This window comes from Salmo salar, chromosome 12 (genome assembly GCF_965601325.2).
Source record: "Salmo salar chromosome 12, fSalSal1, whole genome shotgun sequence".
NCBI lineage: Eukaryota > Metazoa > Chordata > Actinopteri > Salmoniformes > Salmonidae > Salmo > Salmo salar.
The window spans coordinates 32,359,316-32,503,494 of record NC_138302.1 but is presented as its reverse complement, the minus strand read 5'-3'; the positions used below and the strand labels follow the sequence as shown (position 1 = coordinate 32,503,494).

General features: G+C 42.8%; 8 protein-coding genes across 14 annotated transcripts in view; 4 read left to right on the top strand and 4 right to left on the bottom strand.

The window, feature by feature from the left end:
* The window catches only part of LOC106564951 (protein AF-17), a 27,531-nt gene extending 23,666 nt beyond the window's left edge, over nt 1-3,865 (bottom strand). Inside the window, exons 1-4 of the mRNA XM_014131500.3 lie at nt 3,392-3,865; nt 2,054-2,133; nt 1,811-1,865; nt 1,091-1,200 (exon numbers count right to left, since the gene is read on the bottom strand). Coding sequence (XP_013986975.1) covers nt 1,091-1,200; nt 1,811-1,865; nt 2,054-2,133; nt 3,392-3,500 — 354 coding nt within the window. The 5' untranslated portion in view covers nt 3,501-3,865. The remainder of the gene's footprint in view (nt 1-1,090; nt 1,201-1,810; nt 1,866-2,053; nt 2,134-3,391) is intronic.
* Nucleotides 3,866-4,503: 638 nt separating this feature from the next.
* On the bottom strand, nt 4,504-7,589 carry LOC106564995 (lysozyme g). The gene is made up of 5 exons (XM_014131548.3): nt 7,153-7,589; nt 6,816-6,899; nt 5,197-5,393; nt 4,766-4,904; nt 4,504-4,672 (listed from the first exon to the last, which is right to left on the bottom strand). The coding sequence occupies exons 1-5, from the start codon at nt 7,154-7,156 to the stop codon at nt 4,539-4,541; spliced, it is 558 nt and encodes a 185-aa protein (XP_013987023.1). The 5' UTR covers nt 7,157-7,589; the 3' UTR covers nt 4,504-4,538.
* A 4,529-nt stretch (nt 7,590-12,118) lies between these two features.
* On the bottom strand, nt 12,119-27,599 carry LOC106564952 (zinc finger protein Aiolos). Of its 2 annotated transcripts, none has more exons than XM_014131501.3 (8): nt 27,204-27,599; nt 26,399-26,463; nt 26,032-26,190; nt 19,258-19,635; nt 18,632-18,799; nt 17,743-17,859; nt 16,753-16,872; nt 12,119-13,451 (listed from the first exon to the last, which is right to left on the bottom strand). In XM_014131501.3, the coding sequence occupies exons 2-8, from the start codon at nt 26,448-26,450 to the stop codon at nt 12,784-12,786; spliced, it is 1,662 nt and encodes a 553-aa protein (XP_013986976.1). In that variant the 5' UTR covers nt 26,451-26,463; nt 27,204-27,599; the 3' UTR covers nt 12,119-12,783. The 2 variants fall into 2 exon arrangements, with proteins under 2 accessions (XP_013986976.1, XP_013986977.1); XM_014131502.3 differs by lacking the exon at nt 27,204-27,599 and adding an exon at nt 26,641-26,763.
* A 2,557-nt stretch (nt 27,600-30,156) lies between these two features.
* On the top strand, nt 30,157-52,334 carry LOC106564953 (insulin-like growth factor-binding protein 4). Its single transcript, XM_014131503.3, has 4 exons — nt 30,157-31,394; nt 40,889-41,052; nt 41,631-41,756; nt 48,220-52,334. The coding sequence occupies exons 1-4, from the start codon at nt 31,034-31,036 to the stop codon at nt 48,355-48,357; spliced, it is 789 nt and encodes a 262-aa protein (XP_013986978.1). The 5' UTR covers nt 30,157-31,033; the 3' UTR covers nt 48,358-52,334.
* Nucleotides 52,335-57,839: 5,505 nt separating this feature from the next.
* On the top strand, nt 57,840-65,899 carry LOC106564954 (SWI/SNF-related matrix-associated actin-dependent regulator of chromatin subfamily E member 1). 4 transcript variants are annotated; one of them, XM_014131504.3, is made up of 11 exons: nt 57,840-57,973; nt 59,042-59,094; nt 59,435-59,487; nt 60,001-60,105; nt 61,009-61,089; nt 61,421-61,552; nt 61,751-61,922; nt 63,363-63,535; nt 63,770-63,871; nt 64,536-64,776; nt 64,988-65,899. In XM_014131504.3, exons 2-11 carry the CDS (start codon nt 59,088-59,090, stop codon nt 65,209-65,211), a joined length of 1,290 nt encoding a protein of 429 aa, XP_013986979.3. In that variant the 5' UTR covers nt 57,840-57,973; nt 59,042-59,087; the 3' UTR covers nt 65,212-65,899. The 4 variants fall into 4 exon arrangements, with proteins under 4 accessions (XP_013986979.3, XP_013986982.3, XP_013986981.3 ...); XM_014131506.3 differs by lacking the exon at nt 57,840-57,973 and adding an exon at nt 58,190-58,297; XM_014131505.3 differs by lacking the exon at nt 57,840-57,973 and adding an exon at nt 58,193-58,291.
* A 10,523-nt stretch (nt 65,900-76,422) lies between these two features.
* On the top strand, nt 76,423-85,046 carry LOC106564996 (C-C chemokine receptor type 7). Its single transcript, XM_014131549.3, has 4 exons — nt 76,423-76,730; nt 82,981-83,027; nt 83,284-83,699; nt 84,075-85,046. The coding sequence occupies exons 1-4, from the start codon at nt 76,715-76,717 to the stop codon at nt 84,727-84,729; spliced, it is 1,134 nt and encodes a 377-aa protein (XP_013987024.1). The 5' UTR covers nt 76,423-76,714; the 3' UTR covers nt 84,730-85,046.
* Nucleotides 85,047-86,973: 1,927 nt separating this feature from the next.
* LOC106564955 (tensin-4) lies at nt 86,974-99,955 on the top strand. The gene is made up of 13 exons (XM_014131509.3): nt 86,974-87,105; nt 90,222-90,491; nt 93,715-94,081; nt 94,298-94,644; nt 94,775-94,870; nt 95,131-95,262; nt 95,775-95,867; nt 96,436-96,513; nt 96,681-96,743; nt 98,323-98,494; nt 98,625-98,693; nt 98,873-98,899; nt 99,028-99,955. Exons 2-13 carry the CDS (start codon nt 90,233-90,235, stop codon nt 99,158-99,160), a joined length of 1,836 nt encoding a protein of 611 aa, XP_013986984.1. The 5' UTR covers nt 86,974-87,105; nt 90,222-90,232; the 3' UTR covers nt 99,161-99,955.
* Nucleotides 99,956-101,740: 1,785 nt separating this feature from the next.
* On the bottom strand, nt 101,741-128,107 carry LOC106564956 (keratin, type I cytoskeletal 18-A). 3 transcript variants are annotated; one of them, XM_045691249.2, is made up of 10 exons: nt 127,570-128,107; nt 127,073-127,277; nt 124,052-124,134; nt 120,447-120,600; nt 117,558-117,839; nt 114,371-114,505; nt 113,004-113,224; nt 110,379-110,638; nt 108,893-108,995; nt 101,741-103,931 (listed from the first exon to the last, which is right to left on the bottom strand). In XM_045691249.2, the coding sequence occupies exons 2-10, from the start codon at nt 127,268-127,270 to the stop codon at nt 103,700-103,702; spliced, it is 1,668 nt and encodes a 555-aa protein (XP_045547205.1). In that variant the 5' UTR covers nt 127,271-127,277; nt 127,570-128,107; the 3' UTR covers nt 101,741-103,699. The 3 variants fall into 3 exon arrangements, with proteins under 3 accessions (XP_045547205.1, XP_013986986.1, XP_013986987.1); XM_014131511.3 differs by having other exon boundaries at nt 127,699-128,107; XM_014131512.3 differs by lacking the exon at nt 127,570-128,107 and having other exon boundaries at nt 127,073-127,558.
* Between the last annotated feature and the right edge of the window lie 16,072 nt (nt 128,108-144,179).

Genomic DNA, 144,179 nt, shown 5'->3' with positions numbered 1-144,179 from the left:
GAGTCCAACCCTAGCCTGTCATTGATAGCAGCCTGTTATAAAACATTCTGCCCCCCTCCACACCTCGCTCCCCCACAGCTATTACCCAGACAGAGACAGAGGGGGCTGGCTGTCTGCCTAGCAACAGGTGCTGGACAAAGGAACAGCGGGCTCCTTACCTTTCTTCTCTTCTACCCCTCCTTCCCTCCATCTACCCCTCCTCTCTCCTTGTGAGCCATAAGTATCATGGGCCAAAGGGAAACAGAGAAACGGCATCTGGAGCTACTGTAAAGGAGGGAGGGTGGTGGGCTTATTGACCCTTCACTCATTGTCTGCGTCCCAAATGGCGCCCTATTCTCTGTGTAGTAAAGCTACTTTTGACCAGGAGCCCATAGGGGATAGGGTGCTATTTGGGACACGGACATTGTCCAATCAAACGCTCTCTAAGAATGCAGGGCAGCAAATCCGGATGAATGGCTCTGACAATCCAGACCAGAGAGGTCCAAGCCATTTACTGTAGCTGCCCCTGACACTGTAACATGAGACCACTACAAGACAAGCACTCACTATTGTACAGCAGCAAGCGTCTACGTAGCTTCCCATTGACTCTAATAGAACTGTAATCCAATCATATAAAAGCTTTCATTCCAAAAATCTTGTCTGGTGGGCATATGCTGTATATAGATTTTTCCACAATAGCAATCACTCAAGACCATTAGGCCTAAAAGCATGCAGACTGTGGTGGGATACATGGCACATGACCATCCAGATGCCAACTCTAAAAGAGATAACTTGCAGAGAGGACTTGAAAGAGAGGGCTTAGGAAAAACTCTGGATGATCTCATGAAAGCTTTGCCTGTGCAAAAAATATACTGTATACTAATGACTGCTTGCAAATCACAGAATCGGACAAAAATGCCCCCACACGTTTGAGTGGAATATTGAAGATAGGCACATAGATGGACAACCATTTACTCTGGCTAAAGAAACAATATCTCCAAATTGATTAAATATTCATAGGCCTATAAAATGCATTTTAAATGACGGTCAAAACATCCTTCACAAAAGACAAACAAGCTTATCAAAAGTTGAAGTGAACAGTGAAGAATACCTTGATGTATCTGTCGTGAGGGACGTACTGTAGTACGATAGGCTCCATGGTGAGAACGTTGGCAAACTGCACCTCGGGAATATAGAGCGCACAAACCACATGGGCCCAGCCTGGAGAGAGAACAGCTCACATTAGTACACACACACACACACACACACACACACACACACACACACACACACACACACACACACACACACACACACACACACACACACACACACACACACACACACACACCACACACACACGCGCGCACACACACACACACACACACACACACACGCGCGCACACACGCACACACACACACACACACACACACACACACCACACACACACGCGCGCACACACACACACACACACACACACACACACACACACACCACACACACACACACACACACACACGCGCGCACACACGCACACACACACACGCACACACACGCACACACACACACACACACACACGCACGTACGCACACGCACACACACACACACACACACACACACACACACACACACACACACACACACACACACACACACACACACACACACACACACACGCGCACGCACACACACACCCTGACGTGCATACACACACATTAACACAAACACATCATATATTTGTAAGACAAGGGAAACGTGGAGGATGGCGGGATTGATGGAAAGTGGAGGATGAAGAATAGAGGAAAGAAAGTCAGCGTCCAGTAGTTAACCTCCACTGTCTGTCCTCTTGAGGGCGCCATCTTTGTGAGGGCACAGCTCACATCTCTGATGAGAAATGAGAGCACACCTCACAATAACCAACTACGCACAGTAGCTTCAATAGAATGCTGTACTACCAGTGGTATTACTACAACAGGCAGGGATATGCTGTACATTGATTGACATGCAGTACATTACATTGATTTGAATGAGTACACGGATAATATCTTGATATACTGGACATATATACTCACCACTCTGGCAGCTCTCTCCTGAGACTCACATTTTCGACAGAACCATGGTCCAGTGGGCACCTGGACGATGCCATAGCACGCTGTGACACACACACACACACACACACACACATATAAATAAAGACACAAATACAGACATCTTTAGTCTACCACTCAAATGAATGAGACACAAAAAAGAAACAAAACCAGTGACCTAACGTATTAGTTAAGTAACTAACTAACTTCTTGGTATACCTTCAACTTTTAATTAGTATTCTTTTTTTTACTGTTGAGAGGAAGCATAGAGTAAGTACGTAGCCTTGCACGAGCCTTGGCTTGTGCGAGCCGGAACGACTCATAGGAGAAAGAGCCCATCTCCTGTTTCTGTAGCGTGAAGCAGCTTGATGTACAAGTTCACCCCCTGGACAGGATGCGTCTATCACAGGGCTTTACCCCCAATCTATCGCCTTAATGCTGTGCGCCAAGCAGAGATGCAGCAGGTCCCATTTTTACAGTCTTTGGTATGACTCGGCCGGGAATCAAATTCCCAACCTTTTCAGGACAGACTCTCTTACCACAAGGCCACTGAATTGAGAGAAGGCATAGCCAGGGCATAAAGTTAAGTGTAACAATGATTTATATATTTCTTGTCACAGATATTCCCGAGATGATCCCAATATTTATAGGCTACTGATGTAGGTCACCTTTTTCAAAGAGTGGTGGTGTTTTGAACGCAGCCATAGTGGTTTTACCTGGCAAGACAGCCTGATTTATAATAATATGACATTAATAACAGCTTGTAAACTCAGATCGTATTGTGTGTCAGCTACATACGATATTGTTATTGATGTGTCCTACATAACACAATAAATAAAAGCCATAGGGGATATACTGTGAAGGTTTGTACAACTGTTATAGCCTTACAACTGTAAATGTTTACACATTAAATCATAATGAATTATTCAAATCAAAACTCATGGACATATTGAGTGGATACATTGTTGCATTGCTGAGATACAAAGATGTCAACAAAGAATGTGGATATATCGTTGAGGAAACAATTCATCCGCAAGGCCCGATAGGCCAGCTAGTCTGCTGCTCCAGTAGTAGCAAATGCTTCCTAACGATGCGTAACTTTGTATCGAATAATAGCCATTCTACCAAAACCGCATTAGTCGTCGCCATAAAGGCTTGACGTAATTTTATATGTCTCTTCTCGCTCTCGCACCACGTCAACGCGTGCTGAAGGAAAACACCCCCTCCCACATAAACACAGACAGACCCGCACGCACGTAGGCACGCACCACCCCATCCTTACCCCAATACCGTAATTACATTGTAATATAGCAAGCTAGTTACCCTGGTGCACAGCGACGCTGCATCCGTGCCCATCACAGTATACAAGAGGATTTTCAGCCCAGCCTCGCTCATCGGAACACACGCAGCAACCTCCAACCATTTCCCGCATACTGTTCCCATACGGTATTTTATACGGTTTTGCGGCGACTTAAATCGCCAGGTTGTCAAGTAGTCCTTGACTTCAACGGTGTATCAAACATGGTAGTCGGTAGTCGTGCTACACTGCAATCAAGAATGAATTTCAGCGTGGGGTTCGGGTACAGCGAGTTTTCCGTGATGTCTTCCCGTCCCCCGTAGAACCGATGCAGTGCGCATGCCCACATCTGCAGAATAGTCTCACTGTGTGAAGATGACAATATTTCCATCCCTTGAAGTTGTACGTTCTCTGTTGTCCATGCTCAATGACAATATATATCCTTCCTTTCTACATTATAATGACAAAACAGCCCGATCTCCTGCTGTCGAAAAGCAATAATGACAAGTGTAGACTAAAGCATGCCTCTCTTTGAACTGTGGATAAAAGCACTTTAAATGCATAGCGCCATCTTTAGGGATCAGAGAAAACAGAAATGTCCAGGCCTACTAGCCTAAATTGAATATCCAGACATAGTTTGGGGAAACTGTTAATATCGTTCAGGAATATGTAGTCCAGGTCAACTACTTTGCCGACATATTTAGAGACTTTATAACAACTATATCCAATATGTAGGCATATTAAAAAGTATTATCATAATAATAGTCCATAAAACAGAACCAGATAACGTATGTTGTACTAGAGGTATTATAAAGTCTCATAATGATGGTTGCTTAATCAGAGGTCAATAAAATACAATTGTAGTTTTATAATGCGTTTTATTAGGCACTTGTGTGATGTGTAATGTAAAGCATTGTTGTAAACCCTTGGACGGCAAAGCCTTACATTACTTATGTAAGTGAACTATAATGTTAGAGATGAATGCATAAACATGTGCAAAAAACAATACAATGTAATAATGTCTGTAATATCCTACAGATTATAACTATTGTTTATGAACATAAAATTACATTGTAATCCAACGTTTTAATAGGATTTTATAGCAGAAGTCAAAAAAAGAAGATGTAATTCTCTTTCCTTGGAATGACAGACTGCCAGTCGGCCGGTGAGACTTTAATAGCCATGCTTTTTGAAATATTGAGCTCTGGCTACAACATCATTGGAATAGTCCTCTCCAGTGGTTTTAGCGTCCACCTGCTCATATGAGGAGATGCTGCCAGCCCCCATATTGTAGGCTGCCAACGCCCCTGAAAAACATAAACACAATAGGTTAGTAGTTGCATACAGTACTACAACATGTATGATTCATCAGCTCAATCCAGACGTGAGTCAGTAAATACCTTTCAGCTTCTTCTCCTTGGGCCAATGAGGATATTTTCTCTCAACATCTGAATAGGAGCCAGCCAAAATCTGTGCGCCTTGGTCGATATGCTCCTGACTGTCCCATGCCCCCTTTGGACTGTGGTAGCGCTTGTCAACCTAGAAAATTAATAGAGATCTCCAATAGAATTGTAGATATAGTTGTAGATTCTGTAGACTCATATAGTATTGTAGAATTCTCAAACAAGTCATTCCACATTAGACATGACCTCCTGGGAAGCAGTTGCACAGTGGGTAAAAAAACAAAACATTTGAAATTAAACAACCAGATTACAATAATGGGTGTACAAATGACGTCTCTACAACCTGCATACAATCATGATTGTAATTATGTTATTTCAACCCCTGATCCAGAGTCTCACATTCATTCTCACACAAATGTTTATATTACCTGCATTAGCCCATGGGCATTTCCATTGTCCCCTGAGCCATTGACCAGTCCTGTCCCACCCCTGGATTCTCTAGAGATGATACCACCGAGGACAGCTGGGTCCACTCCATACTTTTGCCCTGCACTGGTGATGCGGCCCTTGTACTTGTCCACGTAGGGGCGATCACGCTTTGCCATTTCATGAGATGCTGACACGCCTTGATGATTGATTGCAAAGAAGAATAAGAACGTTATTACCGTTCTGTGTTTGCTTTTCTATGACATTGAATTATTAGATGAATGTATGTGTGACATGGTTTAGGTCTTGCCCAGGAATAAGCTAAAAACGTGCTAATTAACAGCCAAGCCCCACCCATAACTGCAACAAGCTGCACCTTGAGACACACAGATAGACCTGGGCATTAATGAAGACATAACCATGTCACATATAGACTAGCAATATTGATTATTTATGTGTACTGAATTTATACATACAGTACCAGTCAAAAGTTGACACACCTACTCATTCCAGGATCTTTCTTCCTTTTTACTATTTTCTACATTGTAGAATAATAGTGAAGACATCAAAACTATGAAATAACACATGGAATCATGTAGTAATCAAAAAAAGTGTTAAAACAAATAAAGTGATTTTATATTTCAGATTCTTCAAAGTAGCCACCCTTTGCCTTGATGATAGCTTTGCACACTCTTGGCATTCTTTCAACCAGCTTCATGAGGTAGTCACCTGTAATGCATTTCAATTAACCGTGAAGCATGGAGGAGGAGGTGTGGGGGTGCTTTGCTGGTGACACTGTCTGTGATTTATTTAGAATTCAAGGCAGACTTAACCAGCATGGCTACCACACAATTCTGCAGTGATACACCATCCCATCTGGTTTGCTCTTAGTGGGACTATCATTTGTTTTTCAACAGGACAATAACCCAAAACACACCTCCAGGCTGTGTAAGGGCTATTTGACCAAGGAGAGTGATGCCTCAGATTATTATATATATAATATTTTTAATTCAATCTTTATTTAACTAGGCAAGTCAGTTAAGAACAAATTCTTATTTACAATGACGGCCTACACCGGCCAAACCCGGACGACACTGGGACAATTGTGCGCCGCCCTATGGGACTCCCAATCACAGCCAGTTATGATACAGCCTGGATTTGAACCAGGGTGTCTGTACTGATGCCTCTAGCACTGAGATGCAGTGCCTTAGACCGCTGCGCCACTCAGGAGATTACCTGGCCTCCACAATCACCCAACCTTAATCCAATTGAAATGGTTTGGGATGAGTTGGACAGCAGAGTGAAGGAAAAGCAGCCAACAAGTGCTCATTTGTGGGAACTCCTTCCAGACTGTTGGAAAAGCATTCCTCATGAAGCTGGTTGAGAGAATGCCAAAAGTGTGCAAAGCTGTCATCAAGGAAAAGGGTGGCTACTTTGGAGAACATCAAATATATTTTGATTTGTTGAACACTTTTTTTGTGTTATTTCATAGTTTTGATGTCTTCGCTATTATTCTACAATGTAGAAAATAGTAAAAATAAAGAAAAACTCTTGAATGAGAAGGCGTGTCCAAACTTTTGACTGATATATATATATATAACGGTTGTCAGAAACCACATACCACTGTAACTTTTCCCGTCAGCATTCGCTGTTGCCCATGAGGCACCGGTAGTGTCAACTCCCATAATGTCGCCGTAACGATTTGCTAAAATAAAGACAATTATTTATTATTTGAGTGCATACTAACTCATACCACAACATAATCATTGATGGTTCTTTTTCAATAAGCCCTGCTGTGGGCTTATATTCCAAACACAATGTTTAGAGAGTTCTGCTACACACACAGGCAATTCACATCCTACAAATACAGAAAGATATGACAGGATCTTTTAACTGGTTTTAGTAAATTACAATTACAATATTATGCAGAATTCATGCTAGAGCTGAATAAAGCTCACCCATGTTGATGTTTTCTCGTAAAAATTCTTGAAACTGGAAGATCCTCAAAATGATACAAGCGTGGCTGTTTCACTGATAACTGACCTTGTTGAGAGAGTTCAGTTTGTACATCTGCATGGACACAGTCCCTTTATATAGGCAGGTCTTGATGAACCATCTGACTTCATAGAAATCATGTCTGAGTCCAGAAACATCCCAATCCTCCCTACTAGGTCAAACTGTAACGCCCTGGCCATAGAGAGGGGTTTTTGTTCTTTATTTTGGTTAGGCCAGGGTGTTACATTGGGTGGGCGTTCTATGTTCATTTTCTATGTTGTCTGTTTCATTGATTTTGGCCGTGTGGCTTCCAATCAGGCACAGCTGTTGTTGGTTGTTGCTGATTGGGAGTCACACATAAGTGCCTGTTTTTCCGTTGGGGTTTTGTGGGTAATTGTTTCTGTTAGATTATTTCCTAACAGGACTGTGTTGCTGTCGTGTTTTTGTATAGTGTTCTTATGTTAATTAAAATCATGATGAACACTAACTCCGTTGCGCCTTGGTCTACTCTCTCTCCCGACAGCCGTTACACAAACTGAAACTGAAAACAATGATTTGAGTGGACATAGTAGGAAATGCATGCTTGAAATCTAAATTGAGCAAGGTGCCTAATTTTAAATAACCCCCAGCCAATAAAATGGACCACAGGGATATTAAAGGGATAGTTCACCTAAATTACAAAATTACACGTTTCCTGATCAAATAATTATGCTTAAAGATAAATGATTAAATAATTCTACCCTGAAACCGAACTATCAGTGATATAGTTTAAGTAGCATGTATAATGAGTAATTAAATTGTTAAACATAAAGTCTAACGAGGTTGGACTAGGATAAGAGAGGAATGTGAGTTGCACCCCTTCTGAAAAAACCTACACTCGATCCCTCCGATGTCAACAACTACAGACCAGTATCCCTTCTTTCCTTTCTCTCCAAAACTCTTGAACGTGCCGTCCTTGGCCAGCTCTCTTGCTATCTCTCTCAGAATGACCTTCTTGATCCTAATCAGTCAGGTTTCAAGACTGGGCATTCAACTGAGACTGCTCTTCTCTGTGTCACGGAGGCTCTCCGCACTGCTAAAGCTAACTCTCTCTCCTCTGCTCTCATCCTTCTAGACCTATCTGCTGCCTTTGATACCGTGAACCATCAGATCCTCCTCTCCACCCTCTCCGAGCTGGGCATCTCCGGCGCCGCCCACGCTTGGATTGCGTCCTACCTGACAGGTCGCTCCTACCAGGTGGCGTGGCGAGAATCTGTCTCCGCACCACGTGCTCTCACCACTGGTGTCCCCCAGGGCTCTGTTCTTGGCCCACTCCTATTCTCGCTATACACCAAGTCACTTGGCTCTGTCATATCCTCACATGGTCTCTCATATCATTGCTATGCAGATGACACACAATTAATCTTCTCCTTTCCCCCTTCTGACAACCAGGTGGCGAATCGCATCTCTGCATGTCTGGCAGACATATCAGTGTGGATGACGGATCACCACCTCAAGCTGAACCTCGGCAAGACGGAGCTGCTCTTCCTCCCGGGGAAGGACTGCCCGTTCCATGATCTCGCCATCACGGTTGACAACTCCCTTGTGTCCTCCTCCCAGAGTGCTAAGAGCCTTGGCGTGACCCTGGACAACACCCTGTCGTTCTCCACCAACATCAAGGCGGTGACCCGATCCTGTAGGTTCATGCTCTACAACATTCGCAGAGTACGACCCTGCCTCACACAGGAAGCGGCGCAGGTCCTAATCCAGGCACTTGTCATCTCCCGTCTGGATTATTGCAACTCGCTGTTGGCTGGGCTCCCTGCCTGTGCCATTAAACCCCTACAACTCATCCAGAACGCCGCAGCCCGTCTGGTGTTCAACCTTCCCAAGTTCTCTCACGTCACCCCGCTCCTCCGCTCTCTCCACTGGCTTCCAGTCGAAGCTCGCATCCGCTACAAGACCATGGTGCTTGCCTACGGAGCTGTGAGGGGAACGGCACCTCCGTACCTTCAGGCTCTGATCAGGCCCTACACCCAAACAAGGGCACTCCATTCATCCACCTCTGGCCTGCTCGCCTCCCTACCTCTGAGGAAGCACAGTTCCCGCTCAGCCCAGTCAAAACTGTTCGCTGCTCTGGCACCCCAATGGTGGAACAAGCTCCCTCACGACGCCAGGACAGCGGAGTCAATCACCACCTTCCGGAGACACCTGAAACCCCACCTCTTCAAGGAATACCTGGGATAGGATAAAGTAATCCTTCTAACCCCCCCCTTAAAAGATTTAGATGCACTATTGTAAAGTGGTTGTTCCACTGGATATTATAAGGTGAATGCACCAATTTGTAAGTCGCTCTGGATAAGAGCGTCTGCTAAATGACTTAAATGTAAATGTAAATGTAATGTGTGTGTGTGTTTAAGAAAACACCAAGAACCATTAAACTATGTTTGACCTTGACCTAGCTAGAACTCTGAGTGTTTATGATATGAGAGGTAGTGAGATACAGTGTTGAGAACTCTGGAGAAGGAGATCACTCTCCTAAAAGTTTGTGTGTATGTGTGTGCGTATAAAATATGTATGTGCCTGGTATAAAATAGAGGTCTTTGTATATGAACTGCAGAGTGTCCTCATGAATAAACATTTTGACTATTGTAAGCTGGGAATTCTGTCTGTTTTATTTTAACCAGAACCTTACAAATTATGGGTTGCATACTGAGTATTTTAATTGGAGTTTAACATTGATAACAAAATTCGATATCATTTCCTTACCTTGAAAACTATTTATGGAAATAATTACTTTTCTGATTTTTGTGAACTATCAATATTCTTCTCAAAATCTTTATTTGTGTAATTATCAATCAAAGCAATTTTTTTGGACGCAAATAAGTTAGACCTTGATTCAGTCAGTAGATGTCACTGTGACTATTCCATTGTGCATCGTATGTTCTCCATGGTCAATGTATTACTTCTGTATCTCACAGAAGGCTGTTGGCACCTTAATTGGGGAGAACTGGCTTGTGGTAATGGCTGGAGCAGAATCAGTGGAATGGTATCAAATACATCAAACACATGGTTTCCAGGTGTTTGATGCCATCCCATTTGCTTTGTTCCAGACAAAATTATGAGCAGTTCTCCTCTCAGCAGCCTCCACTGCTGTCTGTGTAAGTAAATTGCTGCTGGGTAACTTGTTTTAAACTTGTAGAAGAGAGGGAGACAGGGAACTTTACAGGGACACTTGGGAAGATAGAGAAAGTTAGACAAAGGACTGGGTCATCAAACAAGGGAAGTAACAATGACTGGATGTATGTTTTTCTACCATTGACACCCACCCCACCTCTCTACCCTTCTATACTCTCCTTTCAACCTAGGAGTCAGTTCTGTTGTTTCTATTACAGTTTACTCTCAACATTGAAAAATATATGTTTAGCATCATTGTTTTTAATGTAGAGACATACAAACCTATCATCTTTACAATAAACATCCTGATAAGCATATCTGGGCATATTCACTGAGCGGTCAGCCTGCTTTATAAGTATCAAGTCTCTTCACTCAACTCTGCATTGAGAGAGAGAGAGAGAGAGAGAGAGAGAGAGAGAGCGAGAGAGAGAGAAAGGGGAAATGAGTGCTGATGGAAAGGACAGATAAAAAGATGTCAGCAGCTGGATGAGATGAGAATCACACCTGTTCTGGTGGTCTGATGCCAGCCCGAGCAGTGAGTCGTGACTGACTGTGTCCCTGGTCTGTCTGACATGTGGCTGGCTCGTCAACTTATTGCCTGTTTACTGTTACCGATACGACTAGGGAGTCTGATTAGTCTAGCTATATATACACATATCTACCTCAATGACCTCGTTCTTACCTCTGCACAGTGACTCGGTACTGGTAACCCGTGTAAATAGCCAAGTTATCATTACTCATTGTGTATTTATTCCTTGTGTTATTATTTTTGTATTTTTTAATAATTTCACATTTTTTCTTTCTGTGTTGTTGGGAAAGCCTGTAAGTAAGCATTTCACTGTTAGTCTACACCTGTTGTTATGAGGTATGTGAGTTGGCCCTAAGGTTACTGGTGTGACTGATTGATACTAAGGTGAAGGTGGACATAAGCAGTTTCGATTGGTTTGAGTATTTCTTATCTGGATTGGGGTAGGCAAGTTCTTTCCTAAGGGACCTTCTGCCCTTTGGGAATTGCTTACTGTGTGCCAGACTTCTAGTTTCATATTGAGTTGAACTGTAGACATATAGCGTAGCAGGAGAGCAAGACTATTGACTGGGTGACGAACCACAGTAGTGACCTGCTTTAGCCACAAAAGCAGAATGAAATCTATCAGTGAATCGCACCAGCCTCCGGGTTGGACAATGGATCTCAAAATCCCATAAGGTGATTGGAACATTCCCCCAAATCAAATCAAGCGTGTTTTTACATGTTGCTCCCACCTGCCATATCTTTAGCCAACTTTTACATGCAAGCACAGTTCCCCATTAAAGTCACACTGTATGTACATAAAATACAGCCGAAACATTGGTATTAATGAAAAATAATCAAGCCGCAATAAATTATAATTCCTACTATCAATCCTACATGCTCTTTATTAATGACTGTCTACTTGTGCAATAAGCAGCCACATAACATGTCTACAGAGCAGTCTCTCACAGCACGTTTTCATAGCACATCTCCTTAACTTCTTGGAGCGCTAGATAAATACTGTAAGTTGAAATCCAGGACAGAGAAACAGTTTGACTTTGAGGAGTTGTGAAGAGGGGAGTGTATTGTGAAGTGATGTCTTTCTTTGAAGCTGTGAACTTCTCAAACCACAGCCTAAAACGAAACACATGACCTTTGAGATCATAAGGATAGTTATTTATTTTTTGTTGCACATAGACTATTATGAAGACGTATTTTTCGGTAGTGGCGCTTGCTACTTCTTTCACAAGGTACAAGTCCACACATTAGCTTTAATGGTCTTGTTTTATTTTCGAACCTCAGCACAGTTAACAGGAAAACAAATGTACAGCAGAGTCTGTCAGTCAGCTTACAGTGAACGTCAAATGTACTCAGTATTGTGTCCTACTACTACTGCTGTACATACAGAGGACATTTGGACATACTGTAGTTTATTACATCCTAAAAGCAGCAGGCATGGCAAAGGTAATGCCAAATATTGACTGCCTATTACCACTTCGATTGACACTTGACACTTTTGTTGAATAGTCATCAAAAATAAAATAAACTATATATATTTTTAAGTTATTCCGTGGCTTAGTGAAGCAGAATAAAATGTAGTCCCACATAAAACATACATTTTCATCATTTTAGATGGAAAAATAAACTCTATAAAACATTTTAAATGCTACTTTACTGAAATGCTACATTTCTTTGTGTGTGTGTGTGTGTGTGTGTGTGTGTGTGTGTGTGTGTGTGTGTGGTAATACTGGTGCTAATTAAAAACAAAAAGGAAAGTCCCTGAGATACTTTTTGTGTGTATGTAATGTATATAGACAATTCATGTGTGTAAGGGTATAAATGTGTATGCATTATTCCATTTAGGAGGCTGACTACATGAATGGGTGCATGTGTGTGTGTGTGTTCACGTGCACGTGCACGTGTATCTACACTACTTCAACTCCAGGCGGTGCTCGCCGCGCGCAATGTGTGAGGAGAACTCGTAGCGGTCCCGGCTGCGATGGCCACATACATTGCACTCCAGTGGGTCACGGAAGCCATGGCAGCCCATGTGGATGGTGAACATGACGTAGTCCAGAAACCACACCCTGCAGTGACCGCAGGGGTACACCGCCCCTGCTCCTGTACCTACCCCAACCCCTACCTCCCCCTCGCTTCTTACCACCCTCAGAGCCTCTAGGGGGGGCATGGGGAGCGCGTGGGCCTGGGTATGGGGGTGTGAGAGGCTATTGTGGGGACTGGGCCCCAGCAGGTGCCCCAGGTTGTAGATGAGAGGCTGGGAGAGCTGAGCCCGATCTGCGTGGAGTGAGTCCATACTAGGGTGGCCCTGGCTGGGCCGGGGCAGGTAGGCGACACCGGTGCTCTGCTGCTGCTCCAGCTTGTGACCATTGGTGAGGGCCAGGGGGCTCATGTCAGCCCGGCTCAGGGGGATGGGGTAGGCCCTGTGGGGGGAGGCAGAGTCAGGGTCCTGGCCTGTGTAGAGGGGCTGGTGGATGTGGTGGTTCTCGGATCCTGGGGAGGTGAGGGGAGGGTCCATGACGTCAGAGCGGTGGATCAGCTCCCTGTTGAAGCTCAGGTCCAGACACACGCCGTTGTCCCCTGGATCACCCACACAGAGAGAGACACCTCAGCACTCACTCAGCACTGTGCAGGTGGGGCAACTAACTCAGAGCCAAAAATACATCAACTGTATATCTCTCTCTATATATATATATATACATACGGCCATATATATACATATACAGTGGGGGAAAAAAGTATTTGATTCCCTGCTGATTTTGTACGTTTGCCCACTGACAAAGAAATGATCAGTCTATAATTTTAATGGTAGGTTTATTTGAACAGTGAGAGACAGAATAACAACAAAAAACCCAGAAAAACGCATGTCTAAAATGTTATAAAAGGATTTGTATTTTAATGAGGGAAATAAGTATTTGACCCCTCTGCAAAACATGACTTAGTACTTGGTGGCAAAACCCTTGTTGGCAATCACAGAGGTCAGACATTTCTTGTAGTTGGCCACCAGGTTTGCACACATCTCAGGATGGATTTTGTCCCACTCCTCTTTGCAGATCTTCTCCAAGTCATTAAGGTTTCGAGGCTGACGTTTGGCAACTCGAACCTTCAGCTCCCTCCACAGATTTTCTATGGGATTAAGGTCTGGAGACTGGCTAGGCCACTCCAGGACCTTAATGTGCTTCTTCTTGAGCCACTCCTTTGTTGCCTTGGCCGTGTGTTTTGGGTCATTGTCATGCTGGAATACCCATCCACGACCCATTTTCAATGCCCTGGCTGAGGGAAGGATGTTCTCACCCAAGATTTGACGGTACATGGCCCCGTCCATCGTCCCTTTGATGCCGTGAAGTTGTCCTGTCCCCTTAGCAGAAAAACACCCCCAAAGCATAATGTTTCCACCTCCATGTTTGACGGTGGAGATTGTGTTCTTGGGGTCATAGGCAGCATTCCTCCTCCTCCAAACACGGCGAGTTGAGTTGATGCCAAAGAGCTCCATTTTGGTCTCATATGACCACAACACTTAAACCAGTTGTCCTCTGAATCATTCAGATGTTCATTGGCAAACTTCAGACGGGCATGTATATGTATTCTTGAGCAGGGGGACCTTGCGGGCGCTGCAGGATTTCAGTCCTTCACGGCGTAGTGTGTTACCAATTGTTTTCTTGGTGACTATGGTCCCAGCTGCCTTGAGATGATTGACAAGATCCTCCCGTGTAGTTCTGGGCTGATTCCTCACCGTTCTCATGATCATTGCAACTCCACGAGGTGCGATCTTGCATGGAGCCCCAGGCCGAGGGATATTGACAGTTCTTTTGTGTTTCTTCCATTTGCGAATAATCACACCAAATGTTGTCACCTTCTCACAAGCTGCTTGGCGATGGTCTTGTAGCCCATTCCAGCCTTGTGTAGGTCTACAATCTTGTCCCTGACATCCTTGGAGAGCTCTTTGGTCTTGGCCATGGTGGAGAGTTTGGAATCTGATTGATTGATTGCTTCTGTGGACAGGTGTCTTTTTTACAGGTAACAAGCTGCGGTTAGGAGCACTCCCTTTAAGAGTGTGCTCCTAATCTCATCTCGTTACCTGTATAAAAGACACCTGGGAGCCAGAAATCTTTCTGATTGAGAGGGGGTCAAATACTTATTTCCCTCATTAAAATGCAAATCAATTTATAACATTTTTGACATGTGTTTTTCTGGATATTTTTGTTGTTATTCTGTCTCTCACTGTTCAAATAAACCTACCATTAAAATTATAGACTGATCCTTTCTTCATCAGTGGGCAAACGTACAAAATCAGCAGGGGATCAAATATTTTTTTCCCCCACTGTATCTCTATATAAATGGTTCTGCAGTAACCATTTCGCTGACAGAAAAGAGCCAGAGACGTGCAGTGGAGAGGGAGCCACAAGATAGCCACCTCTACTAGCTATAAGGAGCTTCAGCAGCAAATGAGCAAGCTCAGTCACACTTGAAGAAAAAAAGCACATTCTGTACAATTGAAATCTTGATAGCTCGTACAATAGAGAACTAGCAGGCAGACGCTGACCCTGTAGATAAACGAGCTTCTTACCACAGAACGAACACTAAGAGGGCGTGACAGGACAGAGAATCTGTGTCCCAAACGTCACCCTGTTCTCTATATAGTGCATTATGGAATAGGGTGCCATTTGGTGAACTATAGGGAATAGGGTGACATTTAGGACTCAGCAACAGAGACGAGGAGGAGACGAAGAGGCCTCTCAGTCTCCACTGCTGCAGCTGCTGTTCCACCACAAGAGGAGACGGAGGCATCTGCTCACGTTTCGTGCTCTCGCCTGTTTTCAACCCTGTGGTCGAACACACCACCTCTCTTTTCCTCCTGTGGTCGTTATATTGCAAGATTTCAGTTCATTTGTCAGGGTGATGGGTGATAGGAGGATCTCTTTAGGCCAGACACTTGCTGTTTCTTTGCAGCGACTCGAATTCTGAAACTAAACACTTTATGATAAGCGGAGATGCTTGACAAGAAAGTGTGACCTGGGTATAGGAAATGGATACAACGCCTTAGGGTTTGGGAAGTCAACGTGATGACAAATCACTAATTTACTGAAACTGACGGTTTTCAAACACTCAGCAGTAGTAGTAGTGTAGAAGTTTCAATGAAGCACTACAACTTGGATGTTTATACTTGTCAGTTTGTGTGTGAGAGAGTTCCAGTGTACAAAAGGCACATCTCCCACGATTGCTTCATGTTATTGGCATTCTATTCCTATGCGTGGTTAACCATACCCACCTAAAATATACATCAGGCAGGGAAATTAGGGCAGTGGTCTACCACCCTATGGCACGGTGCAGCAGATGAGGCTGCCGTTCTGCCCAAAATTCCTGCTTGGCAAGCAAAGCAAGGGGGGACAGGAGAACTGCATTGATAGAGAGACAGATTGACAGATAGAGAGACAGCGAAAGAGACAGACAGACAGACAGACATGTAGCTTAGACAGACAAAGATATGATACACTTAAAACTTACATTTGTTTTAATTAAATCCAACACTATTACAATAATAGCAGTAGCAGCAAGTAGCAAGGCGTCAAATTATTGTAAAAACCTGACAGGTGCAGCAATGAAGCCAGTAATCAGAGACCCATTACACACAGACATACAATTAATCAAACTGCTATTGAATTACCAAATGAGCAATTTCTCAAAAGAGTAAGCAACCACCAGTCTAGTCACAAAGTAATAATCAAATCAAAATTGCAATTGCTCAATTTGGTGGAATGATTTTATATATATCCACGTTTTTTACCGCCCACACACTCGCCCATGCCTAGTTAACCCTACCAAGGTGACAACTTGCGAGACAGTTGAACTGTAAGTGAGGAATGAGTCAGACTGGTCTTACCAGTGAACTTCTGTGGCATAGAGCTCTTGCGTTTGGCTACATTGCTCGCCAACCTGTCCAGTAGCAGAGCGCGCTCCGTACCCATGTGAGTAGTCCTGGACACGTGGGTATCCTCACCGGCTGAGAGACACACAGAGAGAGAGAGGTCTCTTAGCAGTACAGAGGTACAGTAAGGACAGAGTGTGTGCTTTCTGTCCACTGTGCTGCAACTGTCCACTGCCTTCGAGCATTTGAGGTTGTGAAATTATCTTTTTCTTTTACAGGACTAACAAACAAAATGACTTTAAAATGAAACTCACCCTCAGAGAAACCAATGACAAATTGATCGCAGCCAAGATAACAAAGCTTGTGACCTCACTTCCTGGTGTTTTGCCTCATCGACTAGTGAGGCCTGTAGGAGGAAGACCGCAGGTCGAGGATGTGCTTCCTCACCACACGCTATCTGCCGTACTTACGACATTCAACCGACCACAAAACAACAGAGTATTGTTTGTGTCGCAACCGTCTTGGCTGTCCACCATGGCAGGCAAACAGACTTCTGGGGGGGGTGCAGTCAGATCACGACACTGAGACATTTGTCCTACATCTCTTCTGACTGACTTCCCCTCTGGTGTCCTTACATCACAACGTCTCCCACAGCAACAGCCACAACCTATTTTTGCTCTAATGGTGGGCTAACTTACGACCATGAACTCAATGGAATGAAGCTACACAACTCTGCAGCCAGCAAATGTGTATGTGTGTATGCGTGTGTGCACAAATGTGTGAGTAGATAACAGAATGTGCACACATCTGAGTGTGAGTGCCTGTGAATGTTGTGTGTGTGTGTGTGTGTGTGTGTGTGTGTGTGTGTGTGTGTGTGTGTGTGTGTGATTGCATGAGTAAAGTGTGTATGTCTGAAGTGCATTTGTGTAAGTGTGTATGTGTGTGGTGTCTGCAGTGTCTGTGTGTGTAACAGAGGGTATGTAGGAGTGTCCCAGGGCCTCTCACCTCTCTCAGCGTTGCCTTTGTTCTGGATGTACACATGGCACCTCTCTCGGTGCTCTTCAAGGGAGCTGCGCTGCTTGTAACTGCGACCGCAGTGGTTGCACTTGTAGGGCTTCTCTACTGTGAGAAAAGAGTTTCAGTTAAAACTACAAACTCCCACTTCAAACCATCATACACTTTGCTTACTGAGGCTGTTCTTAAATAATAGGGCAACTACGATCTCTGCAAGAACCTCCTTTATTTTTTGTTGTTGTATTTTACCCCCTTTTTCTCCCCAATCTTTTTATCTTGTCTCATCGCTGCAACTCCCCAACGGGCTCGGGAGGCAAAAGTGGAGTCATGCGTCCTCCGAAACATGACCCGCCAAAACGCGCTCCTTAACACCCGCCAGCTTAACCCGGAAGTCAGCCGCACCAATGTGTCAGAGGAAATACCGTTCAACTGGCAACCGGGGTCAGCCCGCAGGCACCTGGCCTGCCACAAGAAGTCGCTAGAGCGCGATCAGCCAAGTAAAGCCCCACCGGCCAAACCCTCCCCTAACCCGGACGACGCTGGGCCAATTGTGCGCCATCCTATGGGACTCCCGGCTACGGCCGGTTGTGGCACAGCCCGAGAAATGAACCTGGGTCTGCGCCACTCGGGAGGCCTCAAGAAGCTCCTTTAAATGAGCGTCACTGACAGCTCCAACGTGAAGTGGTATATCTAAATAACTGTGTGCAGACAGGTTATAGGTACCTATGTGTGTGTGTGTTTGCATGTGTACACATATATTTTGTGTACGTGTGTGAGTAAGTGCGAACAGGTGGAAAATACCTGAGTTTGTGTTATTATAATATGCATGTGTGGTCATACATCTGTAAACGCAGGTGGCACACAGATGGTGGATAGGTACTTGAGTGAGTGCGCAGGTGTCCGCTGAGGGCGTCTCGTCTGCGGCAGGCGTAGCTGCACATAGGGCACTTGAAGGGCTTCTCCCCGGAGTGCAGTTTGATGTGGCGAAGCAGGTTTCCCTTCTGGGTGAAGGAGGCACCACACTGGCTGCAGTGGAATGGACGTTCACCTGGGTGTAGGTCAAAACAGAGGGATCCTATGTCATGGAGAAACTCTGTCAACACTGCCAAGACTTACTGGTACAGTAGTTATGAAGCATATAGTTGAGCTACTGTGGTACGTTTACTGGTATGTATTACTCAGTAATACTGTGACTGAATAGGAGTAACACTTGGTTTGTTCCACACGTCTAATAAAGCAGACCATTGAGTGAAGTGTAATTACTGTGTTACAGCAGATGTTGAAATTACATTTCTTGCCCTAGTACTGATAAAATGCAGAGTACATGTAAAGTCAAATGTGTCCATTCAAAGTGTAACGCATGAGTCACTGTAGATATTGAAACACAAATATTTTAATCAAACACCTTGATCTGCTAAGTTTATCAAAGCCACAATGCCAGTGTTATAAAACAAAAAACACCATTATTTAAGATCAGGGTTGGTTTGGCTGTGTTACTCTGCTCACCGGTGTGACTTCGCTTGTGCACGAGCAGCACATTGATGCTGACGCAGGACAGGCCACAGATGTCACAGTTGAGCTTGCCTGCTGCCTGGCTGCGGGGTACTGCTGCGTACAACGAGGAGTTGGTGTGGGCGTCCTGCGGGCCTGTGCTCTCATACTTTACATAATCTGCCAGAGACAGGTCCTGTGGTTCGTTAAGGGTTTCTCCCTCTTCCTCCCCTTCCCCCTCTTCTTCTCCTTCGTCTTCCTCATCCCTTTCCTTCTCCTCTTCTTCCTCTTCTTCATAAAGGTAATTGTCTCGTTCAACTTCTTCTTCACTCTTGGGGTACTGATCGTCATTGTCGTCATACTCTTCCCTCTCAGTTTTCACGGGAACCCCATCTAGGAAGGAGGGGAGAGAAAGAGAGGGTTAAATATATTTCCCTCCTTGGTTATTTGACTTCATGACAACCTGGAGCTAATTGCATGAAACTAGTTATGACTGGTCTATGGTGGTAAAACAACATAAAAAATATATATTTTGGGGATTTTTCAGCTGACCAGTTTCATAAACAGACACTGATTTTAAAGGGGCAATCAGCAGTTGCTACATTCATTTTTGGACTTATAAATGAATTATATGTGCACATTGATTCTTGAAGAATATAACTTGCAAATGCCTCATGAGCTTAGTTCAACTGTCGTAGCCCACCAGAACCCAAAATATAAGCTTGTTTTACGCCAATGTTTGTAAACAAAGAACATGTAAACAAACACTGTATAGCCTCAAAACATGGTTAAAACTATCATTTTGATACCACGGATGGTCAATTCTTGCATCCATAGCTCTGCCTATGAATTTGAGAGTGATTACATTTCTCCAGCCCCATCCCTCTGCTTTTAACAGAACCAGGGGTGGGGAGCTGGCTTTGTTATTGTTTCTACTGCTGATTGCCACTTTAAACCCCAAAAGTTATTATTTTGTCCACTGCCAGTGTGCGAAGAGGAAAAATGCCGGTCTATGTTTTAAAACCTATCTAATGATTCTACATGCAGTTTTCTGCAAATATGGACATAAAAAGCTTCCCAGCTAACACACAGCATTCTGAGAACCAGATGTTTCATAGAGCTTTGTGAGAGCGTGGTCTGTCCTATGGTTATTTTACACACAACCTTCCCACAAATTTATGGGAATGGTGCAGGATAGTTGCTTGGCTTTGGAACATTCTCAGCACATTTAAGGAACTTGACAACAACAACAAAAAGTATACAATTCTTGGTGTTTCATTTCCTTAACAGAATGTTTCCTAAAAGTTCAAACATGGTTACATTTTATTTCAATCTTAGTAATGTTCTAGGAACCTTCTATAATTGGTTTGTCATTGGGAATGTTCTCAAATTGGTGAGAGAATGTTAAGAAACAACTTTCTTCTTCGGGAATTTCATTACTTCAATATAACGTTTCCTACATGGTTCCATTTAACCCTCCTGCTGTGTTCCGGTCGAATTGGACCGATTTACAAGTTTTCTCTCTGAAAAATGTTGTTAATTTAACTGATTGTCATAAGGTTCCATGACTTTGTCCACACAGGGCATCTGAACACAAAACATTTTTTAATAACATTTTGGCTGTTTTATTTAACTTTTGTACACCTGTTGTGTTCCCGGTCAAAAATGACCGGTCATTAGAAATGAATGGGTGAGACTACAATTAGTGACTAAAATTGAGTTCAGGCACATGCCCATTCATCAGATGGACACACTTCCTCTCCCAGACCCCCACATGCATTTGTGTTTGAGCACACACACACACACGCCTCACTCCCCTTCTTGGCTTCCATGGCAACCCCCATGGGAACCTTTCCCCAATAGAATATTTCCCCCATGGGAACCACACCTGTTGGCATTCTCACAAACAATTGTTTCAATAATATATAGAACCTTTCTCGCAACTCTGGTATATAAAGCTTTTTTGAGGCCTTGCTCACAATTCATTCTGTGGCAGCACAATGACCAAACGATATACTGTATGTGAGGCTCTTGATCATATCTTTGATCATGACACTGGTGAGGCGAGAGGCCAGGAAACTGACAGTGAAGATGCATTAGAGGAGGAAGTGTCAAAAGTTGAAGACACCACAGAATATGATCCAGACCAAGAAACAACCAGTGATGAGGAAGAGGGCCCTGCTGAGGTTGTTGTTACATTCCAGTCAAAGAATGGGAATTTGTCCTGGTCTTCATCCCCACCTGAGAGGAGAGGTCGGCTGAAAGTGTTATCAGGATGACCCCAGGGCCAACGAGATACGCCATACCCCAGGTTGATGACATAAAATCCTGACACTATTTAAAAATGTGAAATGGTTTCAAAACAAATGTCCTTGTTAAACTTTGACACAAAGTAGTCTGTGATAAATAGCACAATATGTTTCATCTGAGTATTTGCTATGGTCAAAATAATCCATACATTCTGCTTTCTTTTACTAAAAAACTAGTTGTATGAGCTCAGGTCAAAGAGGCTTACAGGCCATAAATAGCAAATAGAAGTTCAAAACTTATAATGTTCACAAGAACCTAAGTTGATAAAAAGATCTAACACAACATTAGGTGATAATATATGTATTATGAATTTATAATCAGCTATAATGGGGTGGTCATTTTGGACCGGGAACACAGAATTAATTAACATGAAACGAACACAACAGGAGGGTTAAAGTAATGTTCTCAAATTGTTCCCGAGAACCAAAATGTTGTAACGTTCAGAGAACGTTCTAAGAATGTTATTTGAAAACATACATTCTGTTTTCAGAACGTGAAGAAAACTTTCCATAAAAAAACATATGAACACTTTCGTAACGTTCAGAGATTTACATTTACATTCCGTCCTCAGCATCAACAAAGATCTCTCTATCCTCTATCTTGTTAATGGTGTTCAGGTGTGTTGGCCGGGCCCACTAATTGGTCACACCTGATCTTAATGAGTGCTTGCATGACATGCTAGCTCCATCCTGGTGGTGCAGTGGACTAATTCCATGGATAGAAACCAGTAGATTACAGGTTCAAATCTCACTGATGGTGTGTCACAATAAAAAATAAATGTGTTTGCATAATTATTGCTTAAGGAAATGGATTTTCATGTGTCCTATCTGTGCTTGGATTCAAAGAAGTTAACCCACAATAAGCTAGCAGTGTTAAATGAAACATTTTGTGAAATGTTTAAGGAAGTTATTAAAACGCATACAAATAACCTATCATTTCCATTCTCAGAGCTTTAATTAAACCTCCCAGGAAAACTTTCAAGGAACCAGAGTACAACATTCTCATAACCTCCCTGCAACTTAAAAATAAAACATTCTCATAACGTTTAAAAAGCTTTCAGTTTTACCGGTCAGGAAACATATGGCTTCGTTCCCACAACCAATGTGAAACCAAAAATATACATTAACAGTCAAAAGTTTGGACACACCTACTCATTCAAGGATTTTTCTTAATTTTTTACTATTTTCTACATTGCAGAATAATAGTGAAGACATCAAAACTATGAAATAACACATATGGAATCATGTAGTAACCAAAAAAATATTAAACAAATGAAAATATATTTTATATTCTTCAAATTAGCCATGACAACTTGCACACTCTTGGCATTCTCTCAATCAGCTTCACCTGGAATGCTTATAAAAACAGCCTTGAAGGAGTTCCCACATATACTGAGCACTTGTTGGCTGCTTTTCCTTCACTCTGCTGTCTAATTCATCCCAAACCATCTCAATTGGGTTGAGGCCAGGTGATTGTGGAGGCCAGGTTATCTGATGCACTACTCCATCATTCTCCTTCTTGGTCAAATAGCCCTTACACAGCCTGGAGGTGTGTTTTGGGTCATTGTCCTGTTGAAAAACAAATGATAGTCCCACTAAGCGCAAACAAGATGGGATTGTGTATCACTGCAGAATCCTGTGGTAGCCATGCTGGTTAAGTGTGCCTTGAATTATAAATAAATCACCGACAGTGTCACCATCACACCACCTCCTCCATGCTTCACGGTGGGAATCACACATCATCCGTTCACCTACTCCGCGTCTCACAAAGAAGTGCGGTTGGAACCAAAAATCTCAAATTTGGACTCATCAGACCAAAGGACAGATTTCCACCGGTCTAATGTCTATTGATCGTGTTTCTTGGCCCAAGCAAGTATCTTCTTGTTATTGGTGTTCTTTAGTAGTCTCCTCTGAACAGTTGATGTTGAGATGTGTCTGTTACTTGAAACATTGTTTTGGCTGCTGTTAACTCTAATGGACGTATCCTCTGCAGCAGAGGTAACTCTGGGTCTTCCTTTCCTGTGGCTGTCCTCATGAGAGCCAGTTTCATCACAGCACTTGATGGTTTTTGTGACTGCACTTGAAGAAATGTCAACGTTTGTGAAATGTTCCGCATTGACTGACCTTCATGCCTTAAAGTAATGATGGACTGTTTGCTTATTTGAGCTGTTCTTGCCATTAAATGGACTTGGTCTTTACCACCCATACCTTGTCAAAACACAACTGATTTGCTCAAACACATTAAGAAGGAAAGAAATTCCACAAATTAACTTTGAACAAGGCACACCTGTTAATTGAAATTCATTCCAGGTGACTACCTCATGAAGCTGGTTGAGAGAATGCCAAGAGTGTGCAATGCTGTCATCAAGGCAAAGGGTGGCTACTTTGAAGAATTTGTTTAAAACTTTTTTGGATACTACATGATTCTATATGTGTTAGTTCATAGTGTTAATGTCTTCACTGTTATTCTACAATGTAGAAAATAGTACAAATTAAGAATAACCCTTGAATGAGTAGGTGTGTCCAAACTTTATACTGGAACTGTACATTCCCACAACTTCCAAGGCACCAAATGTGCTAGCTTGGTTAGCAGAGCTCCACGGGGCCAATCATCAGACAGAAACTTATACAAGGCTTTGTCATAAATGGCACATCTCCACTTCTACATTTGTAGAATATTTTAATATATTAACACTAGCACATCTCCTAGTGTGGTTTGGCTAATTTAGGACAAGGCAGAGTGTCAGAGAAAGATTTAGGAGATGTTTTCTGAGATAACAGCAAGGCATTTCCTTTCAATGCTCAGAAACCAGAACCAGGGCAGGACAAAGCAGCATAGAGAAACCTCTCAGTCAACGTTGAAGAAAAGAAAACAACAACCATGCTTCATCTTCTTCTGAACATATAGATTGAGAGCATAGCCTTCCCCAAAAGTGTAGCATTGCCTTTCAAGTTAGAAGTGTATACCCCAAACCACGTAAGTGTGCGCCCCAAGTCCTAAAAGTGCATAACTCAAACCCAGCAAATGTACACCAATATAGGGCTGGGTGATATATTGTGAATAGCCACATGGATTTTTACAATACCATATTTAAAGATATTTTTATACAGTGCTAAATAACTTAAAAGTTAATCACATTGGACTACTTCACTGTCAGTTTTGTCCCGAATTTGTTGTTATTCTAGGGTCATGCACTACTCCTAAAACATATTTGGAACTTGTATTATTCAGAAACATAAAATACTGTCAAATGCCACCAAACCATCAAAAATGAGAAGAATATAGTGAAATTATCTCCCAGCCCCACACCAATAAGCCCAGCAAGAGTAGGCCTACACCCCAAGCATTGCAAGTTTAAGACCCAAACCCTGCACGTGTATACCCCAAATCCTGCAAGTGTGCACCTCATACCATATAAGTAAATCTCAAGCCCTGCAGAGTATAGGCTATCCCCCAAGTCCTACAGTCTATATATCCAACAACTGCAACTGTGTACACCTCAAGTCCTGGGCTCTGGCCTGCAATGCCTGCCCCTGCTGAGAGTCAACCAACCCCTGTCGAGACTCAAGTTATATTCCATCCAGAAACCACACTGTGGTCTCAGCGGTGGCTGATGTGCTGAAAAACCGTGCTCTGTTGTCATGCGAAGCGCTCAGAGGTGCGATGGAAACTTTGCAAAGAGAGAGGCCCCATATAGAGTCCAGGACCTGAGAGCAGTGAACCTCGGGGCACGCTTCAGTAGAAATTCAGAGCTACATGGTTACACCCGGACCGTGTAGCTGTGGCAAAAGACTAAAATAAGGAAGAGCAAGGCCTCCAGTAGTAGCTCCAGTAGACTCTTACACCAAATTGGTAACACTTTATTTAAGGGTCCATAATAAACCATTTATAAGGCATTTAAAGACAGTTTACTCACCATTTTATTTATCATTGCTCCCACATCTGTAAATGTTAGTAAGTTAGTTATTCACACATGTATATATATTTCCTTAAACATCCTGTTTTGTGTACCTATTATTTTACCAGGTACTGCAGGAGTGTCCACCAATTGCATGCCCGTCTTTTTGTGAGATATTACACTGGTCACTCAAAACATTTATAAAGTAGACATAGAGTATAAATTGCGCACACTTTTAGATTAGGGACTGCAAAAAAACGTATGGATATTTATGATTACCAATGATTAATAAATGGTTTATAAATGTGGAAGTAATGATTAATAAATGCCTTAAATTGTTTATTAGAGACCCTTAAAATAAAGTGTTACCAGCAACTCCCGTAACTTGCAAAATGGAGTCAATGACTGGTTAACACTTTGGTGGTCTTGGGCGTCTGACCCCCTTTGTTCGCAGCCTCTGTTAAGCCCAATGGCTTGTTGCATATCATCCCATAGGTCGGTTGAGTATTGAACGCAAGTGGGTAAACTAGTCAATACCGCATGGTTTTGGGACAATGTTCTCATCAACATGTGTTTCGTACCTGTCATTCCCTCGTTTCCTGTGGGTTCTGAGCACTCCATTCCACTCTCTGAGGTCTTCTCTGGGGCCTCCTCTTCCTCTCCCTGCCTCTCCCCTGCCTCTTCTCCTCCCTCCGCCTCCTCTGTCTGTGGCCTCTCATCTGTCACAGCGCTGCTAACGTCTGTGAAGAGACCATCACCATCTTAGTCTTTAATATGGAGCCTAACACACATCTCTAACCGTATACGTTATTTGGGCCACCATTGTTTTTGTAAGTCAACTTATGACCATTGCACTGCGCACAACATCGTTTTTGCAACAATATTAGCCTACGGTATGGAATATAAGTCTTAATAGTGAAAGTTCTATGTTGAAAAAAGCTGTCTTACCCATCGTTTCATATTGTGATGACTTGAGCTCTTGTTTTTCCTCTGTGTTCATCTTCAATGATTCTCTGTGGAAATAAAACACAAAAGAGGCAGTGTGTCAATCAACCCATTACTGCAGAAGTGAACATTTACCTCAGAAAATTCAAAATCAGTTATTGTATGCAAAATAATAATCATTTAATTTGGCATATTCCCATAGAATTAGTGACGTTTCATGCAAGAAGCCATTAATTAGGGCATACTCAATGCAATATGTATATAAATTCAAAACAAAATCTGAAAATAACCGTGAAAACTACAAAAAGAAGTGTGGTAAATTGCTCGTGCATGGTCCATTGCTCAACCCTAGCAGTTCATTCAAATGAAGAAGAAAAAATATGAGCACACTGAACATGCATTTCCTGCCAAATTGATGCAAATAGAAAACTGTGAAAGAGACGTCCGACTTCTACGGCAATGTAGCCATACTATTCTCCAGAATATTATTTTATTTTCAACAGAAAAGACACCTTGCCATTGAAGTAGTTAATATATTTGACCAAATTAATCCCTATTTCTTACAGCACACCTACATCTATTTTTGAGGATACATTAAAGCTAATAGTTGATGCCTAAAATAATATAAAACTCTCATTATCATAAGACTTTTAGAATTATAGCTAAATGCACCTATTTTAATGTGAACGATTCCGTTTTTTATACAGTAGGCTTATCTTCCTATTCCCATTTCCCATTCCTATTAAAAATATGTTTAATTCAAGGAAGACAACAGCAGTTTTTATCATCTCTTTTTAAAATGTCCTACCTGTAACTTATGTATCTTCCTCCTGACACTGAAGCGCTCACGTCCAGTTTAAATTCACCTGTCTCTCCCGCCGTTCAGATTCCCTTCTCCGCCACTGGATCGGCTCGCGGTATGGATATGCCAAGGTTGACGTCATACGCTAAACTTTGGAGACCGTCTTAAAGGAACAGGGACTCATTTTTGCCAAAACGAAGTGATGGAAATACTTTGTAATAGTATAGGAAGACTAGACTGAAGACATTTTAAGAATGGAGGTGAAATGAAACTGTTGAAGTGGTGAATATGCGTTATACATGTATGCATGGATTTATCATTATGATATGAATGATTACGATTGATCAAAACAGGATATTACAATAGATGTTCAACGACGGGCTCCATATAACATACAAGTAATCCACCTTGTGGCCAAAGACTGCTACTGCTTCCTCTTTCCATTTAAAGTGTTTTTGTGCATGTACCACTGCCAACCAATTATTTAATCATTTGCCAGTAAGTTTATCCACTGATTGTATGAATAGACCATGACCAAGCATGGTAATGCTGTCAGAAGAAACTTTTGTTTGGGTAATGGATATTGATGTATTCATGTGAAGTGTTGTTGTCTACCGGTTCAAACAGCCTTTTGTTCTGTCTACCACAGGAAGCCTTTTGGTTATAACAGGATCATCGCTTTCTATAGCCTATACTGTGTGTGTGAATATGTGCTCATTAGAGCTGTGGCATTGGACATTTCGGACTAATACAGAGCAGCAAAAAGTGCTTTACTGCAGCTTGGGACAAGCAATCAGGTGTGTGTGTGTATTGTATGACACTGACTAACAGAATCACAATCATATCTGGAAATTTGCTGTGAGGGCTGAAGCAGAACGCACATTACTGACTCACCCCCTTTCCCGGCCTCATTGCTAATTATCCACCAACTGACCCAGGCAGCACCTAATGCTGTATCCCTGTCTCTCACACACATACAGATCACACACACACACACACACACACACACACACACACACACACACACACACACACACACACACACACACACACACACACACACACACACACGGCCTTATTTTTTCATAAGAGATGGGAGACCAATAAACACCTCCACTGATGACACCTGTGGATTTCTCTACTACTGTGACAGTACAGGCTTCTTCACTTATTCAAGTTATGTCTTGAACAAGATATTTGACATGCCAAAAGCAAACAGTTGAAGAAAGGTTTTATTGTACTATTTACAGTACGTGTTCCAATATTGTAATAGTTTGTTATTCATTACTTAATGGCCCCTATACCAAGAGACTTGGATAGAAATTACAAAAGGTATTACCAAAAAGCAGTAATGGTTCATGTGGGGATTTGTACTGAATATAAATGAGGCCCACTACATCAGTAAAGAGGACTACTGATGTAGTCCAAAATGAAAAATACTTACATTCACTGTGCGTGACTAGACGTTGATATCTTGCAGAATGCTGAGACATTTGTTGTATACCCCTGTCGTTTTCTGCTCATTTATCAAGAGAGGAAGGAAGGAATCTCATCGGTAACAACATGTACCACCCACCTGAGTGGTACTACACTGCCTAGTGAGGTTTGGCCCATGGCCCATGGCCCAGCCTATGGCAGCATGCCACCATTCTGAAGAATGAAAAAAAGAGGGAAGGAAAGCACACAAAGGCATTACAATACATGCTGGGTTACCATGGTAAAACACAAGCAGAGGAACATAAAAGAGAATTGGCGTCGTCCCAGCCCTCTGTAAGCTTTCGAACCAAATAGTTGTGAATGAGAAAGAGCCTGTACACATACATATACACATATGTACACAAAATACACAGACACTAACACACACGTAGGCGGCCTACTAATTTACATTCTCTAATTTACAAACACACACCCACAATTGAAACACTCACAGCTAGCGGTATAGTTCAAAGTTCCCTCTGTTGGAAAGGGGAGGCTTTTTTTAAGACCTGTGGGGGCAGGGCTACTGTGTGAACGGCACTGTCAATTTGCCTTTTATAGCTGCCCCGCACAGCTAGTTGGAGAGAGAGAAAGACAGAGAGAGAGAGAGAGTGAGTTTATTTCACTTTTGTTTATTATCTATTTCACTTGCTTTGGCAATGTAAACAAATGTTTCCCATGCCAATAAAGCCCCTTGAATTGAATGGAGAGAGAGAGAGTGATTGAGTAAAGGGCAGATGCAGAGTGAGGAAAAGCGGGATGCTGGTGCCTAATGGACTCGTCTTCTCACACAACACACACACTGGCCAAGCTAACCACGGCCATGTGCAGGAAAGGGACATGAGGTTGCCCAAGCTTTGTTATTTCAACAATGCTTTGTCATTAGCTGGAGGTGTATGTGTGTGTGTTTGTGAAAGAGAGTTTAAGATGGCATGGAAGTGGTTTTCTTTATCCCCTTTGTGTGTATATGAATGCCTTTTACTGCGAGTGAGAATAATAGCTTTCCAGATATGTTTTTCTCTGTGTGGGTGTTTGTGTGTCAGTGTGCAAGTGCACGTTCAGGCTAGTGTGTATTTAGAGAGAGAATGAGAGAGAGGGGGGGGGGGGGGGGGGGTGAGAGAGAGAGGGGGGGGGGGGGGGAGTAAGGGTTAGTGGTTCAAGGCAAGCTATTGTAATGATGCGAGTTAGCAATTTGTGTACACAGTCGTTGTGTTAGGGTGAAGGTGCTGCCAGCTCTTCAGTCTGAATATGAGAGAGGAGAAGGCTTTAGTTACATATTTTGTCCCTGTGATTCTGTGTTATAAAGGGACAAAAAGTGAGATACTCATTGTGTGAATATTCAACATAGGGATAGAGAGCGAGAGTGGGTAGAGAGAGTGAAAGTGTGTGTGTGTGTGTGTGTGTGTGTGTGTGTGTGTGTGTGTGTGTGTGTGTGTGTGTGTGTGTGTGTGTGTGTGTGTGTGGAGGGTGGTTCAGCCCAGTCTGTCTTCCCTACAATTCTGTGTGAGCATTCAAGATTGAGAGAGAAAAAGTAAGGGAGAGAGTATGTGTGTGTGTGTGTGTCTCTGTGTGAGAGCATGAGTGAGAGACAGCAAGAGAGGGAGAGAGAGAGAGCGAGAGCGCTTTAGCCTGGCATTTCTTCCCTGTGCCTTTCAGCTCCTCTCCCCCTGAAGAAGGAGGCGTGTCCATTGGCCAGCAGTATAAATTCCAAGAGGAACCACTCGTGTAGAGCCATTCTCAGGAGCAACCCATTGCACTGCACCCCATATGGAAGACGAAATTGCTACTCGACTTGAAAAACTTGATGCCCCTTCCCTACACCTGGACATTGGCAAACCACAGACTTTTCTCTTTGCACTATAAGAGGCTTCGTGGGTTCTGTGTGAATTCTACTTGAAGGGAGAAAGACTCACCTAAATAGACCAGTGGACATTTGTTCTACTTCCCAACATATGAATAACCACTTTGTGCAACTCAAAGACTTAAAGACTTTCGTCGCATGGGAGAGCAAGGACTAGATATTTAACATTCTTTGATCTACCTGAATTCTTTCTCCAACCTCCCAAACATCCTAGGGCTAGGAAATCGAGCCTAAGAAAAGGCGAGGTATAACAGCGGGGACATTGTGTTCCAACTCCTGCCAAAACCCCTGCCACCCAAAACACCAACCAGCGGGCAACATCAAAGACCAAACCCTCCAACCGCCTCCCTCCTCCTCCTTACCCTCCAAAACTAAAGCAGAGAACAAACAGTTGTGGGTGAGAGAGCAGAGAAACAGAAGGAATACTAACAAACGAACTGCGGGAAAGTGCAAGAGAAATCGAAAGGCAAAGATTTGAGATCACGCCTTCGGGACTGCCATGGTGCGAGGTGGCGGTGCGGCTATAGCGCCGCCCTGCTGGGGCCTGTGGGCGGTGGGTGCCCTTTCGCTGGCGACCCTGTGTCTGACGGAGGAGGCCATCCGCTGCCCCGTGTGCTCTGAGGAGCGGCTGGCCAGCTGCCAGCTGCCTGATGGCAGCTGCGAAGAGACGGTGAGGGAGGCGGGCTGTGGCTGCTGCCCCACCTGCGCCCTGGCCAAGGGGGTGCACTGCGGCGTCTACTCGCCCCGCTGCGGCGCGGGGCTCCGCTGCTACCCGCCGCGGAACGTGGAGAGGCCCCTCCACTCGCTCATGCATGGCCAGGGAGTGTGCACCGACGAGAGGGATGTGGAAGAGAACTCAGGTGAGACAAGAGGGAAGGAGTGGTTGTGGGCTACCGGTATCTTTAATGTTTATCCACTGATGTGGCTGTATGTGCAGGTGGCATCACTGGTGGTCACCCTCTGTTAAAAGTGGGTGATGCATTATGTTATCCCACCTTCTTTTCTTCAGTTGCGGTCCGACTCTCCATATTGTATTTTAGGCTACTGTACGCAACACTCTTAATGGCGCACTGGCACGCCTACCCAGAATTAGGACACCTCAACAATAGCCTCAGTCTTTTTCCAGGTTAGTACTGTATATAATATGACGTAACTGTAAATCAAGCCTGGCGGACTGGTTGGTATCTCTCTCACACCCTCTCTTCCTCTCTCTCCCTCTCTCATGTTGGATCATAGCTGGTCCGGTTGGACCATACGCAGTTAAGAGGGCCAGGGTGCCGGGGCTGGGCCAGAGTGTTCTCTCCCTGCTCCCTGCTCTTACCTGAGCTGGGGAGGGTGTGGCAATGTGCTGCTTGTTTGCTCTAATCTCCACTAAGCCTCGGCCCAGAGCACACACACCAGCTCTTCACGCATGGCCTGACCCGAGAGCACACAGTCCCCCGCTGTTTTGCACCCGGCTGTACACAGTAAAAGGACACCTTCTGCCTTAGACAGAGCAGAAAAGGTATCGGTCAGAGAGGGAAGCACTGTGGGGATAGTATGGCTGGGCGTGTGTGTGTATGGAAGTATCAAATCAAATGTTATTTGTCACATGAGCAGAATACAACAGGTGTAGACCTTACAGTGAAATGCTTACTTACAAGCCCTAAACAACAATGCAGTTCAAAAATAAATAAAAAATAAGAATAAGAAAAAAAAGTTACAAATAATTAAAGAGCAGCATTAAAATAACAATAGCGAGGCCATATACAAGGGGTACAGGTACAGAGTCAGTGTGTGCGGGCTCCTGTTAGTTGAGGTACATGCAGGTAGAGTTATTAAAGTGACTATGCATAGATAATAACAGAGAGTAGCAGTAGTGTGGGGGGGTAGCAGCTGTTTAGAAGCCCCTTGGACCTAGACTTGGCACTCCGGTACTAGGTCTAGGGTGGCTGGAGTCTTTGACAATTTTTAGGGCCTTCCTCTAACACCGCCTGGTATAGAGGTCTGGATGGCAGGAAGCTTGGCCACAGTGATGTATTGGGCCGTACACACTACCCTCTGTAGTGCCTTGCGGTCGGAGGCCGAGCAGTTGCCATACCAGGCAGTGATGCAACCAGTCAGGATGTTCTCAATGATGCAGCTGTAGAACCTTTTGAGGATCTGAGGACCCATGCCAAATCTTCTCAGTCTCCTGGGGGGAAATAGGTTTTGTTGTGTCCTCTTCATGACTGTCTTGGTGTGCTTGGACCATGTTAGTTTGTTGGTGATGTGGACACCAAGGAACTTTAAGCTCTCAACCTGCTCCACCATAGCCCCTTCGATGAGAATGGAGGCGAGCTCAGTCCTCCTTTTCCTGTAGTCCACAATCATCTCCTTTGTCTTGATCACGTTGAGGGAGAGGTTGTCCTGGCACCACACGGCCAGTTCTCTGACCTCCTCCCTATAGGCTTTCTCGTTGTTGTCGGTGATCAGGCCAACCACTGTTGTGTCTTCGGCAAACTTAATTATGGAGTTGGAGTCGTGCCTGGCCATGCAGTCATGAGTGAACAGGGAGTACAGGAGGGGACTGAGCACGCACCCCTGAGGGGCCCCCGTGTTGAGAATCAGCGTGGCGGATGTGTTGTTACCTACCCTTACCACCAGGGGGGCGGGCAGTCACAAAGTCCAGGATCCAGTTGCAGAGGGAGGTGTTTAGTCCCAAGGGTCCTTCGCTTAGCGATGAGCGTTGAAGGCACTATGGTGTTGAACGCTGAGCTGTAGTCAATGAATAGCATTCTCACATAGGTGTTCCTTTTGTCCAGGTGGGAAAGGGCAGTGTGGAGTGCAATAGAGATCGCATAATCTGTGGATCTGTTGGGGTGGTATGCAAATTGGAGGGGGTCTATGGTTACTGGGATAATGGTGTTGATGTGAGCCATGACCAGCCTTTCAAAGCACTTCATGGCTACAGACGTGAGTGCTACGGGTCGGTAGTCATTTAGGCAGGTTATCTTAGTGTTCTTGGGCACAGAGACTATGGTGGTCTGCTTGAAACATGTTGGTATTACAGACTCAGACAGGGAGAGGTTGAAAATGTCAGTGAAGACACTTGCCAGTTGGTCAGCGCATGCTCGGAGTACACATCGTGGTAATCTGTCTGGCCCTGCGGCCTTGTGAATGTTGACCTGTTTAAAGGTCGTACTCTCATCGGATGCGGAGAGCGTGATCAAATTTCCGTGCTCTGTGTGTGGGTTTGTATATGTATGCATGTGTTTTTGCGTGTGTGTTCAGTGTATATGTGTGTGTGTGTGTGTGTGTGTGTGTGTGTGTGTGTGTGTGTGTGTGTGTGTGTGTGTGTGTGTGTGTTGTTCAAAAGTATGTCACCCCTTCAAATTAGTGGATTTGGCTATTTCAGCCATACCCGTTGATGACAGGTGTATAAAATCAAGCTCACAGCCATGCAATCTCCATAGACAAACATTAGCAGTAGAATGGCCTTACTGAAGAGCTCAGTGACTTTCAACAGGGCATGTCCTAGGATGCCACATTTCCAACAAGTCAGTTCGTCAAATTTCTGGCCTGCTAGAGCTGCCCTGGTCAACTGTAAGTGCTGTTATTGTGAAGTGGAAATGTCTAGGAGCAACAATGACTCAGTCGCGTTGTTGCACAAAGTGAGGTCCATAGAGAAATGGTTTGTTGAGATTGGTGTGGAAGAACTTGAATGGCCTGCACAGAACCCTGACCTCAACCCCATTGAACACCTTTGGGATGAATTGGAACGCTGACTGCGAGCCAGGCCTAATCGCCCAACATCAGTGCCCGACCTCACTAATGCTCTTGTGGCTGAATGGAAGCAAGTCCCTGCAGCAATGTTCCAACATCTAGTGGAAAGTCTTCCCAGAAGAGTAAAGGCTGATATAGCAGCAAAGGGGGGACCAACTCCATATTAATGCCCATGATTTTGGAATGAGATTTCAAACGAGCAGGTGTCCACATACTTGTGGTCATGTAGTGTCTGTGTGAGTGTGAACTGAATGTGAAAGAATGGATTATAAGTGTATTTGTATATATTTGTGAGTGTATGTGTTTGTGTATTGATGTAGCTGCAGTATATGCGGGCGTATGCACCATATGTGTGAATGTATGTCCATATCTGTGTGTATCCTGTTATCGATCTCAGCATGTTAATACGTGGTGAAGCGTGTGTGTGCGTTGTATTGCAGGGAACTGTGTGTGTGTGTGTGTGTGTGTGTGTGTGTGTGTGTGTGTGTGTGTGTGTGTGTGTGTGTGTGTGTGTGTGTGTGTGTGTGTGTGTGTGTGTGTGTGTGTGTGTGTGTGTGTGTTTAACAAGAGGAGGTAATAAAAGCTGCCTGTCTGCCTGTATGAAATTACTCTGTAATGGAGAGCGGCCAGTCTCAGGCTATTAGAGCTCTCTGCAATCAGTAATTCATTCTCACTCTCTTCATGGGCCCATTCCTCCTCCTCCTCTTCACTGGCACCGCAGATGTCTGACTGACTGACTCCTCTTTTACTGGAGATGTCTTGTTCACGTCCCTCTGCAGACATCTTGATACAACTCCTGTCTTTTTCCTCTCACGGTAGTCAGATTCTTCTTCCTACTGCAGCAGCAGAGGTCTGGTTCCACTTTAACATCTAATACTGTATGGCTTATCTGCTATTCCTGTTCCATCGTATTCTTCAGATTGCAGCAGATGAAACTGTTCCTGCTTTTTAATTCTTCCTCCCTCTCCTTCCAAAGCAGGGGGAACTCGTAGGCAGTTTTTCACGGTGGCGAATTCCATTATGCCAAAGAAGTTTAGTAGCGATCGTAAAAACGCACCTCGAACGAAGCAATTAACTCATTTGTTCCAGATCTCATCCACACTGATTGTTCCAACATCGCTTCTTCAACCAGCAGCACTGCTGCCGGGACCTCCAAAGATTATCGGTAATGGCAGTGAACTATCTCCCAGTTCCAAGCAGTACAGCAAGGCAAGACTTTGGACAGACTTGAACAGCCCTCAACTTCCAGGCTTCGTCTGACATGGCACCCTATTCTCAGGGCTCTGGTCAAAAGTAGCACTCTGCTTTAGGGAGAATATGGTGCCATTTTGGATGCACTTCCAGAGACTCAAGTCTCCAGTCGTCTCCAGCACTACTGCACCAGTTTCCGCCTGGGCCTGGGTGAGTTGCTGCTCCTCTCCCCCCTGCCCCGGAGCGCATCGCCCACCGTCCAGCTCTGCTAGGATGAGCTCATCGGCACGCTTGCTGCCAGAGCAGAAATGAGAGCCTTCTGCTCTGTGCGAGGCCAGTCTAGGTTAGGCCAGCACATAGCGTGACTAAACGGAATCAGAGAGAGGGGGAAAGCTGTTTAGTGCATGATAAAAGGTTGACTGTCTTGGTTTTGGCTTCGTACTGTCCTCTGCATTGCTTAATCTGGCTGAATGTTTTTCCCTAAACATTGTTTACTGACTGACTTCGCCATCCACACCATTGTGTTGTCTGTTTGAGGCGAGCAGCGCTGAAGCAGAAGTGGGCTAAAGTGTGAATGTTCAGCGGTTTGGGAGTTCTCGTAAACTCTCTCGACAAGATAGGGGGTGTCAGCGATTGATGAAATGCTAAATGGTGTCGAAATGTTTGGATGTTTTGTTTTCAGTGTTCTGGAATCCCACTATCCCAGTGTTGAGCTTTGGTTGACCCCCCCTGGGTCCTGTCATGAAGGAAAGTACCCCCCAACGTAGCCCTACTCAATAAGTCTTACATCAACACTTCAGTGCAGCGCCTTTGAAACCCCATGCGCCAGAGAGACAGGAAGAAAAGGGAAAGAGAGAGAGAACAGAGAGAGAGGAAGAGAGAGGGAGGAAGAGAAAAACCCAAGCCACAAGTATACGAGTTCCTTTGTGGCACATTTGCCGGGTTTATCCATTATTAAACCGAGGGGTACATCTCCTTGAGACGCTTCCCGCACTGCCCCAGACCTAGCAACAGTGAACATGTCTGATAAAAATAGAAGAGGGTTTTTGAAAATGGAACGGATTCCCAAAGAAAAGGACACCGTATGAGGAAGGTGTATAACTGATCCTGAATTGACTGTATGTGTACAGATGAAATGCTACCATCAAGCCGCAGTCCCAGAGACTGAGATGCTGCCTCATATCCCAATGAAACGGTCAATACTCAGAATATAACATTTTCATATGTTTTGTAAATACACTTTTCCCAAAGCTAGCCTGCCATTTCCATGGACCGACGCACAGACCATTTAAATCTGAGGAATACATGTCCAGATTCAATCTACTGTACGCCTTCTGTTACTTTCCTTCAAGTTCAAAGCTACAGTATTCGTAAACTCAATTTCCATAGCAACTGTAAGTACTGGAGTACATTCTGCATCTTATCATGTCCTGCAGGTCTAATGCAGTTCCTTAATAACAGATTCTTATGAGGGCTTGGAATCCATTTTAACATTCCAACTGGGTCTCCTTTGGTGTCATATTCAAAATGGTTCACAAACCTTTTAAACTTGGACTTGTATAGTATTTACAAGCAGATACAGATGTCAATGGAAATGTCACTACTGAAGTCAGGTGTTGAGAATACCATTCACGTTGGTGGTAATCTTAAAGGAGTTACATGTCTCTGATGTACAGTATGTATCTGCATTTTAGGCAGGCCTATCGGTGGCACTTCTAGTCAACCATCTGTTCTTGTCAACCATCCACAACTCCTGTTCTTCTTATGATGTGAGGAAAACACTTGTCTGTGTGCTCACTGGAATTATGAAACTGATTCAATCATTTCTCTGTGGCCAATGAGGATATGTTGGGGAATAGGGCAAACCAATTGCAGATGTCCCTGATGGCATGTTTTGGTCTTTATTATTTGCTTACTTTGGGTATTTATCCCATTTGTACAGCTGGGCTTTCTGCAGCAGAACTCAGTAAATGTGATTAGCTAATTGATCCCTCCATGGAACCATGGATTTAGGACCCCCTCCTGGTGTTGGAGCTGTGGAGACAGAGATACACAAACAAACCAACTGACGCTGAGTAACACAGAGCGATGATGAGCGCTCGCTAGCTGGCCGTCAAATTCAAATACGCCTAATCCTCGGAGCACAGTGAAATCAAAGTCCCTCATAAACTGTGTGAGTTCATGCGTGAACGTATTAAACAGCAACCGCTCCCATCATGCTTTGTTTGGAAACATCCCATGCGAACACTTATATTACAAACATCTGGCAGGGGATTCAGCCAGTGGTGCATTGTTTGAACAGTCGCTCATTAATTTTGAATTAAGCCTGTTGTATGTATTTACCCACGGTTTGCACACTAGAGACTCAAATATAATGCAATCAAAACGTGCTTAATCACTATGAACAATGTTACTATTGGCATGAGCAGTGTGTTGCTGTAATGTTTTATGTTGTATTTTCGTGCATGATCCTGTTTTGTGGGATATTCTTACTGTGGATAAGCAAAAACAACCCAAACCAACCAGTAATTATGGTTCAGTTCTTATTTCATGGATAATTCATTTTGGCCTACTTTTGTGGGGTACCTACCTCTATTTATGGCTGCTATATGGTTTAAGCAGAGAAGTAAAATGAAAGTTTAAGAAAAAAAAGGGAAGGGTAGTTGAGCACAACCCTTTTTATTGTAATAATGTCCACATGTATTATTTTACAGTATAGAAATATGCCACACAAAGAACTATGGACCAATAAGCTTAAAATACCCCCCAAAAAGTGGAGGGTAACACTTTAGTTAAACAGATTGTACACATTCTTGCTAATGCCAGCTTACATATAGAGCAATGAGTTGACGTAGGATATGCAGTGGGAGACAAGTTGTGTCAAACGTGCACTGTTTACATTTAAGCGTGCCAAACGCCCACTGTCTCCTCATCCAGATTTCCACTGATGCAATGACGGCTGACGATAAGCATCTCGCTAGCTGACATACTATAATGCTATATAGTGTAACAAAGTCCAGCCTACGGAGCCATGTCCCCCAGGACAGTGTTGAGACTAGTACACATGCTCCATCCAGACTCCCAGTGACAGCTGCAACTGGAACATTGGAGTTCCATGCCACCCTCTGAACCTCTGTGGGCTGGGAGTGGGAACACACCACCAACATTCCCTGGCAAACACCTCACTGGAGGAAGGTTAAGTCAGAGAAAATGACTGAAAAATGGTTTGCAACTCGGTCGGTTGCAGACTTGTCTGCACTAATTCAATGACATGACGGAAGATGACGGTTTGAGGGATCCAGCAGCTCTTGAACACACGTTAACTTTACATGAACCTCCCTGTTGACATGTTCATGGCCTTTGGTTTTTAAACGCTGTCAAAACAGAGGGAAATGATAGAACCTTTATCAGAACAGTCTTAAAATCGAGTCTTTCTTTATCTTGGCTATGCACCTTTGGCTGGGGTTGGATGCGAGTGCGTACTGCACACTGTCCATACTTGTGTTCTTCATCATAACTCTTGACAAAGGAATCTAGCTGAAATGGTTGGCCCCGGTTTTTTTTTCTATTTGTTTAACATTATAATTTTTTATTAAAAGAAGATTATACTTGGATTTTTTTCCTGGAGTGCATCCCGCCCTTTCTGTTCTTCATCATTGCAGCCTGCCTTGTGCCTTAGCCTGCCTGTGTTTGAAGCTGAGATGTTGATACAATCCTCCTGAAACCACACAATGAAGCAGCAGCTTCCTCCCTGGAGAACAGCGGTGGCAGCAAACAGGACATGGCACCCCTGACCCACTTTTAAATAACTTTGGGCTTGTATGAAATGGCACTCCAAAAGAGCATGGATTCGGCAAACCGCTAAATGGCAAAAGAGGGAAAGAACAACTTATGGGGAGACGGGAAAACAGCTGAAGTCGTAAAGTGCTGATGAGTAAGGCCAACAGAAATATACAAACCCCCGGTCAGCAGAGCACAGCCTGTCAATCAACTTCAGAGCAACTCCCTCACCTCAACCTCACATAGAGAGGTACGGTATAGAAATGTAAACCTCTCGTCTCATTAGTAAAATCTGACTAGAATAGCTAATGGAAAAGCCCTTTACCCCAAGTCTGAAACAGGCAAAGGTCAGCTTACCTCATGAGTAGGCTAGTCTATCCGTTGTTCAATAACAAAAATAACTTCACAACAAAACCTGTTGAAAGCTAATTGCTATTTAATCCTAATTACAGAGTAAATTCCCTTGGAAAACGTGGAAAGGTCAGAGAGGGCAATGCAGAAGATCTGACTATGAGAGAAAGTAGGTTCCCAGAAGCAACTAGTATTACGCCACACTGACGTAAGACACCATTTGTGCTTTGATCTTTCCAGTGATCTGACAGACAAAGCTCAAGGCAGCACTAAAGCCCAGGCTCTGGGTGCTATGGTTGCAGTGCCAACCCATGAAATGCCACAGGTCACAAGCAGAACAGCAAAGAACAGTTGGTGGGGGAAAAAGTTGTTTGGGTTACCAACCAACCCTGCAAAGGCCACAGGTGAACAGTCAAGCCAGAACAAAACAGCTGTAAATCTCTCCACACTCCATACCTTTGCCCACCGGCACCTTGTGACACTGCAAAATACCCTCTTCCAATCTCCATCTGGCACAGTGAGGGTTTCTTTTGCTGTAGGGGAGGTGGAGGGGTGGGGGGGGGGACAGTTTCCTTAGGAAACAGCTGGCTGCCTGCAGGGCCAAAGAACTGGAGGATTATTGCAAGGTAAATGTGGCACAGGCCACAATGGGTAGCCAGGCAGTGAGGAGAGAGGGGGTGGTCCTTTCAAATGCATCAATAGCTCTCCTTGGCAGAAGTATGGTGCCAGTGGTTAAAGGAAGACCAAGAGAGTTGAGGTCCAAATTGAGATTACTGTACTTTACCCCCCTGAGTGGGAACACCACTGTTTGTCCTTGATGCTAAGCCCGGTTCTTAGCCTACAATTACCCATTGTGTTTTCATCAAATCAAATCAAATGTTATTGGTCCCATACACATATTAATGGAAAGATAGCTCTGTGTTGGTATGACAACATTTGCGTTGGGTCAGGTCAGTAATATGCTGTAAATTAGGTACATTAAATTATACATTTTCATGCAATCAACAAATTGCGTAAAGCCTCTGAGAGGCAGTGTAATTTACAGAGAAGCCTGTCAAAAATGTCATGGTCTATTGTTTTAACTCTTGTGTTGTGACATGTATGATTTGCGACTTTGTACGGGTTGGGATTGCGAGTCTTTCATGTGTTGTGTTGGTTGTAGCTCTAGAGGTTTCCCTTGTAAAAGAGGTCTCTTGACATTGATAGGACTTACTGGATAAATAAAGGTTTAAATACAATTATGTGACTTGTAGTGCTGTGACTCAATGTTAACTCTTGTATCCCACAGCGATGGACAGACAGGATGAGATCATCCCTGAGCATCCCAATAACAGCAACATCCGCTGCAGTCCCCAGGACAAGCGCTGCATCCAGAAGACCCTGGCCCGCCACCCCGCCAAATCCACCAATCAGAGAAGCAATAACGCCAGGGAGGACCCGAAGGCTGCCCTGGTGAGCGCACCAACCACCATTCACCTCCGTATAGGAAAAGATTACACATAAAGATCACGTATAGGAAAACATTACATACGAACATTTAAAGTATTTGAGCAGGTGCTGGATGTAAAAAATAATGTCACCCCATAACTTTCAACTAGAGTCTCTTTGAGTCTAGTTACTAGACCGACACAGGTCTAACAGGTGTTTTCAATGACTATTTTACAGATCAAAATCACTAAGTTTAGCAGTTAGGTTACAAACAGCATGTAACCTATTCGTTATTTGCAGCACTCAACATTTAATGGTCATCTCATGAAACGTAACCCAGGTGTTCACTGAAATCAACAACAAAGGGTAGTATAAAACTGTTTGCCATTTCCAGATACCTACATGTATATGTTTATGAGCATACATGGGCGTACATTTCCAAACATCTACATGGGCCGCACAAGCCTGGGTACCAGTCTGTTTAGCTAACCTTCCACTCCTTATTCTCCGTGTCATATGCCAAAGATTAGCATGACAGGAGTGGCAAGGAGTGGAATGATAGCTGAACAGATTTTACGACTAATTCCACCGGTGTTCCTCAGGCTCCATGTCGTGCTGAGCTGCAGAGAGCGCTGGACCGACTGGTGTCCAACACTCGCACTCACGAGGATCTCTACAGCATCCCCATACCCAACTGTGACAAGAACGGAGACTTCCATGCCAAGCAGGTTTGTCGACTGACAAGTAGTTATTATCCCACTGTTCTCTATATTATGCACTATTCAGGAAGTACTCCTTGACATACTCCGAAATGGCACCTTATTTATTCCTTATATAGTGCACTACTTTTAACCAGAGCCATATTGGTGTGGGTTCGGCATGGTGTGTGCAATGCCAGGGTTGTGGATTCGATTCCCACGGGGGGCCAGTACAAAAAAAGAAGAAAAAAGAAATGTAATGTATGCATTCACTACTGTAAGTCGCTCTGGATAAGAGCGTCTGCTAAATGTAAATATTGGGCACTACCAAAAAAGTAGACCACTATAAGGAATATCGTTCCATTTTGGATGCAGACATTTATCCAGGTAGTCTGTGGAGAAGGTCTTTAGCAAGCGAGATCCGATCATCTATCATTCACTCGGTCTGGTATCAGACAGGCACATACGAACACACTACGCAAACAATCCCCTCTAACTTCGTCACTGATCTATTAGCCAAAACACAAAATGTCTGTGTAACAGCATTGTTTTATGTGAGCATTTTCTCCTGCCAAGACTCTACATCTACAGACAAGCAGTGATTTATCAAAGAAAATCTGAGTTGAACCATGTATATACAACACAGTGGTTAACCCAAAATGGTTGACAGTAATCGCTTCATTGCTGTGATAGATGTCATTAGCTTTTCGAAGCAATTATTTCTTGCTATGTCTGAAATGGCCGACTTTGTAGATAAGACTGGGACGAATCTGAGAACATGGAGCTAGATAAGGCTTGTTGCTCTGTAGAGCTGAATACGCTACAAAGCAACAGGCGTAGCAGAGTCAGTCAGTGATAAAAGGCTTACCATGCCAAGGGCATCAGAGTCTGGGGTTAGGCTTGATTGTGTAACACAGTTAAAGTACCCTTGTCTGCTCTTTATAGTGTGTAAAAGGCATCTGTTTACTGTTGATCTATAATTGCATTGTGGTAGAACTTTACAGCACCCTTTGTGAGCATAACTAAGGTTATGAGAGGTCATCGGGCATCTTTTCATTGCACAGGAGGAATCTCAATAGGAAAGTTGAGCCAAGCTGATGGGGTGTTTCAAAACCACCCCAGGTTATGTACAGATACTTATCACTCAGTGGTTATGATTCATACAACTTTGAGTTTCTATTCAATTGATTCATATTCACACTGGTGAGATTGAGGGGCTTGAGAGAAAGTTATTAACTAAGGGAACAATGTCAAATATAACAGTGGTTTGATTTTGAAGGTTCCTCAGGTTTGAATTTTAAGGTACCTTAAAGATGGAATCCGCAGTGGGGGGGAAACGTCGCCACTGGCCGCCCTACCACCGTTGTTATTGGGTTTTTTTCCGAGCTGAGGAGAGTCGTGCAACATGGTAAAGAAATTATTGCAGTACATATTGCTCTCTTCTATCGTGCGTGCAAGGATGTAACCCAAGTGTTCACTGAAATCAACAACAAAGGGTAGTATAAAACTGTTTGCCATTTCCAGATACCTACATGGACGTATATGAGCATACATGGGCGTACATTTCCAAACATCTACAGTTGAAGTCGGAAGTTTACATACACTTAGGTTGAAGTCATTAAAACTTGTTTTTCAACCACTCCACAAATTTCTTGTTAACAAACTATAGTTTTGGCAAGTCGGTTAGGACATCTACTTTGTGCATGACACAAGTAACTTTTCCAACAATTGTTTACAGTGTCATAAAATAAGTCGTACTCATCCTTAAAAATGTCGTACTGGAGAGAAGAGGACCAAAACGCAGCAGGTATGTGTATGCTCATCTTCCTCTTTTAATAAATACAAAATGAACACCAAAATAACAAAGAACGAACAATCGACAAAAAACAGTCTGGTAAGGCACAAGGCTATACACAGAATAATTCCCCACAACCCCAAAGACAAACACACACACCTATATAGGACTTCCAATCAAAGGCAACTATACACACCTGCCTTCAATTGGAAGTCCCAATCATCAACCCAACATTTAACAAAGACAAACCCCCTGCCACATCCTGACCTAGACTAAGCAATACGCCCTCTGCTGGTCAGGACGTGACAGTACCCCCCCCCTCAAGGTGCAGACTCCAGGATGCACCTAAAAAAGAAAAACAAGAAAATCCCCAATACCCCAACAAAAACCCAACAAACAATAACCCCTAAACCATAAGGGAGGGAAGGGAGGGTGGCTGCCGTCACCGACGGCACTGTGCTACACCCTCCCTCCCCAACCCACCTATCCTGGAGGTGGCTCAGGTGCAGGCCGTTCCAGGCAGTCGGGCCACTCTGGCAGCACGGGACAGTCTGGGTAGTCTGGCAGCTCGGGACAGTCTGGGCAGTCTGGCAGCTCGGGACAGTCTGGGCAGTCTGGCAGCTCGGGACAGTCTGGGCAGTCTGGCCACTCGCGGCAGTTCAGGGCAGTCTGGCCACTCGCGGCAGTTCAGGGCAGTCTGGCCACTCCGGCAGTTCAGGGCAGTCTGGCCACTCCGGCAGTTCAGCGCAGTCTGGCCACTCCGGCAGTTCAGCGCAGTCTGGCCACTCCGGCAGTTCAGCGCAGTCTGGCCACTCCGGCAGTTCAGCGCAGTCTGGCCACTCCGGCAGTTCAGCGCAGTCTGACCTCTCTGGCGACTGTTGACTGGCGGACAGCTCTGACGACTGTTGACTGGCGGGCAGCTCTGACAACTGTTGACTGGCGGGCAGCTCTGACAACTGTTGACTGGCGGGCAGCTCTGACGACGACTGTTGACTGGCGGGCAGCTCTGACGACGACTGTTGACTGGCGGGCAGCTCTGATGACGACTGTTGACTGGCGGGCAGCTCTGATGACGACTGTTGACTGGCGGGCAGCTCTGATTACGACTGTTGACTGGCGGGCAGCTCTGATGACGACTGTTGACTGGCGGGCAGCTCTGATGACGACTGTTGACTGGCGGGCAGCTCTGATGACGACTGTTGACTGGCGGGCAGCTCTGATGACTGTTGACTGGCATGGCTGGGTTGACGCACTTGTAGCCTGGTGCGTGGTGCTGGTACTGGGCTTACCAGATTATGTACATGCACCTCCAGGCTAGTGCGGGGAGCGGGAACAGGACGAGTCGGACTGGGTTGACGCACTTCCGGGTCCGCACGAGAGACAGGAGCTGGAAACCCAGGGCTATGGAGGCACACAGTCGGTCTAGATCTTACCTCCTGCACAACCCGCCTTGGTTGGATGGAACTAGTAGCCCTGTACGAGCGGGGTGCTCGTACAGGGCAGACTGGGCTGTGCAGGGGCCTGATGGTAGCCGTGCGTAGAGCGGGAGTTGGGTAGCTTGGTCCTCGGAGGCGTACCGGCGACCAGATGCGCTGCGCAGGCATCCTCCTACCAGGCTGGATGCCCGCTCTAGCACGGCACCTGCGAGGGGCTGGAATAACGCGCACCGGACTGTGCGTGCGTATGGGTGAGATAGTGCGCTCCTCAGCGAAACATAGCGCTCTCCACCCCATACGCTCCTCCATATAACCACGGGTAGCTGGCTTCCGGCTCTTCTTACGCCTAGCCAAACTACCCGTGTGCCCCCCCCAAAAAAATGATTGGGGGTGCCTCTCGTGCTTCACCCTCAGCGCGTCCATGGCCTCGTACCTACGCCTCTCTGCCTTGGTTGCCTCAATTTACCACTGCGGGCAGCGATAATCCTCAGCCTGGTGCCAAGGTCCGGCCCCGTCCAGAACTTCCTCCCAGGTCCACTTCTCCCGCCAGTCCAACTCGAAGTCCCTCTGGTCCTTCTTCTGCTGCTTGGTGGGTGATTCTGTCATAAAATAAGTCGTACTCATCCTTAAAAATGTCGTACTGGAGAGAAGAGGACCAAAACGCAGCAGGTATGTGTATGCTCATCTTCCTCTTTTAATAAATACAAAATGAACACCAAAATAACAAAGAACGAACAATCGACAAAAAACAGTCTGGTAAGGCACAAGGCTATACACAGAATAATTCCCCACAACCCCAAAGACAAACACACACACCTATATAGGACTTCCAATCAAAGGCAACTATACACACCTGCCTTCAATTGGAAGTCCCAATCATCAACCCAACATTTAACAAAGACAAACCCCCTGCCACATCCTGACCTAGACTAAGCAATACGCCCTCTGCTGGTCAGGACGTGACATACAGACAGATTATTTTACTTATAATTCACTGTAGCACAATTCCAGTGGGTCAGAAGTTTACATACACTAAGTTGACTGTGCCTTTAAACAGCTTGGAAAATTCCAGACATTGATGTTATGGCTTTAGAAGCTTCTGATAGGGTAATTAACATAACTTCATTCAATTGGAGGTGTACCTGTGGATGTATTTCAAGACCTACCTTCAAACTCAGTGCCTCTTTGCTTGAAAATCAAAAGAAATCAGCCAAGACCTCAGAAAAAGAATTGAAGACCTACACAAGTCTCGTTCATCTTTGGGAGCAATTTCCAAACGCCTGAAGGTACCACATTCATCTGTACAAACAATAGTACGCAAGTATAAACACCATGGGACCACACAGCCGTCATACCGCTCAGGAAGGAGACACGTTCTGTCTCCTAGAGATGAACGTACTTTGGTGCGAAAAGTGCAAATCAATCCCAGAAAAACAACAGCAAAGGACCTTGTGAAGATGCTGGAGGAAACAGGTACAAAAGTATCTATATCCACAGTAAAACGAGTCCTATTTCGACGTAACCTGAAAGGCTGCTCAGCAAGGAAGAAGCCACTGCTCCAAAACCACCATAAAAAAGCCAGACTACGGTTTGCAACTGCACATGGGGACAAAGATCGTACTTTTTGGAGAAATGTCCTCTGGTCTGATGAAACACAAATATAACTTTTTGGCCAGAATGACCATTGTTATGTTTGGAGGAAAAAGGGGGAGGCTTGCAAGCCGAAGAACACCATCCCAACCATGAAGCACGGGGGTGGCAGCATCATGTTGTGGGTGTGCTTTGCTGCAGGAGGGACTGGTGCACTTCACAAAATAGATGGCATCATGAAGGAGGAAAATGATGTGGATATATTGAAGCAACATCTCAAGACATCAGTCAGGAAGTTAAAGCTTGGTCGCAAATGGGTTTTCCAAATGGACAATGGCCCCAAGCATACTTCCAAAGTTGTGGCAAACTGGCTTAAGGACAACAAAGTCAAGGTATTTGAGTGGCCATCACAAAGCCCTGACCTCAATCCCATAGAAAATGATTGGGCAGAACTGAAAAAGTGTGTGCGAGCAAGGAGGCCTACAAACCTGACTCAGTTACATCAGCTCTGTCAGGAGGAATGGTCCAAAATTGACCCAACTTATTGAGGGAAGCTTGTGGAAGGCTAGCAGAAACGTTTGACCCAATTTAAACAATTTAAAGGCAATGCTACCAAATACTAATTAAGTGTATGTAAACTTCTGACCCACTGGGAATGTGATAAAAGAAATAAAAGCTGAAGTAAATAATTCTCTCTACTATTATTCTGACCTTTCACATACTTAAAAAAAAGTGGTGATCCTAACTGACCTAAGACACCTAAGAATGTTTACTAGGATTAAATGTCAGGAATTGTGAAAAACTGAGTTTAAATGTATTTGGCTAAGGCGTATGTAAACTTCCGACTTCAACTGTACATGGGCCACACTAGCCTGGGTACCAGTCTGTTTAGCTAACGTTCCATTCCTTGTACTCCGTGTCATATGCCAAAGCTTAGCATGACAGGAGTGGCAACGAGTGGAATGATTGTCACAGCTCTTCAAAGGATCGGACCAACGCGCAGCATGGTTGTAGTTCCACATATTTATTTATTCCGTGAAACATTTGCAATACACCAAAATACTTGTAACAACAAAACAACAAACCGTGATGCAGAGAAAATAACACTACTCAAAATTTAACAACCCACAAACACAAGTGGAAAAACCCCCTACATAAATATGATCTCCAATTAGAGACAACGAGAACCGGATGCCTCTAATTGGAGATCATCCCAACAACCCCAACATAGAAATAGAAACCAAGAAACCCACATATAAAAAAAATAACCAGAAAACCACCCAAAAACACCCCGTCACGACCTGACCACTCTACTATAGAAAATTACATCTTACAAGGGTCAGGATGTGACAATGATAGCTGAACAGATTTACGACTAATTCCACTGGTCTTCCTCAGGCTCCATGTTGTTTTCTGAGACAAAGTTTTCTGAGACAAAAATATATATTTCATTGTTGGACATAAAATACTATAGAATCACCAGGAAATCAGCTCAAAGTGATTTTAATTTAGGAAATCTGTTCCCAAGTATTCCCATGCATACATAGAGAGGCATATCTGATCGTATCACAATGTAATCAAGGTTTGAAATGATTCTGTTTTTGTCAAATAGTATAAACTAGTATATCATTTGGCTTGTGACTGAAACCTGTCTTGTTTCTTGTGTCTACAGTGCCAGCCAGCACGTGACGGGCAGCGGGGAAAGTGCTGGTGTGTCGACCAGAAGACGGGCATGAGGCTTCCGGGGCCCCTGGAGCTGCGTGGGGAACTGGACTGCCACCAGCTAATGACTGCAACCATGAGAGAGTGAGGAGGGGACCGGCAGGGCCCCTGGGGGGCTAGGGCTTAGGGCCAGCCAAATTCTACTGGTGCTGTTTAGTTACAACTATGGAAGGAAAGGACTTAACCCTAAAGCCTCACTTCACGTGAGGCTAACGGTACTTGCTTAATATGAAAAAGATAAAAGGAAACCATAGAATTTTGTTATTTTATTATTGTTTGTTTCCGTGTGTGAGTGTATGTCTGTATGCATCTTTTTGAGCACATGTGTGTATTTTACGATTCTGTGAAGTTGGGAAGATGCTCTTGCTTTAAATAACAGGTGGCAAACAACAGGCCCCCGAATAAAAGTGTTGTAATCATTCTTCTCAAAACAGGACAACATTGGTTTTGTATAGTTTAGTTGAACTCTGATTTCCATCTCTTAGCATCTTTGAAACAAAAAAACATAAAAACTTTACGCATGAGTTAAGTGTCCTAACATGGCTCAACATCGACCATTCAGCAGCAGCTGTAGAAAATAATGAATATTTGGAGTGTGTGTGAGAGAGAGAATTACCAATTGATGATAAGCCGCAGCTTTTCACAACATTTGGAGACATGTCGTGAAAAGAGAGATTACTTTTGAAAGAATAAACTGTACCTCTGAGAGGGACCCAGAATAGATGTGCTTTATCGCTCTCCCCCTTCTCTCCCTCCTCTCCACATCCCCCCTTCTCTTTGACTGGGAGCTCTCTCTCTGGCTTATTTGTCCAGGGGGACTGGCAGCATAGCTGGGCTCAGGACTCTGTACACTGCTGATAGGATAATCTTGTTTCTCCAGCTGGGGCTGAAGTGCTAAGACGCCAGTGCTGCTGCTCTCATGTTTGTATGAATATGCTTCTATATACAGGATTTCTTTCCAACCAAGAGACTGCTTGTTGGCAGTATTGTGTAGCTTATAGTGGTGCTATACACTCATTGTGCCAAAAATGTTTTTTTTCCCCCTGTGCTTTTTGGGGGATTGTTTTTAGAAGGAGACAGAGATACAAACTCCCAGATGAGGGGGACAATCTTAGAATGGCCTAAATGTGTGACTGACCACAAATACTGTCTAGCTGTCACACAAATATCTCCAAGTTTTATACTACATTGATGAAATAAAATATACAAGTAAATATAGAGATATCAGTGGGAGCATTACTAGTGTTAACCGCCTGACTGTTTCATGGACTAATGTAGTGACTTTGCATGATTGTAGCATGTGTGGCTAGTGAAAACTTCTTATGGCTATAAGAGAAGAGGACTTAATGACTGCATGATGAAAAAACACGCTCTAGACAGCCTCTGTAATTGCTAGCTAGTTGAAATGTTTGGAGAAACATCAGATGTCTATATAATAACATTAGAAACCTCACAGAGAGATAGCATCCTGGTCATACATGGACTCCCTCCAGTATAAATAAGTGAACACCCTTGACTTTTACTCTGGCAGAGCCAGTTATCAGGTTTGACATCATCGATGAAGCAGTATATGAGCCAAGGAATCATTGATTTGTATTATTATGTTGACAAACTTACTGGTGCATCATACTCTACATACCTTCCACATATACTACATGGACAAGACTGTTAACATCCCTACGGCGATTTGATTGTACTGTATTGCAAATGGGTGGAAAAGATCATGATTGGTTCCCTCGGGCTATGATCTATGATGTGATTGGTTGATTGACTGACTCAGGCTAAACCTGTGGACCATAGGGAGTACAGGAGAGAAGACGACCCTTGAATACAGGACAGTCTGATCAGTGAGTTCAGTGAGGTCGGTCGTTTGTAATTTCTAGAAATGGATAGTGCACTTAATCCTCCCCTGAGAGAGTTGGGTTACTAATTGACTCCAGGAAGGATTCATCTCGCCTGGACATTCATTATTGGTGTTAACAGTACACTGGCACAGTTAGCTTCATGTACAGCGAGGGGACAGTGCCGAGGGTGTAAACCAGACGGACGTGGGCAGCAGTTGTCCTGCTTCCTCTTTCAAGAACTGAAAGAAGAGTGCAGGACGGGTTGTCCAAAAACAGACTCCTACAAATGATAGGCAGCTCTTTTTGTCAGCAGAGATGTGAGTAGATAGACTAGAGGGAGAGGGAATAGAGACAGTGTGAGTGATAGAGCGCTAGAGAGTCCAAGCTACATTGGGATTGCACTGATTTGCTCTCACAAAGCCACATTGTGTCTGTAAGGCACACAACTTTTACCATTCACTCTTTCTCTCACATACCCCTCTGGTTTGACAGAGGAGCCTAGAAGTCATTCAAGGCCTTTCCTCTGGCTGTTATCCAGAGCAGCAGAACACATACTGTAGCAAGTCCAACTAAGCCCAACATAGCAACGCCCTTTCTCATGGTTGTACTGTCATTGCTACCATGGGTAGTAAATGTTGGGACGGAAACATCTCATTTCATTAGGCAACATTGAACGTTCACACCTCCCAGCCTGGGGACAAAGTAGATAGAAAACCAGCTGTATTACATTGCCATTCAGAATCACAATATCAAAGACATTTGGGTCGATGTGTGACATGACCAGACATAAGCCGGGCCAAAGACAATTATTGCGGACTTACCCAACTGTACTGTATCTGTAACTTGCTTCCTTGTAAAAAAAATATATATAATAAAAAAACTGCCAAAGTTATCCAAAGGATCTATGGGATATTGTATGGTAATACTGTTGTAGTTTACCTAGCAGTCCCTCAATCAATGACTTATCTTCTGAACTAATTACTAACCTGTAGACATTTACTTAACCTACATATGGTAAACTTTGACCAAAACTGTGACCAACAAACAAACATCCCCAGTGGGCTGGTTGAACACACGTCCAGTTTTGCCTGCTTCTGGGTCATTAACCTTGAAACTGAGCCTCTTGATGATCACTAATAGTTTATATTAGCTTTTTCTCAATAGACAAGTCCCTAAAATTTATTTTTGGCTCTCTGAGGCTATTCAATGAAACGGGATGCTCTTGCTTTCCACCACATTCCACCATGACATCCACTATTCCCCTAGACTACATAAGAGCAGTTCCTCCCCAGCAGCCCCCAATGAAAAGCCCATCTTCCAAAAGCTGGTCATATTTGAATTGTCATTGTAAAAATTCCTTGTTCTTCACCGTAATCACACATAACTTCAACAAAGCTACGGATGTCATTCCCAACTAGAAAGACATAAGAAATGGTATTAAGGAAGGAGGATATACTGTAGCTGATGAGTTGATTGTATTCCAAACACAATGAAGTGACATGAACAATGAAAGGCATCTCCAAAGATGTTATGAGCAAGGGTATTTTGACGCACGAAACCCCAAAAACTATAGGAGTGCTTTGTGTACATTACATTATATTCCCTTGTCATGTACTGAATGAATAAAACACTATACATAAGTCTAAGGCCTTATCTTTACAAGCAGGCTGTCATTGTAAATAAGAATTTGTTCTTAACAGACTTGCCTAGTTAAATAAAGGTTAAAAAAAAAAGTCACATGAGTCATACAGTAGAACATTCCATTTCTGTGCTACTGTAGATATTATCTCTAGGTAAAATAGTGCTATGTTTCAAGTCAATGGTCCTGTTTTTCCTTTTGGATCCAAGACCTTCAGTGTTTAATTTACATTCAACTGTGTATACTTACACTATATTACTTGATCTCTAACTTTTGCTCTACTGTCTTTGTATTTCTGAGGGATATTCCTGTTTGCCTTGGACTTTACCTGTTAATTCTACTGTAAAAAGATTCAAGGTAACTTTTGCTTGTGTAGCCTAACTATATACTGGGTTTAAACATGTCAAGATCTTGTATGCGTGGTCCAGAACAGGGCCATGCTTTACAAACAGTGAAGAAAACGCAGCAAGAATTTGTGCTTGTTATGGAATAATGATTTCACTACCTTAGAAATGTTTACTCTATGAGAGAATTGTATACATTGTATTAGATCGAATGAAATCATAAACGTGTAGCATCTGATCTCTCGCCTGATTCTTTTCCTCTCTAAACGGCTGCATGGCATGTAAAATATTCCACCACACAGGAGATACTGGGGCGGCAGGTAGCCTAGTGGTTAGAGCGCTGGACTAGTAACCGAAAGGTTGCAAGATTGAATCCCTGAGCTGACAAGGTAAAAATCTGTTGTTCTGTCCCTGAGCAAGGCAGTTAACCCACTGTTCCTAGGCTGTCATTGAAAATAAGAATTTGTTCTTAACCGACTTGCCTAGTTAAATAAAGGTAAAAAATAATATACTGAGTTCAGGGAAAGTGCATACTGTGCTAAGTGTAGGCCATACTGATTGCACAAGAACTGAGGGTGCACTTCTAAATGGGTTGTTTCAATCATTATGTCTGGACCATCAAAGGCTAAGAAAAACATAATCTCATTACTATTTTCCAGGTCCACCACACAATCATAGCTACAGGTCAAAGAACCGAGTCAGAAAGGCTGAAGTTTCTGTCAACTGAACATCTGAAAAATGTCAAGAATGTATTTTGCCGGATGTAACTTTTGAAGACTTGTTAACAGAAATATATTTTCTAACTCCACTTAAATATACACGTCATTAAAAGTAATACTCAAGGCATGTCCAACGAATACCTTAGGAATGATACATCATAATAATGTGACTGCCACCGCTTCTAAAAATACCTGCACGGTCCACCACCAGAGTAAACTTTCAAGGCTGCTTAGTTCCACTGCCTGAGTCTATTGGTGAGCCCTACAGGCTTAAGAAGAACTGTGCCTGAATCAGAATACTCCAGAACTTTCAGAGAAAAATCCTGTGCCTAATCCAAAATGGGAAGTCAATAGGGATATACGTGGAATCCTCTGCTTGATTTAAAATGGGATTGGACTTTCCCAGCCTGCAGGCATCCAGAATCCCAGAGCTGTGCCTAGGAGGCCTGGGGATGTGTCAGTTAAGCCCTTACATCTGGCATTTAGTCTAGGGGTCATCCATCTCTGCACACTTCTGCCCAGTACATGAACAATGGGCTATATGAAATAATTACGAAATATAATGGAGTACTGCATAACAGGTGCCACACATCAAGTAAGTGATGCAGTGATGGAGGTCAATGTATGTAAGCTGGCCTATCCATAGATATCGAACAGTGCTATCTCAATGGGCCTTTCTAAATAACTGTCGCAGAGAAAATAGTAACGTTTTTTCTGTATTCAAGGTATTTGAACTGTATTCAAGGTCGTGTTGGAAGACAATACAAATAGAGGGTCACACCATGATCAATAGCCTAACAAATCAAACAACAAGTGGATTATGGCAGAGCCATAAAGAAAAAATTACAAAAATGTAAATCCAGGTCAGAAGAGACTTACTGTGTTATTATAAAGACAGCAACAAGCAAATAAAGCATTACTGTTGACATTGTACAGATTGCAAAGAATGTGAGCAAGAATGCAAAGTATTTGAGTTCTAACAATCAGTGGCGATTTTAACATGTAAATCTTGGTGGGGCAAAAACAAAAAAATTAAACAGTGGGATGCATGCCATCAAAGCCACTACACAACAGAACACTAAACAATACATTAATTGCATTAACACAAACGGTGCCCACAAATGTTAAGGCTGTCCTAACATTTTACTACTGCTACACCTGGCTATCAGCAGAGCCTTTGCTGGCAGCGAATCAGTTAATTCAGCCTCATTTACTGCCTTTTAAAGAACATAACTGATATGGCGGACTTGCTAAAAACAAATGTGGTTCCTAATGACAATTGAGATGTACAAACTATGGAATAAGGTGTCGACAAGCAGATTAGAGGCAATCTGTAATTTCGATTAAGACATTAATGAGCGAGCTAGGACGGACGTAATCAATATAACTATTTGTTTAGCACTTTTGAAATGTACAGCGACAGAATTCAGAACATGGGCCGTTCTTACAGTGTTCTCCCTGTACACCAAGTCAGAACCGTAGGATAAATAAAGGGTGCATACAAGGAGACAATGAAAGCTCTTACACAATTCGATGATTACATTTCTCTAAAACAGGTTATGGATGACATGTGCACCACCAAGTCAGAACAGTAGGCAAAATGAAGAGGGGTAAATAGACCAAATTATTAGGCTGAGGCACATGGACTACTAACAGCTTACTACATACACTTAGTATTACTTTCTTAGCTACAGTAGATATACAGTTGAAGTCGGAAGTTTACATACACCTTAGCCAAATACATTTAAACTCAGTTTTTCACAATTCCTGACATTGAATCCTACTAACAATTCCCTGTCTTAGGTCAGTTAGGATCACCACTTTATTTTAAGAATGTGAAATGTCAGAATAATAGTAGAGAGAATTATTTATTTCAGCTTTTATTTCTTTCATCACATTCTCAGTGGGTCATAAGTTTACATACACTCAATTAGTATTTGGTAGCGTTGCCTTTAAATTGTTTAACTTGGGTCAAACGTTTCTGCTAGCCTTCCACAAGCTTCCCTCAATAAGTTGGGTGAATTTTGGCCCATTCCTCCAGACAGAGCTGGTGTAACTGAGTCAGGTTTGTAGGCCTCCTTGCTCGCACACTTTTTCAGTTCTGCCCCCAAATTTTCTATAGGTTTGAGGTCAGGGCTTTGTGATGGCCACTCCAATACCTTGACTTTGTTGTCCTTAAGCCATTTTGCCACAACTTTGGAAGTATGCTTGGGGTCATTGTCCATTTGGAAGACCCATTTGCAACCAAGCTTTAACTTCCTGACTGATGTCTTGAGATGTTGCTTCCATATATCCACATAATTTTCCTCCCTCATGATGCCATCTATTTTGTGAAGTGCACCAGTCCCTCCTGCAGCAAAGCACTCCCACAACATGATGCTGCCACCCCGTGCTTCACGTTTGGGATGATGTTCTTCGGCTTGCAAGCCTCCCCCTTTTTCCACCAAACATAATGATGGTCATTATGGCCAAACAGTTCTATTTTTGTTTCATCAGACCAAAGGACATTTCTCAAAAAAGTACGATCTTTGTCCCCATGTGCAGTTGCAAACTGTAGTCTGGCTTTTTTATGGCGTTTTTTTTTTGGAGCAGTGGCTTCTTCCTTGCTGAGCGGCCTTTCAGATTATGTCGTTATAGGACTCGTTTTACTGTGGATATAGATACTTTTGTACCTGTTTCCTCCAGCATCTCCACAAGGCTTTGCTGTTGTTCTGGGATTAATTTGCACTTCTCGCACCAAAGTACGTTCATCTCTAGAAGACAGAACGTGTCTCCTTCCTGAGCGGTATGACGGCTGCGTGGTCCCATGGTGTTTATACTTGCGTACTATTGTTTGTACAGATGAACGTGGTACCTTCAGGTGTATGGGAATTGCTCCCAAGGATGAACCAGACTCGTGGAGGTCTACAATTTATTTGAGGTCTTGGCTGATTTATTTTGATTTTCCCATGATGTCAAGCAAAGAGGCACTGAGTTTGAAGGTAGGCCTTGAAATACATCCACAGGTACACCTCCAATTGACTCAAATGATGTCAGTTAGCCTATCAGAAGCTTCTAAAGCCATGACATAATTTTCTGGAATTTTCCAAGCTGTTTAAAGGCACAGTCAATTTAGTGTATGTAAACTTCTGACCCACTGGAATTGTGATACAGTGAATTATAAGTGAAATAATCTGTCTGTAAACAATTGTTGGAAAAATTACTTGTGTCATGCACAAAGTAGATGTCCTAGCTGACTTGCCAAAACTATAGTTTGTCAACAAGAAATTTGTGGAGTGGTTGAAAAACGAGTTTTAATGACTCCAACCTAAGTGTATGTAAACTTCCGACTTCAACTGTATCTCCCTGGCATATTACATAATTTATGCAACAGCATACAAGACATTTTTGGACTCTGTGCTCACTTGAACAGGAAGGTGGTACGGCGGTCCTTCGTAGGAAACTTTTGTCATCAAAGTCTGGCATTCTTTGGATTTATGGTGCTTTCAAAACAACTGGGAACTTGGAAAAAAAACAAGGTTGAATCATGATGACATCATTGATCTTCAGGTCATTGCTCTAGAAAAAGGCCAGAGTTCCCGTCTTACATTTCCGATTTGGATGACCGTTCAAAACATATTTCTCATTCGTTTTTTCCGGAATTCCCAGTTGTCTTGAACTCACTGAAGTCAAGTTTTCGCAGTTCCGAGTTAACAGTTGTTTTGAGCGCGGCACCAATCATGCTCCATTGACAGCATGGCCAATGTTGAATGTTTACCATTTTAAACTTGGAAAAGAGACACTTAATCCCAGATTTGGGACCACACAGCCACTTCGCTGAATAGCAAGCTAGTGATTGTTTTGCAATGCTTGCAGTTAGCCACTGTCACTGATTCTTCCAAACCACTCATTGTTGAATTTGCGATTTCCAACTTGTTGTGTAATGTTTATGTCTAATGGCCGATGACCTTGAGCCTTCTTGGATCGGCACTTCTAATGTAACTCTATGGCAGCACCCAAGGGTCTTGAATTTTAGAGGTCTACCCTTAGACTTGGCGGTGACGTACTGTCCCCACGAGTGACAGAATACTGAGCTAATCATGGTGCAACTAGAAAACATTACCAACACCTACGTTCTGTATTTTCCACTGGCTTCCCCACCACCACAGAAAGCATTTAGCTAGGCTGAAACACCTGTATTTTGGAGCTGCCTTACTCAAGAAAGCAAAAAAGAGACCATGTTTATATGTGACTTTATTAACTCTATAATTATTATTTTTACTTCTTACATTGTCTGCAAACTGATATGTGACACATATTAATGCCAAAATAACATGCAAAAAAGGTAAGCCCCACCTGCCCTGAGTGACGGGACACCACTGCTAACAATATAGAACATACAAATGGACCAGCCTTGGCTTTTCTCAAAACCCTTTTTGTCAGTGATGCAGAATGAATGCAGCTAAATATCATGCTTGGGTGACATAATAAATATTTTTTTGCATTTTTATCATATGGAATTTGAAGCTAAGGATAATAGCTCTTTGCAAGCAATGGAATATGAAAATGTATGGTCAGAATGAATTAGCAAGATGCATTCTTCTGCCATAAGCAGCAGCAGCTCAACCTTGGATCATTGCACCAATGGACAAGACCTGTCATCATGTAACTGCAGCAGAATAGTTCAATTAGTGCAGTTTATATGGGTTATGTATAAATTATAAATTGGTAATGAATTCTTGCAATGTCCTCCTTATTGTATGTTCATGTTCATCACTGATTCCTTCATAGTTCACTATATTGAACCCGTGGATTCAGAATATTTTATTCCAAATCAGTAATTGGTAAATTATGAATTTGATAGTCTCAAATTCAGTATTATAATGCAAAATCATCACAAATGTGTATTCATTATGTAGCAATTATTTTAGTAATAGATTGATTGAAAAATGTTAGCAATTAAATTAGATGATTCAATTTAGAGTAGGCTAGCCTTGGGGTGTAATGGAAACATGATGCCCTTAACAGAGGAGAAAGGAATAGTTCTGGAAAATTCGACTGAAATCTGTGTGAACCCCATATCATTTATTTATTTCATTTTGAGGACTGTTTCTGCTAGCTAGCTAACTAAACCTGATTCTAGCCACACACACACTGGTGGGGGACAAAGGATTTTGGGGTGAGTTTGCTGGCCATTACTTTCACTTGCTTGCTATGTGAACTAACCAAAATATGAAAAGCAATAATATTCATGAATTGATTTATGTTGAATAGTCTTTCAATTGTATGTCAAGAATTTATGTAAAATGCCACTTTTGTTTGAATAACAGATTTACGGATACATGCAAGGTGATGATGTGACTATATTGTGACAGCTCTAGCTAGAAAATAGCGCTTATTCATATATACGGTATGAGGTAGTGGCTATCAAGCTAGCATGGTGCTTGCTATATTCTCTGATCCAAGGTTTTCCACTGCAAAATCCACATCCAAAACGGTTCGGGTATAGTCACTGTTAATCTGCTGTTTTAACGTCTCAAATAAAAATTGAAATGTTTCAGTGACAGCTAGATATCTAACGCTAGCTTGCTTAATTAAATCTGAACGCTTAGTAGCTAGCTAATGCTAGCTACCTGACAACGTATGCGGAGTATCAAATACAATATTCTGTATTTTAGCGTTTGTTAAATAATTTGAACTGCAGATTATTCGTTTTCTCCACAAGTTAGCAAGCTAACTGATTGTGTTATCTACGTTTGCATGCTTATCATCTGCTGATCAGATGGTCCAAGTTAGCCAGCTGGCTAGCTATAGCTAGTAGCTGCATACTACTAATGAAGTAGTTCGCTCAACGTTACTAGCCTCGCTAGCTAGCACAGCTGGGTGTCAGCCAACTACGCAAGATGACAGCGCTTTATTTGTCTACAAATGCATTTCCATTTATCTGATTTATTTGCGTATGTGCAATTATAAGCAAATGCCATTCCAAATAGTGCAAGCGATTTTTTTGGACGCGAACAGCTTGCTAGTCGTCACATCAAACCTCTGTCATGTTCATGCCTGTCCACTGACACTGTTGTGATGTTGCACATACGTCGCCTGACATCATTTTGGCACCAACATCTCTTTTGTTCTCCCTCTCAAGCTATTTACTTTCTTTCCTATTCAATTGTAAAAGTACTGTAATAACAAATGAAGTTAATGAAACACCTAAATGCTTTCCCCCATTATAATGTGTTTATTACAGACCCAATGACTGGAATAAACTGATAGAATTCTTCCTCTCTGCCAAGATGTCAAGTAAGAAATTGTTTGCAATTATACAAGTTTAGCCATCAGATAATGAAAATATGAGTACTTCTGTTAGGTCTCTGACAAAGCTGGGCAACTATGGCTACAAAAGTTATCACAATAAAATAAATGTAGTTTCTGCATGAAATATTAGTTTCTGGTAGGCTATATGATTTCCTTGTATTATAATTGATAGGTTAATAATTATCCGTCATGTATTTGCTGAGAGAGAAATAGAAAATCACAAAATTCAGATCTACCTTGATGGGATTGATTTAATCAACATTGAGAGATGTAAAAGGGGCCTTTTTGCCTCGATTTTAACATCTCACCTTTTCATTCATAACAGAAAGAGAAAGAGAAAGGCCATATGCCCCTCCCCCTCCCCCAGCCCCTACAACAGTAAGTATTTCTGATGGCACATGGGAAGCCATTTGGAAAGGGATGTCCAATAATAACATTCATGCCAGCTATTATCTTTCAATGTTAACTTGCTACTGTCCATTTTGAGAGGCACACATTTTTGGGGGCTAACTTGTTTTTAAAAGTGGAATCCATTTGGCCAATTAATACGGTATACCCTGCAGATAGTCCTGTTACCACAGTAGAATTGGTCAATGCAATAAGCTTTGCAGTCTCAGATAATAAGCTCCACTCCCTAAGACGTGAGGTACCATATACAACATACTGTAGACTATACATTATTTTCCTTACAAACAACACTAATGTATAGATAACATTGCTGTCTTGATTAGCCTTCTTGTTGGTTTAGCATGAGTGCAAGTCTTTTTCAGTTGATTTTTACAGCTTTTCAACATTCATGTTTTCACCAGTTTTTCATTGATTTTGTCATGCTTTACCCCATTATTTTATGTCATTTCTCATCTGTGTTTCTGTCTCATTTGTTTCCATCAGCAATTGCCCAACACCCCCGGGTTTGTGGGGTACAACCCCTACAGCCATCTGGCTTACAACAACTACAGGCTGGGAGGGACAACAAGCAACAACAGTCGGGCAACGGTAGGAATAATGACGTAGAGAAAACACCGGGATAACATGCGAGACACAGAAGGAAACTAACATCAATATTTAAAATAACTATCTAGTTTGATTGAAACAGCCTAATCTAGCTTGCTTAGTAAAACTCAGTAATAACGTATATGCAGATATGAGCTATAACAGCTCTTGACAACTTTGCTCTATGGCTTTGCTTAGAAATAATACTTTTTCCAGGGCTTATAAGAGCAGACATTCTTGAACAGACAGACAGTATGATTCGTCTAACCCATTCCATTACCAAGGCTTTCTGAGATGTATGCCATCCCAACGCTCCTCTGCTGCCTTCATCATACTAGTGCAGACTGGCCAAGTGTCCATCTGTGTGTATTCAAAAATCGCTCGATCCTGCCCTTTAAAGTCTGCATTGCTGACAGCCATGCTAAGTAACCCATGCCATCAGCATTGCCATGGCATTATAGACCCAATGCTTGGCATGGGTTTCGGGCTGCTACAGGAATAATACAGTCGCCGCTTGTAAGCTGTGGTTGGTACTCGGATTCTAATAATGGCATCATGTCACGCAGTGTGCAAATCTCAGCTTTAGGGAGATTTTGTATTTTCTTCAATCAGCGTTACTCAATCATGGTCTCTGTGTGACTTCTGTGCACCGGCTGGACTCAAACAGGCTTTAATTAAATTAAGGTGATTGAACTGAGGGTGTTGTAGTTTGATGCATCTTTGTTGGGATTTTTACATATACTTTGTTGAAGGTTGGATGATCAACTATGCGGATGCATATTGTCCTGCAGGTTGGTTCTCAGTCAAAACTTTGCATAGTGTAAAATTGTATGACTAGACATTTTTAGCACCTGTTGGTGTCCTAACTTTGACTTTGAATCTAATAAGTGCCTTTTTATTTCCCAGAATTCTTCAGGAATAAACATTCCAAAGCCACCCAAGCCACCAGACAAGCCGTTGATGCCATACATGCGATATAGTCGCAAGGTAAGTTGTCTATACGTAACATTACTTAAACCAAAACTGCTCCATCGTGCACACCATTGCAAGACATATTAAAATACTGTACTATACCCTTACAACACACCGCACTTTAGCCAGGGTTAGGGACGAGCACTTAAAGTACACTACACATCATCTGCCTGTCCATGGAGGTAGGTGTGAACTGTGAAACTAGACACACAGCAGCCTAGCCATTAAGAGCACTACAGACAGACTATGGGATATCTCCCTGGAGATGGAGTTTAAACACGGCCTCTATAGGTTTGTGACCTATCTGCTTAGAGATAATGAGCCCCTGTCTGGTTCTCATCACCAGGTTTGGGATCAAGTAAAAGCCTCCAATCCTGATCTGAAGCTATGGGAAATTGGGAAGATAATCGGTGGCATGTGGAGGGACCTCACTGATGAGGAGAAACAGGATTACTTGAATGATTACGAAGCAGAGAAGGTTGGTTTGTTTTACCGGGGTGTTTATTTACGGGGTTGTTATGGGTGACCAGTAACAAGTGTCTCCAGCAGTTGTCAGAAGGGTCCCTCCAGTCATCATTCCTTCCTTTGTAAAAATACTGAGTAACTTCTCTTCAATGTTGAATAGTTTGTTTTGCATTGAAGGGGCACGTGTCACATCTTTGTCTCTCCTCTACAGATTGAGTACAATGAGAGCATGAAGGCCTACCACAACTCTCCAGCCTACCTGGCTTATGTCAACGCTAAGAGCCGTGCCGAAGCCGCTCTGGAGGAGGAAAGCCGACAGCGCCAGTCTCGTCTCGACAAGGGCGAGCCGTACATGAGTATCCAGCCAGCAGATGACCCAGATGGTAAGACACTCTCAGCACTACTAGTATTACCATGTCAGTCACTCTGGTTCCCACACCATGTTTCAGCAACTGTGACATCACCTTGGTGTCAATTTCTATCCCTACACTACCTCTTCATGTTTGTCACACTTGCTATTTCACCTTATTGGCCACACTCCATTTCAGTTCTGTAGTATAAGTCAATTATTTGAGATCAATGGCTTCACTGAGTTCCAGTAAGAAAGAAGGAAACTCACATCACATAGAAACATACATCAAAACTGGCCTTCTGAATTACACCCTATAGGAAATGATGCTTGTCTCGTATCGAGCTGGATAATGGTCAACAGAAAATGCATTAAAAATCTTGTGGTAATTGGAAACACCCAAGATATAAAAATGTGATAGTTAGCTTTACATTGAGGACTTCAGAAAGATTTGCCACATCAGTTGCTTTATAGATGCAGAGAATGGGGAGAGTCTGAACAAATTGTTCCGTTGGTTTTGGAGAAAAAAAGCACAAAAAAAATCATAAGTGAAGAATAACCGATGGAACAGGGCGTTGGATGAAGCTGATGATCGTTTTCGAATGGCGTCTTTCTCCACCATAAAATGTACGATGTTAATATGAAGCCAAAATTGTATTTCTTGCTCCCAAATGCACAGACAATCAAATGCACCATCTTGCCCCCACTGCTATTTTCAAAGGGTAGCATTCGTCACAGACTTCAAATGAAATGGGTGTTTGACTACTACAATAAATCACTTTATTTATTTACTCACTGCAGTTTGGGATTTTTTTGTCAGTTGAATGACTTTTGGCCCAACGTGGAATGAATTCTCCATGTGTTCAATAAGAAGTTGAGCTTATTAAAAGAGACAATTTCTTCTCCTACATTTATGACTTACTTTGATGTTAAGTGTTATAGAGGACAGCTTCATTTGACTCTGCGTTTAAAAGAAAAGTGTAATGTACTTAGAGCTTGGATGTTCACTTAGTTTCGCAATATCCTCAAATGTGTCTGGGAAATAATAAGAGCACGAGTGCCAGTAAAAACCACTAAGACGTTTCTGGAGTAAATGAGTAAGGTTTTTCAGAGTTAGAGAGAAATATGTATCTTTAACTCTCTACCCACACATGAATATCAATACCACTCACCACAACAATGTTGAAACTTCCTTTGCAAATGTGTATATTCAAGTATATTCATACAACAAACATGCAAACAGCCAAATATGCAGACATTTCCTACTGCTATAAATGATTTAACCAAACGTAGGTATGTCAATGTTAAGCTATGTCCGATTAAGATATGCCAGATCAGATTTCTTTCCTGAGGCCGACCACATCTATACTTGTTGAGTGGCAACTCTCCGACCTTTACCCATTGACAGTTGTATTCATTGAGCTCTGATAGACACACAGCACCCGCCACATTGCTTTTCCATTCTCCTTCCCAGATTACGACGACGGATTCTCCATGAAGCACTCGGCTGCCGCCCGTTTCCAGCGCAACCACCGGCTGATCAGCGAGATCCTGAGCGAGAGCGTGGTCCCTGACGTGCGCTCCGTCGTCACTACCGCCCGCATGCAGGTCTTAAAACGGCAGGTCCAGTCTCTTATGGTGCACCAGGTACGCTACACTGGGTCTGTCAGTCTTCAGTCAGTCGTCTATCAGTCTTCCTACATAAATACAGATATTACTCTACTTAGCACGATTAAAGTTGGATGTTCCCAGTCATGGTGTTAATGTCATGGTAACCTGGCTATCAGATTCTTTCTTCTTATTTGATAATTGAGTAATCATTAAAAACAGGTCATCAGTCAGGTAAATTGGCAGGTCTCTCTCTGTGTGTCTGGTCCACAGAGGAAGCTGGAGGCGGAGCTACTTCAGATTGAAGACCGCCACCAGGACAAGAAAAGGAAATTCATCGATGCCACAGAGTCTTTCACCAGCGAGCTGAAAAGGGTATGGGATTATCATCCAGGAACTTGTATGCAATCCATTGTGTTGCACATAGTAAATATTACAGTGTTGACCTCAGACCACTTCTGCATTGTAGAGATCCGCAGCTGCTAACTTTATCCATGTGTCCTGGCTAACATGCGGCGTCATCACTTAGAATTTGTGGACTGACTCGTTGCAGTTCTGAATCCAGATACTGCACTGTATAGTGAATGCACTGTGTAGTCCATACCCCAGGTGGCGCCATTTACTTAGAGTCAATTTACTTCCTCTATGTTTCACAATGGGCAATTCAATGAAATAAAATGATTGAAAGGGGAATATCTAGTAAGTTGTACAACTGAATGCGTTCAACTGAAATGTGTCTTCCGCATTTAACCCAACCTCTCTGAATTAGAGAGGTGCGGAGGGCTGCCTTAATTGACATCCATGGCGCCCAGGGAACAGTGGGTTAACTGCCTTGCAATGTAGTATCATTGTAGAGGAAACAGGAACTGTGCCCAATCTGATCAAGGTGTCAACATTAATCACGGTGTACTCGCTAATCACAGTCCATGTTACTAATCACAGTTGCACAGGTGTGAGATTGACTGTGAGATTAAGAGCATTAATCCCCAGAATGAATCCCCCGGTGGGGAGACTCAACATGTTGCCACTCTGTGCCCAGCTGTGTTGTATGAAAGTTGAGGTGGACATGGAGAAGATATCTGCAGAGGTCGCCGTGGCAGAGGATGCATCCCGCAGGCGTATGTCGGAGCGGGAGAAGGAGGCGTCCACGTCCTCTTGCCTGGAGGAGGAGGAGAAACCAGTTGGCCCGTCAAATGGCAGCAAGAGCCAGCAGGAGTCTTTCAGTGACAGCAGCAACAAGGAGAGAGAGGAGACGGAACCCGGCCCCATGGATACTGGTGGTGAGGCCCAACAGTATTAATCACTAAACCGTATGGTCTTTTAATGTATGGTTCTGGTCAGGTCCCCTGAGTTAGGTATTCTTTCTTGGGTAGATGCTTCTTTGGGAGATTGTCTGCTGAGCGCATTTTACAATGTTATTTTCACGTTTGAAACTACATTGGTACAAATGTCTTTGCTGTCTCCTAATATTTCCTGCTTTCTTGGTTACAGAGAAGTCAAAGGCCTCGGAGGAGTCGATGGCTCGTCCTGCCAGTGAGGTTGAGGAGGGGGCGCCGTCGGAGGACAAGGAGGGTGTTCCGGAAGGGGTGATGGAGGAGGGCACCAGTGACAGTAACACGGGGTCGGAGACCACCTCTGCCGTGACGGAGGACGCCCCGCCCAGCGAGCCAGCAGCCTCAGAGGGGCCGAGCAGGGCACGCCCTACCGCCCACTGAGGTTTCGATCTATGACCTTTGGGCCGAGAAATGTCCATGATGCATCACTCCATCTCTACAGTCACACTCTGATGATAACACATTGTACATTAGTATCTATGTGAACAAAAGCTGTGTTTAGATGGGTTTTATTTCTGCTAGGAAGTTTTATGCAATTGGTTGAATCTTCAGAGCTCTGTTGGCAGGGTCAAAATAGACCTGCTGTCAATTTGCAAAGCGCTTCAAGTCCACAAAGCAAAGTAATTATCCCAACTAAAGTGAATGACATCTAAACTGAGTCACAATAAGCCCACGTGAATTCACCGTAATTCCATCACAGACCACAGTGCCAGTCGAAAGCAACCATCCATCACCTGTCAATATATCAAAACATATCTCCTGTCTTATTCTATGGTACTATATCTGGCAGACACCAGATCTTACCAATTGAGGCTGGTTGTAAAAACTGTCGCAAAAAATAAGTTGTTCAATGTTTAATTACTTGTTCTTTGGAGTGTAATGTTATTGTTGCTTTCAATGTTATTTTTGCATGGTGTCGCAACTCCTCAAATGGAAGAGTTTGCTTAGTAGTGGAAGGGGTGGGGCGACTCTCCTCTGCCCAATATTCTTTAATGTTTACTCTAAGTATCAGTATTAAGTGACAGTATTGTCTCAGGAGTTAATAGAAATAAGTAGTTGTTTTCATTATTTAATATTAATTATTGTGTATTGTGAGTCCTGGGCCCAGTCCATCCGTCCACCAACCTGTTGTATGCTACGAGTTCATCCATGCTGTACAGTTCTACCAGTCAGTGTTCCAAAGTCTGCTAGCTGTCAATCAAATCAAAAGCTGTATGCTTAGAACAACCTTTCAGTGTTATGTTATTATGACCAGTAGTACAATGTTCAACCCAGAACAAACTCTTAAATGTTAATATGCAATGTAATAAGCAGTGTTGCGAGGTTTGCGTGAACGTGAGTGGTTTTCCATCTCATCCTAAAGCAACTTGAAGAGCAGAGTGAGTCATCAGCATACTGTCTTAAAATCGATTTTGTTTGACATATTTATACCAATAAACTTTTCTACCCTGACATGTAGTTGTTGATGATAGGTTTGTTTTCAATGTCTCACGCATTGTGTATAGAAAGGTAATCATTTAAGGTGGTGTGTTTGTTCATATTAACGGTTATTCCCACACTCAGGCGGACGTGACAGAGGATAATTCTATTTTGGGATTAAAATCAAATCAAATGTATTTGTCACATACACGTGTTTAGCAGATGTTATTGCGGGTGTAGCGAAATGCTTGTGTTTATTGCGCTAACAGTAACATCTAGCCATATCACAACAATACAAAAATCTAAAGTAAAGGAATGGAATTATACGTAATTATTTTGCGCAGCAATGTCAGAGCGGCATAAACTACGATACAGTAGAATACAATAGAGTACAGTATATACAGTTGAAGTCGGAAGTTTACATACACCTTAGCCAAATACATTTAAATCAGTTTTTCACAATTCTTGACATTTAATCCTTCTAAAAATTCCCTGTCTTAGGTCAGTAAGGATCACCACTTTATTTTAAGAATGTGAAATGTCAGAATAATAGTAGAGAGAATTATTTATTTCAGCCTTTATTTCTTTCATCACATTCCCAGTGGGTCAGAAGTTTACATACACTCACTTAGTATTTGGTAGCATTGCCTTCAAATTGTTTAACTTGGGTCAAATGTTTCTGCTAGCCTTCCACAAGCTTCCCACAATAAGTTGGGTGAATTTTGGGCCATTCCCCCTGACAGAGCTGGTGTAACTGAGTCAGGTTTGTTGGCCTCCTTGCTCACACACGCTTTTTCAGTTCTGCCCACAAATTTTAGATGGGATTGAGGTCAGGTCGTTGTGATGGCCACTCCAATGCCTTTACTTTGTTGTCCTCAAGTGATTTTGCCACAACTTTGGAAGTATGCTTGGGGTCATTGTCCATTTGGAAGACTCATTTGCGACCAAGCTTTAACTTCCTGACTGATGTCTTGAGATGTTGCTTCAATATATCCTCATAATTTTCCTCTCTCATGATGCCATATATTTTGTTAAGTGCACCAGTCCCTCCTGCAGCAAAGCACCCCACAACATGATGCTGCCACCCCCATGCTTCACGGTTGGGATGGTGTTCTTCGGCTTGCAAGCGTCCCCCTTTTTCCTCCAAACATAACGATGGTCATTGTAGCCAAACAGTTCTATTTTTGTTTCATCAGACCAGAGGACATTTCTCCAAAAAGTACGATCTTTGTCCCCATGTGCAGTTGCAAACTATGGTCTGGCTTTTTTTATGGCGGTTTTGGAGCAGTGGCTTCTTCCTTGTTGAGCGGCCTTTCAGGTTATGTCGAAATAGGACTCGTTTTACTGTGGATATAGATACTTTTGTACCTGTTTCCTCCAGCATCTTCACAAGGTCCTTGTGTTGTTCTGGGATTGATTTGCGCTTTTCGCACCAAAGTATGTTCATCTCTAGGAGACAGAACGTGTCTCCTTCCTGAGCGGTATGAAGCTGCGTAGTCCCATGGTGTTTATACTTGCGTGCTAATGTTTGTAATAGATGAACGTGGTACTTTCAGGCGTATGGAAATTGCTCCCAAGGATGAAGCAGATTTTTTTTCTGAGGTCTTGGCTTATTTCTTTTGATTTTCCCATGATGTCAAGCAAAGAGGCACTGAATTTGAAGATAGGCCTTGAAATACATCCACAGGAACACCTCCAATTGACTCAAATTATGTACATTAGCCTATCAGAAGCTTCTAAAGCCATGACATCCTTTTCTGGAATTTTCCAAGCTGTTAAAAGGCGCAGTCAACTTAGTGTATGTAAACTTCTGACCCACTGGAATTGTGATACAGGGAATTACAAGTGAAATAATCTGTAAACAAATTTTGGAAAAATTATTTGTAAATAAGGGAGAGCCGCACACCCTAGGAGCTCAGATGCAAAAATGTAATGTCCAACGTTTCGACAGCCAAGCTGTCTTCATCAGGGTATGATCACAAACACCGTGAGATGACTCGTTTATATAGTGTCAAAAGACACACAGGTGTCTGTAATCATGGCCAAGTGTGGCCTAATATCATTGGTTAACTCTGAAATATAAAAATGGCATACAAAGAACATACAAAAAAACAAATGGATAGCATACGATCATAGATTCATTTTAGACTACACAAGCTTACAAACAATTACAATGGCAAAGTCACAATAATCACAAGAATGGCTTCAGATCAAAGTCTACGTTGAGACCGAAGGGAGCAAGGGTCTTTAAATTAAAGATCCAGGCAGCCTCTTGTTTTAACAATAAATTATCAAGGTCACCCCCTCTCCTAGGGAGGGTGACATGTTCGATGCCAATATAACGCAGAGACGAAATCGAGTGGTTTGCTTCCAAAAAGTATTTAAGTTCTGGTCAGATAACCAAAAAAGAACATGACTTTCAGGCTATTCAACACCCTAAAATTGCCACTTTCTATACTTTGCTGAAATTACATAAGAATGTTACAAAACCTCCAGGGCGCCCTATTGTAGCGGGCATTGATGCAGTAACGGCCCCTCTATCTACTTTTGTAGACTTTTTTATTAGACCACTCGCAGAACAGCTCCCCTCCTTTGTAAAGGACACCAGCAGTATGATCTCTATCATTGAATCTCTTGATCCTCTTCCTGAGAATACCTTGTTAGTTACTTTTGATGTTGAGTCGTTATACACAAATATTCCACACGAAGGCGGTATTGAAGCCATGGAACATTTTCTCCTGCAACGTGACCCTAATGAACTACCTTCCAGTGCCTGCATTATAACATTGGCTGAAATAGTACTCACACATAACTATTTCATGTTCCTAAATTATTTCTTTATTCAGACGAAGGGTACTGCTATGGGATCCCCCATGGCTCCTAACTATGCTAATTTGTATGTGGGTTACATGGAGAAACAGTCTATTTTCAATCCTCTCAAAAATGTTTTCTTGCCTAACATCATTATCTGGAAACGGTATATTGATGATATTTTTGTTCTATGGAGGGGTGATGCAGAACAGCTCCAGTCATTCCATGCTTTTCTTAACTCCTGTTCTGAACATTTGAGATTTACTATGCAATCTGATACACGTCAAATCAGTTTTCTTGATCTTCTGATCTTGTGTGAAAATAATGTTCTATACACTGATCTTTACAGGAGAAACCTACTGATCGTAACAGTTTGTTGAGGGCTGACAGTTGTCACCCACTTCCCTTGAAAAATAGTTTGCCCTTACAGCCAATTCTGTCGAATCAAAAGAATTTGCAAAAAACAATCTGATTTCGACAGAAATATGGCTGAGACGCACAGAAAGTTCAAGGAGAGGGGGTACAAAAATGATCAGATTAATATTGCCATTGAGAAAATTCAAAATAAAACGAGACATGACCTTTTTCAAGGTCAGTCTCGCAAAAAGACGCATTCTTGCGTTCTAACTACCCGCTATTCAAAGTGCTCTGAACAAATTAAAGGAATCGTTCACAAACATTGGCACATTCTAAAATCCGATGATAGTCTCGGTAATGTGTTTTCGGACCTTCCCTTGGTCGTATTCTCGCGGGGCAGAAATCTGAGACCAATTGGTACACTCTGATTTACCACCCCAAGATATTCCTGAACGTCTATTTGCGCCACTACTGGATGGAAATTACAAGTGTAATGGCTGTGCTCAATGCAATGGCACTTATAAATGTAGATCCTTCAAACATCCTCAAACAGGGAAATTGATCCCAATCAAAGGTGTTATCACGTGCACCACTAAGGCAGTTATTTATCTTATAACTTGTCCTTGTGGTAAAAATTATGTGGGTAAAACAAAGTGTGAATTAAAAGTACGTATCTCAGAGCATCGTAGCACCATTAGGTGCAAAAACTTGACTTACCCAGTTGCGGCCCACTTTTTGGAAGCAAACCACTCGATTTCGTCTCTGCGTTATATTGGCATCGAACATGTCACCCTCCCTAGGAGAGGGGGTGACCTTGATAATTTATTGTTAAAACGAGAGGCTGCCTGGATCTTTAATTTAAAGACCCTTGCTCCCTTCGGTCTCAACGTAGACTTTGATCTGAAGCCATTCTTGTGATTATTGTGACTTTGCCATTGTAATTGTTTGTAAGCTTGTGTAGTCTAAAATGAATCTATGATCGTATGCAATCCATTTGTTTTTTTGTATGTTCTTTGTATGCCATTTTTATATTTCAGAGTTAACCAATGATATTAGGCCACACTTGGCCATGATTACAGACACCTGTGTGTCTTTTGACACTATATAAACGAGTCATCTCACGGTGTTTGTGATCATATCCTGATGAAGACAGCTTGGCTGTCGAAACGTTGGACATTACATTTTTGCATCTGAGCTCCTAGGGTGTGCGGCTCTCCCTTATTTTCACGTTTTCTACTCCGCTAGCCAGCACCTCGCCTTAATAGGTGTGCGTTTCTTTTTTTTCTGGAAAAATTATTTGTGTCATGCACAAAGTAGATGTCCTAACCGACTTGCCAAAAATATAGTTTGTTAACAAGAAATGGGTGGAGTGGTGGAAAAACTAGTTTTAATGACTCCAACCTAAGTGTATGTAAACTTCCGACTTCAACTGTACATATGAGATGAGTAATGCAAAATATGTAAACATTATTAAAGTGACAAGTGTTACATTATTAAAGTGGCCAGTGATTCCATATCTATGTATATAGGGCAGCAGCCTCTAATGTGCTAGTGATGGCTATTTAACAGTATTTAACCGTCTGATGGCCTTGAGATAGAAGCTGTTTTTCAGTCTCTCGGTCCCAGCTTTGATTCACCTGTACTGACCTCACCTTCTGGATGATAGCGTGGTGAACAGGCAGTAGCTTGGGTGGTTGTTGTCCTTGATGATCTTTTTGGCCTTCCTGTGATATCGTGTGCTGTACGTCTCCTTGGAGGGCAGGTAGTTTGCCTCCGTTGATGCGTTGGGCAGACCACACCACCCTCTGGAGAGCCCTGCGGTTGCGGGCTGTGCAGTTGCCGTACCAGGCGGTGATACAGTCCAACAGGATGCTCTCAATTGTGCATCTGTAAAAGTTTGTGAGGGTTTTAGATGCCAAGCCAAATTTCTTCAGCTTCCTGCGGTTGAAGAGGTGCTGTTGCGCCTTCTTCACCACACTTTCTGTGTGGGTGGACCATTTCAGTTTGTCAGTGATGTGTACGCAGAGGAACTTGATGCTTTCCACCTTCTCCACTGCGGTCCTGTCGATGTGGATTGGGGGGTGCTCCCTCTGCTGTTTCCTGAAGTCCACAATCTGCTCCTTTGTTTTGTTGACGTTGGGTGAGAGATTATTTTCCTGGCACCAGACTCCCTGACCTCCTCCCTGTAGGCTATGTCGTCATTGTTGGTAATTAGGCCTACTACTGTTGTGTCGTCTGCAAACGTGATGATTGTGGCCTCCAGAGTGGCGCAGTGATCTAAGACACTGCATCACAGTGCTAGCTGTGCCACTAGAGATTCTGGGTTCGAGTCCAGGCTCTGTTGCAGCCGGCCGCGACCAGGAGACCTGCGGGGTGGTGCACAATTGGCCCAGCGTCGTCCGGGTTAGGGGAGGGTTTGGCCGGCAGGGATGTTCTTGTCCCATCGCGCACTAGTGACTCCTGTGGCGGGCCGGGTGCAGTGCGTGCTGACGTGGTCACCAGGTGTACGGTGTTTCCTCCGACACATTGGTGTGGCTGGCTTCTGGGTTAAGTGGGCATTGTGTCAAGAAGCAGTGCGGCTTGGTTGGGTTGTGTTTCGGAGGATGCACGGCTCTTGACCCTCCCCTCTCCCGAGTCTGTATGGGAGTTGCAGCGATGAGACAAGACTGTAACTACCAATTGGGGAGAAAAAGGGGGTAAACAAAAAACTTGATGATTGAGTTAGAGTTAATCTCATTCCAAAATCAGGGGTATTAATATGGAGTTGGTCCCCCCCCTGCCGCTACAACAGCCTCCACTCCTGGCCATGCAGTCATGGGTGAACAGGGTGAACAGGAGGGGGCTGAGCAGGCATCCTTGTGGGGCCCCAGTGTTGAGTATCAGCAAGGTGGAGATGTGAACAGGCAGAAGTCCAGGACCCAGTTGCACAGGGCGGGGTTCAGACCCAGAGCCTCAAGCTTAATGATGAGCTTGGAGGGTACATAGGTATTCCTCTTGTCCAGATGGGATAGGGCTCTGGATCTATTGGGGCAGTAAACAAATTGAAGTGGTTCTAGGGTGTCAGGTAAGGTAGAGGTGATATATATGATCCTTGACTGGTCTCTCAGGGCACTTAATGATGACAGAAGTGAGTGCTACAGGGCAATAGTCATTTAGTTCAGTTACCTTTGCTTTCTTGGGTACAGGAACAATGGTGGACATCTTGAAGCATGTTGACATGTAGACTGGGATAGGGAGAGATTGAATATGTCCGTAAATACTCCAGCCAGCTGGTCTGTGCATGCTCTGAGGACTCGGCTAGGGATGCCGTCTGGGCCGGCAGCCTTACAAGGGTTAACACGCTTAAATGTCTTACTTACGTCGGCCACAGAGGAGAACCCACAGTCCTTGGTAGCGGGTCGCGTCGGTGGCACTGTGTTATCCAACAGCTTATCATACACAATCTATGGTACCCAATACTGATGACAGATTTGATGCTATTTGTTAAAGATGTGGTCCACTGGTCTGTGTCCTCTGATCTGCAAGGTACAAGGAAGTGGGTTTCCTGTTTTTAATATTGTACCACACTTTCCAGCTGTCTGAAGTAGTGTTATCATTTGTAGTGAACATTTTTAACCAACAGTATTTATATTGAATTGACCTGATGTGAGCAAAAGAGACAGGTAGAAGATAAACAGATAAGAGACAGGTAGAAGATAAACGGATAAAAGAGACAGGTAGAAGATAAACGGATAAAAGAGACAGGTAAAAGAAACAGATAAAAGAGACCGGTAGAATATAAACTGATAAAGGTACAGCTACAGTCGTCTTCCTGCTAGCACACTTTAATAAAAATGTCTGTCACTTTTGCAGCTAGATTCCATGTGCAGGAACCATACCAGCAGCCCCATATCATTTTAATTGGTAGAAAAGACATTCTCATTCAAATCAACATCCGTGATGGGTGGGCCGGTGACCTATTGAGTTTACCCATGAGTGTACCAGTCAAATTGTTGTAGCTCATAATTGTCCGTTATAATAATTATATTTCTATGATCAGCCTTTTGCAATAGTGATGAGATTTGTCACAGCTTTACTGTAGGTGCAGAGATGCACAGTCGTCCCTCTGCAGCAGTCACCTGTTGCACAGAATTGTGGTTACTGTTTCTATGCTGGGTTCTTTTCCTGAGCGCCTTAAAAACTCAAAGCCGCAACCGCACAGGCAGACAGGTGTGCAGCTTGTGCAGAGTTGGTGGAGAGTGGGGGAGAATAAGACTGAACGTGCCCATTATTGACCAAGATAAACCAAGACAGCAGTGGAACTCCCACCACTGCCTAAACAAAAGTGTTCTGGTGGTAAACACAATGACAAACGTATACTGTATGAGTATTGGTGAAAGGGACTTTTGGAGACATTACTGAGACTTTAGTGTAAATCACTTATTTGTCGAAGTTGTCAAAGGGGACATGAAGAAACATTAGTATATGTATAATATTTTGGATTAAACACACATGAAGCGTTGACTGTAATGAGTCTATCTCACCTTAGAAGTACTCTACATATCAGCCACTTGCTCTGGAAGGCCTGTTTTGTAGCTGTTGGTTTGGCAAACACCCAGAATTGGTAAGACATTTAAAAATAGTCCCTTCAATGCATGCTGTTCACAGAATGAGCATCCGTCTTGTTTGTTACTTACTTGTGCAGTAAATACTTTTCAGTATTTGTTTTTTAGTTATATTTGAACTTTTATTCTAGCTAAATGTTACTCAAAGTGGGTTATTTTCTATGCTAAAGATTTCATTTTAATACAGACTTTGTAATACAGCCTTTTCATCCAACATATTAGTACACTCTTAGAAAAAAAGGTAAACCTAAAAGGGTTCTTCGTCTGTTCCCATATGAGAACCCTTTGAGTAACCTTTTTTGGTTCCATGTTGAACCCCTTTGGTCTCTGTTTGACCCAGACACTGAGCTTTCCCTTACCTTCATCCCTGCTCCACCTGAAAGTACAGGCAGGTGTGGGGATAAACTGCAGACAATAGAAAATAGTAGACAAAAGTAAAAAATACAATTAAAATCAATGTCTAATGGCTTTTAATCTAACATCAGATGTAAACTCAGTCGGAGACGGCATGTCCAATTTCATCAACATCTAAGCCTATTTTATTTTATTTTAAGCTTTTTTTTTACCAATCCTCGACTTTGGCGATGTCATTTAAAAAATAGCCTCCAACACCCTACTCAACAAATTGGATGCAGTCTATCACAGTGCCATCCGTTTTGTCACCAAAGCCCCATATACTACCCACCACTGCGACCTGTACGCTCTCGTTGGCTGGTCCTCGCTTCATACTCGTCGCCAATCCCACTGGCTCCAGGTCATCTACAAGACCCTACTAGGTAAAGTCCCACCTTATCTCTGCTCGCTGGTCACCATACAGTGAGGGAAAAAAGTATTTGATCCCCTGCTGATTTTGTACGTTTGCCCACTGACAAAGAAATTATCAGTCTATAATTTTAATGGTAGGTTTATTTGAACAGTGAGAGACAGAATAACAACAAAAATATCCCGAAAAACACATGTCAAAAATGATATAAATTGATTTGCATTTTAATGAGGGAAATAAGTATTTGACCCCCTTTCAATCAGAAAGAGTTCTGGCTCCCAGGTGTCTTTTATACAGGTAACGAGCTGAGATTAGGAGCACACTCTTAAAGGGAGTGCTCCTAATCTCAGTTTGTTACCTGTATAAAAGACACCTGTCCACAGAAGCAATCAATCAATCAGATTCCAAACTCTCCACCATGGCCAAGACCAAAGAGCTCTCCAAGGATGTCAGGGACAAAATTGTAGACCTACACAAGGCTGGAATGGGCTACAAGACCATCGCCAAGCAGTTTGGTGAGAAGGTGACAACAGTTGGTGCGATTATTCGCAAATGGAAGAAACACAAAAGAACTGTCAATCTCCCTCAGCCTGGGGCTCCATGCAAGATCTCACCTCGTGGAGTTGCAATGATCATGAGAACGGTGAGGAATCAGCCCAGAATTACACGGGAGGATCTTGTCAATGATCTCAAGGCAGCTGGGACCATAGTCACCAAGAAAACAATTGGTAACACACTACGCTACTATGTCTCACTTGTCACCGCCTCTCCTTCCAGTTCTCTGCTGCCAATGACTGGAACGAACTACAAAAATCTCTGAAACTGGAAACATTTATCTCCCTCACTGCACCTGTACATAGCCAATCTATAAATAGCCCAAACAACTACTTCTTCCCCTACTGTATTTATTTATTTAGCTCCTTTGCGCCCCAGTATTTCTACTTTGCACACTCATCTACTGTCCAATCTACCATTCCAGTGTTTTAATTGCTATATTGTATTAACTTCGCCACCATGGCCTATTTATTGCCTTTACCTCCCTTATCTCACCTCATTTGCTCGCATTGTATATAGACTTATTTTTCTACTGTATGATTTACTGTATGTTTGTCTTACTCCATGTGTAACTCTGTGTTGTTATATGTGTCGAACTGCTTTGCTTTATCTTGGCCAGGTCGCAGTTGTAAATGAGAACTTGTTCTCAACTTGCCTACCTGGTTAAATAAAGGTGAAATATATATATATATATATATATATATATATATATATATTTTTTTTTTTTAAAGTAATGGGGTTGTAATGGCGAGATGAGAAAACAAATCTATACCAATTTAGGAACTATATATTGTGTTCTCAATGAACTGATGTAGCCTATTCTTCACGGTAGACTACAAAGATAAATAAGTCTCAATAGCACAAGCGTAACCGTGTTACCTTTCTATTGACTGTGTGTTGAAAATAGAACCGACAATATATTTTCCCTCAACCATTGTGGTTACTGAGATCTTTGTGTGTCTGAGTGTCTGTGCTGAACAACATGAACACTAATTTCCTCTCATAGTGTGCAATAGCTGTATGCAACAGTTCAACAGCAACGTTCAATAGGGAGTAAATCATCAACTACAAGCGGGATGAAGTTCTATCTCTCTGTACAGTCATATAGATTATAATACCTCAAATTGTTCATTCGTCAATTTCCTGCACACTCTTGCACAATGCGTAAAACCAACAACATTTGCATTCACTCTCATTCCTAATCATTGTTTTTTACAAGATACCGGGAGAGGAACTATGAACCAGGGGCACTTTGTTTAGTATAGTTCAAAGGGGAAACTAGCGCCTCACACAGCCTCATCTAGACTAGCGGGCTGTCTATCTACTTCCACAACCTGTGTACTGAGAGAAAGTGCAGTAGTAACTCTCAATCAACATGACCGCTGTCAAAGGTGAGCACATCATTCAATGTTTCATACAATTTCATAACTGTGGAAAAGTGATTTAAACATCGTAAATAGTTAATTATTCATAGGATATTAGCTTCCTGCAATTTTTCAACTAATAAGAACAAACACTTTTATCAAAAGGATTATAAATATGTTTTGTTCTAAGATTTATTTGTCCAATAAATAAATAGATAAATATGTTTTGTACAAGTAGGGGTTATATTGAATTAAATTACTAAAAAGGCACTACAATGGGGCAAGTTTAGCAAAACATTGTGTCCAGTCAATTGCTGCATGCAGGTAGACAATAAAATACGAAAATAGTAAATGTGCTTCCGTTAGGTGAACATAGTGTATGTGATGTAGGGTGCTAAGATGGAAAGGCTGATAACAAGCCATACAGCTGTATAGCTACAGTAGGCTGTAATCATTAAATTGAGCTTCTACTTCTTAACACAATATCTGTGAATCGCTGACATCTGCTGCCCTTGTTTAATTAATGTTTTTGAACTGTTAATTCACTTTTTAAGTCTTTCAAATCAATTGAGTATAGAAATACTGAAACTGGAACCAGGTTTGTAAGACTGAGATGGTTGCAGGTACAGCCCCTGTTCACTCATGATACGTATTGTAACCGAGTCACTTCTGTTTTGAAGGTTTGAGAATTTCCAGTTTTCTGATCATGAGATTTTTTTATATATATTTTTTATTTCACCTTTATTTAACCAGGTAGGCCAGTTGAGAACAAGTTCTCATTTACACCTGCGACCTGGCCAAGATAAAGCAAAACAGTGTGACAAAAACAACAACACAGAGTTACACATGGAGTAAGACAAACATACAGTAAATCATACAGTAGAAAAATAAGTGATAGATGTGTGATAGATGTGATAGATGTGCAGATGATGTTGTGCAAGTAGAAATACTGGGGTGCAAAAGAGCAAGTGTAAGTAATAATATGGGGATGAGGTAGTTGGATGTGCTATTTACAGATTGGCTGTGTACAGGTACAGTGATTGGTAAGCTGCTCTGACAGCTGATGCATAAAGTTAGAGAGGGCGATATAAGACTCCAGCTTCAGAGATTTTAGCAATTCGTTCCAGTCATTAGCAGCAGAGAACTGGAAGGAAAGGCGGCCAAAGGAAGTGTTGGCTTTGGGGATGACCAGTGCAATATACCTGCTGGAGCGCGTGCTATGGGTGGGTGTTGCTATGGTGACCAGTGAGCTGAGATAAGGCGGGGCTTTACCTAGCAAAGACTTATAGATGACCTGGTGCCAGTGGGTTTGGCGACAGATATGTAGTGAGGGGCAGCTAACAAGAGCATACAGGTCGCAGTGTTGGGTAGTATATGGGGCTTTGGTGACAAAACGGATGGCACTGTGATAGACTACATCCAGTTTGCTGAGTAGAGTGTTGGGGGCTATTTTGTAAATGACATCGCTGAAGCCAAAGTTTGGTGGAATAGTCAATTTTACGAGGGTATGTTTGGCAGTATGAGTGAAGTAGGCTTTGTTGCGAAATAGGAATCCGATTCTAGATTTAATTTTGGATTGGAGATACTTAAAGTGAGTCTGGAAGGAGAGTTTACAATCTAATCAGACACCTAAGTATTTGTAGTTGTCCACATATTCTAGGTCAGAACCGCCCAGAGTAGTGACCGCCCAGAGTTGAAGAGCATGCACTTAGTTTTACTAGCATTTTAAAGCAGTTGGAGGCCACTGAAGGAGTGTTGTATGGCATTGAAACTCGTTTGGAGGTTTGTTAGCACAGTGTCCAAAGAAGGGCCAGATGTATACAGAATGGTGTCGTCTGCGTAGAGGTTGATCAGAGAATCACCAGCAGCGAGTGCGACATCATTGATGTATACAGAGAAAAGAGTCGGCCCGAGAATTGAACCCTGTGGCACCCCCATAGAGACTGCCAGAGGTCCGGACAACAGGCCCTCCGATTTGACACACTGAACGCTATCTGAGAAGTGGTTGGTGAACCAGACGAGGCAGTCACTTGAGAAGGCTATTGAGTCTGCCGATAAGAATGCAGTAATTGACAGAGTCGAACGCCTTGGCCAGGTCGATGAAGACGGCTGCACAGTACTGTCTTTTATCGATGGTGGTTATGATATCGTTTAGGACCTTGAGTGTGGCTGAGGTGCACCCATGACCAGCTCGGAAACCAGATTGCATAGTGGAGAAGGTACGATGGAATTCTAAATGGTCGGTGATCTGTTTATTATCTTGGCTTTTGAAGATTTTAGAAAGGCAGGGCAGGATGGCGATAGGTCTATAACAGTTTGGGTCTAGAGTGTCTCCCCCTTTGAAGAGGGGGATGACCGCGGCAGCTTTCCAATCTTTGGGGATCTCAGATGATACGAAAGAGAGTAGGCTTGAATAGGCTAGTAATAGGGGTTGCAACAATTTCGGCGGATAATTTTAGAAAGAAAGGGTCCAGATTGTCTAGTCCAGCTGATTTGTAGGGATCCAGATTTTGCAGCTCTTTCAGAACATCAGCTGTCTGGATTTGGGCGAAAGAGAAGCGGGGGGGGCAAGTTGCTGCAGGGGGTGCTAAGATGTTGGCCGGGGTAGAGGCAGGGCCAGCCGTGGAAAAATGCTTATTGAAATGATCGATTATCGTAGATTTATCGGTGGTGACAGTGTTTCCTATCCTCAGTGCAGTGGGCAGCTGGGAGGAGGTGCTCTTATTCTCCATGGACTTTACAGTGTCCCAAAACTTTTTGGAATTAGTGCTACAGGAAGCAAATTTCTGTTTGAAAAAGCTAGCTTTAGCTTTCCTTACTGACTGAGTATATTGGTTCCTGACTTCCCTGAAAAGTTGCATATCGCAGGGGCTATTCGATGCTAATGCAGAACACCACAGGATGTTTTTTTACTCGTCAAGGGCAGTCAAGTCTGGGGTGAACCAAGGGCTATATCTGTTCTTAGTTCTACATTTTTTGAATGGGGCATGCTTATTTAAGATGGAGAGGAAAGCACTTTTGAAGAGCAACCAGGCATCCTCTACTGATGGGATGAGGTCAATATCCTTCCAGGATACTCGGGCCAGGTCGATGAGAAAGGCCTGCTCGCTGAAGTGTTTTAGGGAGCGTTTGACAGTGATGAGGGGTGGTCATTTGACCGCGGACCCATTACACACGCAGGCAATGAGGCAGTGATTGCTGAGATCCTGGTTGTAGACAGCAGAGGTGTATTTAGAGGGCAAGTTTGTCAGGATGATATCTAAGAGGGTGCCATGGTTACAGATTTAGGGTTGTACCTGGTTTTGTCCTTGATCATTTGTGTGAGATTGAGGGCATCTAGCTTAGATTGTAGGACGGCCGGGGTGTTAAGCTTGTCCCAGTTTAGGTCACCTAACAGTACGAACTCAGAAGATAGATGGGGGGTGATCAATGTCCTGGGCACAGATGGGGGCCTATAACACGCAGCAATGGTGAGAGACTTGTTTCTGGAAAGGTCGATTTTTAAAAGTAGAAGCTTAAATTGTTTTGGCACAGACCTGGATAGTATGACAGAACTCTGCAGGCTTTCTCTGCAGTAGATTGCAACTCCACCCCTTTGGCAGTTCTATCTTGTCAGAAATAAATAATAGTTAGGGATGGAAATTTCAGGATTTTTGGTGGCCTTTCTAAGCCAGGATTCAGCACGGCTAGGACATCTGGGTTGGTGGAGTGTGCTGAAGCAGTGAATAAAACAAATTTAGGGAGGAGGCTTCTAATGTTAACATGCATGAAACCAATGCTTTTACAGTTACAGAAGTCAAGAAATGAGAGCCCCTGGGGAATGGGAGTGATGCTGGGGGCTGCAGGGCCTGGGTTATCTCTACATCACCAGAGGAACAGAGGAGGAGTAGGATAAGAGTACGGCTAAAGGCTAAAAGAACTGATCGTCTCGTGCATTCGGAACAGAGAGTAAAAGGAGGAGGTTTCTGGGCGCGGAAGAATAGATTCAAGGCATAATATACAGACAAGGGTATGGTAGGATGTAAGTACAGTGGAGATAAGGCATTGAGTGACAATGAGAGAGGTTTTGTCTCTAGAGGCACCATTTAAGCCAGGTGAGGTCACCGCATATGTGGGGGGTGGAACAAAAGGGCTAACTAAGGCATATTGAGCAGGGCTGGAGGCTCTACAGTGAAAAAAATACTAAAATCACGAACAAAAAGAGCAATAGACAAGGCATATTGACATTAGGGAGAGGCATGTGTAGCCGAGTGATCATAGGGTCCAGTGAGTATCTAGGCGAGCTGGAGGCACGGCGTTTCAGACAACTAGCAGGCACTTTGAGCTGATTTCCAACAACAAACACTTTATGCTCAGAAAACTTGGGGGCAAAATAAAATCACCTGTGGGATGAATTTGGACTATTTGCCACTTATTGGGGAATCCTGCGGTACAAGCTAAATACCTAACAGTTGAGACAACTGAAATTCATTATTGACACTTAGAAAAACAATTTCTGCTAATAACAAGGGACATCAACTCCTATGCATCATCATAAGTGACGTGTCTTGAACTCTTTCCAAAGGTTGTTCTTATACAGTGGCTTGCGAAACTATTTACCACCTTTACATTTTTCCTATTTTGTAACCTTACAACCTGGAATTAAAAGAGATTTTTTTGGGGGGTTGTATCATTTCATTTAAACAACATGCCTACCACTTTGAAGATGCAAAATATATTTTATTGTGAAACGAACAAGAAATAAGACAAAGTAACTGAAAACTTCAGCGTGCAATACTTGTCATCCCCCCAAAGCCAATACTTTGTAGAGCCACCTTTGCAACAATTACAGCTGCAAGTCTCTTGGGGTATGTCTCTATAAGCTTGGCACATCTAGCCACCTGGATTTTTGCCCATTCTTCAAGGCAAAACCCCTCCATCTCCTTCAAGTTGGATGGGTTCTGCTGGCGTACAGCAATCTTTAAGTCATACCACAGATTCACAATTGGATTGAGGTCTGGGCTTTGACGAGGCCATTCCAAGACATTTAAATGTTTCCCCTTAAACCACTCGAGTGTTGCTTTAGCAGTATGCTTAGGGTCATTGTCTTGCTGAAATGTGTACCTCTGTCCCAGTCTCAAATCTCTGGAAGACTGAAACAGGTTTCCCTCAAGAATTTCTCTGTATTTAGCGCCCATCCATCATTCCTTAATTTCTGACCAGTTTCCCAGTCACTGCCGATAAAAAACATCCCCACAGCATGATGCTGACACCACCATGCTTCACTGTGGGGATGGTGTTCTCGGGGTGATGTGAGGTGTCGGGTTTGCGCCCGACAGCGTTTTGCCAAAAAGCTACATTTTTGTCTCACCTGACAAGAGTAGCTTCTTCCATATGTTTGGGGAGTCTCCCACATGCCTTTTGGCGAACACCAAACGTGCTTGCTTATTATTTTCTTTAAGCAACGGCTTTTTTCTGGCCACTCTTCCGTAAAGCCCAGCTCTGTGGAGTGTACGGCTTAGTGGTCCTATGGACAGATACTCCAATCTCCGCTGTGGAGCTTTGCAGCTCCTTCAGGGTTATCTTTGGTCTCTTTGTTGCCTCTCTGATTAATGCCCTCCTTGCCTGGACTGTGAGTTTTGGTGGGAGGCCCTCTCTTGGCAGGTTTGTTGTGGTGCCATATTCTTTCAATTTTTTAATAACAGATTTAATGGTGCTCCGTGGGATGTTCAAAGTTTCAGATATTTTTTATAAACCAACCTTGATCTGTACTTCTCCATAACTTTGTCCCTGACCTGTTTGGAGAGCTGCTTGGTCTTCATGGTGCCGCTTGGTCGTGCTCCTTGCTTTGTGGTGTTGCAGACTCTAGGGCCTTTCAGAACAGGTGTATATATACTGAGATCATGTGACAGATCATGTGACACAGATTACACACAGGTGGACTTTATTTAACTAACTATGTGACTTCTGAAGGTAATTGGTTGTACCAGATCTTATTTAGGAGTTTCATAGCAAAGGGGTGAATATATTTGCATACACCACTTTTCCATTTTGAAGAATTTTTTTAAACAAGTAATTTTTTACATTTCACTTCACCAATTTGGCCTATTCTGTGTATGTCCATTACATGAAATACAAATAAAAATCAATTTAAAGTACAGGTTGTAATGCAACAAAATAGGAAAAACGCCAAGGGGGATGAATACTTTTGCAAGGCACTGTAGTCAACTAACATATCAGTCTATTTATCAATCAACTGATACTCTAGAGCTTTAACCACACCTTATCTGATTTTCAGATATACGAATCTTAGTACCAGCTCTGCTGATCTGGACCTACTTTGAGGTAAGAACAATGGATGAACATAGTCTTCAGTATACCATATCATACAATATCATTTGTATGAAGTATCTGAAAGCATGCCAGTTTATCAAGGGGCCAGATGCAGGGTACATTGTGTCTGCTTTATTTTGGAACCAGTTCCCTGAACCTGAACATTAATCTATTTGAATTACATTTTATTAGAATTCAAGGCATACGATTACACCAGTCAATCATCAATTATCCTGATTTACAGTATGTCCCATTGCCTTTTTTTCAGACTTGCTTTTCTCAGAATGAAAAAATGACTACAGAGTTCATCACTGATTACACTATGGACAAGACTGACTTGGATTATGAGTATTGGACCCAGCAATGCCAGAAGGAATCCAACCGCTACTTCCGCTCCTGGTTCATGCCCACCTTCTACTCCTTCATCTGCTTCCTCGGTCTGGTCGGTAACATCCTGGTGATTGGTACCTACGTCTACTTCAACCGGCTGAAGACCGGGACCGATGTGTTCCTGCTCAGCCTGTCCATCGCCGACCTGCTGTTCGCCGTGTCGCTGCCCCTCTGGGCGACCAACTCCATGACGGAATGGGTGCTGGGGCTGTTCATCTGCAAGGCCATGCACACCATCTATAAGGTCAGCTTCTACAGCGGCATGTTCCTCCTCACCTCAATCAGCGTGGACAGGTACGTTACTGCAAATGAGAAAGCGTTCTCAAAGACTAACCTGGTTAAATAAAAGCCTGATTGAAACGTGTTGCAGTGTGCATCCTGCTGTGACCTAATAGGCTGATCTGCTCCTATGTCTGCTGTGACCTAATAGGCTGATCTGCTCCTATCTCTGCTGGGACCTAATAGGCTGATCTGCTCTTATCTCTGCTGTGACCTAATAGGCTGATCTGCTCTTATCTCTGCTGTGACCGAATAGGCTGATCTGTTCTTATCTCTGCTGTGACCGAATAGGCTGATCTGCTTCTATCTCTGTAAATATTTGTATATGGTTCACTAAAATATTATATGAGCCTGCTATATAAAGCCTACTTTTTGTCATTTTTCCAACAGGTACTTCGCCATCTCCAAGGCCGTCTCTGCCCACCGCCACCGCTCCATGGCAGTGTTCATTAGCAAGGTGACCTCTGTGGTCATCTGGGTGATGGCGCTGGTCTTCTCTGTGCCCGAGATGTCCTACACCAACATCAGCAACAAGACCTGCACCCCCTACACCGCCGGCTCAGACCAGGTGCGCGTGGCCATCCAGGTGAGCCAGATGGTCCTGGGGTTCGTTCTGCCGCTCCTAATCATGGCCTTTTGTTACGGCGCCATTGTGAAGACCCTGTGCCAGGCCCGGAGCTTTGAGAAGAACAAGGCCATCAAGGTGATCTTCACTTTGGTGGCGGTTTTCCTGCTCTGCCAGGTGCCCTATAATCTGGTACTGCTGCTGACCACTCTCGACGCGGCTAAGGGGGGCAGCAAGGACTGCATCTACGACAACAGCCTCCTCTACGCCTCTGACATCACCCAGTGCCTGGCTTTCCTGAGGTGCTGCCTCAACCCCTTTGTGTATGCGTTCATCGGGGTGAAGTTCCGCCGCGACCTCCTGAAGCTGCTGAAGGATCTGGGCTGTATGAGCCAGGAGAGATTTTTCCAGTACACCTGCGGCAAGAAGAGCTCAGCGGCCGCCATGGAAACCGAGACCACAACCACTTTCTCCCCCTAAAGCTGCCAATGCTGCCTAATCTGTCAGCCTTTTCAACATGGACAAGACCTTGTACACAGCTTATGTTTATTTCTGATTATATTTCAATTGTTTTCTTGTAAGTGTTCTATAGGTCACTGAAAAGGTCTAAAGGACATATATGTTTAATGTATCAGGTAGCTTACTTGTCGCCACCAGGTATTGATTTAGATCAAGTCTGTACCATACTCAATGTAATACTCAATGTAATACTCAATGTAATACTCAAAATGCTCAATGTCTTCGTATTATTTCTGTGTTGTTTTGAGTCTTATTTCCAAAGTATTGTAAATAAATAGGAATTCAAAAAAGGTGTACTCTGGTCTCATTTGACCACTTGTTCAACAACTCACATGAAAAAATACTAAAGTATACTATGGTATAAATACTGTAGTTTGTAGTTTTTGTGGTATTCACTGCAGAGTTTTTGCATACTTTACTGTAGTATTTACTGTAGTATACTGTATACTGTAGTATTTACGGTTAACTATAGTATAAATACTGAAGTAAAAAAAAGTATATACTATAGTAATTAATTCAGTGTTTTTGCATATTGTACTATACTGTAGTATTTACTGTAGTGCTTTTGCAGACTGTAGTATACTGTAGTATTTACTGTCGTGTTTTTGCAGACTGTAGTATACTGTAGTATTTACTGTAGTGTTTTTGCAGACTGTAGTATACTGTAGTATTTACTGTAGTGTTTTTGAAGACTAGTATACTGTAGTAGTATTACTGTTTTTGCAGACATGGTGTTTTTGTTTTACTATCTTTGAAATAGAAGTGGAGGCTTTCTCCTTCAAGAAACCTACTGGAGAAATACTAAAACAGCACATTTTTCATAACCTGTAAGTAGGTAGGACTGGGGTCTGAACAGCTAGTTCAGTGCTTCTGCTCTTTTCAATAACCTGAAGGGAAATTAATATATGGTCTATACTTGGCATGTATGTTTCTCACTTATGGGTGGCACAAATTGCGATACAGGGGAGGGGAATGGGCAGGGTATATGCAAATTGAACACTGCAGTGTTTAATAGAGTAAAACAAGTAGTGTTTTTACTGACATTGCTGTAGTATTTACTACAGTGCTTCTTTTGAGGTTAATACTGTAGTATTTACTATATACTACAACATTCTATATTAAGTACTACACATGATCGAGGGATTCTACAGTGTGGTATGGTATTCTACAGCAGGGGTAGACAACCCTGGTCCTGGAGTGCCACAGGCACTTCATGTTTTTGGTTTAACTGACCTGGAAGACCAGGTGTGTTGAATTTTTTGAATTTTACTGAACTGATTAACAGTATACTACAGTTTACTATAGAATTATATATATATATGTAGTAAACTGTAGTATTTTTTCATGTGGGAACCCTACTTCTAGGCTATTTAACGTTAGATTTCAACCAATTTACAGTACCTTGCTTCAATATGGGTCTTTGAAGCCCATAACACTTTATTTGCATAGTCTGTGGAGCATCTACAGATGGACTATCCAAATAAAGTGTGACCTTGAAGGCTTCCACAGGACAAAAAGAACATCACACGGCATGGCTAATAAATTGTTTGCATTCAAACTAGGGGGTTACAGAGGAGGTTAGCATAAGTCAGACATCGTCTCATTCACTTACTCGTTTCAAAACAAACCTTGGGAGTTCAGTTCCCCAGAAATGCAAATGACAATAGGCTATTGTTTGTAAGAAAGGGGTTATCCCTTTACATCCTTTCTGAAAGTTACCTAACACTCCTTTCTAACAACTATAATAGTGATAAGATAAGCTTTTATTGATTCCACAGCATTTTGTTTTACAGATGCTAAAAGACATGGAGATCAATTGTAAGACATGGATAATTCAAAAGAAAGTTTTATAGAACATTTATTGTCTTTCAACATAAAATGTATAGCTTATGGAAGTTGGCCAATTTACTTTATCTCTGAGTGCAAAATTTGCACAAATAAATACAGTAAAAGACAAGGGTTACACTCGTGCCCTCTTCACGAATGTGTTCTCTAGAACACTACCCATCCTTTAAATTTCACTCATTCTAGTTACAGATCTGTAAAATCCACTTAGAAAATTCAAAATCTCCATGAATTATATTCCTCATAATAATTTATAATTCCTGTTTCTGCCTCAAATTAATATCCTACAATTGATGACATCATCAGACCTAACCCAGAATATTAGAGCTGCAAGCAAGGGCGTGTGAAACAGTCGGCTGGCTGGATGAGAGTAGGAGGAGTTGGGAGCTATCAATAAAAGCATTCTACTCTTGGATTAATTTACTTTGAAACCTCAGGGATATAGACAATCCCTTTCCTTACACATTGAGGACAAGAGAACAACAAAAAAAGGTAAGATACCTCAACGATATTTCAGAATACAGAATCTCATACGTGACAGAGGGAGATTAAGAATGCATTTAATTAGAATATGTATACTGTGTTTACTTATACTTCTGCTGTTACACTTTGGAGAAAAAAAAGATTTATGCAAACAAGTATCATAAAACATTAGTACTGTATTCATCAATGATAGATAATTGTGTTTTTCCAAATGTTAGGGTAGGGATTTTTCAGTAATAGACTTATATCTATTATTCTATTAAGTATATTGCGGTGAAGGTGGGTCAGGACCTCATGCACATGCTACCTGCACATAGAGATTGGACGTCCTTCGCAGGGTCGCAATCTAATGCTACAACCTCATGCTACTGCAACTACAGTACGTGTTGCCCCCAAGGCTGATAGAACGATGTTGAAGTGTGTCACATAACAGTGAGCCTCAGGCATCAACTTTCCTCACTCTGTCTGGAATGTGGAAATAGTAGGCTACTGTACACTACAGCAACACTAAAGGGGGTCTTTATAGGGCCTCCCGAGCGCACAATTGGCCCAGCATCGTCCGGGTTAGGGAAGGGTTTGGCTGGGGCAGCCCGTCATTGTAAATAAGAATTTGTTCTTAACTGATTTGCCTAGTTTAATAAAGATAAATAAAAGAAAATAGGAAGCAGTTCTTAGATGTAACATCTGTACATCTTTTAATTGCTGTAAATACCAGTGGTAAATCAGGATAGAAAACGTATGGTCTCTGATTGCTGTATCAGCAATGGAAGTGTTGGGGGGACAACAAGGGTTGTGTTGTCATGGCGACTCCCTCAGGCCCTGTGACTCACTAGGTGCCTTGCCCTGTCTGAGATGTGGGAGAGGAGGGGGTAGAGACTATCTCCCTCTTACACAATCCACACCCTTCCTCTGACTGCTTCCTTTATCCCCTCAACTATCACTGTTAGCAAACCTTTAACTTTGTCAAGAGACTGCGTCATACTTCTAGGTCAAATATGTAACTTTCAAAATTACTATGGCCCTTACCTATACTCTTGCATGTGTGATGCTGTAAAGCTAACCACAGTATTGGTAAGGAACTGGTAGGCAGAAAACCTGAAGAGAAGGATATGAGTATTTGTTAATAGCCAGTAGCTGTTAAGCCAACAGTAAACAGATCTCATATAATTAAGTATTACTCATATTTAGATGCAGCTCCTTTCACTGGGCTCACAAAGAGTTGACCTTTGTTGACTATACTATCAACAATACAATGAAAGTTTGTGGAAGGTTCGTATAGTTCACGGGACAGCTGCAGGTCTATTGAGACTGGGAAAGGCTGGGTGGAGTTCACACAATGTGGAAGAGTGATATTTTAACTTAATTCACTCAAGATAACATTGTGTCACGATAACAATGTGTGTGCATCCAATGAAAAAGCAATATGATGTGAATCATAAAACAAACGTGTAAATCATCTACAATATCTGAACTTTTAGTACTGAGCATTCTACCTGGGTTCTGTTGAATTGCAATGTCCTTTAACTGACAGCTTTTTGCTAGTAGGCAACTCTGGTTGAAATTACGTTCCTTACAACAAGACAGTTTTAATAACTTTTCCCTGGTGGGTAACTAAACATTTTCTCTGTAATGGAGATGTGTATACATACATGTACATTTTAGCAAAGTGTAATATAACTTGTACAGTAGCAACGGTCAAGTGTAGGGTAGGCACAGCTGTCCTATTTAGGTCAGTTTTACACAGTGTAATAACCGCCATTAATCCCATTGACACACCAATGTTAGTGATCTCGCCTATAATCAAATCAAAGTTTAATATGGGACGTGGGAGCGAATCCAAATAACAACTCAAAAAGCGCTGTAACAGTAATCCAAATTCAATCTATATGTACAGTACCAGTCAAAAGTTTGGACACACCTTTTCATTCCAGGGGTTTGCGTTATTTTACTATTTTCTAAATTGTAGAACAATAGTGAAGACATCCAAACTATGAAATAACACATATGAAACCAAAAAAAGTGTTAAACAAATCAAAATATATTTTTATTTGAGATTCTTCAAAGTAGCCACCATTTGCCTTGATGACAGCCTTGCACACTCTTGGCATTCTATCAACCAGCTTCATGAGGTAGTCACCTGGAATACATTTCAATTAACAGGTGTGCCTTGTTAAAAGTTAATTAGTGGAATTTCTTTCCTTGTTAATGCGTTTGAGCCAATCAGTTGTGTTGTGACAAGGTAGGGGTGTTCACAGAAGATAGCCCTATTTGGTAAAAGACCAAACCCATATTATGGCAAGAACAGCTCAAAAAAGCAAAGAGAAATGACAGTCCATCATTACTTTAAGACATGAAGGTCAGTCAATGCGGAACATTTCAAGAACTTTGAAAGTTTCTTCAATTGCAGTTGCAAAAACCATCAAGCACTATGATGAAACTGGCTCTCATGAGGACCGCCACAAAAAGGAAGACCCATTTTTTGCTCTGCTGCAGAAGATAAGTTCATTAGAGTTAACTGCACCTCAGATTGCTGCCCAAATAAATGCTTCAAAGGGTTAAAGTAACAGCCATCTCAACATCAACTGTTCAGAGGAGACTGCGTGAATCAGCCCTTCATGGTTGAATTGGTGCAATGAAACCACTGCTAAAGAACATCAATAAGAAAAAGAGACTTGCTTGGGCCAATTGAGATGGTTTTGGATGAGTTGGACCACAGAGTGAAGGAAAAGCAGCCAAGAAGTGCTCAGCATATGTGGGAACTCCTTCAAGACTGTAGGAAAAGCATTCCAGCTGCAGCTGGTTGAGAGAATGCCAAGTGTGCAAAGCTGTCATCAAGGAAAAGGGTGGCTACTTTGAAGAAACTAAAATGTAAAATATATTTTACACTTTATTGGTTACTACATGATTCTATATGTGTTATTTCATAGTTTTGATGTCTTCACTATTACTCTACAATGTAGAAAATACTAAAAAATAAAGAAAAACCCTTGAATGAGTCGGTGCGTCCAAACTTTTGACTGGTTCTGTATATGCATCGGATGAATTTACACAAGCTATACTAAGAACGATATTTACAGCAGTAGATATATTAGAGTGAGTTAATCCTACTGGTGTGTCTGTTTCAGAGATTTACGTGATGCCTATAGCTGGAGCCATGTCCCACATAATACCCAATCACATTCTGAGGGTGGGTCAGAGTACCTGTCTGGACTCCGCTCATGAGGCGGCTCTGGGGTGCAGTCCGAGTGCCATGATGGACCCCAATGGGAGTTGCAGTGAACAGGATGACCTGGACATCTCCCTAAATAACCTGAACCAGCTCATTCTGGAACTGGACCCCACGTTTGAGCCCATCCACTTCAACAAGAGGTCCCAGTCCAGCAGCCTCCACACAGGTAGGACAATGAGTGAGAGAGGGCATGTAAAGCCCAATAGTTATTCATATGCTGTAATATAGGCTAGGCCTATTTACTTTCTTTCAGTACAAGCTCACATGCTTTATTTAAACTATAGTTTATCTACATATATTTTTTCTTAAATTGATATTTCTACGTAGACCTGTCAGGAAGCCTACGCCTACGGAATTACTTTCGATCATTCAATTCAACAGTTTTGAACATATAAAAATGTCAATGAAGGAGTTTAGACCTAGGGTACTTTTCCGTCGTTAAACATGGCTAGAAACATCTGCAGTTACGTTGGCTGGAGACCAAGCCTGAGAACCTAACAACTTCCATTGTGCCCCATTCATGTACCCATGGCCCGGGGCTATGTAAAAAATCCACCCATAATTTCACATCAGTTTAATGTTACAAAATAGAGTACATTTGTCTGGGGTTACTGCCCTGACAAAAAAACATACCACACCCAGAACATCTGAGGCAGACACACAGCGGTGCTTTAAATACAGTCAACCTTTAACAGTCACTGTCTGACATGGTCTGAACAACTGAAAAACAGAAGTGAGCACAATCCCATATATAGAAGTATCCATTCTTAGACAACCAAAGAAAATGGCGTGGGATGTACTGAATGAGGTTACAGTAATTGTGATGGATATATACTGCTCAAAAAAATAAAGGGAACACTGAAACAACACATCCTAGATCTGAATGAAAGAAATAATCTTATTAAATACTTTTTTCTTTACATAGTTGAATGTGCTGACAACAAAATCACACAAAAATAACCAATGGTGGTGCAACGTGGCGTTGGTGGATGGAGCGAGACATGATGTCCCAGATGTGCTCAATTGGATTCAGGTCTGGGGAACGGGCGGGCCAGTCCATTGCATCAATGCCTTCCTCTTGCAGGAACTGCTGACACACTCCAGCCACATGAGGTCTAGCATTGTCTTGCATTAGGAGGAACCCAGGGCCAACCGCACCAGCATATGGTCTCACAAGGTGTCTGAGGATCTCATCTCGGTACCTAATGGCAGTCAGGCTACCTCTGGCGAGCACATGGAGGGCTGTGCGGCCCCCCAAAGAAATGCCACCCCACACCATGACTGACCCACCGCCAAACCGGTCATGCTGGACGATGTTGTAGGCAGCAGAATGTTCTCCACGGCGTCTCCAGACTCTGTCACGTCTGTCACGTGCTCAGTGTGAACCTGCTTTCATCTGTGAAGAGCACAGGGCGCCAGTGGCGAATTTGCCAATCTTGGTGTTCTCTGGCAAATGCCAAACGTCCTGCACGGTGTTGGGCTGTAAGCACAACCCCCACCTGTGGACGTCGGGCCCTCATACCACCCTCATGGAGTCTGTTTCTGACCGTATGAGCAGACACATGCACATTTGTGGCCTGCTGGAGGTCATTTTGCAGGGCTCTGGCAGTGCTTCTCCTGCTCCTCCTTGCACAAAGGCAGAGGTAGCGGTCCTGCTGCTGGGTTGTTGCCCTCCTACGGCCTCCTCCACGTCTCCTGATGTACTGGCCTGTCTCCTGGTAGCGCCTCCATGCTCTGGACACTACGCTGACAGACACAGCAAACCTTCTTGCCACAGCTCGCATTGATGTGCCATCCTGGATGAGCTGCACTACCTGAGCCACGTGTGGGTTGTAGACTCCACCTCATGCTACCACTAGAGTGAAAGCACCGCCAGCATTCAAAAGTGACCAAAACATCAGCCAGGAAGCATAGGAACTGAGAAGTGGTCTATGGTCCCCACCTGCAGAACCACTCCTTTATTGGGGGTGTCTTGCTAATTGCCTATAATTTCCACTTGTTGTCTATTCCATTTGCACAACAGCATGTGAAATTTATTGTCAATCAGTGTTGCTTCCTAAGTGGACTGTTTGATTTCACAGAAGTGTGATTGACTTGGAGTTACATTGTGTTGTTTAAGTGTTCCCTTTATTTTTTTGAGCAGTGTAGTTACTGTTACTCATCAATGGATCTCCCCCTTAGTACTTGTCACCGTTCCACGTTAAGTCTCGTCACTACATAACAGTGGCCCGCCCTTCTCACTCACCCTCACCACAGGACACCTCACCTCAGTGGCATGGAGCAACAGACTCATCTATTTCAATAGGTTCCCGCCGTTACTGACAGGCGGGTAGATCATACAGTCAGACAACATTTTTGGGGGACAAGTTGAAACTTATCTAGGAAATTCTCCATGGCAAAGTACTGCATTTTCACCCTCACAGCAGGAACAGTGTTTGCTTGGTGTATTTGAATAGGGAGGGTCGGAACTAACTTGAACAAGTTAAAGCCTGCATGACGTGGAGGAATTTCAACCTTCTGTCATTAGCCTCCCAGGAAAACACTTGTGTGGTATACACTGAGTATACAAAACATTACAAACACCTGCTCTTTCCATGACATAGACTGACCAGGTGAATCCAGATGAAAGCTATGATCCCTTATTGATGTCACTGGTTAAGAGTGGTCCACCACCCAAAGGACATCCAGCCAACTTGACACAACTGTGGGAAGCATTGGAGTCAACATGGGCCAGCATCCCTGTGGAACGCTTTCGATGCCTTGTAGTCCATGTCTAGACGAATTAAGGCTGTTCTGTAGGCAAAAGGGGGTGCAACTCAATATTAGGAAGGTGTTCTGAATGTTGGTGTACTCAGTGTAGTATTGACATAATAAAGCCACGCCCATCTAATACAGACACACAGCCATAGAAGGGAAAGGAATGGGATGTATGAGTGAGTACATGTATGAGATTAAACGAGTCTCCACAATCTGCTCTGACTGTAGAGTATGTGGGTCTTGAAAAGGCAATACATTTTATCTGTAACGGTACGCAATGGATATGATTTTTGATCACAAGAAGACTATTTCAACCCTTCTCATTCATATTATTGGGAAGGAAACGTTTAAGACCTCCAATTTGAAATGTGTGTGATCACTTCTTGTAAGTGACGGTATGTTAGAAACACAAGAAAAAAATCCCATGAATTGTGTGACTTATCGCTCGCCGAAAAGGCCACTGAACATTCCTTTCTCACTTCTCTTGGATGTTCTTCCTCTCTCCTCTGAGATAACATAACATTAACAATATAAGAAATTGCATAGACTTATTAGGTTTTCCATTCCCTTTATCAATTCGATATTTAGCACCATTTGCTCCAACTTCCTCTGGTGTTCTCCCTCCTCTCCAGATGACTTCTCCTCTCCAGATGAAGACGTCTCCAACTGTGTGCTGGTCCCCAGAGGCGGTTCTCCAAGGAACATCTCCACCTCCTCCTTCTCCTCCGTCTCCCCCTCCTGCAGCATTCCCATCCCACTCTCCTCTGCTTCTGGCTCCAGGTGCAGCCCACAAAGCTCCCTGGTGTTCTCTGATGCCTCCTCTCGTCCCCCACTGCCGTGTGGAAGTGTCGTCCGCCGGCGGCTGCCCTCAATGCAGGGAGGCGATGTGGGCATGTGTTCATCCCCAGTCACCCTGCGCATGTCACACTCTCACAGGAACAGTGCCGTCTCGATGCTCTCCACGTCGCCCGGCTCAGAAACCAGTTACATAATGGGCAGGTCAGACCCCTTCACACTCTGTTAATACATGCTTTTGGAAATTACTTTAATATCTTAGTTTTATGCAAAGATAATGGCAAGTTAGACCAGTCTTGACTCCATAGAGCAACACTAACTGGTGTTGTCACAGTTTGACACTTGACAGCTCTACCAATCCTTTGTCTGGACTCCACAGTGCCGTAAACATCTTCTCTTCAACTCATCTCCCTTCCACAGCTATCAGTCATTGCTCAGTGACAGTGAAGGCGACAGCCCCGAGTCTCTCCTCCTCTACCGCACATCCAGCTCCTTCAGCGACGTGTCCAGGTCCTCGACCAGGCCGTTCACCAACAAGCCTTTGCCGACCGGCCCATCACCACTCGGCCACTTCCAGGGGATCCACAGCAGCCCTCACAGCAGCCCTGCCTCCCTGGCCGGTTCACTGACAGACATCCCTGTGGTGTTGGTCAACGGAGCTCCAGAGCGGGAGCTCAGCCCCCAGTCACCTCCAGAGGCAATGGTCCCAGACGTACAGATCAAGCAGAGGCCCAGCTCCAGGCCATCCTCGCCATCTCCCTCTCACTGTGAGTCCTGATGATGATCCTCGTCAATCTGTTTAAAATCTAAAATCTCTGTCCAGTGCCCTCTGCTGGGAAAAGGTTTGTGCGTATTCAATAATAAAATAATGTGCATTTTATTTTCATGGTCCCTCAGCTTTCCAAGGCCATTTCCAAGGCAACCAGCACTCCATGAAGTTTGTCATGGACACTTCTCAGTTCTGGTTCCGCCCACACATCAACAGAGTTCAGGGTAAGCATTTTGAGAAGAAATGGGGAGTATATATTATATTATTTGGCCACAACTGTATGTACGTTGTTGCATTTTATGTCCTATATTAAGTTAAAGACGCAAAGCAAATTTATGTTTAAACAGAAAACCCAAAGTTATCTTAGACTAAAATGAATAATTGTATTAATACTCGGTCTACAACAGAATGACAAACAATGGTGACTCTATGGGGATAACCCTGCACTGTCTGAGCTGTATCTGTTGTACCTGTGTGATTGTAGCTGAGGCCATAGTGATCGATAAGGAGCCGGGGACCTTCGTGGTGAGAGACAGCACGTCCTTCAGAGGCTCCTTCGGGCTGGCTATGAAGGTGGACCAGGTGCCCATCAATATATCCCCTACTGGCCAACCAGGTAAACAATCCTGAAGTCCTTCTCCCCATTCAACACTGCTGCTCAGAATAACCACACACACACCACATCACACAGTCCTATAAACAGAGTGTACACAACTAAAGCACACAATCAATACCAGTGTGTCTTGAAAAGACCTGATAGGACTTGCCCACTCAAGTCAGTAGCAGAGTGAGTTTGGTATGTCTGTGTTTATCCTGAAATCTGTGGTGCAACCGGAGGCCGCTCATTACTCATAATGTCTACCTCTGTGGCAGTGCAAACACTCCATAGCATTTAATTACCAGAATTTGATTATAGTGTTTAAATCCTGGCTTCTCATATCAACAGTAACTATTATCAATATTACACTATTATCACAACACCACATCATCAACAATACCACAGTCACAGTAGAATCAAAGGCATCTGTCCGTACGTTATCTAACTGTCATATCAGAGTCGTTTACAGTAAATACTACACTGCCTATCTGCCTTGTCTATTTTCCTGACTCTTGGCTTCTTTATTGTAGCGGAGGGCAGCTCAGAGCTCGTGAGGCACTTTCTCATTGAATCGTCGGCCAAGGGCGTCCGTATCAAGGGCTCTTCACAGGAACCATACTTTGGTAAGAAGTAGGCTACATCAACTTTGTTCATTCATAGTGTGACAATCTATCAATCCCATACTTCTTTGTTTACCATGAATGAACAATCTGTCAATATTGACAAAAGGCCCACATCCTGGTTTAGGAGAAGCATGAATCACAAGACTTGAGTCAGCCATGTCTGGTCGGTGTCCTGAAAACTTGGAGGCAGAGGGATGGAGCTGTTTGCTTTTCAGGGCTTTGAGAGATGTGGGCTTCTATCCTATGTCCTGTAAGAAAGAAAGTAGATTAGATTTATATTGGCTGTACCGCAACTCAAACAATCGCACTATAGAAAAACAAAAAACAAAGTTGAGTCTGATTGTGATAATCTATGTAGATCTCAAACACATTTGTGATGTCGAGGTTGCTTTGTTGTTGCCTCATCAAGGCTACTCTGATGCATGGATGTAAGGCCATGACTCAGAAGGATCACCCATCCCCTCTTGTGGACATTCCTTGAAACAACATTAATACTTTATCATTTGATATGTACATTCAACCACTTTTAGTTAAAACAACTGGACTGTTTTTTTTAATCCCCTTGCAGGTAGTCTGTCTGCCCTGGTCTTCCAACACACCATCACTGCATATGCCCTACCCTGCAAACTTCTGCTCCAGTCACATGGTATGCTATAATAATTTAGCAAATAGCCTAAATCTATTAGGCAACAAGCCACAGATGATGATGTTTACATAAATTGTATGATGATGTGAATAATCGCATATTCCACATATAAGACAACCTTTTTATCTCTAAACCAGGCAATTGAATAGTATCTGTTTGGTCTACAGATCTGAACAAAGGACAGGAGGGAACAACTGAAAGGTCAGCACCAGAAGACAAGACCAAGACTGGTGAGAATTGTGCCCCCAGCATTCATCATTAGGTTATCTAGTTGTGGTATCAATTTGCCTATCAGCTAGCTAGTTTTATATTATTCTGTCTCTAAAGAATAACATGCAACAACATCATTTCATGGACACGTTTGGTAGGCCTTAATGGTGACTAGCTAAAGAAATAGTCCAAGCTAGCTAGCTATAGTAGCCAGCGTTTCATTGTAATATTAGCTAATGATCTGTTAATGGCTTACCTGAGTAAACTTGCCCTTTCAAAAAAATATTGCAGTTTTGAAACTGCAGTAAAGAACAGTAAATGCAGTTGACTGTGGTATTTTGGAAGAAAGAATTGCAGCATACTGCAGTTATACTGCAATCTTTTCCCATAAAGGGTAAACATTTCTGCATTGGTTATCTTGAACTTGTTACAGTTCAACTAAGTTATTTTCCCCGTAATATACTTTAGGAACATATTTAAATGTTTACAAAGTGAGCGAACGTCATCTTCAGATAAGCCGTGCAGAGATTCCCTAAAAACACGCCACTTTGATACAACACTTTGGTGTAGTAGGCTAGGATAATTTAAGCAGCGGTTTAAGGGTTAGCGAAAATGCTTTCTAACCTACTACAAAAAGTCACTTGAATTGAAGTGGCATGTTTTTAGGGATTCCCAAGCCGTGCATGCCAAGAAAGCTCACAGGTGAGGTGACCACCTGACCTCTCGCGACTCCCGCTAATTATCTGGATCATCGCAGTATTCTTGATACAGCCAGAAATGTGGATATCATCAAATCAAATGTATTTATAAAGCCATTTTTACATCAGCTGATATCTCAAGGTGCTGTACAGAAACCCAGCCTAAAACCCCAAACAGCAAGCAATGCAGGTGTAGAAGCACGGTATTGACAAAATATATATCTACTGCTCAAAAATGGATTCGTTGCCCACAGAGCTTTTTGGATTGGTGGATACATTTAGTTATTCAAAAACTATTTTGAATATTCGATGAGGGGTATTGACGTCAACTGCCTGTGTTCAATGGAGAGTGAGATTCTATGCTAGCCTCAATATGCATAGACCGTCTCGAATTTCAACAGGGACAACTCTATAAAGTTTTCTCGAAGTTGCCAGGATGTCACGTGAATCACACTAGTAACAACCTAAACGTTATGAAACTTATATTTGATCAAATAAGCAGCACGTATCAAAATAGCAGTTCATGTTTATCTTGCCTAATTTCAGCTCTCTCATTGCCTCTCATACAAAAACTCCTCACCTGCTTATTAATTAAGAATCTGCCTAACCTGGACAGAGTTTATACAGTGCGGTATGAGTGCAACACAAGCTTCAACAATGTCGCAACTTCTTGCATGAAATAATTTATGCTACAGTATAAACAGTCACAGTAGGCTACATTGCACACAGCATTTGGACTCCTATAATATTTAGGAAATGACTGGTAAGTGTAGAAATCTGCAGTGCAATGTAGTGGTTGTCCTCCTGTCCTACATGCCGCAGTAGACAGCTGTGATGAAAAGCATCGCACTGGTTTCTCTTCTCTCAAGTTAATTAATGATCTTTCTTGTCTTCTCCCTAGCTTGCAATTTCCTCTACCTGAGTGCAATCCCCACTGAGATGTTGACAGGGCCGTGCGCTGTACAAAAGGCTGTGTCCTCCACCTTCACGATGGCCCAGGGCACCATCACACCCACCATAGTCAACCTGAAGGTGTCACCCAAAGGTGTCACTTTGACAGACATCCAGAGAAAGTAAGAAAAATATGGAATTTTTCTGAATTACATTTTCTTTTGAGCATTCAACGATGCTCAAATTATTGTAATGACTTGTAAGACCTTTCTTGATTAAATGAAATCTGATGAATGTGTGTGTTCCCATTAGACTCTTCTTCAGACGTCATTACCCTGCACACCTGCTCAGCTACAGTGGTGAAGATCCAGACAAGAGACTGTGAGTTGATTCTTTCAAAAGCTTGTTTTTAAGGGCCCTGCGTTTTCCTGGTAAGGTCATGTGGTCAGGAAAAACTCTGGTCCTACAAATCAGAAATAAAGTCCACTTGAATGGACTGTATCCCTATCCATTTTTAAACATAGTTTTAATCTCTAATTATACCCCTTTTATCTTCACAGGTGGCACAAGAGTTCCAAACCAGCAAGGTAATGTTCTTCATTATTAGATAGCTTCAGCATGCATATGCCCATATTATAATAGGTATGCTTTTGTGAAGGAAAGCTAACAACAATGTAGGCAAATATCCAACTTTGATAATTTTTTCCCCCTCCAGGATATTTGGTATAGTGGCAAAGGGCACTGAAGCGGGTATGGAGAATGTGTGCCACGTCTTCGCAGAATACGACCCTCTTCAGCCCTGTAATCCGACCATTGAGTTGACACAGGGCATCATTTTCAAACCATAACCTCACTCTGTCCAGTTTGGGAAGGTGAGATAAGACAATATCACCAGACTGAATGCCGGAAACCCTTTAAGTCACTTCCGTCAACGAGGGCGCCCAGAGCCAGACCTGATACAGATACTCTGATGTGTCATAAAGACACGTAACAGGGATTCCTGTAGCATGTTGCAGATCTGATGACCCACTGAGGCCAAAAAGCTTTATTTCCACCAAAGCTAAGACTGTGGTGTCTGTTCATAAAAAAGTGGTACCCCAATTAATTTCATACAAGGTAGGAAGATACTGTAGAGTTCAAAATCGATAGGTCATAGATGTTGCAAGCTATAACATTGTATAGTTTGGATGGAAAGGGTTCCACAAAGTACACTGCTGATGAGCTGTAGATCAGTACCTTATTTAATAGTCACCCCCTGGTTATGTGGATGGCACAGTAACTGGAGCTATCTTCATTTCTACAGGAAACTGTGATATAAATCTGTAGTAGTTATCATAACGAGGTTGAAAGCACTAGAGGTTCATTAGATAAGTAGAGATATCCTCTCAGGGCCAAATTCTAGCTTGAGATCCATGTGTCACTTGCATTTTGGCAAAACTCTCCCATTTACACTAATGCATGAGAAAATGCGAGTTATGGGCATGCAAGTTAGATTTGGCCCTAATATGGGTAATTTTATTATGTATAGCCTATTGCTATGCTTCATGACAAGAATTATATTTTTTCCTGCACTAACTTTATCATATCTATTTTCTCAGATGTTGTATATTCTTGTGTATTAAATACAAAACGTATCTATTTCATATTTTGTCATATTTATTTGATATTTAGGATAGTAATAAACTTCAAGTGACAAGAGTGTTTGTGTCTTGTCCCTGCAGAGTGCACCCATACCCAGGGGCGGAAATCCCGGGGGGGACGGGGGGGACACGACCCCCCCATCCTGGGAAAAATATGATTTGTCCCCCCCAATATATCACTGAAACATAACTATGTAATTTAAATAATATTAATAATACGCAATGAAAGCAATTGTGCTGATTATAGACACTTAATAGCGTGTTTTTAAGTTTCAAAAGATCCACTGCCAGTTCCTTAGTTGGCAAGGTAACAGAGGGGTCGTGTCTACTGTCTGAAAGGCACTCAATGAACGTAACTGACGTGAGGTTAATCCAGTCAATCGCGCACACACACTAGCTGAATATGCAGAGCTAGCGCGCAAATATTAACTATTAAGCTAGCTAGTACCTATTCCATTTATGTGGCCTCGTCAAAGATGGAATCTTTGCTATCGTCAATTTATTCCAAGATCAGCAAGCAGATGATGTAAATTAGTGCTTCAAAGTCCCTGTGATAAGGTTAGCGATAAACTGAAGTCCAAACTGAACAGAACTACACTCTCTTCTACCATTGTCTTAAATATATTTAATAGTCTCGGTACAAAAGCTAAATTGTCGCAAGGGAACTTTTATTTATTTATTTATTTTATTTCACCTTTATTTAATCCGGGTAGCAAAGATTATAGCAAACACCACTGAAACGGAATTGGTGCTCGCTAGCTTTGCAAATTCAGCTATTGTTGGCAGCCAGCCAATATGAAACAAACTATTAAAATTACAAAAGGTTGCAGCATATGTTGTGTAAATGGTGAACTCATACAGCTGTCAACTCTTGTCATTTTAATCCGTTTCACATTTGCTAGCTACCTTTTAGATCGAAGCCCAAATAGAATGACAAAAGATAAGATGATAGAAGCCCATCTCCTACTGTAAATAACCTACACACTGTGTGTGTGTGTGTTGCCAGCCAGCCAGGTAGAAAAATGGCAGAAAAATAAAAGACGGACATCAGAGTATTTTTCAGTACACCAAAACGCAAAGTAAGAACCTAGTAGCCTAATATCTCAAAGACTAGTTGATACAATGTTCATAAGAAAGAAATGAAATTCTAATGGAAATGTTTCACAATGATGTCATTAGGCAGAGCAGGCAACAGATGGCACACAGACAGCAGAGTTGGGGACAGATATGCAGGGACAGACTGGCAGAGACAGGGAGTCTCAGGTAAGTTTGTTGAGTCTTCGTTTGGCAACATTATGAAAGGTTCTCCATTTTTTTTACTTGTAAAATAGGAACATAATTGGAAAATGCCATGGATACCCCCACTCTCAACTTAAACTGGTGACTGAACTAAGATTTGTTAAAGGCAATGGTATTGCTGTTGTGATTAGTTGTGTAGTTTTGGGTACCGGTAGTTAGGAGTACGGTAACACCTTATTTCTTTGGTTCCTCAATATACATTTACCATATTACAATGTAGGCTATGTGTTACAGCACTACTTTTGGTGTCCCCCTCAGGAATTGCTCTTGAGAAAATTTCATGTATTGTCCCCTCCAAAGTTGATATCAGATTTTCGCCCCTGCCCATACCCCAAACACATACCTGCCAAATACATGAAATATTCTGGAAATACATTAAATAATCTGACTCTGTGGAAATACATTATCTGAAAAATTCGCAGCATTTGTGCAAAACCCATGACTAGAGAAATATAATATTCTATATTGATTAAAAAAAAAACACTAAAGTCAGCGTTTTTGGTGTTTTATTTAAATGAATACATTGTTAGATAAAAGCATAATTCTTCATTCTAATGTTAAAGAGCTCCAAAAAACGAAAAGAAGATTTAGTCCCAAGTACTCCACGAAGCAGAGCAAGTCAAGCGCACGAAGAACTGCATAGAAGATAATTGTTTTGAACATTTGTACACAGGAGGGACCCAACTGCAACGGACAATGGTATTATTTTCGCGTCATATATTTGGTGCCAACTCAAAAACATAGCAAAAAAATAATAAAAATAAAGATATTGTCTTATAGAGTGTAATCAGTCATATAGATATTATGTATACGACACAACAATACCAAAATAAAGCATTCAGGATATACTGTAGAGCAACTATTTACAAATACCGGCCCCTGCTGGCTAAACCAGGGGATATCTCTGCGATACAAGTGGCAGGTTAGATTAGAACAGGGCTCTCCAATTTTTGGAGTGCTACCGTCCTGTAGGTTTTCGCGTTTATCCTAATCTAGCGCACCTGATTCTAATAATTATCTGGTTGATAAACTGAATTAGGTTAGTTACAACTGGGGTTGAAACGAAAACCTACAGGAGGGTTGCTCTCCAGGAAGAAGCCTCACTGCAATTTCAGGTCACAGTGAGCAGTGTGGGGGAAATAAATAGCATTTATTTTTACTGTACATCTCTACCTTCGTTGCTTTGTTTTGACTGTGGCCATATTGTCCATATATAGATAATATATAGACTACAGTTAACTTACAGCATTATAAGGAAAAAGCAGGTTTCAGCCTTAGGCAAACTGTCAGTGCTGGGTTGATCCATGACAGCATAGCAAAACCATTAGCATTTTACACACAGCGAATTGAGAAGAAAATAACCACTCTTAAATAGTCCACAGTAGAAAGCCACATACAACTCTGATGGCTCAGCCTTTTTCCATGTTTATATTTTTCACCACCTGTATAAAGTGTTAGTTGTTACTGAGGGATGGTTGGATTATACATTTGTTAAATGTGGTGACAACTGAGTATTATATACTGGTATGATGTATTATTGACCACAGGGCAAATCTCTTGAACATGGCATGTTGTCACATTTGCCTTGATGGCAAAATCGTAAGTAGGCAATATGACTTTCTACTTTTATACATGATTGAGAAATGCTGATATATCAAATTAATGACATTCACTTTTCTGAATCGCACATTAACCCCTCATGAATGTGGTTTGGTATGGATGTCACCAGGATGGTTTGGTCATGGGGGTTGCAAAATGGCTGCTGGTAATGCTGATGTCACAATGATGATTCTGGGTGATAGTGGAGTTGCAGGAACTTTGATGACATGACAATACCACACTGGTCAATGGCTAGGTTAAAAATATACAGGTTAATACAAGAGGATTCTAATTAAGCAATAAGTCCCGAGGAGGTGTAGTGTATGGTCAATATACCGTTGCTAAGGGCTGTTCTTATGCGCAACGCGGAGTGCCTGCACACAGCCCTTAGCCGTGGTATATTGGCCATATACCACAAATCCTGAGGTGCCTTATTGCTATTATAAACTGGTTGCCAACATAATTAGAGCAGTAAAAACAAATGTTTTGACGTAGCCGCGGTGTATGGTCTGATATGCCACAGCTGTCAGCCAATCAGCATTCAGGACTTGAACCACCCAGTTTATAATATTTCATAACTCTCTGCAATTCATGGGACCAGCGTTGCTAGTTAGCAATGGCGCTAATAGTTGTTAATGGAGTCGGTCCCATATATTCGAAAGCTTCCGCATGGAATTACTTCATTGTCTTAACCTTCCCATCTTCAACCTACGTCAATGGGAAGCAATGCTGATCTCATGGTGATATCACAGTCAAGGGTAGGGATGCTGTTGCCAGATCACAACATTTATGAGGGAGGCAATTCTATGATGATATCACCTATCAATGATAGGTATACTGTTGCCTCGACTATACTGTTGCTTCGACATTTGCCGCGATGGTGGGGATACTGCGGGACCTCTTCATCACCAGGCGGACCTCCACGTCGGGCAGGCTGTCCTGCTTGGTCTGGGCGCAGCCCTCATCCGCCGCCGCCATGTGCAGGTCGAATCGTAGCGACACCGACTTCTTCCGCAGCTTGGGGTTCCCCTTGAAGAAGGAGCCCTCCCACTGCTTAATCACCTTGTCGATCCTGTCCGTCCTGTGGGGCGGGGTTTGGGAAAACAATGAGTTAGGTTTTAAAATGCAATAGATGCTAGACTACAACTAGAAATGTTGACTACATGTATAGAAACAATCAAACAAACAATCATTTACAACGCTGGTGTTGTGAATTGTACCCTGGCCACAGTAAACCCGGGGTAAATTGTAATATGATATCTCTAACTGATGATTAGTCCTATATGATTGTATGGGTGGGACTTTTACAGGTATAAGTCAGAGAACCCTTCCCAAACACACACAAGGATTGTACATGCCTTGTTAACAGTTAATTGTGATAATTATCTAATTCAGAGTCAAGGAAAGTTTACGAGATGACACAGTTAGTAAAACAATTGGGCGACGATGACTCTGAAAGCAAAACTATTTATGCGGCCATTCCCATCCCGGTTGGTACGGCGTGTGGTTTTAACACCAGATGTGTGAAAAAAAGAATTTAGGAATGACAGACGCCGGTGTCTCTCCACATCTAATGGAGCTCATTAAGGAATGTCTCTCAATGAGAAAGATTCCCAACAACCCCCAGACCGAGAGCTCATGCCAAATTTATGCCACATTTCGCAACTGAATAAACTGCTGTTCATCACTCCTGGCTTAGGCATGCAGAGGTACTTCCCTGTGGGTGGGTGTGTGTATTGGTGTCATCATTAGTCTAACAAAGACAACACACAGGGAAAGGTGGTTCATGTGAAAGACGCGTTCAGCTGCTACCAAAAGTGGTAACACTTTGTCCTGAATTATATTTAGAATACCTCATTTGACAGTTTGAAAACATATCCCATAATAGTCTCTTGAAAACATCATAAGTAAAGCATCCCTGCTCCCTTCATTGTAGTTGACACTTTCTGGGCACTAAGGCACAATTACTTTTCACACTGTCTGAAGCAGGTGTGGTGGTGACATTGGGTCAAAGATCACGATTAATAGGTCTGATTAGGGATGTGGTGATGACGAAATTTTGTCAACCAAATAACTGCCGCTCTCACAATAATTGACCATTAATTAACATAAACACATTTAGCATCTGCAGGCTTCCACACATAGCCTACAAGCCACTGATGCAGACCTTTAGAACATCTACATTTTTAAAAAGTCTAATAAATCCATGTAATATAGCCTACACCTTAAAAATAAACCCATTCTTTATTTTATACAAGTATAAATAAACATGATATGAAGATTTTTTTTGTCTATTTCACAAGAACAGAATAGCAAACTCTGAGTTGACCTTATGTTAGACCCAGATCTGGCTATGCCATATAGCTGTGGGCTACACTAGTTCATTTAGCAGACAAGACTTGCTTAGAATTCCATGGCATTATTTTATATTATTTTATAGTATGAAGAATACAATAGAACAAGGCTGAATAAAATATAAATGATATTTCCTCCAAACGATTTGAGGAAGTGCTCACATGCAGCTATTCTGTGTTGAGCGGTTAACAAAGAAATAGGTATATGCTTCATTTAGAGTTATTAACGTAACTTTAGTTGTTCTACAAACGTTGGGCTCTATGTGTTGATTTTGAATACGTTGTAAGGCTGCATGACGCCACTCTAATGATGATTTGAAAAAAGTCCAATTCCAAGGTGCATATTGAAGATCTTGGAAGAGCTGTCCACATTTACTTTTTGTCAGCCAACAAGATTAGTAGGCCTAAAGAACAGCAAAAGCACTGGTCTATGTCAATCTACTATCCCCCATAGTACGAAAGTCTTATCGATTCTGTGCAATAAAGAAATATTGCAAACATAGTCTGGGACAGTTGTGGAATGTGATAGATTCCAAATTAATACAACCACTAGCATCAACAAAAACTGTTTTATGCAATGTGGCTGAAGCAACAGATCAGAACGTTTAGCTTAAAATGTTGATAAACTATTAGGCTGTTTATTCACATTATAAACACAGCAATGCTATAAGGGCGAATGTTCCATTAGCGGGAAAACACCAATATCAAAAGTGACCGCAAATGCGATTATGCATGTAATGCTTTCATTATTAAGGTGCATTCTTATGGCGTAAATTATCTTCCCCAAACTTGAAACTCACTCGCTGCTTATGTATGCCAGTTAGGCTCCACACCCCTTGTAAAGTGGATTAATGTGCTTAATTTTAAGAAGTTATTTGGCCACTTTAGTTTTGATACAAATCTTATCAAAATATAGGCCTATGGGCAAGGCTTTCGACTCTGTCAATCACCACATTCTTATTGGCAGACTCGACAGCCTTGGTTTCTCAAATGATTGCCTCGCCTGGTTTACCAACTACTTGTCTAATAGAGTTCAGTGTGTCAAATCGGAGGGCTGTTGTCCGGACCTCTGGCAGTCTCTATGGGGGTGCCACAGGGTTCAATTCTCGGGCCGACTCTCTTCTCTGTATACACCAATGATGTTGCTCTTGCTGCTGGTGATTCTCTGATCCACCTCTACGCAGACAACACCATTCTGTATACTTCTGGCCCCTCTTTGGACACTGTGTTAACTAACCTCCAGACGAGCTTCAATGCCATACAACTCTCCGTCCGTGGCCTCCAACTGCTCTTAAACGCAAGTAAAACTAAAGACATGCTATTCAATCGATCTCTGCCCACACCTGCTCGCCCGTCCAGCATCACTACTCTGGACGGCTCTGACTTAGAATACGTGGACAACTACAAATACCTAGGTGTCTGGTTAGACTGTAAACTCTCCTTCCAGACTCACATTAAGCATCTCCAATCCAAAATTAAATCTAGAATCGGCTTCCTATATCGCAACAAAGCATCCTTCACTCATGCTGCCAAACATACCCTCGTAAAACTGACCATCCTACCGATCCTCGACTTCGATGATGTCATCTATAAAATAGCCTCCAACACTCTACTCAACAAACTGGATGCAGTCTATCACAGTGCCATCCGTTTTGTCACCAAAGCCCCATACCTCTACCCACCATTGCGACCTGTACGCTCTCGTTGGTTGGCCCTCGCTTCATACTTGTCGTCAAACCCACTGGCTACAGGTTATCTACAAGTCTCTGCTAGGTAAAGCCCCGCCTTATCTCAGCTCACTGGTCACCATAGCAGCACCCACTCGTAGCACGCGCTCCAGCAGGTATATCTCACTGGTCACCCCCAAAGCCAATTCTTCCTTTGGTCGTCTTTCCTTCCAGTTCTCTGCTGCCAATGACTGGAACGAACTGCAAAAATCTCTGAAGCTGGAGACTCATATCTCCCTCACTAGCTTTAAGCACCAGCTGTCATAGCAGTTCACAGATCACTGCACCTGTACATAGCCCATTGGTAAACAGCCCATCTATCTACCTACCTCATCCCCATACTGTTTTTATTTATTTATCTTGCTCCTTTGCACCCCAGTATCTCTACTTGTACATTCATCTTCTGCACATCTACCATTCCAGTGTTTAATTGCAATATTGTAATTACTTCGCCACCATGGCCTATTTATTGCCTTAACTCCCTTATCTTACCTCATTTGCACTCACTGTATATAGACTTTTTGTTTTCTTTTGTTCTACTGTATTATTGACTGCATGTTTTGTTTATTCCATGTGTAACTCTGTGTTGTTGTATGTGTCGAATTGCTATGCTTTATCTTGGCCAGGTCGCATTTGCAAATGAGAACTTCTCAACTAGCCTACCTGGTTAAATAAAGGTGAAATAAAAAAATAAATAAAAATACATTTTTATTTTATCTTTATTTAACTAGGCAAGTCAGTTAAGAACAAATTCTTATTTTCAATGACAGCCTAGGAACAGTGGGTTAACTGCCTTGCTCATTTGTGCACCGGGGCCTCCCATTCCTCTTTCTATTCTGGTTAGAGACTGTTTGCTCTGTTCTGTGAAGGGAGTAGTACACAGCGCTGTATGAGATCTTCAGTTTCTTGGCAATTTTTTGCATGGAATAGCCTTCATTTCTTAGAACAAGAATAGACTGACAAGTTTCAGAAGAAAGTTATTTGTTTCTGGGCATTTTGAGCCTGTAATCGAACCCACAAATGCTGAAGTTCTAGCTACTCAACTAGTCTAAAGGCCAGTTTTATTGCTTCTTTAATCAGAACAACAGTTTTCAGCTGTGCTAACATAATTGCAAAAGGGTTTTCTAATGATCAATTAGCCTTTTAAAATGCTAAACTTGGATTAGGTAACACAATGTGCCATTGGAACACAGGAGTGATGGCTGCTGATAATGGGCCTCTGTACGCCTATGTAGATATTCCATAAAAAATCAGCCGTTTCCAGCTACAATAGTCATTTACAACATTAACAATGTCTACACTGTATTTCTGATCAATTTGATGTTATTTTAATGGACAATTTTTTTAAACTTTTCTTTCAAAAACATGACCATTTCTAAGTGACCCCAAACTTTTGAGCGGTAGTGTATGTGTGAAATTTGTTTTGATTCAGAATGGACCATTATTATGCACTTGTGTCGAAACGGGCAGGGGAAAGAATACATGTTATCTGTGCACTTAAATAGCGAATGGAGGACGCTTTTCCTGTGGTCATTTTTTTTATGCCAGCCAGGTAGGCTATACTGTTGTGAAGAGAAGCAATGTGCTTAATATTAGGAAAGTTGAGAAATAAATATAGTAGGTCAAGCCTGTAGAAAGCTTATGGGATCATCTTTTTAATAGAGGCCATCACTCTATTTTCTCACACAATTGCATAGCCTATAGAAATGTTGTGCAACATGAGCTCATGGGCTCTCATTTTTATTGATGACAGAGTGATTAGAGGGACTATAGAGTGCGGAGTACCAGGCAGTTAGCAAGTTTGTTAGGCTACTAATGACCATCAGCAGCATCAGAGCTTAGAGAAGCCTAATTACCGTGACTAAACGGTCATGTGGAACTTGACTGCCCTCATGACTTGTGACCGCCAGTGTGGCGGTAATACGGTCACCGCAACAGCCCTAGGTCTGATAAATACTTACTCCACGGTACCAGTGCCCTCTGCACTCTCCCTCACCACGTTGCCTTGGAGGATCTCCTGGGTCTTCACTGTGGAAATCCTCAAATCATTGTCTCTCTCTGGCTCTGCACATAAAACACATACTCAAATCAAATCAAATTTGATTGGTCGCACAGACATACACTACATGACCAAAAGTATGTGGACGCCTGCTCGTCGAACATCTCATTCCAAAATCATGGGCATTAATATGGAGTTGGTTCCCCCTTTGCTGCCAAAACAGCCAACACACTTCTGGGAAGGTTTTCCATTAGAAGTTGTAACATTGCTGCGGGGACTTGCTTCCATTCAGCCACAAGAGCATTATTGAGGTCGGGCATGGATGTTGGGGCGATTAGGCCTGGCTCACAGTCAGTGTTCCAATTCATCCCAAAGGTGTTCGATGGGGTTGAGGTCAGGGCTCTGTGCAGTCCAGTCAAGTTCTTCCACACCGATCTCGACAAACCATTTCTTTACGACCCTCACTTTGTGCACGGGGGCTTTGTCATAGTGGAACAGGAAAAGGCCTTCCCCAAACTGTTGCCCCAAAGTTAGAAGCACAGAATCGTCTAGAATGTCATTGAATAATGTAGCGTTAAGATTTCCCTTCACTGTAACTAAGGGGCCTAGCCCGGGCCATGAATACAGCCCCAGACCATTATTCCTCATTCACCAAACTTTACAGTTTGCACTACACATTGGGGCTGGTAGCGTTCTCCTGGCATCCGCCAAACCCAGATTCGTCCGTAGGACTGCTAGATGGTGAAGCAGGATTCCTCACTCCAGAGAACGCGTTTCTGCTGCTACAGAGTCCAATGGCGGCGAGCTTTACACCACTCTAGCCAACGCTTGGCATTGTGCATGGCGATCTTAGGCTTGTGTGCGGCTGCTCGGCCATGGAAACCCTTTTCATGAAGCTCCCGACTAACAGTTATTGTGCTGACGTTGCATCCAGAGGCAGTTTGGAACTTGGTAGTGAGTGTTGCAACCGAGGTCAGACAATTTTTATGCGCTATGCGCTTTAGCACTCGGCGGTCCCGTTCTGTGAGCTTGTGTTCTCTACCACTTCGCGGCTGAGCCGTTGTTGCTCCTAGACGTTTCCACTTCACAATAACAGCACTTACAATTGACCGGGGCAGCCCTAGCAGGGCAGCAATTTGACGAACTGACTTGTTGGAAAGGTGGCATCCTATGACGGTGCCACTTTGAAAGTCACTGAGCTCTTCAGTAAGGCCATTCTACTGCCAATGTTTGTCTATGTAGATTGCATGGCTGTGTACCTGTCAGCAATGGATGTGGCTGAAATATCCAAATCCACAAATATTTTTATATATAGTGTATTTAGCATGCTGAATGTGTGTGTGTATGGTACTCCTGCCTGATTGTGTGTATACGAGTGTGTATATGACCCTTAACATGAATATGTGTATACCATTCTGTGTGTGTATGTATCTGACCACGTCTCCCACCTGTAAGGATGACCAGGCTCTGTTGCCTATGCAGCGTTAGTGCAGGGCTCTTCCTCAGGCCGTTCTCTGTCACAGACCACCGCTGAGGTCTCTCAGGCAGGGGCTCGGACAGTGGCTCCTCAGGGGTCACCGCGGGGTCACTGAGGCCGTTCTCCTCCACTCCATTCTCTTTGGGCTCCTCCCCTATGGGGCCTGGCTCTCTTTTGGGGCCCCTCCAGCGCTGCAGCCCCATGGCCGGTCCGTTACGCCCACCTGGGTACCTGTGAATAGATGAGAAAACATGGTGAGTAGGACTCAATGGAATCTGTGTGGTGGGACACTCCTTCGGCAGCTGTCTCAGATGCTGTCTACATATTTGATGGATAACTATAGCCATTTCTGTGCACTCAAAGAAATTGCGTGGCGGAAGGATATCTTATAGTGTGGTCAGCACATCCGAATCATGATATGACAGAGCAGATTGATACAATACAGAGCCTGTCATCTTGAGTTGAGCAAGTGCATTGTGATCTTCTGAGAATATAGATATAAATCCAATAGACTGGGAGAAGATCTAGGATGCATCATCGAGCGTCATCTTTCTCAACCTGGATGGTCATAAAACTAGATAATGCTGGGCACCTCCCAGATAAATAAAAGGAGGTAATAAAAACATAATTATGAGGCCTGCTGGGGTGAGTGTGCGGACAGATCTGCGATGTACAAACATAATGGCCGGGAACTGTCTGTGCTTGAATGCATTCGTGTGACCAGCCTGTGAATGCCTCAGTGATGATAATTGAGTATTATCTTTAGGCCTGTAAATTGAATGGAATCTTCCCTAATAAATGTTAAGAGGAAACGACATTAAAGATCTGAGTGAATGAAAGCCATGAGGTGAATGTGGGAATGTCTGGTACAGAACAGCTGGCAGTTTAAAACTGTCTTATATCTGTACACACAATGCAGAGAAATGTGTCTGCCTGTCTTCCTGCATGTCTGCCTGTTTTCCTGCCTGTCTGTCTGCCTGCCTGTCATCCTGCCTGTCTGCCTTCCTGCATGGCTGTCTGTCTGTCTGCCTGTACTGTAGGTAGGTAAATACACTGAGTGTACAAAACATTAAGGGCACTCCCTCACAGTTGTGTCAAGTTGGCTGGATGTCCTTTGGGTGGTGGACCATTCTTGATTCGTGAAACTGTTGAGCGTGAAAAATCCAGCAGCGTTGCAGTTCTTGACACAAATCTGGCACCTACTACCATACCCCACTCAAGGTTTAAAAATCCTTATTTAACCTGTCTCCTCTCCTTCATCTACACTGATTGAAGTGGATTTAACATGTGACATCAACAAGAGATCATAGCTTTCACCTGGATTCACCTGGTCAGACTATGTCATGGAAAGAGCAGGTGTTCTTAATGTTATGTATACTCAGTGTACATTAACACAAGTCTGGTGAATTTCCAGTAACCAACAGATTCACTATTATATTGAGTCATCGCCAGAACATATTTGTCTCAACCTGCAATTATTTTTGATTCTCTATGCAGATAAGGCTTTAAGCTGCAACAGTAAAGAAAGTCATCTGTCACACTCCTCAACAAAAGAGACAGACTCGACAAGTAAATGTAGCTGTTTTGACAGAGAAACAAAAGGGATAAAATAAGAAGAATCCTTTTTTAAGTTAACTTCATCCTTTAAGCTCCTTTTGGATGGTTTTGGATGTTTAATTTCATTGGAAATGTTTGGGAACAAGGTGGTGCTTTTTTGATGAGGTTTTGACTGTCTGAATGTGCATGGGAAACAAAAGATGGATCATTATAGGCGTGGAACGCTCATGGGAGAGTTTTTATAGCATGTTTTCATGTTCTGTTAAAAGCAACTGGGGCATCTTCATTTCGTTTAAAAACTGAAGGAGAGTTCATGCAACTTAAAAGGGTTTCCACCCTTCCTCATGTCCTCACATATCCTGAGATCATCTTTCTCATACTGACTAATGATTCACAACCTTCACTTTCGATCCCTTTTCTTTAAAATGTATAGTACCCTCAAAAAGTTTCTCTAGCAAAATACCTTAAAGTTCCTTCACTGTCTCGTTAAGAACTTCACTGTGATACAATTTCTGTTTGGACATTTTAATGTTGTACGAAAGCTTATCCTGCCTGTTAATTTCAGCCATCTTCATTCTTAATGCAGAAGTTCATTTCGGGTCATGCAATTCTATACCTCTCAGCGCTTTATGGTTCTTATTTATAGTTCAGGTTTACGGTTTAGGATGAAGACCTGCCAGCTCATTGCTGTGAATATGCCCTGTAGCTTGAAACTGTTTAATATCACAATATAACGTTATACTTTATATCAGCTACCTCACCCTTAGTAAGTGTGTATTCATCTGTGAGCATCTATGTCTGTGTAATTGACCAGAAATCGAATCTAGCTCAGCTGCTCCATTCTAGAGTAAAGCCTTTTGCTCTGGGGGTTACACATGTCAAATCTCAGGAAAGGTTACTCATCCCCATGTAGTTCACCAAACCTCCTCTGTTACATCTGCCCCAGGATCTGTCCCAAATGGCATCCAATTTCTTTTTTAGTGCAACATTTTTGTTGAGGGCCCATACAGCCCCTGTCTGTGACCGTTAGCCCCCTCACCTGCCCTCCTCGCGCTCCAGCAGGCGCCTGTAGGTGGCGATCTCTTTCTCCAGCCTCATCTTGGTATTGAGCAGCTGACCGTGGCGCTCTTGCTGCGTGGCCAGGCCGCCCCTCACCTGCTCCAGCTCGCCCTCCAGGCCTTGGATGACCTCTGACAGGCCCTGCAGCTGGCTGGAGTACTGACGCTTGGTGTGGTGGAGGGAACTCTCTAGACCTTTCTCCTGGGGAAGGGAAGGACGGGGGAGAGAGGGTAGACAGGAGAAAATTATGTGGGACAGAGAGAGGAGATAGGGAGCAGGTGAAAAGGGAGAGAAAGGGCAGAGGAGATGGAGAAGAGAGGGGAGAGGAGATGGAGAAGAGAGGGCAGAGGAGAGGGGAGAGAGGGGAGAGGAGATGGAGGAGAGAGGGGAGAGGCGATAGAGGGGAGAGGGCAGAGGAGATAGAGGAGAGAGGGGAGAGCAGATGAAGGAGAGAGTGGAGAGGAGTTGGAGGAGAGAGGGGAGAGGGGAGAGTAGATGGACGAGAGAGGGGAGAGGGGATGGAGGAGAGAGTGGAGAGAGTGGAGAGGAGATGGAGGGGAGATTAGAGAGGAGAGAGGGGAGATGGGAAAGAAGAGGGGAGAGGAGATGGAGTAGAGAGGAGATGGAGGAGAGAGGGGAGAGTAGTTGCAGGAGAGAGGGGAGAGGAGATGGAGGAGAGAGGAGATGGAGAGGAGAGAGGAGAGAGGGGAGATGAGAGAGGAGATGGAGGAGAGAGTGGAGAGGAGATGGATGGGAGAGGAGATGGAGGGGAGAGGAGAGGAGATGGAGGGGAGAGGAGAGGGGAGAGGAAAGAGGGGAGAGGAGATGGAGGAGAGGAGAGAGGGGAAAGGAGAGAGAGGAAAGAAGATGGAGGAGAGAGGAGAGGAGATGGATGAGAGAGGGGAGAGGAGAGGGGAGAGGTGGGGAGAGGGGAGAGGGGATGGAGGAGAGAGAGAAATAGCAGGATCAGAGAGATTAAATAATTGTAAAAATGGAGAGGGGGAGAGAGAGCAGAGAGTGGATGAAGAAGGTGGAGCACAGCGATGGAGAGGGAGGGCAGCGTAGAGGGGAAAGAGGGAATATGATAGAGGAGAGGGTGGATAGGGACAAAAGGTGATGAGAGGATGACACAGAAGGTGGAACAGAAGAGAGAGTGAGAGGGGACGGGGTAGAGGGGGAAGAGGCAAGAGAACAAGAGTGAGAGAATCACCAATAGTGTTTCAGAATCAATAAAGATGAATGCTCTCCAAACTCTACTGATCCATTATGAGACAGGAAAGTACTGTATGTGTCTGCCGCAATGCTGAGGCTACAGTGGTGTGTCTGTGCATGTGTGTGTGTGCTCACCAGAGCATGTAGGGACTCGATCTCCACCTGCAGGCAGTGCCACTGTTTCCTGGCCTCGGCTAGCTCTGCCCGCGCCTCCCTCAGGGCAGTCCCTCCGAGGTTCACCTGGGCCCATGCTGCGTCTTCTGCATTGAGCTGGGGGAGAGAGAAGGAAGTCATATAACACACACACACACCTCCACGTGCGCACGCAAGTACGCATGCACGCACCTACACACATCATTCACATGGAAGATCACAAAAATAAAGTTCTGATGGAGATAGATGCTGACACACACACAAACAGGAACAGTTCACATGGAACTCAGGGACACACACACACACACTCATAAAAACTGGTACCCACACACATTGGCACAGAGCCAGAGGATTCCGGGCACATATGGGACAGGTCAATGAGGGTAATCTGACACCCGAGGCGTTAACACGAACTGATGAACTATCTGGTACACAAATAGGCTTCACACCTTTATAAATCTACCTGTAATCATTTTCCCCACAGATTCCCACAGGGCACAAACATGTTGAATCAAGTTTGTTAGTTAAACATGAAACTGACGATTGTGCTCAGTGGATTCCTCGAACCTGTAGACATCGTACTATTACTCTGTAATTACCATGTAAACAAGAACGTATTAGGGGCAATTATTGTAAGTGTTTAACCTTAACCAGTCATTTTACAGTAAGAAGCATAACATAATAGCTAGTTAATTTGTCCCATACAGTATGTACAGTGCATTCGGAAAGTATTCAGACCCCCATTCAGGCCCTATTCTAAAATGGATTAAAGAAAATGTCCTCATCAATCTACACACAATACCCCATAATGACAAAGCAAAAACTGGTTTTTCGATTTTGAAACTTAAATATGACATTTACCTATGTATTCAGACATTTACTCAGTACTTTGTTGATGCACCTTCGGTTACTGCCTTGAGCTTTCTTGGGTATGATGCTACAAGCTTGGCACACCTGTATTTGATCCAACCTGACAGATCCTCTCAAGCTCTGTCAGGTTGGATGGGGAGCGTCACTGCACAGCTATTTTCAGGTCTCTCCAGAAATGTTCAATCGGGTTCAAGTTTGGGCTCTGGCTGGGCCAATCAAGGACATTCAGAGACTTGTCCCGAAGCCACTCCTCCGTTGTCTTGGCTGTGTGCTTAGGGTCGTTGTCCTGTTGGAAGGTGAACCTTCGCCCCAGTCTGAGGTCCTGAGCGCTGTGGAGCAGGTTTTCATCAAGGATATCTCTGTACTTTGCTCCGTTCATCTTTCCCTTGGTCCTGACTAGTCTCCCAGTCCCTGCCTCTGAAAGACATCCCCACAGCATGATGCTGCCACCACCATGTTTCACCGTAGGGATGGTGCCAGGTTTCCTCCAGACGTGACGCTTGGCATTCAGGCCAAAGAGTTTCAATCTTGGTTTCATCAGACCAGAGAATCTTGTTTCTCATGGTCTGAGAGTCTTTAGGTGCCTTTTGGAAAACTCCAAGTGGGCTTTCATGTGCTTTTTACTGAGGAGTATCTTCCCCAGATCTGTGCCTCGACACAATCCTGTCTCGGAGCTCTACAGACAATTCTTTCGACCTCATGGCTTGGTTTTGCTTTGTCATGCACTGTCAACTGTGGGACCTTATATAGACAGATATGTGCCTTTCCTAATCATGTCCAATCAATTGAATATACCACAGTTGGACTCCAATCAAGTTGTAGAAATATCTCAAGGATGATCAATTGAAACAGGATGCACCTGAGCTCAATTCAAATACATTTGCAACATTTTCAAAAAACCTGTTTTTGCTTTGTCATTATGGGTTATTGTGTGTAGATTGATGAGGATTTAAAAAAAATGTATTCTAATTTAGAATTAGGCTGTAACGTAACAAAATGGCGAAAAAGTCAAGGGGTCTGAATACTTTCCGAATGCACTGTATGTGCTTTAGCCAACTCTGCTTCCCCGACAGATCTGGAACCAGGCTGTAACAGGGCTGTATTCCACTCCAGACTCCAGTCCACTCTGACATAAAGGGCCTCTAACTAGGAGGGCAACAAACAAAGTCATTCTGTAGAGCAGACGCTGCTTAAGTACCAGTCGCTGCCTGCCTGCAGCCATGGGCCAAGATGCTTAATCACGCCTGTCACATCAAAGTCCCTGGCTGCATCCCAAATGGAACCCTATTCTCTAAACATTGCACTACTTTAGACCAGAGCCCTATCGGAGCCCTATGGGCCCTGGTCAAAAGTAGTGCACTAACTAAGGAATAAGGTGCCAATTTGGATGCAGCCAGTGTGCCACAGACGGTAAAACTGACCAGACGGAAACAACACAGCCATGATGAGTGACTCATTCTTTTCCCCCTATTCCACTGAAACCGAAATGCTCCTATTTCAAAACCTGAAATATGAGCGGAAAAATAATCTCATGGGTAATAAGCGAAACTGACTAGACGGGCTGCGTTATTGTTGAAAACAACATAGCTATGAGAGAAAGCTATAGGTCATTTGCTAAATATATCATATTCCCTGAAATCAAAATGCTACTATTTCAAAGCCTGAAATACTGTCCCCATCCGATGTGATCGAAACCAACAGCTATGGAAGATGGCTATATGCTACAAGCCAATTGCAAGTTATCCTTTTCAACTGAAATCCAAATGCTCCTATTTCAAAGACTGAAAAGAATCCTGTCCTCAGCTGATGCCTTATAAGGACATAGCAGGAAGCAGATCAGAGAGGCCCGTTACAAGTGATGTATTACAATGCTGCGGTTGTGGTTTACGACGTATCAATATCTAAAGAGGAGCGGCGTTTCAATATCGTAGTAAAAGTTGATCTCTTCTTTGGAGGTAATGGATTGTCTATGGGGCACCTTTCTGTGTGGGTAGGGCTGTGATGAGGATAAAGAGGGAAGGAGAGAGAAAGAGGGAGAGAGGTAAACAACCCATTTCAGACCTCAGACCACCTCAGAGCTCCGACACCAATTCAGTACAACAAATCAAAACAAACCAACTCTTCTTATCTTCCCACATATCACTGCGTTGCCTGGAAACAGCAGAGATAGAGCTATGATCAGGGTGTGACTAGGTGGCAGGGAGCCAAGGGAGGATGAAAGGAAAGACAGAGAGAGGGATGGATGGAAGGAAGGAAATTAAGACAGGGGGAGGGACAAAGGCAGTGAGACACTGCGTACCTGTGGGAGAGATCCTCCATGGGCTCGGGGTCTGAGTGTGGCTCCGAAACGGCTCGGCCCGGCAGCGGAGCATGGAGTTTGATTTGGGGCGGCAGCCAGGCCGGGGTGTCGGTCATCTGGGACTTGATTTAGGCCGGTGAGGCTGAGGCGGTCGCACTGCGTCCTGATTCGGTCGAGGAGCTGGGAGAGCTCCATCCCTGTGCCATCCTCCTCCCACGCTGTGGCCGTCACTAGCAGCGCATTACAGGAGTCGGCCTGCTGCTGCTGCAGAGCACGGGCTGCCTGCACAATGAACCAACCAGAGAGAGGGAGAGAGAAGAGGGAGAGAGAGACAGGGAGATATATGAATGTAAGAGAGTATACAAGAGTGTGTGTGTGACAGCGAGAGGTGATGGATCTGAGAGAGAAGGAGAAAAAGGAACAGAGAGAGAACGAGGGCAGAGGAAGAGAGCAAGAGAGAGAGAGAACAGTGTGAGAGCAGACACACGCAATGCAGGGGAGGGGTAGACTCTGTTATTGAGCCTGAGCCTGTGAGTCTGGGACAGTGTGTGTGTGTGTGTGTGTGTGTGTGTGTGTGTGTGTGTGTGTGTGTGTGTGTGTGTGTGTGTGTGTGTGTGTGTGTGTGTGTGTGTGTGTGTGTGTGTGTGTGTGTGTGTGTGTGTGTGTGTGTGTGCGTGTGTGCGTGTGTGCGTGCGTGCATGGGAGAGAGAAGCTGGATCCCGTAAAGACCTGAGTGGAGGAAGGGAAGGGGAGTATTAGTCAGCAGGAATAAAAAGGGGTTAGTAAAAGAGAAAGAGAGAGAGAAGGGTGGGAGGATGACAGGAAAGCATTGAAAGGGAAAGGATGGTGTGAAACCTAACACGCCTTTCCACTGAGATCAATAGGGGAGGTGCGAGAAAACAGGAGTAGGCATTCTTCTGGTTAATGGGCTAATAAGGAGAAGGTGTTCTGAGACGTTGTTCTTTCTTTACAGTAGCTTTCTTGTGTCTTTCTCTCTCTCTTTCTCTCTTGTTTCACATTTCTTCTGTCTCGCTCTCTTTTCTTTCTCTTGCTTTCTCTCTCTTCTCTCTTTCTCTTCTCTCTCTCTTTCTATCTCTCTCTTCTCTCACCTCTCTAATGTCTCTCTCTCTTCCTTCTCTCTTTCTCTCTCTTTTTTGTCTCACCTTTCTCTCCCCTCCGCACATAAACATTAAAAAAAGAATGAGACAATGGGAATTTTCAAAGGTGGAGTATACTGTGCAAACACACTGGATGCTGATCAGTAAAAAGTTAACGGATTTCCTCCTAACTGGAACAAGACATAGAGTTGGATAACCCCTGCCAGAGTCACTTCCCACAGGGCACAAATTGGTTGAATCAACGTTGTTTCAATGTCATTTTTCAACATGTTGTGATGCGGAATCTACGTGGGAAATACATTGGATTTGAAAAAAGAAATCAACGTAATATGTTGTTTTGAGGGTGAAACTTCAACCACAGGATTATGTAACCATGGTAACCAAATTTCAACATAGACAAACCTTGTATAAAATGTGTTGCATTTGTAACTTAGGCTGGGCAGCACCTCCTACTGGAGAATGTATATATCTACAGCTACCGTTTGGTCTCGCAAGCCCAGCCCTGCTTAGCTATGATATTCATCAATAGTTATTGTTTCAATTCAACCCAGAAATTAAAATAGACAATAAAATAGTCCAATGGCTTCAAGCTCTGGTTGATTTCAAATGTAATGATATTTAGTGATATTGGAATGTTTTTGGTTGTCAACACAACCAAATATCAACATTTGAAGGAGATGTATCTTCTGCTTGGATAGTTCCATCTGTGCCACTGATTTAGTTTGACTTTTATTCCATTTTGTCTACAAATGAATCATTGATAAGTTGGATTCACGTCTGCATCTCAACCAAAAATCAAAGTTAAAGAAAATGACTGAATCAAAACAAACCAACCTTTAAATGCCCATTAATCAAAGTTTGTTTTGATTCAGTCCTATTTTTTAACTTAGATTTTTGGTTGAGATGCAGACATGAATCCAACATACCAATTATTCATTTGGAGACAAACTGGAATTAAAGCCAGACTAAGTCATTGGCACAGATGGAACTATCCAAGCAACAGATAAATCTCCTTCAAATGTTGATATTTGGTTGCGTTAAAAACCAAACACAATTCAATATTATTTTTAAATACAATAGGCGACATGTTAACAAATTATGTTGGACTCATGTCTCCAACTCAAGTTGAAGAATGATTAAGCCAGTGACTCAGATAGGCTATCTTACAAACTAATGTAACGTTCAACCTTAAAATGAGTAACACATCCATGGCCACATTTTGAGGTTACTGCAACTATACATTTCTTCTTATGTAATTATATAAAGTGTGCATTTTAACTTTGATGTAACCTCAAAGGGTTGAAAGTGAAGTGAGAGATATTTCGTGACAACTAAACCAAAAAACAGATATGTTTTTTTCATTGGAATTTGGTTGTGCTTTTATATGGTTGAAAGCATAATGATAACACATTGGAAATTCAACTAACTTTTGTCTGTCTTTTTGAGTGGGTGAGTATAGGTTGTAATCTCACTGATCAACGTCTCAACCAAATATTACCCAAATATCCATGTTTAAATGACATGGTGTGCCCAGTGGGCAGTGGTTCAGATGAAATGATCCAAGCATTAGACACATCTCATTTAAATGTTGGTATTTGGTTGCGTTGTCAACCAAACACAATTCAATGTTACTTTTGTAATACCGTAAATAGGCAAAAGTCAAGGCTATCTTACAAACTAATGTAAAAGTATTTATTCAACCTTTTACGGATGTTTTTACTGAACGAATGCAGGTGTACGGAACCGCACGGACACTGGCACAAGACCGTACCACATAGTCCTGGTGCATGTCCTGCAGCTCTGTCATGGAGTTGTGTAGTTCCGCCTCCAGCTGCACATTGGTATGCTCCACCCTCGTCTTGTTCTCCCTCAGCAGAGCCACCTGTTGCTCCAGACACTTGGTCTGCCTCTCTTCCAACTCACATCTATGACAGGACACAGAACACATCTCATCTTATTAACTGGGTTGTGTTCATTAGAGCACTCAATAGAAAATTTTTTAAAACTTTTTGAAATGGGAAAACTGAAGAAAAATGTGTGTTTGTTACTGGACAGGTAGTTCCTGTTACCATGTTTCAGTCGGCGATATTGACTAGTAATTAGCCTTGACCACAGTGGTCTATGCAAAGCGGCTATAGGCCTACACTTTACCAAGAGGTGGTGATGGTTACATAGGGAAGTGTTTTTCAATGTAGGTCTACTGAATGTTCCCTACTCTGGGTCAACTAGTCAGGGTACTTTACATGGCTGGTGAAACAGCTACACATACTGTGCATGTACAGTCGTGGCCAAAAGTTTTGAGAATGACACAAATATTAATTTTCACAAAGTCTGCTGCCTCAGTTTGTATGATGGCGATTTGCATATACTTCAGAATGTTATGAAGAGTGATCAGATGAATTGCAATTAATTGCAAAGTCCCTCTTTGCCATGCAAATGAACTGAATCCCCCCAAAACATTTCCACTGCATTTCAGCCCTGCCACAAAAGGACCAGCTGACATCATGTCATTGATTCTCTCGTTAACACAGGTGTGAGTGTTAACGAGGACAAGGCTGGAGATCACTCTGTCATGCTAATTGAGTTCGAATAACAGACTGGAAGCTTCAAAAGGAGGGTGATGGTTGGAATCATTGTTCTTCCTCTGTCAATCATGGTTACCTGCAAGGAAACACGTGCCATCATCATTACTTTGCACAAAAAGCGCTTCACAGGCAAGGATATTGCTGCCAGTAAGATTGCACCTAAATCAACCATTTATCGGATCATCAAGAACTTCAAGGAGAGCGGTTCAATTGTTGTGAAGAAGGCTTCAGGGCACCCAAGAAAGTCCAGCAAGTGCCAGGACCGTCTCCTAAAGTTGATTCAGCTGTGGGATCGGGGCACCACCAGTACAGAGCTTGCTCAGGAATGGCAGCAGGTAGGTGTGAGTGCATCTGCACACACAGTGAGGCGAAGACTTTTGGAGGATGGCCTGGTGTCAAGAAGGGCAGCAAAGAAGCCACTTCTCTCCAGGAAAAACATAATTGACAGACTGATATTTTGCAAAAGGTACAGGGATTGGACTGCTGAGGACTGGGGTAAATCATTTTCTCTGATGAATCCCCTTTCGATTGTTTGGTGCATCCGGAAAAAAGCTTGTCCAGAGAAGACAAGGTGAGCTCTATCGTCAGTCCTGTGTCATGCCAACAATAAAGCATCCTGAGATCATTCATGTGTGGGGTTGCTTCTCAGCCAAGGCAGTGGGCTCACTCACAATTTTGCCTAACCACACAGCCATGAATAAAGAATGGTACCAACACATCCTCCGAGAGCAACGTCTCCCAACCATCTAGGAACAGTTTGGTGACGAACAATGCCTTTTCCAGCATGATGGAGCACCTTGCCATAAGGCAAAAGTGATAACTAAGTGGCTCAGGGAACAAAACATTGATATGTTGGGTCCATGGCCAGGAAACTCCCCAAACCTTAATCCCATTGAGAACTTGTGTTCAATCCTCAAGAGGCGGGTGGACAAACAAAACCCCACAAATTCTGACAAACTCCAAGCATTGATTATGCATGAATAGGCTGCCATCAGTCAGGATGTGGCCCAGAAGTTAATTGACAGCATGCCAGGGCGGATTGCAGAGGTCTTGAAAAAGAAGGGTCAACACTGCAAATATTGACTCTTTGCATCAACTTCATGTAATTGTCAGTAAAAGCCTTTGACACTTATGAAATGCTTGTAATTATACTTCAGTATTCCATAGTAACATCTGACAAAAATATCTAAAGACACTGAAGCAGCAAACTTTGTGGAAATTAATATTTGTGTCATTCTCAAAACTTTTGGCCACGACTGTACAGTAGGTAAACACCGTGACACAGTATATGGAAATGTTACAGCCGCACATCCATTGTATCTAAGCAGGTGCCTAGCCCTTTCCTTCAGTCAATGACTCAAAGCACCCTCTTTGGTCTCATGGCTGAAATGTTATTCATATTTTTCAAAATGTCTTACTTAATCAAGTAATTAAAAAAAAACTGACGTAAATCCAGTGTTTCTACAGTATGTCAAATGGTTTTGTTATATTTCAGTCTTCTGTGATGCATATAAATTGTAATATTGGGATGCAAACTCAAAATGGAATACATTTCATATATCTGACATGGTACAGGTGTTTTCTTTTTTCTTAAGCCCATAACCATGTGTGTGAGGTGTATACTTTTGTTTCAAAGTAGATTTGTTTAAGACTACCAAGAAACACTCTGTGTGACCCTGATTTAGCCCATTGCAGTAAAAGGTTTTAAGATATAAAAGTGTTTTCAGGTAAAGGTAAATAGACTGCACACTGCAATCTATGCTCCCATGTGTTTTAGTGACCCTTCATCAGATCTAACCCAATCATATAAAAGACCTTATCATACAGTAGGAAAAACATCTTGCAACAGTCATTCAGTAGTTGCAATAGTCCTCACTTTCCAACAGATGCTAAAGTTACAGACATCAAATCAAAGTTTATTGGTTGCGTACACAGTTTAGCAATTGTTATAGCGGGGGCAGCAAAATGCTTATGTTACTAGCTCCTAACAATGCAGTAAAATGTCAAAAAGTTCACAAATAATATATAAATATTTTTTAAATACAGTATAAACCTTGTGACACAGAGTTGCAGACAACATCGTGACAGTGGCCCAGGTAAGGCCAGCAGGACACAGTATATAAATAGAGGAGGTGTGTATTCATAGTTCATAGCTGCCTGCATGTTGTTGCCCTCCCTTGCCTTTCAGGGGTTAATGGATCTCCAGCCGCGTCCCAAATGGGACCCTATTCCCTATTTAGTGCACAAATTTTGACCACACCCTATGGGTACCCTGATGGCCCCTGGTCAAAAGTATTGCTCTAAATAAGAATTAGGGTGCCATTTGGGACGCAGATCTCTGGCAGTAGCAGAGGGGCTGGTGTGTCACTCTGCATCAATACAGATGGGAAAGTGCCGACCAGGCACAACACAGCCAGGCTGTGATTTGTATGCAGGTTGTTGAACAGGAGTGGGAACTATCCTAGTTATAACAAAGTGTGGACTGTACTGCTGCTACAGTAGAGAAGAGATAAAGTATCGCTGCAAGGGAAAATTAAATATATGATTGTTATTCAAGAGGTGCATTTAAAGTGTTATAGACTGAAATTGGTTGTTAGTATTATACTAATAGTAGGTGTAGGATTTGATGGATTTTTGCTCTTAAAATAGATGTTTCCAGAAGGCATTCACAACTGCTATGGTATATCTGTATTTTCTTTAGATATGATGAAAATAAATACTATGAGGGTATGTGTTACTGTATTAGTATAGTATTCTAGGCTTCACCTAGATTGTCCCAAACACTACTGACCTGGCCTGGATGGTAGAAGCCCTGGACATCATGTGGTCAGACTGCAGCACCAGCTCTGCATTCTCCATCAGCAGTTTACCAACCTACAGAACCAAAACACAGTCAACACACAAGACAAAATAGCAAGGAAGTGAATAAGATGCGTGAAAAACATGATCGATTTCAGAATGTGTTCAATCTTGTTGATCCATGTAATGTCATTGGCCCAACAGGTAGAAAAAAACACAATGAAACATGAAATCACATACGAATACACCTCAGTACACTGGAAATTCACATTACCAGGTGCTGCATCAAACGGGGTCTTTCTCAAAATGTGAAAACATGTGGGTGAGGCTTATCACAATAGAACAACTTGTAATAAAGGTTTCTCTTCCTTGAATTACACTAGCCTCATCTCATACTGTGTGGCATGACATTGACCAATGGAAGAGTTGGCTATAGCACATAGAGTATGGGACAAGGCTAATACACTAGCACAAGATAGAAGCCTTTGAAAGTTCATCAAAGAAAGGAAGTTGGAACAGAGATAAGAATAAGATAAAGGGATACTTTGGGATTATGGCAATGAGGCCCTGTATCTACTTCCCCAGAGTCAGATGAAATCGTGGATACCATTGTTATGTCTCTGTGTCCAGTATGAAGGAAGTTAGAGGTAGTTTTGCGAGCCAACGCTAACTAGCGTTAGAGCAATGGCTGGAAGTCTATGGGTATTTACCAGCATGCTAGCAGATACCCATAGACTTCCAGTCATTGCACTAACGCTAGTTAGCATTGACTCAGGAAACTACCTCTAACTTCCTTCATACTGGACCCAGAGACATAACAATGGTATCCACGATTTCATCTGACTCTGGGGAAGTAGATAAAGGGCCTCATTGCCATAATCCCAAAGTATCCCTTTTATCAATTTAGACAAGCCAGTTGGAATTACTCTTTATTCTGAGAGAAAAAGATCACTTGAGGTTGATCCACTTCACATTCATTTAAAAGACTGCATAATAATATTCTGCCTGTTCATGCTTGTCAGATTGCCACCAGCTCAGTGAGTCCGTTTTATTACACGATGACGTCCCACGATTTGGGTTCATTAAGACAAGGCCTGAAGCAGCTGTGGCACAGATATTAAAGCCAAGGAGCCTCTCACAGTAATTCTAGTACTTGACCTCAAAAACCCTAAATGTTTGGCGTTAACTGCAATGTAAGTACATGAAACTTAAACTAATGTTATCCAAAATCCCTTGCATCTTTGATATGGAAATGTTTACAGTATAACCTAGGGCCATTTTGAGTTTCAATGCTGACTCTTCCTTTGCCAATCACAATATCACAATGCTTACTCAAGACAAACACACCCATTTTGAAGGAGGAAAACCAGGAATAACTTGGACAATTGTGTTTTTGCTCACAGAAGTGCCTCAAAGATTATAATCATATTTTCATTGTAATTACCCGTTCAATTATCTTAGCTCTGCCAGTTATTCATCTCTGACTGTGTTGATTCATAGCCATGAGAAAGTACAAACCAGATATCAGCACTTTTTCTTCCAACAGGGCACTTCTCCAACTGAACATTAATTGATTGATTTCAAATGAAATCACATAAAATTGCATTTGTCACGTTTTGTAAATAACAGGTGTACACCAACAGTGAAATATTTACTTACAGGCCCTTCCCAACAATGAACAGAGAAATATAAAAATAATTACACAGGGAATAAATACACAATGAGTAATGATATCTTAGCTCTATACACGGGTACCAGTATTCCTTATTATGACTTGTTATTCAATGCTTCTAAAAAGAATGAGGGTGGCGCCAGGTCTTAAAACCTAAACCCACAACAATAACAGTAGTCTAGGACTGAAACCGGACTTGAGGAAGATGCACATAACAAAGACTGTTACTATAAATCATGAATTCATGTCAAAGGAAGATTTGAAGAACGTTATGAGTTATGCGTATGTCAAGTCATACATTTTTCATTTGATTTGATTTATTTAGCCAGGATAGTCCACTCCGTAACAAATGCCACTGTTTTCCAGGGAGTCCTGGGTTCCATAGAAGTCAACATTCCAGGTATTAGTCCAGGCGAAAGTGTGAGGAAATGTCCTACATATGTACATTTGTACATGACATGTTCTCACATGGTAAAGCCTGCAGATATCGTATCAGTGCTGCTATGCATGATGGATCTTTATATTGATCAATGGATTGGCAATCACTCATATTTTACGCAACACTCTCACTGAAAGTGAAATTGGGCATAAAAGTCAACCCTCCCGTTGGCTTCAATGCTAATAGGTCAGATCTTGGTGCTTTCTTTGCCTTTGTCTCCATTCACATTCAGAGACCATATATCAAGGAGCGGTTGCAAAACCTCCAATCAGCTCATGCGAGCGAGCTGACAATTACAGCAGCCCGTGTTAATGGTCTACTAGGGCAATGGCCTTTAAACAAATAAAAGGATCCACATTCTTGAGTGTGACAATGAAGGGATGGCTTGTTTCCAAATGTCCTGACATACAGTATGACACTACTTCTCACCCTCTGGAACAGTTGACATTGTCTTGGTAGGACCCACTTTGTCTAATGTCGGTTTTAATTTGACTGCTATTAAGTGTAATCATCGCTAGGACTGAAAATCATTAATAACTGGTTTGCTCAGTCAGTGCTGTATCTGTGTCAAAGCCAAAACCCTGCACGCAAGAAAACACCTTTGAAGTAAAGATGCTTTGCCAGCTATTTCCAGAGACATATCGTCTGCTTTGCTCTACTCTGGTAAAAAATTATATGGATAATATACAGTACAAGCTAGACTCTAAAACTCAGTCCTACTAGCTACTGTATGGCCAGAACACACCAGCTCAAACAGATCTAGGCATTACAATACCTCAGCATAATCACTGGCAAACAAAGGTACTGTCGGTGGACATAACAAAAAACACTGTTTAATGAGTTGGGGTCCCTCAGGGCTCAATGTTTGGACCAATTAAAAAGGTAATAGATGCCAGTCTCACCTGGGCACGGAGATCATCCACAGTCCTTTCCTGCTGGGTCCATTCCTGGGGGTGTGGGGCGTTCTTTAGGCCCCAGTATGCAATCTGGCCCTCCAGATGCAAGTTTGCCTTTTGCAGCTTGTTTACCTGCTCCAGGAAGCCCTTCAGACGGCTGTTGAGGCCCTGCATTGTCCACCGAGAGTCCTGCAGCAAATCCATGGTGCTCCTATGCAGTGTACACCCAAAAAACACACACAGAGTCCTCTCAGGGGTGCTATCAAACACTTATAGCCTCGCCAACTCAGGAGAGTGTCTGATACAAAGTGTCAATCCAAACATACGATAACTACTTATGGTATCCAAAAACTCTTTCACTACTATTGCAGCATACGTCCACACCACAGTCTCTTCCACCCACTTGCAACTTTGGCAGGCGGTACCCTGCCTGCCACCGATACTGGTGAGATTACGGACCCATGAGGTGGTTACTGGGTAAATATTTACCCAGTAATACTCACCTGTGAGGTAATGTGGCGTCCCTTTCTCTTTCTCCCTCTCTCTTTCCCCCTCTCTCTCTCTCTCTCTCTCTCTCTCCCTATCTCTCTAGGTTAGGCAGCACCGTGTGTTGGCAGCGGTAAGATAAGCACCAGTCTCAGTAGCCCCTGGTCACTGCAGCGAGCTGCTCCTGATCCTCCTCTCCCAGACGGAGCTGGACCACATTCTTCTCCACTGCTTCAACAACTTTCACTTTCCCACTGGGTCCCAGGTCAGAGACGGTCCCCTGTCTGTGACAGATCAGATAGGAATGGTAGGGTTAGGGCTAGTCTCACTATCGCACCAACTATGTGCCAGCTGTCATGGGGTCAGCCATGACAGGGCCAGTGGTACTGTCCCTGTTCTTTCCGCCCTGAACACAGCCTGCAGCAGTGCTGTAGGGGTGAGTGCTGGGGTAAAGCAAAGCGCTCACTCGCTGGACACACTGTTGCTTACATCACCAGCGCTCTGAGGCCCTTTGTGTTCTCTGATCTAGGATTACTGAGCCCTGTGTGGAGGGAAAGTTCAGGCACACACTGCGACAACACTCTCTGTTTGTGTGAGTATGTCTGTGTTTGTGTGTGTTTGCGTATGTGTGTGTGTGTGTGTGTGTAAACAACATATCTAGTATCTACTAATAATTAATAACGAGAGACGAATGTCTATCCACTGACTCATCAGATCAACAGCCTGTAATAAGCACTGAACTTTGTGCTGTGTCACATGGGTTGCTCAATTCCTCCCTTGACTACCACTACCCTCTCATTGGCCTGTTTTGTGTGTGTGTGTGTGTGTGTGTGTGTGTGTGTGTGTGTGTGTGTGTGTGTGTGTGTGTGTGTGTGTGTGTGTGTGTGTGTGTGTGTTTGTCTGTCTGGGGGGGGGGCAAGTGAGATCATTTACCAGACATTCTCGCAGGTCACAACTTTTTCATCCTCTTGAAGTTGACAACGATGTTCTACTTGTATCGGAGATACCAAATGTGTGTTGATTCGTCATGGCAACCATCAAGCTTTCTTTCAGTCTTTCACTGACTTTTTTTATGACTTACCTCAAGTAATGTGAGGGTGTTATTTCCATTATCAATTCATCTAACCAAGATCTTAGACATTTTGGCACCAGCACATAAGTCATAACAATACAAGCTTTAAGTCAGGTGAGGTAATCAGATAAGACGTATGCTTAAGGTAGTTAAGGTATGGGTGCGGCATCTAAAGAAGCCGGTGAACGTCTGACGGAAAAAGCACAATAAAACATACAGTTTAAGCCGCTCTGACAGGGTGTTTGGAATGTGAGTTAAGGTAACACAACTCATAGTCATCTCTATTCGTCTCTCTCTCTCTCTCTCTCTCCCTCGGAGAAGGCACTTTCAAGTCCTTTCCAGTCCTTTGCACTCCCAATCTACCTCATTATGTGATAAAGGCAGCAGATGACTTTGGGATTTACTTGTTGGATCAATAAAGGATTTCTCTTCCTTTCTGTGTAAACAGCCACGCCTGCATTGTACCATTCACAGACCGGATCTAGGGATCATTAATATGAGGTCACACTTAAACCTGCTACAAACACTGTGTCTGTCTAGAGTCTATAGTACAATATCACCATGGAAACACTTCATGGGCGAAAATAATGTTCTCTCATTGAAGTGATTCCCCCAGAGCTTGCCAGGGCTGTGGTTTTGGCTTTGGTCCATAACAAGTGCATACTAGTAGAGAGAGTCCTAGGACAGTCTATTCGGACAGGGACGAGAGAGAGGTGAGAAAGGTTGCACCCACACATCCACCAGACCAAAATGTGAAACCAGGTGAGACCTAACAAGCATGTCAAAGGGAAAACTAGAGCAGGTGGAAGTTAGAGGCCACACGGGGCTGTTAGCGCTCTTACCATCACACACACTCGCCCACGCAGCGCTGGACCGCAGCCTATCCCCCTGGTGGTTTGCTGTGTATGATGAGGGCAATTGATAGTGCCGTCGTTAACAGGATGAAAACAATACAGTGCAGCAAGCTCTTCTTTGTGTGTGCCTGGGACAACAGATCACAAAATGTGAGTGAATGCGCACGGGGAATGCGGCCTAGCCTGTTCCAGTCAGGACACTGCGTTGCGTTGCTCCCACAAGCCGTCGTCGCACGACATTTGCAGGCACGCAATTAACTGAGGGGATCAGGCAAGCAGGCAGTGAGCAAGGATAAGTAAACAAGTAAAAACCTGATGGAGTGTTGATCTTGATCGTGACAGTGCTACTGAAGACCTTTAGTTCATACTCCTTAACCCGTTGCCCCTCTTACAGTAAATTCATTGCTCTACATGTTTTCTGCAGCAAAAGAGCACAAGCAATTCTGACAACTGACATATGTTTTCTTCCGTATTCCTTTAGGCATTTAAGCTTTATTAAACCAACAGTGAGACCTGCAGGTATCATTTGAAACACACTGTAGCACACAGTACTGTGTTAACACCAAGAGGGTTTTGTCTGAGCATGATATCATTATGCAACCTCTGAGACTAGAGCCCTGATTTGTAGGTTATTATGGTATTAATCCAAACCAGTTCAAAGGATTAACTGCAGTTAAACTCTTTAGCATTATCTCAGTAACTTGTCACGTTTTGGCTTCCACATACCTGACATGCCATTGTAAACCAGTAAACCATTATTATACTTTTGAAGACGGTTTGGGACATACAGTGGGGGAAAAAAGTATTTGATCCCCTGCTGATTTTGTATGTTTGCCCACTGATAAAGAAAGGATCAGTCTATAATTTTAATGGTAGGTTTATTTGAACAGTGAGAGACAGAACAACAACAAAAATATCCAGAAAAACGCATGTCAAAAATGTTATAAATTGATTTGCATTTTAATGAGGGAAATAAGTATTTGACCCCCTCTCAATCAGAAAGATTTCTGGCTCCCAGGTGTCTTTTATACAGGTAACGAGCTGAGATTAGGAGCACACTCTTAAAGGGAGTGCTCCTAATCTCAGCTTGTTACCTGTATAAAAGACACCTGTCCACAGAAGCAATCAATCAATCAGATTCCAAACTCTCCACCATGGCCAAGACCAAAGAGCTCTCCAAGGATGTCAGGGACAAGATTGTAGACCTACACAAGGCTGGAATGGGCTACAAGACCATCGCCAAGCAGCTTGGTGAGAAGGTGACAACATTTGGTGCGATTATTCGCAAATGGAAGAAACACAAAAGAACTGTCAATATCCCTCGGCCTGGGGCTCCATGCAAGATCTCACCTCGTGGGGTTGCAATGATCATGAGAACGGTGAGGAATCAGCCCAGAACTACACGGGAAGATCTTGTCGATGATCTCAAGGCAGCTGGGACCATAGTCACCAAGAAAACAATTGGTAACACACTACGCCGTGAAGGACTGAAATCCTGCAGCACCCGCAAGGTCCCCCTGCTCAAGAATACATATACATGCCCGTCTGAAATTTGCCAATGAACATCTGAATGATTCAGAGGACAACTGGTGAAAGTGTTGTGGTCAGATGAGACCAAAATAGAGCTCTTTGGCATCAACTCAACTCGCCGTGTTTGGAGGAGGAGGAATGCTGCCTATGACCCCAAGAACACCATCTCCACCGTCAAACATGGAGGTGGAAACATTATGCTTTGGGGGTGGTTTTCTGCTAAGGGGACAGGACAACTTCACCGCATCAAAGGCACGATGGACGGGTCATGTACCGTCAAATCTTGGGTGAGAACATCCTTCCCTCAGCCAGGGCATTGAAAATGGGTTGTGGATGGGTATTCCAGCATGACAATGACTCAAACACACGGCCAAGGCAACAAAGGAGTGGCTCAAGAAAAAGCACATTAAGGTCCTGGAGTGGCCTAGCCAGTCTCCAGACCTTAATCCCATAGAAAATCTGTGGAGGGAGCTGAAGGTTTGAGTTACCAAACGTCAGCCTCGAAACCTTAATGACTTGGAGAAGATCTGCAAAGAGGAGTGGGACAAAATCCCTCCTGAGATGTGTGCAAACCTGGTGGCCAACTACAAGAAAGATCTGACCTCTGTGATTGCCAACAAGGGTTTTGCCACCAAGTACTAAGTCATGTTTTGCAGAGGGGTCAAATACTTATTTCCCTCATTAAAATGCAAATAATTTTATAACATTTTTGACATGCGTCTTTCTGGATTTTTTTGTCGTTATTCTGTCTCTCACTGTTCAAATAAACCTACCATTAAAATTATAGACTGATCATTTCTTTGTAAGTGTGCAAACGTACAAAATCAGCAGGGGATCAAATACTTTTTCCCCCCATTGTACATACATTTACAATACTTCATAAACACACTTTTTTAAGAGTAGGGGTAATAATGTCTGTCTAGGCCAAATTCTTAACCTGGCCTACCATATTAACATGGCCACCTAATTATCACCAGCTTCCAAATGGCTCATTTAAAACCTATCTATGTCCTCCTGCAATGCTCCACAGGTCTCTGCAGTAAAATATGTTGCTGTTATAGCTTACTCTCTAAGCTACACCACATTGTGAAAATGGATGTCTTTCGAACTGGTAATGAATTTTCAGGACAACCATATGGAGCAGTGTTTCACAGCTGCTGACTGGGTCCTGGTTAGAAAACATCTGTTTTGTTCACTTGGTGGGCCACAAACCTTTGCAAACTAACTTGCGTGAACCTTCAATCTTAATTCATCATGAACCGTTGAGCTTCAGTCACTTAGTCAATAAATCAGTAGAGAGTTCAAAAGTCTAGAGTAAGGTCTACTGTATGCATTGGGTCCATCTCTCCCGTCACTAAGGGAGTGTGCAGGGGTGTTGCGTTTTAAACCACCTGCATGGAGCGACGCCCCTTAAATCCAACACCCATTCTAATTCAGTGTGAACGCCCTTTTATCAGATTATTATCCTGAACCTCAGATTGTTTGCATATACTGTAGAGTGACAGCTGTTAACCTTAAACCCCTTATAATCCTACTACAGGTGAACACACTCATCAGATGACTCTACTGAATCACAGATAGTACATGCTTTTATCTACTCTCCCTGCCACACCTTAGACATAAATGATAACCACGACAGGTATTCAGACAGGTGAGATCCAACCATTTCTGTGGTTGTAGGTGGCAGACATACTAGTCATTCCGTACATTTGCAGCCCGAGCCAGAAAAACTAAGTTGTGTGTGTGAGGTATTTCTTGTTGCATGAGAGAGACTTATATTAGAGACGAAGGCAAGGGAAAGAGACCATATTCCAGTCCACTATACAGACAGAAACGCCCAAAGCCACAGGTGATGTTGAATTGACATGGGAAAAGTGTTAAAAGGTTGTTTAGTTGAAGGACGGAAAACCATTAGAGCATAAATGTGCCTTCTGCTGTACATGCTGTTTTAGACATATATATATATATACACTGCTCAAAAAAATAAAGGGAACACTAAAATATCACATCCTAGATCTGAATGAATGAAATTATCTTATTAAATACTTTTATCTTTACATAGTTGAATGTGCTGACAACAAAATCACACAAAAATAATCAATGGAAATCCAATTTATCAACCCATGGAGGTCTGGGTTTGGAGTCACACTCAAAATTAAAGTGGAAAACCACACTACAGGCTGATCCAACTTTGATGTAATGTCAAAATGAGGCTCAGTAGTGTGTGTGGCCTCCACGTGCCTGTATGACCTCCTTACAACACCTGGGCATGCTCCTGATGAGGTGGCAGATGGTCTACTGAGGGATCTCCTCCCAGACCTGGACTAAAGCATCCGCCAACTCCTGGACTGTCTGTGGTACAATGTGGCGTTGGTGGATGGAGCGAGACATGATGTCCCAGATGTGCTCAATTGGATTCAGGTCTGGGGAACGGGCGGGCCAGTCCATAGCATCAATGCCTTCCTCTTGCAGGAACTGCTGACACACTCCAGCCACATGAGGTCTAGCATTGTCTTGCATTAGGAGGAACCCAGGGCCAACCGCACCAGCATATGGTCTCACAAGGGGTCTGAGGATCTCATCTCGGTACCTAATGGCAGTCAGGCTACCTCTGGCGAGCACATGGAGGGCTGTGCGGCCCCCCAAAGAAATGCATAGCATTAGATTATGTTAGGACAGCACCTTGACAAGAAAAACCACACAGACATTTTCCAAGCAAGGAGAGGCGTCACAAAAAACAGAAATACAGCTAAAATGAATCACTAACCTTTGACGATCTTCATCAGATGACACTCCCAGGAGTCAATGTTACACAATTCATGTATGTTTTGTTCGATAAAGTTCATATTTATATCCAAAAGTGATGTTCAGAAAATGTTTTGCCTCCAAAACATCCGGTGAATGAGCACATCAATTTACAAAAATACTCATCATAAACGTTGATAAAATTTACAACAGTTATTGAAAGAATTATAGATACACTTCTCCTTAATGCAACCGCTGTGTCAGATTTCAAAACAGCTTTACGGCGAAAGCACATTGTTCAATATTCTGAGTACAGAGCTCAGCCATCAAAGCAAGCTATACAGTTACCCGCCAAGTTCTGGAGTCAACAAAACTCAGAAATAGTATTATAAATCTTCACTTACCTGATCTTCGTCGGAATGCACTCCCAGGACTCCCACTTCCACAAGAAATGTTTGTTTTGTTCGATAAAGTCCATTATTTATGTCCAATTACCTCTGTTTTGTTCGCGTATATACATTTATACATTTATCACTATTCCAAAGGCACAATGCGCGAGTGAAAAACCCTAGACGAAAAGTCAAAAAGTTCCATTACCGTATGTAGAAACATGTCAAACGATGTTTACAATCAATTCTTAGAGTCTTTTTATCATAAATCTTTGATAATATTCAAACCGGACAATAGTGTATTCATTACAGAGGAAAAAGAAGGAAACAACTCATTGGCATCAGCCTAGTCCACTTGTTGAGTCAGCTCTTATTCTCTCCCCATTCACAGTAGAAGCATGAAACAAGGTTCTAAAGACTGTTGACATCTAGTGGAAGCCTTAGGAAGTGCAACATGACCCCACAGACACTGTAGTTTGGATTGGCAATCACTTGAAAACTACAAACCTCAGATTTCCCACTTCCTGGTTGGATTTTTTCTCAGGTTTTTGCCTGCCATATGAGTTCTGTTATACTCACAGTTTTAGAAACTTCAGAGTGTTTTCTATCCAAATCTACTAATAATATGCAAATATTTGACTCTGGGCCCGAGTAGCAGGCGGTTTACTCTGGGCACGCTTTTCATCCGAACGTGAAAATACTGCCCCCTGTCCCAAACAGGTTTTAATACATAATATAACACAACTGAGGCATGATAAAGTTATTCACTTAGTGTTCCAAATTTCCTAATACCTTTTAATATCAAGAATAAAATGATAAATGATAAGTGGTCCGATAAAGGTTGATAAAATGTATGAATTTACTCACTCTATCGCTATTGAATTAAAGATAGAATATGATACATTTATAAGTGATAAAACATCAGTAAAAAAATGCTAAATCATAACAACTTTTTCAGTTGCCTTCTTCATGCAATAATGACATTATAATGAACATACTGTGCAGTGAAAAAAGTATTTGCCCCTTTTATTTTTGCCCATTTTCTATACTGAATGTTATCAGATCTTCAACCAGAACCTAATATCAGATAAATTGATACTTATTTTATTTATTTAATTAAAAAGCCCAATACCCCTGTTTGTAAAGTAATTGTCCCTTACACTCAATAATTGGTTGTGCCTCCTTTATCTGCAGTGACTGCAACAAAATGCTTCCTGTAGTTGTTGATCAGTCTCTCACATCGCTGTGGAGTAATTCTGGCCCACTCTTGCATGCATAACTACTTTAACTCAGTGACATTTGTGGGTTTTCAAGCATGAACTGCTCGTTTCACGTCCAGCCACAACATCTCAATTGGGATCAAATCAAATCAAATTAAATGTTATTGCCACATGTGCCAAATACAACAACCTTACCATGAAATGCTTTCTTACAAGCCCTTAACCAACAATGCAATTTTAAGAAAATAAGAGTTAAGAAATATTTACTAAACAAATTAAAGTTTAAAAAAGTAACACAATAACGAGGCTATATACAGGGGGTACTGGTACCGAGTCAATGTGGGGGGTTACAGGTTAGTCCAGGTAATATGTACATATCGGAAGGGGTAAAGTGACTATGCATAGATAATAGAACAGCGAGTAGCAGCAGGGTAAAAAAAAAAAGGGGTGGGGAGGGGTCAATGCAAATGGTCCGGGTAGCCATTTGATTAATTGTTCAGCAGTCTTATGGCTTGGGAGTAGAAGCTGTTAAAACCTCTTAAGGATCCGCACCTTTTTTTTCAATTTTCGCCTAAAATGACATACCCAAATCTAACTGCCTGTAGCTCAGGCCCTGAAGTAAGGCTGTGCATATTCTTGGTACCATTTGAAAGGAAACACTTTGACGTTTGTGGAAATGTGAAAGGAATGTAGGAGAATATAACACAATCGTTCTGATAAAAGATAATACAAAGAAAAAACCAACTATTCTTTTGCATTTTATTTGTACCATCATATTTGAAATGCAAGAGAAAGGCCATAATGTATTATTCCAGCCCAGATGCAATTTAGATTTTGGCCACTAGATGGCAGCAGTGTATGTTCAAAGTTTTAGATGGATTAAAATAAATAAAAATATATAATTAACCTTTATTTAACCAGGTAGGCTAGTTGAGAACAAGTTCTCATTTGCAACTGTGACCTGGTCAAGATAAAGCAAAGCAGTTCGACACATACAACAACACAGAGTTACACATGGAATAAACAAACATACAATCAATAATACAGTAGAAAAAAGGTATATACAGCATGTGCAAATGAGGTAGGATAGGAGAGCTAAGACAATAAACAGGCCATGGTGGCGAAGTAATTACAATATAGCAATTAAACACTGGAATGGTAGAATGTGCAGAAGATGAATGTGCAAGTAGAGATACTGGGGTGCAAAGGAGCAAGAAAAATAAATAAATACAGTATGGGGATGAGGTAGATTGGATGGGCTATTTACAGATGAGCTATGTACAGGTGCAGTGATCTGTGAGCTGCTCTGACAGCAGGTGCTTAAAGCTAGTGAGGGAGGTAAGAGTCTCCAGCTTCAGAGATTTTTTTCAGTTTGTTCCAGTCATTGGCAGCAGAGAACTGGAAGGAGAGGCGGCCAAATGAAGAATTGGCTTTGGGGGTGACCAGTGAGATATACCTGCTGGAGCGCATGCTACGGGTGGGTGCTGCTATGGTGACCAGTGAGCTGAGATATGGCGGGGCTTTACCAAGCAGAGACTTGTAGATGACCTGGAGCCAGTGGGTTTGGCGACGAGTATGAAGCAAGGGCCAGCCAACGAGAGCGTACAGGTCGCAGTGGTGGGTAGTATATGAGGCTTTGGTGACAAAACGGATGGCACTGTGATAGACTGCATCCAATTTGTTGAGTAGAGTGTTGGAGGCTATTTTGTAAATGACAACGCCGAAGTCGAGGGTTGGTAGGATGGTCAGTTTTATGAGGGTATGTTTGGCAGCATGAGCGAAGGATGCTTTGTTGCAAAATAGGAAGCCGATTCTAGATTTAATTTTGGATTGGAGACGTTTAATGTGAGTCTGGAAGGAGAGTTTACAGTCTAACCAGACACCTAGGTATTGTAGTCTAAGTCAGAACCGTCCAGAGTAGTGATGCTAGACGGGCGGGCAGGTGCGGGCAGCGATCGGTTGAAGAGCATGCACTTAGTTTAACTTGCATTTAAGAGCAGTTAGAGGCTGTTTACAGAGAAGAGAGTCGGCCCGAGAATTGAACCCTGTGGCACCCCCATAGAGACTGACAGAGGTCCAGACAACAGGCCCTCCGATTTGACACACTGAACTCTATCAGAGAACTAGTTGGTGAACCAGGCGAGGCAATCATTTGAGAAACCAAGGCTGTTGAGTCTGCCAATAAGAATGTTGTGATTGACAGAGTCGAAAGCCTTAGCCAGGTCGATGAATATGGCTGCACAGTAATGTCTCATATCGATGGCGGTTATGATATTGTTTAGGACCTTGAGCGTGGCTGAGGTGCACCCATGACCAGCTCTGAAACCAGATTGCATAGCGGAGAAGGTACGGTGGGATTCGAAATGGGCGGTAATCTGTTTGTTAACTTGGCTTTCGAAGACTTTAGAAACGGTTGGTAGGTAGAGCCATAGAAAAGATGCTTATTGAAATTCTCGGTTATACTGGATTTATCGGTGGTGACAGTCTTTCCTTGCCTTAGTGCAGTGGGCAGCTGGGTGGAGGTGCTCTTATTCTCCATGGACTTCAGTGTCCCAGAACCTTTTTGAGTTTGTGCAACAGGATGCAAATTTCTGCTTGAAAAAGCTAGCCTTAGCTTTCCTAACTGCCTGTGTATATTTGTTCTTAACTTCCCTGAAAAGTTACATATCATGGGGGTTGTTCGATGCTAATGCAGAACGCCACAGGATGTTTTTGTGCTGGTCAAAGGCAGTCAGGTCTGGAGAGAACCAAGGGCTATATCTGTTCCTGGTTCTACATTTTTTGAATGGGGCATGTTTATTTAAGATGGTGAGGAAGGCACTTTTAAAGAATAACCAGGCATCATCTACTGATGGGATGAGGTCAATATCCTTCTAGGCTACCCGGGCCAGGTCGATTAGAAAGGCCTGCTCGCTGAAGTGTTTTAGGGAGTGTTTGACAGTGATGAGGGGTGGTCGTTTGCCCGCAGACCCATTACGGATGCAGGCAATGAGGCAGTGATCACTGAGATCTAGGTTGAAAACAGCAGAGGTGTATTTGGAGGGCAAGTTGGTTAGGATGATATCTTTGAAGGTGCCCGTGTTGACGGATTTGGGGTTGTACCAGGTGGGTTCATTGATAATTTGTGAGATTGAGGGCATCAAGCTTAGATTGTAGGATGGCTGGGGTGTTAAGCATGTCACAGTGTAGGTCATCTAGCAGCACGAGCTCTGAAGATAGATGGGGGTGTCATGACAGTGGCCTGTTGGGGGAAGTTTATGACCCCCATAAATACCTTTCCCCTTTTCTCTCTCTCTACTCTATAGAGTTGACTCTTGTAAAGCCTTTGTAACATAGAGATTCTGGTAACATCGAAAGGTGTGGTAACATCGAACCATATTTCGGTAAACCAACCAGTTGAAAATATGCGTTGGTACTTAATGAATATGATCTCAGATCAGTTGTTGTCTGAGACATTACTACTAATGACAGGATGACATAAACTGTATCTTGGAAAGTCGACACATTCTAGTTATCAGATTCACATGGAATTGTTGTGCAATTTAAATGTTTAAATATGAAACTATTTGTGAAAAGATGAAATGTAATTTTAGCTTCTTAAATGAGAGAACCGTTTGTCACAGAGAAACTCTGCTCACTCAGAGGCCCCGCCCAAGTGAACAGACTTTGGTTGTAAACTATGAAACACGCCCTTCTTTCACCACTATATAAACCCGTTGACGAAAATTCAACTTCCAGTTCCAAGGACGTGAGGACTTGTGGTACCCGCGTTAAAAAGAACAAGGTCACCTACAGAACTAAGCCAACCTCAGCGTGAGCTCTGGTTGAACGACAAGAACCTAACGAAATTAGCATTGAATTTCAATGTGAAGATGAATATCCACACGCCGAAAGGATGAATTTCGACTATACCAGCCAGAATATAACATGAGCTTAAAGTATGGCAACTTGGTATGAACTTTGAACTCTTATTCACTAAAGAAGTGATACCTCCTAGCCGTTGCGTTAGCGCAGCAACTGTAGACGTGGGCTAGGAGAGGACGGACAGAGTATCCATTCTACCACGCTCCAGTTCACCACTAGACATTCTTCAGAGGACCAGAGATCCATGCTGGACCACCCGGCCTTCTATCTACGACCAATCTCCCGAAGCGCAGCTCAGAGTAAATATTTATTGCATTTTCCTTTTTCAAATGGGCGGTTATTTAGAATGTATAAGATACTGTATTTACGATAGCATAGCTGCCTACAGCCCGATACAGACACAAAATCTTTTTGTTCCTCAGTCTTCCCACTCTTTCATTCAAAACCCAACCCCCTTTCTTGGTGTAACCAGCTGTCATATCTGTTCCGTCCGCTAGGGATGTTTTCCTTTATGACATAATTTGTAATCAATGTATGATTCATTCTGTGTAGATGTAATTCTGTGTGATTATTTAGGTATTTAGTAAATAAATAATTAAACCAAATTTTGTATTGCTGATTCAACTTGTTAGCCAGGGTTCATGAAGATAACCAAGATGAGACTGAATAAAGTGACAATTAAATATTGACTGCTACTGATGTAAAAGATTACTAGGTCTTTAAGAGTTTAAACTTCTTCGGGATCGGTGTCCCGTCCACGGGACGGTTGAGCTAACATAGGCTAATGCAATTCGCATGAGGTTGTAAGCAAAAATAACATTTCCCAGGACATAGACACATCTGATATTGGCAGAAAGCTTAAATTATTGTTAATCTAACTGCACTGTCCAATACAGTAACGATAACATTTTCCGACAAGATAGAACTGCCAAAGGGGGCGGTGTTGCAATCTACTGCAGAGATGGCCTGCAGAGTTCTGTCTTACTATCCAGGTCTGTACCCAAACAATTCGAACTTCTACTTTTAAAAATCCATCTTTCCAGAAACAAGTCTCTTACTGTTGCCGCTTGCTATAGACCACCCTCTGCCCCCAGCTGTGCCCTGGACACCATAGGTGAATTGATTGCTCCTGTCATTTCTTTGGCTATGCCGGATTAAGTGAAATGACATGCTATTCTATAAAATAATTTCTCTATAATTAATATTACCTGATTAAACTAATCAGGTAAATGTAATTAACTAGAAAGTCGGGGCACCACAAAAGAATGTTTATAGAGCTGTTATCTTCCGAATAATTTAAGGAGCCTTTTGAAACTAGACTTGGCGCTCAGGTATAGAGGTCCTGGATGGCAGGAAGCTTGGCCCCAGCGATTTACTTGGCCGTACACAGTACCCTCTGTAGCACCTTACATGCTGACCACACCACTTGCGTCATGTGTGCGAGCATTGCAAAATACATTTAAATAAAAATCTCATTTGTTTTTAGGAGCATATATCCACGTGCCATCTCCTCATTGGTTTTTAGGAGCATATACCCACATGGGTGATTGAAAAATGAACTAAGGTCCACACTCCGGTCGGTTGTAGTAATGCTGTAAAGTTGGTTGCCAACTGCCACATGAAGTCCAAAGAAGAAAAAGAAGACTGAACGAAGGAGGAAAGTTGGCGAGAAATGAATTTGGTTTCATCTGTGGATTAATTGTTGGAGTAGAGGTCTTTGTGCATTTCAAGTAAAATTACAAGCCAATGTTTATATACCAGGACAAATTAGCTAGCAACAGCATGTTAGCTAGCTAAATTGCCATAAATGTTTAATGTTTTTGACCTGTCCCAAAATTAATATAATTGGTTCAGAGTTTGTTTGATATTTCAACCTGCGTGTCCTGATATCTTCTGGTGTGGGTGAAGAATATCAACGTGCGCGCGATGGTGCATGAGCACATAGACGCAGATGCCCGTCCGGTTTGGTCAGCATCTCCTCTCCAGCGTCTCATCCCGTCAGCGGGATCAAAATCCAGCGAAAAATCATATCGCCAATTAGCATAAAAAAAAAATCATTATTTAAAAAAAAATATATTATTATTATTATTTTTTTTTATAGATACACCTCTCCTGAATCGACCCACGTCGTCCGATTTCAAAAAGGTTTTACAGGAAAAGCAAATCATTAGATTATGTTAGATGAGTCCATCGTAAAAAGCAGCTTCATAGCCATTTTCCGACCAACCACTTGCATCACATATAACCAAAAAACAGCTAAATGCAGCACTAACCTTTTACAAACTTCATCAGATGACACACCTAAGACATCATGTTACACAATGCATGCATTCTTTTGTTCAATAAAGGTCATATTTATATATAAAAACAGCATTTTACATCGGCGTCTGACGTTGACTAAATAATTTCCCCTCAAATGCGTCCCGGTAAACAATGCTACAATTCCCTAAATTACTATCCGATAACGATTTTTTAAATTTATATTGTCAATCTAACATTTATAGATGAATATCTCTTGAGAACACCTGTCATACCAGATTTTAAATTAACTTTACTGGGTAATCACACTTTGCGATAAAAGGAGATGCGATACTCAGAAAATGAGCTAATATACAGAGCTCGGCGCCATCTTGGAACAATCGCATGTCACATCTCATCTTGTATAATATTGTCAATAATCGCCTACCTTTAGTTGTCTTCATCAGAAAGCATCCCAGGTCCACAACAGATGTATTTTCGGTCGAAAAAGTCCATACTTCACGTTCCATTAGCCTGCTGTTGGTAGCGCGTCCTAGGGCTCTCTCCAAGCGCAGGGCTGAAGTTCCGGATAAAATGAGATTCTCCCGCCTGTAGGTTCGTTCAAACATGTCAAACGTTGTAAAACATTAATCTTCAGGGCCTGTAACACCAAGAGAGCCAATAAGATTCGAGGGGGATGATTTCATTGCCTTTAAAACCGTTTCCAAAGGTGGGGGTAGACATGGCCGCCGGCGTCATAATGGTGATGGCCCATCCCCTGTGACCAATTTCCAATGAGTGTCATTCACTGAGTTTCGACTGTATAAGGCTCAAACCACTGTGAAAAGACTGGCGACATCTAGTGGAAGCAATAGGAAGTGCTCACTGAACCATGGTTAACGGTGTGATTTATAGGGAAAGATGAGAAGTCGAGTCCACAATTCTGAATTCCACTTCCTGTTTCAATCGGTCTCGGGGTTTTGACTGCCATTTGAGTTCTGTTATACTCACAGACACCATTCAAACAGTTTTAGAAACTTTAGGGTGTTTTCTATCCATATATAATAAGTATATGCATGCCCTAGCTTCTGAGTTTGATTAGTAGGCCGTTGAAAATGGGAACAATTTTTTTTCAAAATGCGCTGTGGTGCCCCCTATCCTAGGGTATCCTCAAGAATGGTCTTGCTCACGTTGAGGGAAAGGTTGTTATTCTGGCACCACACTGCCAGGTCTCTGACCTCCTCCCTATAGGCTGTCTCATCGTTGTCGGTGATCAGGCCTACCACCGTTGTGTCGTCAGAAAACTTAATGATTGCGTTGGAGTCATGCTTGGCCACACAGTCGTGGGTGAACAGGGAGTACAGGAGGGGACTAAGCACGCACCACTGAGGGGCCCCCGTGTTGAGGATCAACGTGGCATATGTGTTGTTGCTTACCCTTACCTCCTGGGGGTGGCCCGTCAGGAAGTCCAGGACCCAGTTGCAGAGGGAGGTGTTTAGTCTCAGGGTCCTTAGCTTAGTGATGAGCTTTGTGGGCACTATGGTGTGGAACGCTGAGCTGTAGTCAATGAATAGCATTCTCACATAAGTGTTCCTTTTGTCCAGGTGGGAAAGGGCAGTGTGGAGTGCAATTGAGATTGCGTCATCTGTGGATCTGTTGGGGCGGTATGCGAATTGGAGTGGGTCTAGGGTTTCTGGCATGATGGTGTTGATGTGAGCCATGAACAACCTTTCAAAGCACTTCATGGCTGCAGACGTGAGTGCTACGGGGCGGTAGTCATTTAGGCAGGTTACCTTGGCGTTCTTGGGAACAAGTGACTATGGTGGTCTGCTTGAAACATGTAGGTATTACAGACTCAGTCTGGGAGAGGTTGAAAATGTCAGTGAAGACACTTGCCAGTTGGTCCGTGCATGCTCTGAGTACACGTCCTGGTAATTCGTCTGGCCCCACGGCCTTGTGAATACTTACTCACATAGGCTATGGAGAACATTGTCGTGTCTTTGGCATCATTAAAACTGAAGACATGTTTATCAAATAACTCTCTGTAATTATTATTACGCGATTAAACTGATTAATCGTGTAACTGTAATTAACTAGAAGGTTGGGGCACCAAGGAAAATATTCAGATTACAAAGTTATAATTTTCCTAATATAACTTTCAGATATTATAATATCTGATCGATTAGTCTCCTTTAATGATGTATTAGTTTACCTCACGTCAATCTCATTTCAAACGTTGTAAATTGTTGGTTATCTGCACGAACACAGTCTTCACTATGAGTCATCCATACATCAATTGTCTTAAAATCATTTATTTACTAACTAAATAATTCACAGAAATGCATAACAAACAGATATGGTTACAAGGAAATGATAGAAGAATGTGCCCTAGTGGGCTAAACTGGCATGGCGGCTTGTTACACAAAGAAAGGGGGTTGGGCTTGAATGAAAGTGCGGGAAGACTGAGTAACAAAGAAAGCAGCTATGCCATCATAAATACAGTATCGTATGCATTCTAAATTACCGCCCATTTGGAAAAGGAAAATGCAATAAATATTTACTCTGAGCTGCGCTTCGGTAGGTTGGTCGTAGATGCTGGCCGTGTTGGCCAACAGAGATCTTGTTGTCCTCGGAAGAATGTCACTGGTGGTAAAATGGATACATTGTAGTATCTTCGTTGTGTGTTAGACTGGATACGTCGTCCGTCCTTTCCTA

Bases quoted from the DNA above. Each gene is read 5' to 3' on its own strand.
- LOC106564956 (XM_045691249.2), bottom strand. From the start codon at position 127,270: ATGGATTTGCTGCAGGACTCTCGGTGGACAATGCAGGGCCTCAACAGC. The intron at 114,506-117,557 runs GTACGCAGTGTC...TCTCTCCCCCAG, and splicing joins ATGGAGGATCTCTCCCACAG to CTCAATGCAGAAGACGCAGC. The intron at 113,225-114,370 runs GTGAGCACACAC...TCCCTTCCCCAG, and splicing joins TCGAGTCCCTACATGCTCTG to GAGAAAGGTCTAGAGAGTTC.
- LOC106564955 (XM_014131509.3), top strand. From the start codon at position 90,233: ATGCCTATAGCTGGAGCCATGTCCCACATAATACCCAATCACATTCTG. The intron at 95,263-95,774 runs GTAAACAATCCT...TCTTTATTGTAG, and splicing joins ATCCCCTACTGGCCAACCAG to CGGAGGGCAGCTCAGAGCTC. The intron at 98,495-98,624 runs GTAAGAAAAATA...TGTTCCCATTAG, and splicing joins TTGACAGACATCCAGAGAAA to ACTCTTCTTCAGACGTCATT.
- LOC106564953 (XM_014131503.3), top strand. From the start codon at position 31,034: ATGGTGCGAGGTGGCGGTGCGGCTATAGCGCCGCCCTGCTGGGGCCTG. The intron at 31,395-40,888 runs GTGAGACAAGAG...TGTATCCCACAG, and splicing joins GGATGTGGAAGAGAACTCAG to CGATGGACAGACAGGATGAG. The intron at 41,053-41,630 runs GTGAGCGCACCA...GGTGTTCCTCAG, and splicing joins AGGACCCGAAGGCTGCCCTG to GCTCCATGTCGTGCTGAGCT.
- LOC106564954 (XM_014131504.3), top strand. The intron at 63,536-63,769 runs GTACGCTACACT...TCTGGTCCACAG, and splicing joins AGTCTCTTATGGTGCACCAG to AGGAAGCTGGAGGCGGAGCT. The intron at 63,872-64,535 runs GTATGGGATTAT...CTCTGTGCCCAG, and splicing joins TCACCAGCGAGCTGAAAAGG to CTGTGTTGTATGAAAGTTGA.
- LOC106564995 (XM_014131548.3), bottom strand. The intron at 4,905-5,196 runs GTAATATAAACA...TTAATTTTCTAG, and splicing joins ATGCCCATGGGCTAATGCAG to GTTGACAAGCGCTACCACAG. The intron at 4,673-4,765 runs GTATTTACTGAC...TATGTTTTTCAG, and splicing joins CAAGGAGAAGAAGCTGAAAG to GGGCGTTGGCAGCCTACAAT.
- LOC106564996 (XM_014131549.3), top strand. The intron at 83,028-83,283 runs GTAAGAACAATG...CCTTTTTTTCAG, and splicing joins TGATCTGGACCTACTTTGAG to ACTTGCTTTTCTCAGAATGA. The intron at 83,700-84,074 runs GTACGTTACTGC...TTTTTCCAACAG, and splicing joins ACCTCAATCAGCGTGGACAG to GTACTTCGCCATCTCCAAGG.
- LOC106564952 (XM_014131501.3), bottom strand. From the start codon at position 26,450: ATGAACACAGAGGAAAAACAAGAGCTCAAGTCATCACAATATGAAACG. The intron at 18,800-19,257 runs GTGAGCAGAGTA...ACCTACACCCAG, and splicing joins GCACAAGCGAAGTCACACCG to GTGAACGTCCATTCCACTGC. The intron at 16,873-17,742 runs GTGAGAGGCCCT...TGTGTCTCTCAG, and splicing joins CAAAGGCAACGCTGAGAGAG to CCGGTGAGGATACCCACGTG.